The sequence below is a fragment of the Camelus bactrianus genome, chromosome 15, assembly GCF_048773025.1.
Source record: "Camelus bactrianus isolate YW-2024 breed Bactrian camel chromosome 15, ASM4877302v1, whole genome shotgun sequence".
Taxonomy (NCBI): domain Eukaryota; kingdom Metazoa; phylum Chordata; class Mammalia; order Artiodactyla; family Camelidae; genus Camelus; species Camelus bactrianus.
In genome coordinates, this window is record NC_133553.1 from 59,926,394 (window position 1) to 60,070,572 (window position 144,179).

Consider the following 144,179-nt stretch of genomic DNA (forward strand, 5'->3'; position numbering starts at 1 on the left):
TACTGAGATGACCCAGTGCAGAGCGAGGTATCCCCCCAGAGCACAGGGCTCCTCGGTCAGTGCAGAGGCCAGGGCCTGTCACCCCGGCTCAGGAGGGCTCCCCAGCAACAGTGCAGGTGCCCTCTGACAAAACCAGGGACAGAGTGGCTTTGCGGTTCCCAGAAGATTCCATCCGGGCATTGGAGGAGCTGTGCCCACTCCCTGACCCAGAGGAGACCATCGCCCTTGGAGGCAGCTAGCCTTCTATTCTCTTCTAGCCGGGCCACCTATTGTCCACCCGCCTCCAGAGCAAGGCTGCCCGAGATCAGGTCCAGGGAAACAGTGTTGGGAAGAGCGAGACTTTGTAGCAGCAGGCTGATCACCTGTGAAATTCCCTTCCCCGAAGACCAGGAAAGAGTTGGGAGAACATTTGGGGCTTTTAGTACAGAGGACTTGGTAAGCCAGCCTGACCTCACCTCTCCTGAATGAGTGAGGTAATGAATGAATAAATGAATGATTCGAGTTTACTGTTTTATTTCTAGAATTAATTAAGGTAGAATAAAACAACTGTGGAGGTGCTAACAGCCATTAGAAAATAGCTCATTAAGCCCAGAAGCTTAGTTGTAGCACACGATTGTAGCATTTTGCATTTCCTGCCCAGCAGTTAAAGCAGAACTTGGCCTGCAGAGCAACCATTCCGTCACCTAGTGAGTGAATGAAACGTCAGACATCTCAGATAAGGCAGAGAACTGGGGAGGAAGCTCTGGGTATGTCTCCACGCCACACAGCGTTAAAGCCATGTGTACTTCACTGTGTGACCTGACAGCTCGGTGAGCCTTTGGAGTCAAACAGCCACAGACAGGAAGCTCATTTTTAAAAAGTGAAATTAACAAAGCAGGAGGGGCAGGGGCAGATCAGGGGGTTTCAGTTCACACCCCAGGCTGCTCTCCTATTAATCTAGTAACAGAGCTGAGCTTCTCCTAAATTAACTAGTCAAATAACACCTGCCAGAGGCTGCAGGTCTTCCTCTTCAGAATCGACAGACAGACAGACAGACAGACACACACACACACACACACACACACACAAACCCCATGACCCTGTCTTGGGCTATTCTGAGTGTCTGATGCCTCTGCCAGAGTTAGGGTTTGTGGGGGCTGAATTCCCTGGACCTGGTGCCCATGGACTCCTCAGGAGAGCCAGACCCAGACCCCTAGGCAGCCCACTGCCTCAGGCCCTCTGCCCTTATTGCCGTGCTGTTGACTCAGCTGGGGACTCCTGGTGACTTTGGTGCTCCTCCTGATCTGGACTCAGCCCCTGGGGCTCCAGCCTTCCGCCTGATCCCTCTGTCCAGTCTCTCCCCATCCCGGACTTCTCTGGGTAATGGGCTGCCCTAGTCTGAAAGAGGCAGTGCCAGGGCAGTGCCCGGGTCCTGTCAGGCTGGGGCCGAGGCCCAGGCAGCATCTGGTGTGGATGGCAAGCCCGAGAAGCTGCTGTTTTTCTCCTGGGGAGTGGCCCCTTTTTGTGACTCAGACCCTGGGAATTTGGGAGCCCTGCTAGGCTCTGGCTGACGCTGGGCTCCCAGGAGCCTTGACCAGGCTCGGCGTGAATGCACTTGGGTTTCTTAGCTGCCCTGGCCCCTCCCATTCTCCTCAGTGGGTTCCTTTTGTTGTCACTAAATCCCCTCCAATCTCCCCTTCCAAAAGCCGGCAGATCCAAGTGGAATTCAACACCCAAACACTCACACAAAAGCTAGGATTAATAGCTGGCTTTGTCTGGGCACAGATGTGCAGCAGCTTGGAAGAGGGGGGGACATTTTTCCTGCCACTTGAGTCAACTTGGCTGGCTCCACACTGGGGGAGGAAGGGGTGTGGGGGCAGGGACTGCTGCATGGACCCCCCTCCAGGGCACTGCGCCCCACCTCTCTGAGCTGGTATGCTCTTAGGGGTCCCACCAAGAGGGAGACAAAGGTCCTCTCCCGCTGGGAGGCCCCTCGGTCTTCCCTCCTTCCCCTTCCAACAAGTCACACTCAGCAGCCAGCTGGCACTCACAGTCCCTGGACTCAGTCCCTTTTCTTCTGGAGCCTGAGCTCTGAAATGGGCCCCAGCGATCCTCAACACCCCGTGAGCTGAGCAAGCTAACAGGGGTGCTGACAGGAGGCCCCCAGAAGCCTGTGTGCAGGGGCAGTCAGGGAGGGTTCCCAGAGGGGGTGTGGCTGAGTCCAGAGGATGGGCAGGGCCCGGTAGGTGGGGAGGGGTGGAGGACATCCTAGAAGGGGACTTTTGGAAGAGTCAGTGGGACAGTAGAAAGCAGGGCCTCGAAAGCCTAAAAAGGGGTTTGCATATTTCCTCATAGCAATAGGCAGCCACTAAATGCTGTGGATCAGAGCAGGAGCTAAGGGAACACAGTTGGTATAAGATATTCTGTGTTGAGGGGGGACAAGCTGGAGGAAGTGGTAGCTGGGGCACAGCTGGTTCCCACCCAGTCCTCTCTGCCTCCAATAGGATCCCTTTTCTGAACAACCCATGCTGCTGTTCTGCCATATCATCAGGGAGGCTTTGAATTTGGTCCTCAACACATAGGGGAAAATATCATGTTTCCCCATTGTTCTCTCAGGTAAATCAGGCTCTGTTCCCAACCAGAGGGCTGGCTGGAAATATGACATCAGTCAAGTTTCAGGGGCAATGGGGTAGCTTCCCCGTCCCTGGGGTCGGGGGAGGGGGCAGGTATCTGGGGCCCCCAGACCATCTGGTCTCTGAGGAGCTTATTGACCAAGACAAGGTCCCTACCATCAGGAGGTTTATATGCTCCAGGAGAGAAAACACAATCTTAATCAAAATTCCAGCAAGTTAGTTTGTGGATATTGACAAACTGACTTTAGAGTTTACACAGAGTGGCAAAAGACCCAGGACAGCCAACAAAATATTAAAGGAGAAAAACAAAGTTGGAGGACTGACTACCCAACTTCCAAACTTACTATAAAGCTACAGCAATCAAGATAGCAAGCAGGGTGGGGAGGACATAGCTCAGTGGTAGAGCGCTTGCTTGGCGCTCCTGGGTTCAATCCCCAGTACCTCCATTAATAAATAAATAAATAAATAAATAAATAAATAAATAAATAAATAAATAAATAAATAAATAAATAAAAAAAAAACCTAATTGCCTCACCCTCAAAAGAAATAAAAATAATTTAAATGGAAGACAACAGAGCCCAGAAATAGACCCACACAAATACAGTCAATTCATCTTTGACAAAAGGGCAAAGGCAATTCAGTGGAGACAGGATAGTATCTTCAGTAAACGGTACTGGAACAAATGGCCATACACACACACACACACACACATACACACACAGAAAGAATCTGGACACAGAACTTATACTCTTCACAAAAATTAACTCAAAACAGATCATAGACTTACATGTAAAATGCAGAACTATTTAAAACTTCTATGAGATAACATAGGCAAAAATCTAGATGACCTTAGTTTGGTGATAACTTTCTAGGTAAAATATCAAAAGTATGATCCATGAAAATAATAAATCGGAACTTATTAAAATTTAACATTTTTGCTCTGTGAAAGACACTACTAGGAGAATGAAAAAAAAAAGCCACAGACTGGGAGAAAATCTTGGCAAAATACATATCTGATAAAGGACTGATATACAAAATATAGAAAGAACTTTTCAACATTAAGTAAACAACCTGATTTGAAAATGGGCAAAAGACCTGAACAGATATCTCACCAAAGAAGATATACAGATGACAAATAAGCATATGAAGAGACCGTAAACATCATATATCATTAGGGAATTGCAAATTAAAGCAATAATGAGATATCACCACACACATCAAAACACTGACAGCACCAAATGCTGGTGAGGATGTGAAGCAACAGGAACTCTCATTCTTTCCTGGTGAGAATGCCAAATGGCACAGTCATTTTGGATGCCAGTTTGGCAGTTTCTTGCAAAGCTAAGAATACGCTTAACCATAGGATCCAGCAGTCATGCTCGTAGATTATTTATCCAAAGGAGTTGAAATACTATGTCCACACAAAAAGCTGCACACAAATGTTTATGGCAGCATTACTCATAACTGCCAAAAACTGGAAGAAACCAAGATGTCCTTCAATAGGTGAATGGGTGGATAGACAAACTGTGGTGTGTCTGGAACACTGGAATATTATTCAGTAATGAAAAGAAATGCACTAAAAAGCTATGAAAAGACATGGAGGGGAAAAAAAAAAGAAAAGAAAAGGAAAGACATGGAGGAACCTTACCTGTGTATTGCTAAGTGAAAGAAGCCAACATAAAAAGGTTCCATGCTGTATGATCCCAATTATATGACATTCTGGAAAGGGCAAAACTAGGGAGACATTAGAAACAGTGGTTGCCAGGGGCTCAGAAGGAGAGGGGAGGGATGACCAGGAGAAACAGAGGGGATGTTAAGGCAGTGTAACGGTGGACATGTGACAGTATGCATTTGTCAAAACCCACCCAAAGGTACAGCACAAAGAGTGAACTTTAATGTCAACTGTAGACTTTAGGTAATAATAATGTATCAATATTGGCTCATCAGTTGTAACAAACGTAAAACATTAATGCAAAATAATAATGGGAAACTTGATGACGCAGGAAGAGGAACTTATATGGGAACTCTGTCCTTTCTTCCATAATTTTTCAATAAACCTAAAAATACTCTTAAAAATAAAGTCTATTAACAAAAACATCTTTAAAAATAAATTTAAAAAGATTTCTGCTGCCTACTCCCCTCTCCTTCAGAGTGAGGCCAGGCAGCCCCCTCTCCCTCGGCACCAGCGGCCAGCAGATGTTCTCTGCTCCCCAGCAAAGCCCTTCAGGTGGTGGGGGAGGGGGCAGTCCTGACTAAGCACAAAACCCCCTCGACTGGGGATGGGAAGTATCTCTTACCTGGCAGCAAGACCAGCACGCACACCGTTTCCTCAAATCACCTCCATCAATAATCTGGCCTGGGATGATGCTCCCAGGCCTCCCCCCTCCCTCTAGGAAGGAGCCAGCCTGACCTGCCCTCCTTCTCACCCCTCTCAACCCTCACCAGTGTAGGGGGGCAGTGGGTGGTTCAAATGCCTGGGGCCAGCCTGGGAGCACAGAAGAGGAGGGGATGGAGGGCTGGCCTCTTCTCCAACCCCCCATGCAGGCCCCCCAGCTTTGGCCCTGGGTGAGGACAGGGTGAGACACTCAAGCCACTGGCCCAGGGGAGAGAAAGTGGAGCCCTAAAGAACAACGGAAAGTAGGTGATCATTTATGACAGTGACTGCCTTGCTGAGCTGTAGTGAGGATTAAATGAAATACTTCATGGGAAACAACTCAGGGCAGACACAGGAAGAGATCAGGAAATTTTCACCATGCCTGTTCGATTACTTGGCCCATCCCCGCCTCCTCCTGGGGAACAAGGCTGTGGATTACAGAGGGCAGGCACCAGTCTGCTCCATTCAGTCCTGGAGCCCAGCACCCAGCAGGATTTAGTCCACCCATTCCTTCAGCAGGTGGTTACTAAGGGTTGGCCTCTATACCAGGCACTGGGAGACAGCCTCAAAAAACAGATTTCACTACGGTTGGGTGAGGGAGATACTAGCATCAAATAAACACAGGGAGGTGCGTGATGAGGAAGCAACGCGCGAGGGGAGAACAGATGGCTGGTGGGGCTGGAGCAAAAGGGATGGGGAGGCGGAGATGTAGGGCTGGAGAAGTAGCAGGGGTCCCAAAAGCCATGACAAGATCTTTGGATTTCATTCCAAGAAAGCCTGTCAAACGCTTAGAGCTCAGGAGTGAGTAACATAATTTAACACTTGGCTACTTAATGCGTGGTCCATGGACTGGCATCTCCTAGAAGTTTGTTAGAAATGCAGGCCCCACAACATTGTAAACCTTCTATAACAATTTTTAAAAAGTGGGGCAGAGGGTATAGCTCAATGGTAGAGTGCGTGCCTGGCATGCACAAGGCCCTGGGTTCAATCCCCAGTGCCTCTGTTAAGGGAAAAGAAAAAAAAAGCTCAACAACAACAAAAATGCAGGCACCATCAGGGATGAGACAGTAAAAGCTCACTGAATGAAAGAACGAGTGGACCACAGGGCTCACTTACCTGAAGCTGCCACCGCCACAGTCTTCCTGATGCCGCTGCTGCCATCAGACAAGCTCACAGGCTGTCTCTAGCTGGAAAAGGCTCTATCCTCTGTGTGTTATGACCTGCAAGGATCAATCGTAGTGGATGGGAGCCCTTCTGGCCTCCAAAGGTCCTCTCTTGCCCATCCTATTCTTCCCTTTAGCCAAGCTGAGGGCCTGGCAGGCTGGGGAGGCAGACTGCTAGCATTTGGGGACCAGAACCTATTCCTGGCCTCTCATTCCCCTCTGAGCCAGCCCTGAGACAGCTAGAGATCATGTCCAAGCTTTCTGCAGGGCAGTGTCTGCACAATGACCCACAGTGTGGCTTAGGCCCCCGGGACGCAGTGTGATGGGTCAATGTCATGCCAAACAGAAGCCCATAGGCACATGCAGACCCCCAATTACCAGCTGTGCTGCCTCGGACAACTTGCCTAACTTTTCTGGGCCTCAGTTTCCCTGTCTGGATGAGTGAGCAGGTGGAGACAAGGCCCACCCCAGTGTCCAGCAGAGAGAAGGTGCTTTACAGAAGATAGTGACCCCCTCCTCCATCTCCCTGAGGGAACTGGCTCTCAGCCCCAACCTGTCAGCCCTCAATCAGGGTCCCAAGCAGCCCCTGCCCACACCACACAGTCTGTTTGCTGGCCACTTGGAACAGAATGACCCAAGCCTCTTCTGCTGCCCACTTCCTGCCAGCGCCACAGCTCCTGTCCCTCTCCCGGGGGGACACCTCTCCTCACAGCCCACCTCCCCAAGTTCCCGGCACCCCACCAGCTCAGCCAGCCCGGGAAGCCCCTCCCCGGTGCCTAGAATCTCCCTCCACGCTCGTAGCCCCGTTGTACTCAATCCAGTCAGAGCTGCTCAGGCCAACCTGGAAAAATAGCTGGAAAACTCTTATCTCAAATGACCCACAGCTGGGAGGCTGGATGGCCCCGGGTGGGGAGGTCACATACTCAGAGCCCTGGACCAGCAGGTGAGCCCCTCTCAAGGGACTCCAGGGGCCCTTGCCTGGTGACTTAGAAGCCCTGGACCTCTGAGGAGCGAGAAGACCGCAGGGCGGAGAGGCCTGTGTCATCTGCCGACTGTGGTAGCAAAACTGGCTTCAAGTAGTAAAGTAGGAGACGGACGGAGGCCGAGAGAGACCAAAAGGGAGGAGAAGGGAGATAGAGCGGCTGAGAGTCAGAGATTGAGGAGGGTGCGAGGGAAGGTAGGGCAGGGAGGTACAGACCAGCACACGGGCAGGGGGACAGCAGGTCTACACTGGCAAGACTTAGGAGCAGCAATCTGGGGGAAGGAAAAACTTGGGATTTGTCTCAGGGCTGGGCTGACCCTCTGAGAACCTAACTTGCTTTTAGGTTGAGTATTTGGGATGGCTCCATGGGTCACAACTGACCCATGCCTAACAGCCTAGAACCTGGGGAAGGGCATTAGCGGCCCCCTTACCTGAGCCCCTTCTGCTCCCCTCAACCCTGGGAGCATGTGTGTGGAGGGGAGGGAGGTGCTCAGGGACAGAAAGGACAAAATGGAAGCTCTGAATGGCTTCAGCTCCTGCTGAGTCTGTTACAAAGCTCCAAGAGAAGATGTCACTTCTAGCCCCATAGCCAGCTGTTGACCCTTATTTTTCATAACTAAGTTTCTGGCTGGTTTCTTTAAGCTCGGAAGCACCAGAAGGTAATGCAGGCAGGAGTCCAGAGCCTGGGTCTACAGCCCTGCCCGGACTTCTCCGCTCAGCAGCCTCGGGCTCTCCGTGGACGTCAGCTTCCCCAAGGATGCTGCCCTGAGAATCAAACGAATGCTTCCTACACCACTGAGCTATACACACATGTCCAGGATGATTATCACCATGCCTGGAGCCTCTCCAGGCCCAAGGAGGCAGCACTCCCCTCGAGCGCGTGGATTGGATTGACTTCGAAAACCACCATTTCAAAAGCACTCGGCCACCTGGCACTGTTTTCGGCACTCAGCCGGGAGATAAGTGACCATAAATCCTTTTTAGAGGCAGCCTGACTGGGTAACACTAACACACAAAAAACAGTGACACGCACGTCCTCCACTGATGACATCCCAAGAAGACAAGTGTGAAAAGGTCTGTTGGTGTGTTTGGGCTCCGGCTTCCAGGCAGGCAGGCCAAGCCCCTGAGAACCCCGTGCTGGGACACATTTCCCCAGCTCGGTCCACCCCTCCCCCTTCTGTCTCCAGCCTTTCCCGGGCCTGGGCTCCTGCAGCCATTTCTTGTCACTGCTGAACAATAGGCCTTGCTAGCAGCTGGCAGCTTGGCCGCTCTGCCCGAGGAGGGAGGGAAAGAGGGAGGGGGAGGCCGCGGGTGGGCTGTGAGGCGGGGGGGGGGGGCAGTCAGCCTGCCACAAGGGGGTTCCCAGCTCCAGGGACAATGACCGCGTGTGCACCTCCCAGCCATGCGCACGCCCCGGCATCCCAGAAGCCTGGAAGCCTGGCTCCGGAGAAGTTAGAGCAGTGGCTCTCCTCCCACCTGAGAGCTTTTGTAAAATCCCCAAGGTCTGGGGGTCCATGCCCAGAGATGCTGGCAGAGGCCCCCATGATTCTAACTTGTAGCCAAGAAGAACCACGGCCCGAAGCATGTGGCATGAAGTTAGTCCTGCCTCCTTCCTTTGCCACTGAGCCAACTGTGTCCCTGAGAGGGGAAGTGGCCAGCCTGAGGTCACACAGTGACTTCAGCCCTGTAAAAGCAGTCCCAACTCATGGTTCACTGCTGGCCCCACTGGGACATCTTCCTCTCTTGTCCCTCGGGGTAATGCCTCGGTGTGTCAGGAGGCAGCCACATCCCGGTGGAGAAGAGGAGGGGTGGGCAGCACGTCCAAGGTCAGGCAAGGGGAAAAGGTAAAGCTTGGACTGGGATGTGTGAACTTTGGGAGGCTGCTTAGCCTCTCTGAGCCTCAACAACCTCCTGTGCAAAGCGAAGATGGTAAGACAAACCTTGAAGGGCCGGGACAGAGTCCATGAGATCACGCACACAGCCACCGCCATGCGGTGCCTGGCATGCGTGAGCGCTCAGGAAGTGGTAACCCTGGGGACCATTATACCAGACTCGGTTAAGATTCCTTTCCGAGAGGAGCAAACGGACATTAAAAGCAAAGATAGAAGAGATCACAGGGACTCTGGGACCTCAGATTGCCACTCAAGCTCCCAGCAGTGTCCTCAGTAAATGCATAGCCGAGCGCCATGATGACCACGTGGCGTTAGGAAACGGTGATGCCCCCACAGAAGGTGCCTTCCACATTAGATAGGAGGTCACCACTTTGCTTAATGGCCCAAGCTCAAACCCCACACCAAGCGGAGGCCTAGATTTTGGCCTTGCTGCTGTCATGTTAGCTGGAGCTAACATTTGCGAATTTCTTTAATGCCGTAGAACTGTTTAAGTGCTTTACATGTCTGGCCTCCTTTAATCCCCGCTGTTGCATGAGATAAGTTCAGTTATTAATCTCATCTTATAAATGAGAAAGCTGAGGCACAGAGAGCTTCGGGAACTCGCCCATGGTTACAGGCCGTCAATGATGGAGCCAGGATTCAAACTCAGGCGGGCTAGTTGCAGAGCCAAGCTTTGAACCCTCTGTGCTATACTCACTCTTGCCTTAACAAGAATCACTTTCCCTCTCCGTATTTCAGCTTTCACATCTGTAAAACCAGGCCCTTGGGCCAGAAAGTCCACATCTAAGCCTCCTCCCAGGTCTTAAGAGCTCTGAAGACATCCACTCTTGTGTGACTTTTCCGACTCCTCTGCCCTCTCTGGCCCTCGCACCCCCACCTCCAGTGCTCTGTGTCCTTGGGACCCCCACCCCTGCACCTGTATGGTATTCATTTCCAGGGCTGTACGTCCCAGTCTGTGCAAGGCCCCGAGCCCAGAGACTATGGCCTGAACTCAACTATGGTCAGACACTGTCCTAAGCATTGCATGGTTTGCAAAGATCGAGGTTTAATAAGCTTTTTCTGTCACAGGCCAGAGAGCAAATATTTTAAACTTTGAGGGCCAGATGGTCTCTATGCCATTGTAGTAGGACAGTAGCCACAGACAACACACAAATCAAGGAATATGACTGTGTTCCAATAAAACTTACACAAACAGGCAGCGGGCAGGATTTGGCCCAAGAGCTGACCTCTGGCAAAGATGAACATCACAGGGTGGCTGTTCTTCAGACCAGCAGAGGGTGGCACAGGAAGCCAGGGAGCACGGCTAGCCTGAGACATGGCAGGCCTTGCTAAGTGCCTTGGCAGAGGCAGAACCCTCCGAAAGAGGAGGTGCGGAGCTCTCACGGATGGGCACTGAGCTTGGCCCTGGAGTGATGGGGAGAATTTCCACAAGCAAAACTGGGGGCACCAGCCAAGGTATGCAGTGTGCTGGCAATGGGGATGTCCAGAGGGCCGACAGGAGTGGGCCCGGGGCCCAGACAAGACCATGCTCTATGCTTCTGTCCTGCCATAGAGAAGGACGAACTTGCATTTTTATTGCACGGTCGACATTTTCGAAGTGTTTTAGGAGTTATGGCTTTATCTTGCTCTCACAAACACAGAGAGATTGAACAAGTCCCCCAAATTCCCTAATTAACAGCAGATGCTCTTATTCCAGAGACAAACCTCTCTACTGAGCAACAGTCTCTTCGAGCTGCCTAATGAGTATCTCCACCGGGATGTGTGGACAGAGTGCAGCCTCTTCTCCCCCGTGTTTGTCTGCTAGAGCCTCCGTAACACAGTCCCACAAATGCAGTGGCTTCAACAATAGAAATTTATTGTTTTGGAGGCTAGAAGTCAGAGGCTGGGGTGTCAGCAGGGTTGGCTCCTTCTGAGGGCTGTGAGGAGGAAGTCTGGTCCATGCCACTCCCCCAGCTGGTTTGCTGGCGATCTTTGGTGTTCTTGGCACGTAGACACAGTGCCCTGGTCTGTGGCTTCTTCACATGGTGTTCTCTGTGCTCTTCTGTATCGAAACCTCCCCTTATTTGTAAGGACACTAGTCATATTGGATTAGAGCCCTCAGTAATAAGCTTATTTAAATTTGGTTCTTGCTGTAAAGCCCCCATTTCTAAATTAAGGTCACATTCTCAGGTGTTGGGGGTTAGGACTTCAACATCTCCTTTTTGGAGGACATCATTCAATCCATAACACCTCCAACACCCCCCCCTCCACTATATCCCATTTTTGATTGAATGGAACCTTTGTATTCAGCCCTATTCCCTCACCAGCTGGCATAGTGGCCCAAAGCTGCCTGAGCAGGTGAGGTTGGATCCCACAACTCTCAAAGATGGCCCAGCTGCGAGGAGATTGTACAGGGTCCCTTCCACTGATTGGTGGACGATGGTGGGGGATGGCGGGACTGGATAAATGTGGGGCAGGAGCGGGTGGCTGCTGGAGAATGTGCAACAAATTCATAAACCACTGGAGCTGGAATGCCAGCTCTAGCATCAAGGAGGTAGAGAAAGGATCATGGCAGTTAGGAAGCAGGTGCGATATGATGGGAGACCAGGAGAGAAGAGGCCCGCGTTGGGGAAGCCAAGGTAGGTTTAAGAGAGAAGGTGGCGGAATCACACCTGGGGGGAGGGGGATGAGGCCAAAGAGAGGCCCAGAGGTGAAGGATCAGCCCCGTGGGGGAAACGAGGCTGTTTTAGACTCACCGAGTGTGAGAGGACCAAGCTCAGTGGATACTTAAAACCCAGAGCTGGGGGAGAGGTAGGAGCTGGAAACAAGTTTTCAGAGTCCTGAGTGGATTAGTTCCTCTTGGGAGAGCAAGCAGGAGTGGAGGCTCAGCAGAGAGCTGCTCTCGGACCAAACCCTGGAAAAAAATAGTATTTAGAGAGTTGGGGGAGGAGGTTCGAGAAGGGCCTACGAGGCGGGGGAGAGCCAACAGGGGAAAGTGCTCCTCTCGGAGACCAAGACGGTGGGAGGGCGTCAGCAGGACCAAGCTGGGCAGAGGCCCCACCTGCAGACCGTTCCTTCACACGAGCAACCTGTGACATCCGAGCTGGCTGTGCTCCGGGCAAAAGGAAACTGCAAACACACCTCTCTCTTCTTTTAACTGTTTATTGTATAATATAAAACTACAAAAGTAAGACTGCTCATTTCCATGTACATTTAATCTGTCCAATTGTTTTAGATTACAGCCCAAACCTACATGTGAGTACAGCCACCTGGGTTCCGATGTAACGTCTGTAATATTGCATAGAAAAGGCACAGCTCTCAGGTCTGTGGGGGAAAAGGTTACACCTCCTTTTTGACAAAAGCCCTCCTCAAAAACCATGCACCAAACATATCACTATGTACATCTTTTCCAAATCTTGGTGTTTTGCTCGTATGACCGCACTTCTCTTCCAAACTTGTGATCCCCAAAAGACGCCGAAAATTTTTATTGGCTTTGTCTGCAATAGCATTTGATCCTGGCTAATTTTCAAGAACCATTTAGACTCATTCTTAGAAGCCCTGAAAAGAAATGTACGTAAGTGGGACGCACACACCTCGCTGCAACTCGCCATTGGCAGTTACAAGAAGTTAACCATTTACAGCCAGGACAGGTTAAATATACTCTTTTCAGTTATTTTCAGAAAGCATATAAAGGTCCAATTTGGAACAGCAAGATTTTGAAATTAAGACAATTCATACAAAGGATAACAATCGCGGCACAAAGTAGAGTCTCTCTCTTCTTTCTTATGTCTGTCATTTGAGAAGGCTGCCCTGTGGATTCATAATTCATTGTTTACCACAAGGGTGGTTAATAAATGTATGCTTTAAAAATGATCTGTAAGTTGACACTTTGGCTCTTTGGAGATTATTTATCTGAGAATTTTCCTTGATTGACCTCAGGGCAGTTGGGACACTCCAAGGGGCTATGGCAATAAAGAGCACGACTGAGAAAGACACTCAGGTGGAGGTGGCTCTGGCGAGTTCTTACCCTCCGGTGTGAATGAGGGTGTCAGTGTGGTTGCCCCCTCTGTCATAAAGAGAAAGTGCGACTAAAAACATGTTTAAAAATATCAACCCTTTGATGCTTGATTTTCTTAAAAATTTGGAGGTATTAAAACATTCCTCATCCATACCTTTTGCATATTTCAAAGAGACCCATATTAGAGAAGAGAGTACAAATGAGTGTGGACTGTGCACATGATGAAAAGATCCAGGGGTCGGGCTTGGACCCCCTTGTAATACAGATTGACATTCCTACGAGAGAATACATTCCTACCATACATTCTGCACATGTTACGATCCAGATGTTGTGAGAGCTCCACAGTAAAATAAATATATTTACACAGAAAAAAAAGGAATAAATAACTTATGAAAAAAAAATCACTTCAAATTCAAAGCTCTTATTATTCTGCTCTCATCTTGTCACTTCATTGCACATAACTGTCAATAACTGTCCTCTCCGAGCCCCACCCAGCATGTCTTTCTTGTAAAGGCACCTCCAACTGCCTGCTTGACTCTGAATGCCACGGGATGTCCTTTAGAGAGGAGAAGGCACTGCTGCCGGGTGGCATCTGGAAGCCCATCCTGCCCTCAAACTGGGACTTGGAGGTCACACACAGGCTCATGTTCTTCCCTGTTGGGACATCACTTCGTAAAAATAAGACACAAAGATAACTGGAACACTTGATGGTTTTGTTCTTTTTAAAAGGGGCCACTAATTTCCCACATCTTCCTCATTCAACCTTGAAGATCTAGAATTTATGGCGAGGGCGTCCAGAGTTAAAAAGCATTTGCCTGCTGCTGGGGGAAGGGAGGTGGGGTTTGTTTTGATCCTGAAGCCCAGCCTTACAAATGCGGGAGAGCCGGAGAACCACGTGTAGGCAACACTTCGCCGTGCTTATTTGAACTGCTGCCCAACATATGGGATTTGTTAAAACACACGATTTGCTAATCCAACCGAAGTACAGTTGTTCTAAGTTACTATCAGTCAGTTTTTAACAATGGCAAATCAGCCGCCTTACCCTGTTATTGTCCGGAATAATCAACACTATTGTGCACGTCCATGTACATGTCTGTGGGCGGCATGTGGAGAGTTTGCTGGGTCCTCCAGTTCTCCAGAGTGTGGGGTCTGGGCAGACTTGTTCTCTACGGGAAAAGGAAGCCCTTCAAATAGACAGGCACAGTGACATTGGAAGCATCTATGACCACCCTCACCTTATCTATATGGTCCCTGGTCCTATCAAAGGAAATGACACATCTGCAGTAGTGAGAGGCGTCCGGTGGAGGGTGCTTGCAGGAGAAGGTGCAATTTGATCGGTTTCTCACTGCACTACTGAGTTGATAATTAGCCTTGAAAAACACATTCAAGTGGGGGGAAAAAGTGAATCAGAATGAAGAAAGACTTAATCATACCATACACGAATCTTTTGCTTAGATGAGCAGTTCCTTCATCACAAATGTATTTGCTTTTCGCCATGTGCATTATAAAAACTATCTATGGCTTGTTTAAAGTGCCATTTTATAAAGCTGTCTTTTTTAATTGGCCAGAAAGACTCAATTTTATCCATGGCAAGAAGTGAGCAGAATTGGTGACTGAATATTGACAAATGACCAACAACAAAGACAACAACAACAACACAAATCCCATAATTTAAAAATTCTTAAATAAATATAAAAGTTATTCCTAAAGAAGCCATCTGCATTTCAACAATATAGGTTGTAACCAGCTAAAGTACCATTGGAAGAAAGAAAAAACTGAAACGGAAAGGCCATGAACAATTTCAGCAACAAGCATGATACATTGCAAACGTTTTAAAATTAAATATACACCACTAAGAATAAAAAGCTAGTTCTCAAGTGTCCTGGCAGGGGGTTGGGTAGATAGGGGGAGATGGCGAGGGGGAAGGAGGGGAACATGCATAGCAAGTCCTGTCTGTGTATTTGGGTAAAACAGCCTTGTAAAGTGTAGTTAAAGCAGTTGATTTCAGAAAGCAACCAGACTGGAAGCCATGACGTAATGGGACCAACTCCAGGTTCAAGAGCCATGGGTGTTACAAGAGTGCATCCCAGGCTGGGCGGAGGTGAGCCAGGCTCACGGTGGTGATCATGAAGATGCTATGTGCAGCACTTAGCAACCAAGGGAACGAAAGCTCTGGGGAAGGGAAGCTGGAAAAGATATTTGAGCAACATGATGGATGCCTTCAAGCAGGGGTTGGGGTGGGATGAAGAAGTAGCGGGTGGAGGGGTGGAGATTTTCTTCTAGACAAGCCCTAAGCATTGCAATAGGGTTTAGTTCCATGAAGAGGTTGGTTACTTCCCAAAAAATTTTGTTCGACTGTAAAATTTCAGATCATCATAAAAATTATGCCCAAAAGGAAAGATCTGGGGTTCTGTTTAAAAACAATAACAACAATTAAAAGCACAGACTTGGCATAAATACAGTGAGTACGCGGTAGCCTTCCCAGAGAGAGAGAGAGAGAGATAAAGAGAACCATCACATAAACCCCGAGCTACATGGCCACCTCCCGCCAACTGCTTAATGCGAGTTTGATGAGCAGACGTGGCTCTGGCTTTGGAAGTCACAGTGCTGGCGGGTGTTCATGCCAGGGGGTCGGTGCTTGTGAAATTTGGGTGTGACATCGCCTGGCCCTTCTTAAAGCGCTGTGTGTATATGTGTGTTTGCATTTGGGGACATCAACTGCGGATTGATTTGATCCAATTTTCTCTTTGCACCAAACACATATAAAACATTACAACTCTATAAAAGTACAAGTGCAACTTGTACATCTGAAGTTTGCAGGAACTATGTGAGCAAATCCTATCAAAATAGCTATCTCATATGTATAAACAGCATTTGTTTTTAGAAAAACAATATCATAAACTGCGGAATCTGTACAAAAATATAAAATAAATTTTGGGCAGCAGTTTCTAAACAGCCATGTAAATGCAACACTTACGAGGAGTAGTTAATGCCTCTAAAAAGGCTGAATTGCCAAGTCAACCTATACAGGGCGAAAATGCCGGAGAAGGTACTGAGATTATCTAAATAATATATATATATATTTTCTTCTTTTACCTCTTGCAATAAAACTTATAGAAAAAATAGACAAATATGCACATGCAATTTACAGCGTTTCCAACTTATTCCTTGTGCTTCACTTGAACTGTTTATTTTGTCATTCAGCATGGCGAAACTGTCTTCAAATGTATTCTTTCCTATTCCCGGGTAGTAGGTCTCTGAGGAACCACTCAAAAAAGCATATTAAAAGTGGTCATACTGGGATGAAGGCACTCCAACTCTGCTCAAAGCAAAAACTAGTGTGATCCTTGTGTAGAATGTTCTTTTTCTCAGAAAAAGGCAAGCCAGGGTGCATGCACAGTGCGGAGAGCTGTCGGGGTGCGCGGGCGCCGCGGCGGGGCCCTGGGGCTCAGGACCCGACCAGCACCTCCATGATGTGGTCCAGCTCCGTGAGGTCCATCTTGAAAGGCTGGCTCGGGGCGACGGGCTGGCTGCTGTAGGGGGCCAGCGTCTTGAGGAGGTCGTCGGCCGACACCGGGGCCATTTTTGAGGCCGTCCCCGACGCCGACGTGCAGGGGTCAAAATCGTACATGGACGTGTCGATGTCGGCGAACAGGATGTCGTCCAGGGTCAAGTCCGTCAGGAAGCCCGTGGACGTGGTGATCTCGAAGTTGCCGGGCAGGGAGTCCATCAGCTTCGGGTCGTCGGCTCGGCCGTCCTGGGGCCCCTCGGGTCTCTGAGCGCCGGCGCCGGCCCCGCCCGAGGCCCCTTTGGCCTCCGTGGAGGTAGATGTGGGACAGAGCTCCTCGATCTCGTCCAGGGCGGAGGAGAAGCTGTCCTTTTCCGGCGGGAGGGCTGGAGGTGCGAGTCGGGCGGGGGCCGCGGGCGGCGCGGCCGGGGAAGTGCAAAAAGTGTCGTCGTCCTCGAGCAGCGAGGCCGGGGTGAGGCAGGCCTCCAGGGGCGCGGGGCTGGCGAGCTCGCAGGGCGGCGCGGCGGCGGGCTGGCCGAGCGCGGGCGGCGCCTCCCGGTAGGCGGCGCCCAGCGGGTCGGCGGGCGCGGAGGCGGCGGGGAAGCCGGGCCGCAGGCTGCCTTCCTGCTTCAGCTCCTCCTGGATCCGCCTCAACATGTTGTTGATGAGCACGGTCTTTTGCAAGCTGGGCTCGGTGAGGGGCCTGTGGTTGTAGAGTTTCATAAGGGAAATGTTGAAGATAGTCTGGCGCTGTAAGGTGTAAGACACCTTGGACGGACCGTCGGAGGGAGACACGATTTTGCCTTCCAGCCCATCTTCATGCTCATCAAACTTCCGTTTTCCTCCTTTCCCCAACATATATCTGCCAAGGAGAAAGGAAGGAGATGGAATCAATTCCACAATGATTTTCCACCGTAAAAAAGACGCTGATTCAGAGGTCAGGGCCCGGACTTGAGCTCCCTGCCCAGGGCTGGTTACAACAGATGAATTCATTGGGAAATCCACCTTTGTATGCCGGTGGAGCAATTTTTATCACTGGGTAGTCTGTTGACTGAATTTCTTGAGAAATGTGTACGACACAGACAAGTTAAACGTTACCATGGAAACCGGGATTTTGACTTTCTCCGCTGGTCTGTGCTTGCGTTTGCATGCCTATGTTACCACGCGGGTTCAACTTCCCTCCCCCAAACAGATTTATTTTTAAAGCCCAAGAAGACACAGTGCTATGACTCAAACAGATAAAGATGTCATAGATTACAGCTTTAACACACCTGAAAGGATTCAAAGAAGCAAGTTGGAGAAAGGGGATTATGGACAATTTTGGCAGAACTGCCTGAGCTTTCAAAATGCCGTTTCCTTCCTCATTTATGCATAGAGACTTTCTGCCTGTTTGGTGACATGTGGCGAAGCACTTGGGCTGTGTTAAACGACCACCGTGATTGAGCTGCCACCGCTATTCAGTCTAGATTCAAGTGGAGGAATGTGGGTTTCCCAGCCCAAGATTTTCTGTGGCTCAATTTCACTGCATACAATCATGTCTGAGTGCAAAAGGACTAATTTCAAAATAATCTGCTCTAATTAGAAGCACTGCTGTTTGGTTACTGGAGATATTTCATAACAAAATACCTACTGTGATTCCAGAGATACATCTGGATTTCAAAGAGACGACGACCTCCTATCTCAGACCTTGAGCATTCGGGAATGGGTGCAATCTGAACTCCTGCCCACCTCGCTGGACACACACAGCCTAGGCAGCCTCCTGGTGTGCTCTGGCCTTAACGAAGGCACCCGCAGCTGGAGAGTTGGTCCTTCCTCTCAGAACTTCTCCCACCTAAACAGAGCAATCACAAGTCCACCGGCCTTTGCCTCATAGACCTCACTTTCTAACCATTTCATCAAGAAAGCTGTCCTTACGTCGTTCAGACCAGGAGACACGGTTCTAAGGAAGCCAGGCCCCTGCCTGCCCCCTCACTCCTCTACAACGCTCACCCAGACACGGGTGAATGCTCTCCTCAAGGACACTCACTCTTTCGGGTGTCTTCACATATGATAAAAGTGCTTTGTAGTTATCCAGTTTTTCTTCTAAAGGCGATTTGCCTTTTACTGAATTGCCTCTTTCATTCTTTTAACTCATCCCGCATCTACGCTGTCTTGGGACCTTCTGCCAGAAAGCAGGGAGTCTGGTAGGCGAATAAAGTCTGGTCTTCAAGGGGCTGGATATCTTCTCCCACACCCCGTTATCACTTAGAAATTATGAGTCTCATCCTAGAGGAATAAGGCTAACCCTAATAAAACTTCACAGAACCTCCTTCCAAGGCTGTGTGAAAGAAGGCCATGCTGCCCTCCAGGCGGACAGACATGCAGATGGACAGAGCCTGGCACACAAGGCCCGCCTCGGGTGGCTGCCTTCATGGGCCTCAGTCTCTAGGAGAGAGGGACCAAGACAGCTGCCACCAAGGCCAGGCAGCTTGAGAATGTGTTAGCACTCATAAAGAGTGTGGAGTTGCTTGTATGAAATGCTCTCCCTCACTTTGTAAACATTAAGAAAATGGCTGTCAATCACTAGGACTGAAGACCAGTCCCCATAATTAACTGTTCTCTGAGGCAAGGAAGGTAACAACTCACTTATCTCATGCTTCACATGACAGGAACATTTCCTACTGTTTAGTGCTAAAAGTCCCATTTGTATATACATTTTTCATAGAGCATTTCCTATCTAAAGTATCTGTATCCCATTTACAGGTGAGTGTGAATCAGAAAGGAGGTGATTTCATTTCACGTTAACAAAACTTTCTACTTTATGCATTAGATGTATTATCTGAACAACTGTGTTTTGAAACATAACTGTACTCACAATTACAGCATTTGTACTTGCTTACAATTTAAGCATTTAAAAGTAACGTCCAGAAAAACTCCGTTTTTACCAAAGAGCTCACTGGATGCATTTAATTATCATATAAAGGTGTCATATGATCTATATTATGTTATAATGTGACTGTACCCAATACATCCAAATGTGTGCGAGGATACACAAATGTGTACACACACACACACATTCTCTAAAATACTGTTTCTCAAAGTGTGGTCCAGGGATGGAGCCAGTCTGTGAACATTACTGGTTCATGATGAAGTAGAGCTACTGTATTGTTTAGAAAACCTTAAGCAGATTTACGAAGTAAATGTATCTCTGTAAACCTAATTAAAAACGAGGCTTCTATTTTACATTTTTGTACTCTGATTTCATTTTCTAGTAGTTATTTTTATCATGTTTTACTAACATATTACTCTATAAAGGAGGAAAACGCAAACAACGTGGTCCTTCATTCACAGAAAGTTTGAGAAGCACTGTCCCAAAACGTAAACCAAATACACACCTCAAAACAAATTAGTTTTAAAAAAACAGGAATGAAAACAAACAAAAAACCCACAACAAAACTAAATTGGTAAGCTCGTCACTACTCTGAATTTTTACCGGTTTTCTGGAGAAGTCACACTTTGGAAAGATGATGTAGAGTTTTAGTCATCCATACAGAGCTGTCTTTTAGAGACTTGTTGCCAGAAAAAACAGGACTTTCTCAATAACTCATATTTCTCTAGAAATAATCACTAACCCACAGAACTCAAATATTCTACATATTTAAATATTTTAAAAGCACTCAGTACTACAGGCATGTAGCAGAATTCCCACAGCTGAGGGAGATCTGTGGAGATACTTTTCAGAGATTTCAACGTGAGAAGCACCTAATTTCCACTTAGAATGACCCAGCTGGTCACAGCTGTGTGATAAATCCTAATGATCTGGGGAAAGCCTGATAAGACATCTGTAATGCTGTCTGGAAGAGGGAAGGAGGAGGGACCGTGGAAGCAAAACCTGCGAGCAGGAACAGGCAGACGAATCGACTCTTGGATGCTTCTCGAATGTGTCAGTAAGGACCCACGACAGAGTGTGTCTCAAAGCAGGTTTGCCTTCATTTTTCTATTTCATTTTATGAGGCAAGACGGGCTCTACACACCCAGGGCGATTGCGAAATGCACACAATCCTGGTTTGTAATCCTAATTCTGTGTTTTTATGGAAAGGAGTGAAAGACAACATAGTAAAAATCAAATCCATATTTTTACTTAGAACTTTAAAATTAAAATTTTTTTTTTTTTAATTTAAAATTTGTAAAAAGTTTTAAGTTTCCTCCAAGTTTGCTTAATACAGTGTGGAGTCCTGTCTTCCCACTCACAGGCCTCCAGCTCCTGGAAGTGGGAGGAGGTGCCAAGGCCTCTCAAGGTGCGATGTGAACACCACCTGTTCGAACAGACACAACTCAATGCCAAGACAAGCCTCTCAAGCACCTGAGGGCAAGGCTGCCCAAAGCCTTCTCCTTGGGCCCTCTAAGAAAACAGCAGTAGCTCCTGAAGCCTTTGGAGAGGCCCGGGACCTTTTACAAGGACTCACTTGGCTGCACTTCATTAGGGGCTTCGAGGTAACAGGAGGTTAGGGGGTGTCTGCGGTCACTGCCCGAAAGGCCGCTCGGCTGTGGAACCAGACACCAGGACGGTAGCCCCTGGTTCACCGAAAGGAGGGGCTGGTGACAAGTCTGGTTCTCAGGCCACCCTCAGGCTCAGCACCCCTCTCTGCCTCCACCCTGGCTTGTGAAGACCCAGGCCCAAAGCCCACGTCTCCTACCTAATCTCTCAGGCAAAGGCCCCAAAGGGACCCTGAGCTTCAGGGCTGGTAGAGACCCCCACATGGAGGAGTGAGACGGGTGCTCCCTCCCTTTTCTGCCCACCCAAAGGGGTCTAACACCAACGACAGCCACTCATATTGAACATTCATTGGCTCTTACTTACTATAAGGTTTGAGATAAAACACCCTCCCTCTCCAATAAACTTGTTAGGAACAAACTCCTAGCATTTTGATTTTCTAAAACATAAATTTTGGCAAGCATTGACTGTAGCAATCTCAAGTTTTGAAAACAGAGAACAAAACTCACGGGGAGCAATATAAATGAACACTTCCCTGCCGGGAGTCTTCCAGGAAGTTTAATGCTGAATAAAACTCTCTGATACCAAACCTGGCTTTCAACTGTGCAGCTTTCATTAGGAAGGACCCTGCCCTCAAAAGCTACAATCTGCCTGGGCAGATGATCAAAATATGTCACTAGGAGAGTCCTCAGAAGAGAAGGAACCAGAGCAACAGGAGAAGATATTACCTGACTACCTGGGGGTTTGCAATTTCAGATTCTGAATGACTCCCACAGTCAGGAGTCTGAGAGACTGAGAAACTGGTACAGACTGGGGTGATCAGCGGAGACTCCTGGAGACAGGATTTGAGGTTTATATTTAAGGCGGGGCTGTCTGTTCATGTCTGGTCTCCCACCCCAAACAGGAAGCCCTATGAGAGCACAGACTGTTTCGTCCAACTCCGTATCCTCAGGATAATGCAGCCAGTCCCTGATGCACAGAAGAGGCTCCAGAAATCGTTGCTGAATAAACAGTCAATGGAAAGAATGAGAAAAGATTGGAGGGACAGCTGGAGGACTGTAAAACAAAGACAGAGGTGTGTGTCTTTGGCCCTGGGTGTGAACTGGGCCCGAGAAGGAGGGTATGCCCAAGGGGAGGGCTGAATGGACCTCAGAGGGGACAGCTGTACAGGGCAGGCCCTGGGGCACAGAGAGGGGACAGGGATGCTCTGGTCAGAAAGCTCTGTGAATGCCTCTTTCAGTCTTTCATTCTCAGACTTGGGCAAGCCTCAGACTCACTGAGGGGGCTTGCTAACACAGAACGCTGCCCTCCACCAGCCCAGATTCCCATTCAGTAGGTCTGCTATGGGGCCTGAGAACCTGCATTTCCAACGAGTTTCCAGGTCTTACTGGTTTGGGAAGGTCACTTTGAGAACCATGGCTTCCTTTTTCCCTCAGCAGGCTATTTCATGTTTAAACCTGAGAATGTCTTTACTCAATTTAACTTGAGTTCGAAGGACTTCCCTATTTGTGCCTAAGCAAGTAAGAAGAAAAGGAATAAATAGCGTTTTTGTGCTGGCAACTGACATTAAAAAACAAAGATTCTATGCAGAATAAAGTTGTCTTCAGCTCAATTTTAATGATGAAACAGCTTCTCAGACTGATACATCTGGTCCCACTGGCTCACTGGGGCCCAGATTCTTCTTGGTGTGATCTCAGAGTGAATGGCAGTGAGGCCTTATGCCAAAGTCCAAAGAGAAATGGAAATAGTACCTATGTGTTAAAAAGGAACATTCCACAGTTTTTATATTTTTAAAGCATTAAGGGAAAAAATGCAAACATTAAAAAAAGCAATCAAAAAAGTTTTCATATACTCACTGTTTTTTAAGTATTTAAAAGCTATGCCTTAAGATTTTTTAAATCACTCTCCTTTAATGTTATTTGAACTGTCAAAATAAATGTTATTTTAAAATAAGAGTGTTATATCACGGGGGAGTGGGTATAGCTCAGTGCTTAGCATGCACGAGGTCCTGGGGTCAATCCCCAGCACTCCCATTAAAAAAATAATAATACATTTAAGAAAAAAGAATATTAAATCTACTTTGGGCAAATCACCACTTCTGCCATCCCCACTAACAACAACAAAACCCATTGCTTTAACTTGCAGCCCTCTGGGGCCAGTAGTGCTTCCTAGGGGCCCAGAGCCTGATGGCTGACTGACAGGCCCCTGTGGGCAACATCACCACTGGGGCTAGTGACAGACCCGAACCAAGAGCCCTCCGGCCTCAGCCCCCAACACAAGCTGGCTTTCTGGCTCAGTGTGGATCAAAAAGAGGCACGGAAGACTGCACACCATGCTTTAACTCAACTCATCCCAAACAACAGTCATTACTCCAAACAGAAGGAAAACCCTCCATTTCATCCTATACAGTGTCCAAGGGGACTACTGGCACAAAAGGTGTTTAAAAGAAGGTCATTAGTCCCAATTTCTGAAGGGAGAAGATGATGGGGGAAGGTGTGACTGACCGCAGGATCAAAAAGGCAGCTAAGAGGGGAGGTGGGAGGCCTGAACACTGGGGAGGGTGTGGAAATGGCTCCCAGCTCAGCACCGTCCAGGTGGAAGGAGGCTCGTCCACACAGAGGCCGGTGGCTGGGGGACTCCGGAAGTCACTGCTCTGAAACACGCAAAGCCCGATGGTCCGCATACTGTGTCCACATTCAAGAGCCTGTTCCAATTTCCTTTTGGACTACCAGAAATCATGTGTTCCCTCCTCTCAGGAGTGCAGCAGGCTTCACGATGAAGTGACAGGTTGTCTCCACAGTCAGTTAACAAGGCAGAGCTGAGCCCTGGCATCTGCCCCTGGGCAAGCGTAGTTACTAGTGAGGCCCTTGGCTCTTGGGGAGCTGGTCACGGCCTACTTCCTCACCTCAGTGCCGAAGACCTTGGTGCCTGCTTTGGGTTAAGTCACTGGCCTGCACACTGGGGACCTGTGAGCATTTCTGTATGCCTGCTTCACCAGTTAACAGCTCTCCAGTTAAAGACTCCTCATCCAGTGGGGAGCTCTAAGAAGCCATGTCCCTCATCTCCTCAACTGTGCCGTCCTGTGTGACCACTGGTGACCACTGGTTGCTGTAAAGTCCAGAAGTGCTCACACTGACACTAAAAATCATAAAAGCGAGGCACCTACAGTAATGCCAACAGTTCAGAATGACGGTTTTTCCTCATGGATCTACCCAGTTTGGAGGAAAAAAGAAGCTAAGACAAGACGTGTGATGAGTGTCTTCAAACAGGCTAGCAGGGCTGTTTCCTCACGGACAACCTGTGCAGCCAAACCCAAAGTCCTTTAAGTGGAAACATATTCTTTCAGTTTCTTTTGGGGGCAGTGGAAGAAGAAAGAAAAGAGTGTCCCTGGCAAAATTACGGAGTGTGTGACAGCCTTCTGAGATCAGGAGAGGCTGGCCCGAAAAGCTGGTGAGACCCTTCGGAAACACACGCTTCTCACATCTCTCCTCACCCTGTACCCCTGCCTTCTGAGGTGGTCCAAAGGGAGAGCCTCCGTTCTTAACAGGACCCCTCCCACCACCCGTGGGTTCTCCGGTCTGAGGGTCACACAGCAGCTTCCAGGCAGGAAGGAAAGCCAGGCTGGCTTAGACAACTTTCTCCAATGTTAAAATATTACACCTTAAAAGACATATAGGACTTAGAAATCTGGTAACATCTATGCTGTTAACCCCTTTCCTAATGAATGCGCTGGGGCTGGGGCAGGAGTGGTGGCAGTACCCCCAGAACTGGGGTGGTGAGCCTCTGGGAGGGGTCAAGGGGTCAGCACTCCCAAAGGCCGCCTGTGGACCCCAGAGTGACTGCCTGTGGCCTCGGGGAATGGCAGGAAGGCGGGCAAAATTCCAACGGGGAGAAAGCCTCTGCGTGTTTACAGACAGGGTGGGTGAGGGCTCCCCGAAGACATGCGAGAGTTTGTAACTGAACCCCTAAAGCTGGCCGGATCGGGGAAGCTTTTCTTTTTTTAAACCCAAGCTCATCCAGGATGAGGTCCCTGCAGTAACATCCATGTTAATTGGTAAGTAAGACAAAGCCTTCCCTAACAAATCAGCAATGTAATTATGAAGCCAGTCACTAGATCAAGCCAGTTAAGCGCGCTCGGCGCGGCTCCGGGGCTGTAACCCGACACCACTGTTTGCGGCGGAGCCTCCCCTCGGCTCTGCGGGCGGCACGGGGGGCGCGGGGGGCGCGGGGGGCAGCGCACGGCTGTTTATCGGGATCAGGCTCTGCCGGGAACAATCCTCCTTGCTTTCTTGATAGCGCCTGAACGCCTGGAGACCAACCGAAATTCGGCCAGGAAGTCGACCTCCAAGTCAATTAAAAAACAACTTTTACTGTTTGGGGATGTTTCCTTCAAGCCTACATTTTTAAGAAGCTCTAGCTTTCCCTCTCAGGATTTTTACACGCTTCTATTAAATTGAAGACAGTTTCTGAAACTGCTGGTTTGTCAAATATCATCTTTGCTCTTGGAAAAAGAAAGCAACATTTTAAAATGTTGACAACTAACTGTATTTAGCAGGCAAAATAGTCAAATTCTGGAAGAGAATGTTTGAATATTTCTTTGGAATAAATTACGGCCTTGTTAATAAACATCTGGAAAGAAAAACAGCCTTTTTAGAATGTAACTGTTAAGTAGTAGAAAATGTTTCTAGTACCCTGTCTTATTGGTTCCTCAGCCAGCTGGGAATTTTAGGTTTTCAACCTAATTCTGAGGAAGCTAGGGACACCAGTCACCTTCTTCTAAAGTGAGACAGTGAGAATGCTAACAACTCTTTTATTTTACCTAACAATTCTGGCTAAAAGTACTGCACACTTAAAGTAAAAGATTGAGCAAAATTTCAGTTTCTAAGCTGAAGTTTAACAAAAACATACTCAATATGATACAATGCCTGAAATGTACTTTAAAATACTCTAGGGAAGAAAAAAAACCTCTGTGTAGGTGAAACAACTCTGACAAAATGTTGGTAACTGTTGAAGCCGGGTGATGAGTACAAGGGGGTGCACTGTACTTTCTCTTTACTTTTGAGCGTGTTTGGAATTTTCCGTAAGAAAAAGGTAAAAGAACACAACACACCAATATACATTTAAAAAATTCTACAAATTAAAAAATCAAATAAATACAATAAACTATTTATATCCTCTGTGAGAACTATTATATTAACTTGATAGGTTATTCACACCGAAGAAAGCTGTATATGCTCTAAGTAAACAAGTGTGCCCAGTACAAGTGGGAACTCCTCTTGAGCTCTGAAAGAGCATCACAAATAACCACAAGGGGGCGCAGCAGAGCAACAGGCACCCCTTTAAGTCTGATTATTCACAGCAATTTCTACCTACAGATCTCTCAAAGTATACACATTTCCAAGATTGTTCCCCAAATCAGGTCTCAATAGAACACTGCTAAGCAAGCAAAGAGCACTGCCAAGAGCAACTAAATTATATTATGCTATGGTTCAAAATCTGAAAATACTGTATGTACAATAGGTTGTTGTAACACTGATGTTTCAAAAATCGTGGTTAAAATCCCTGGAGGATTCCTGAAGTCAGCACAAAGACACACAACAACAAACATACAACCCGGGTCATAAGATGTGGACTAGGAGAAGCCAGCAGTTCAGACTTTCCAGTGGGGGTCCTAAAGAGAGCTCCCAGCCACACAGTGAGTCTCAAGGTTAGTAGTAGGAATTTTACTAACATAGAAAAGCCTTCAGTAATCCTATTGCTTCTCAATAACAAGAAATTACCTCCACGCTGAACAGAAATGGCTTCAGAAGTTTCAGGGAAAACTTCATAAAGAATATTGGGAAGGAGCCATTTAATAGTAAAGTGTAACTCAGGTAAACTAAAGACAATGAAGCAAGCTGACTGTTTTTAATTTGCTGGAATCCTTTCTATTCAGATTACAAGCTGAGGTTCTATGATACTGCATGTTCAATAATAATGTTCCTAAGAGACAAACTACTATCACCAATCTTTCCATTTGAACTTTGGTAAATATGAACATATTATATTATTTTTATAAATAATATATTGTAGTCATCAAAACTAGGAGGCTACTCCATACTAATTTGGTGTCAGGAACACATCTTTAGCATGCTGAATAGAAAGCCTCATTATCATTAAGGGAGGAAATTCTTAGATTTGAATACTTTCCCCTAAGGTTACGTGCCAGTAAGGGCTAGCCAGCCTTGCTCCACCTCCATTCCCGTGCACAATGAAAACATTTTTTTTCTCCTGTACTTATAATTGCTTGTATGGGATTCTGGTTTCAACCCTCCCAAAGCATCTTTTCCCTGAAGATACGATGTTTTCCCCCTCACACTAGAGACCCTGAATGAACAATGTCAAGGGGAGAAAAGGCTTAGAGTAGAAACCAAATGCTTTCCCCTAAGTATATGACAGAGTTTTGTTTTGTTTTGTTTTTTAAAGAGGGCCCTCGGATCTATAAAACAGTCGCACTAAAACAGATAAAAATATAATTTGTTAGAACAAATGTGTGAAAAATAAAATTGCATCTTAGTTAAAACAAAAGATTACTTGGGGGAGGGTATAGCTCAGTGGTAGAGCCCGCTCCTAGCATGCTGGAAGTCCTGGGTTCAATTCCCAGCACCTCCATTAAAAAATAAATAAGTAAACCTAATTACCTCCCCCCATAAAAAAAAATTTAAAAAACATTTTAAAAAACTGCAAAAAAACATTAAAAAAAGATGCTAAAAAAAAGAAAAAAGCCGCCTCTCTCTCCATCCTCTTCAGAGACAGCCCGCACTCTCTCTATGGAGTGTGTATCTACTTTAACCTGAGCTCCCAACCCCCACACCTCATGGCCTTTCTCTTGCCTTCTGAAACAGCCTACACTCTTATGCAGTATGTACCTCTCTAAATAAATCTGACTTTACTAAAAAAAAAAAAAATTACTTTCTAGGTTTTGTTAGCCAACTACTTGTCACTAACAAATAACAAAAACTAAGTACTTCATTGTGAAGTGTTTTTATGAAAGTGTTTCTTAAAGGTTATTACTAGTTTTAATCTTCTTTGCTTTCAAATTGGGAAGGCTTAATTACTGTGAAAAATAACACTCGAAAGAAGACATGCTATAAAATATTCCTCACAAATACTGAACATATTTCATCTTTTAACTTTCACATTCAATCTAAAGAGAAAACCAGAGAAATGTTCTTTATTATTTACTCACTGAGTAAAACTAAATATACTGTATGGTTCAAATCAGGATTCCTTAAAAGAAACCTATCACACTTCTACAATATGACGTATGAGTATAAAAACTAAAGGTACAAGACGAAAGAAATATACTTAAGAGACATGTAAAAGGGAGGAAATAACTATTCTACAATGTAAATATCTGTTCCATGTAATAAGCAGCATAGATATTCAGAATGTTTAGTCAATTCTAAGAATTAGACAGGCTTCTGATAAGGTTTTACAAAGCCAGTTTAAACTTTATGTCATATACGTGAATAATTCACAAAGTAGAAAAAGGAAATGAGGATACAAACTAAACTTGAGGGCAGTTGAGTGATACTTTGTAAATGTGGCAGCCATTTGTTTTTAAAAGTGATTACTTTGGGGCTATTTTGAGATAAAATTTATTTCTTCCCGAGGACTTCTGGGTATTGATAACTAATGGCCTGTAGAACTTAGCACAAAGTCACTTAGTCAAATAGAGTAAAAGGGATCAGAGTACCACACTGAATGGAAAAGATATTTATTTTCTAAGGAAACTACCTTCCAGTACTTCAACTTCAATGATCTTCAAGGACCTTTAAGGAGACCCTGCCTCCAAGCTACCAGCCCCGAACAGTCCTTTCATCCTGCCAAACTTTAGGGAATTTAGAAGCAAGAAGGCAGGTGCCACTTGAGGAATCCATATTTTGAATGTGTTAACCAACTACTGTTAGCTAACAATCATCACCAAGTAAAACCTATTTTATATTTCTGGACATAATAAAAATCTTTTCAAAAAGCAGTCTGTTTAAGAAACTGTTCGGAAAAGACCATCATCAGGTTGGTGACAAGCAGAGGGGCAGGGCAAGAATTTCTTCATCATCCACGGACCACGGTGCTCAGGTTCCTCCACCAGATGGGTTTTCTGTGACAGCAGGGAAGACACAGAAGTACACACGTACATGGAAGTTCCCTCCTTAAAAAAGGAAAGAACTCTGAAAAGCAAATCTGCATCCAGAATGATTATAAAATGGGATAACCACTAAGGGAGGATCAGATTAAAACAGTTGCCACCTCATTATCTCACTGGTGTGGCTAGAATTTTATGCAAACCTGTTCTGGTGCAGAGATGACCTTGGGACTTTCAGATTCCCTGAGTTTAACTCAACACTTCTACACACCAGGGTGGGGTACTCCCACAGGCCTGCTCCAAGCCCAGGGGTTGCGGCTGGTGTGGAATGATAAGCAGTCAGCCAGGAGAGCAGAGCAAGGGGCTAAAGGTTGATCTGCAGCAAGTAATGCTTCATTACTTAATTTTCTGACCATGGCCTAATCAAGTAATACTTTTTACTTTCATTCAACAGGTTCGCACAGACCAGTGTAACCAAGAGTGTGTGTATGTGTCCTTAAGAGCCAGAATGCCTTCCCCTTCACTATTCTATGTGAGATGCCTCAGAAACACAGAAACGCCTGGTTTAGCGTCTTTTCAGTTAACCGTCTATGATAGGCTTTTTTTGAGAGAGCGAGGGAGAGGGAGAGAGAGAGAGCGAGAGAGCGAGAGCGAGAGCGAGAGCGAGAGCGAGAGAGAGAGAGAGAGAGAGAGAGAAGCTTAGAATTAAACAGCAACTCTGCAAATCTACAGGTTTTTGCAGAGGCCCAAAAGATAGTAATGCAGACATGAATTCGTTTTAAGAACTGAGTTTTGCTGCTACCTGGAGTTACTAGAGAAACAAAGCTGCCTTTGGGCACCTCAAACTAGTCAGACCTGCTGTAGCAGTTGCACAGTCGGCTCGGATCTGTCCTCCACTCTCCTCCCTCCAGCCCCCACCCCACGCATCCGCATTGCTCATTCCACTCGGGGCGGGGCCGAGCGGGCACACTCAGCCCCCGCTCTGCCGTCCTCGCGTCCCCGCGAAGGGGCAGGGCCAGCTCTGGACACACAGCTTGCGAGGGGAAGAGGAGGCCAGACGAGAGAGCGAGCAGATGCCGCCTCCATTCTGAATTGAAAGCTGCAGTGGGTGCAGAATACAGCTTCTGTGCTCCCGGGTTGCTAAGATAGATACATCAAATTGCCGGGTTTGCTTCAGTGAATCCTGGCAGGGATTCCCAATTAAGTTCAGAGGAGAGACGGGAGATCCTGAGAGGGGACGAACCAGGCTTTCCAGCTCCAGGAGCCCTCAGACCACAAAGAGAGCAGAATTTCCAAAAGGGAGTTTTCATTGTCTGGATGTACTGCTTGTTTAAATGATCAGCATCTGTTTTGTCCTATTAGGAGTCATGTGTTTTCAGAGATACTGTAATAGTTTTTATTTTGAAATTTTTATTTGTATTTCAAAGAAAATTTTTAGACAGCCAAGCATGTTTTGTCTGTCTCATGATCTTCAAGGGAAAAAAAACACACACACACACAACAAGGCGTCTATTTACTACCCAGAATAGGAATGTCGTCTTATTGGCCTGACATATGCCATTCACAGATTCATACAAAGAATGAACTGCCACACAGCGCTCGTGGAGAAAGACACTGCTCTGCACAATGAGTGATGGGCGCTCCAGGGGACAGTGCTGTTCACAGGGTTTCCCAGCATCTGCACAGAGGGCAGAAGTTTGCCTTTAATATCAACTGCACTGGCCATTGGAGACAATCATGTTGTTTAAAAGACAAGCCAAGTTTGGCTAGTTGCTGTTTCCTTCGAGAATATGAAAACTGAATTAAACACCCACACAATTCTTATGCAGGAGTCTGAGCTGGTGGGCTTCTGTCAATTGTGTAAGGACTAATTATTAACTGTCAGTAGGAAATACAGAATTTGTGTATATGTAGTGGCCATAGCATTTTTAGGTGTTCCTGTTCTGCTGGTCAGTGTTGATTAATGGAAAGACCTATGAAGGTGGGTGTTTCCTTTATTTCGAGGCCATTTTCACTTAAAACTGCAGCTTGCGGGGTCGGGGAGTGGGGGGCTATATAGCTCAGTGGTAGAGTGCATGCTCAGCTCTTACGACGTGCTGGGTTCAATTCCCAGTACCTCTATCAGAATAAATAATGAACAAATCTAGTTCCCCCCACCCCCCAAAAAAACAAAATTGGAGCTTGCCCTCCGGTGCCTTGAGCGTACACCTGATCTTTGCACTCAGTCATCAGAGACACCTCGCTCTCTGTCTCTCTCCCCTCTCCCCGCCTTCTCCTTTGACAAAAAACTGGTGCAACTACAGCTATTTCCTATAGGATATGCCGTAACAGTAAATACGAAATTTATGTAGCAACAAAGTTTTTAAAAATTCCACAAGTGAATCAAAGTTCACACTCCTAAATACCATGTTTATCTATACATATTTTAATCTATGTTGTAATACTGACAAAGCCGTCCTGATTTTTTTATATAAATGAAATATAAAATAAAGCTTCATGCTTTTGCTAGTGTTCTTTAACAAGAAGCCACAGTAAAAGAAACCTCTAAATGTTCCTGTTGTAGTTTTTATCTTTCTTAGTAACTAAAGTGTAAAATATGTTGACCAAAGGCAAACTTTTACTATAATTTGCTACTGATAATTTGTAGTATGCTTTTATTTTTTTCTGTCTATTGACCGAAAAAAATCTTTATGTATTTTTATATACATACATACATATGTATGCTCAACCTTCCCTTATATTTTTTAATCTGTTTTGTGTGTGTGTGCCTTTCTCAGTAGCAATGTAACTTTTATTCTGCCATTGGAGTGCTGTTTAAAATAGTGTATGCCAAAAGCTATCAGCTGCTACACAAATTTGAGTGAATTTTAAAATATCAAAATATATACTATTTGTACTTATTAATAACTCAGTGCATGGCAACTGGGTAAAAATTTATATTTCAGTTCCTCAGTTAAATAAAAAAGCTTTCAAGGGAACAATTCAGCAAACAGAAGTCTAAAGATTTTCTTAAACTGAGTTAATATCCTTCTCTTAGTTTTTTAAGGGGAACATGGCCAAGCAGCTGTTACCTAAGAAGCTGTGACACTCGCCTGACAATAAAACTGTTCCCTAGGACACTCTTGTCGTACACTTGGTTGGTATTGCAAAATGTGAGTCTTCTCTCCTACCTGCCGTAATAAAGCAAGGAACAGAGCTGAATGTTTAAAAAAAAAAAAGCTGTCAAATCCATTTCATACGATTTCTCACCTGAGAGCAACATGATTATGCCCATTTTAATTAGGGGAGGGAAGAAGAAAAAATTATTTTAAAGGATCCCAAACTTGATGAACAACATAAACAACCTACATGAAACATATAATACCTCTAGATAAATCAATAACGCTAAAGGAAAACTTTTTAACATTTGTCCTCCCCCTCCCCCATGAAAAAACTGGTAAAATGAATGGGGAAGCAGAGATCCAGGAGCAAGCTATTCTTGCTTGTGCCAGAAGCTGGGATCTCAGGATGGGTATTTTCATCCCCAGAGGACACCCTACCACACTCAAATCAGAATAGACTGCTATAAAAAGGGGGAGGAATGGGAGGAGCTCTTGGGGGAGATATGCCTTCTGGGTAGCTGAACAACTATCCCCCTCATCAGCAAAACAACCCAGAGGCTCTCAGGTGGACTGTCCTCCAGGGGTTGAGTGGAGCCAAGAGCCCACTTCACTCTTGTCAGAGACCAGTCCCTAATTATAAAAGGCTACTTTGAACACTTAAGGCCTCAGGAATCCTATTGGCTACGACAACTCCTAGGCTCTTTACACACATTGTGAACATTTCCTAACATACATTGGGAAACCAAAACAGCCTATTTCCGAACAAAGCTTGAAAACATTTACTATCTTCCTTAAGACCAGATGAGGCTGCCCAATTTGATTCAAATTAAAACTGCTGTCTGAGGCTGGATGTCTCACCCTCCTGATTGCCCTTCCCCATTCAGAGCCTGTAAAAGCTTACTTTCCACCTCCCTGAAACATCCTGAAACCACCCAGCTTGAAAGCAAAAAGTTATTCTAAGACAAACTATATCTAATCTTTTTGTGAAACTTAAGACTAAATGCAGAACTTTATTCCCATCTCTATTACTATTACTTCTGCTAAAAGATAACTCCCGGCCAAGAAAATTAAAAAAAAAGAAAAAAGAAAAATTCATGATTTCCTCTCGATGCAATGGCCCTCTGACGGCACCCTGTCTTAATGGTACAAAGTCCAGGGCTTGGGACAGCTGGCTCCCCTCAGCCCCCTCCCTTTCAGTCATAGGCGGTCACCACCAAGATGACTTGTAGATTTCTAACTTAAAAACCAATGAGACATCAAGTTTAATATACATATATATTTAAAATCGATTCACTTGGGCACGGGCGAAAAGAGGGTGGAGAGGGATGTTTTTAGGCTAAAAACACAGGGAAACTCACAGAAACACTAAAGCAAGTTGGATGCAAACCCGGCCACAGAACTCAAAAGTAAAGCAGCCTCCGCGCCAGCAATCCGAGGCTTAAAAAAAAGTCTCGCACGTTCACAACAACACAACCGCCACAACATGCACACATATCCCAGCTGTAAAAGCGACAGCTCCGAGCTCCCTCCGCCCCATCGCTGGGCTCTGGTTAGCTCCGACCCCCTCCTGACCCCGGTCCGTGACTGCCCGTCCCCTGCCCTTCCCCCAGCAGATCTGCCGGCTAACGCTGGGGGTCCCCGGCGCTCGCCCCGAGGGTCCAAGGGCGCAGGGCCGGGAAGCAGCGGAAGGGAGCACTCCTCTCGGTACCTGCTCCAGCCCAGGTCCAGGTCCCTCCCGTGGACGCGCCCGCGACCCTCGCGGCCGCCCGGGCCCCTCCTCCGCCCTCCCGGCTCTCCCGGCCTCAGCCGGCTACCAGTGCCGCCCCCCACCCATCGGGAGCCCCGAGCATCCGAGGATCCCCTCCAACCCGGCGCCGGGAGAACTTACCACATGCAGCTCCACCTGGGAACTAACACATCAGGAGGGGTTTCTGCCCACTCCTCAAGCTACTGCTGATCCATGCGGAGTCCCCCGCTCCGGGGGCCCGAGGGTGGCGCCGGGGAGCGGGCAGAAGGCGAGACCGAAGCTAAGACTCCGCCGTCCTTTGCCTGCGCGCTCGGAGCATTATACAATGGTGGAGGAGGAGGCGGCGGCGGCAGGCAGCGGAGGAGGAAGCGGGAGGCGGGCGGAGGGGGCGCCCTGACCGAGCGAGCGGCAGCTCGTGCTCCAGCACTCGCCGTGCAGGAGTGACGTGCGGCCAGCGAGCCTCCCGCGAGCTCCGGGCCCCCGGCTCAGCAGGCCCCGCCCCTCGACGACCCCGCCCCTCGACCGCCGGCCCCGCCCCCTCCCCCGGCGGTCCCGGGAGGCGCGATAAATGCCGAGCCGAGCCCTGGCCGCCCCAGGAGCAGGAAGGGGCAGGCGGAGCACGCGAGACGCCGGGTGGCAGCGCCGCCCACGACTCCCTTTCCAGCCGGCGCGCCCTTGATTTTCTCTTAAGGAAAAGCTTAAGGAGAACGGGAGAGAAAAAGAGACTCTCTGGCCGGGGGACCACAACTAACCACCAGTAATCCCCTCACACCACTCATGCAAATGACGGAGCCGCGAGTGACAAAGGCGGCGGCGAGTGCCGCGCGCGCACAGCCTACTGAGTCGCGCGACCGCAAATATGACAAGCATCTGAGCTATTCTGCAACTTGGGGCCGGTTAGCCGGGCAGGCAGGGTCCCGGGGGGTTGGGGGGAGGCGAAAATCCGACCTGGAGGCGCGGAGTCCATGCTGCCCGCGGGACTTTCGAGCCAGGCATCCCGGGAGGGCGGGGGCGGCACCGTTCGCAGCTAAGACACTCCCGACGACACCCCCATCGTCTCAGGACGCGCGAGTGGCCCGCAGGATGGGGGCTCTAGCTGGAGCTGGGGCCAGAAAATGCCTCTTGCTTGTGGTGACCTCGGCTCAACACTTGAAATGGGTCACCAAGTCAACAGTACTTTCGGAACAGGAGGGAACCGAGTTGCATCTTTCGTGGCAGGCTACAGCCACGGTGCAGACCCGGTAGGGAAGCCAGGCTTGGAGACGCAGGAGGGTCAGAAGCATTTTCACATTCACAGCCTTTTCCGTCTCAAGAAAGCTTCTGCTTTGAACTACTTACATTGAGCAGGGAAATTTACACTACTTGGGAGAGGTTGTGTGCCTGGTGTGAATTTTAAAGCCCTAAGAGGCAGTTCCCCTGGAAAATTAATTATTAATTTTTAAGAGTCCCTGCGCGTTCAGCGTAAAGATGTTACAAAAAGTAATTTCAGGCACCTTAAAATTTTGACTGCCACCCCAATCAATATCATCCCAGATCTCTCTGGAGTTTTAACAGTCCACTATACTAGTTATATTTAAGACTAATAAAGCTTTAAGACCTAACATAAAGGTGATTATCCGTCATTAACATCAAGACAAGTTTACACCTATTGAAACTGTTCAGTAATGATTTGTTATCAATCAAATTGATGATCTTATTGAAATTAAACCTGGGCTAAAATATTGGTAGAGGAGAATGTTTCTTGCTTTATAAAGGGAATGGAAAAGGTTTTTACTGGGCCCTCAGTATAATTAAAATCTTACACAGATTTTTCATTAAGTATAACCAATGCCAAAAGCTAATTATCTGTGGATATCTTTGGAAAGTTTCATTACAATGGCATTCCAAATTACACATCATGGAAGAAGTGCTCAGGGCCTTCAGCAAGTCCAGTTCAGTTTATGCCTGAGTGGCATAATATTCAAACATTTTGCCATGAAGCCAAGGTATGTTTCATTTCCAGAGTTCTGCGTTTCAGAGAGGGCACTAACTACTAAGAGTTTCCTAGAACTACCCACTCACTTATACTTTCAGCACTCACTTTAAGGAGAAGCCATTGAAATAGAAGCTGCAATAATCTCTTCCTGTGATATCTTTGTAGCGGAGGCCAGAGGCTCTGTTGAATTTAAAATAAATTTAAACTGTTATTCATGAATTGAAGTTAGCAGCAAGTTAGACTTGCAGAATTTCTGTGACACTTGGATATTTTCTAGCAAAGGGACTTCCAAATGCAGTCGTTCTGTACAAAAGCACTAAGATCAAAGTAACAATTTTTGTGTCTCCAGAGTGGACACATGATTCTACTGAAGCACCTATTCTGTGTGTGCATGGTAAAAGTTTGAGTTCTCAGGCTAGCAACCTGAGTTCTGGGGTAAATGTTTCTCACCTTTCCACACTTCTGCAGGATAAAATGTCTTATTGATGCACATGTTAGACACAAGTCCCGCTTCCCCCACTTTTAGATTCCGGCATCTTTCACCAAGAAGTCATAGCATGAAGTGGCAGCTTTAACTGCTGCTGCTGTGGTCCCACACCAGGTGGTTAACTGCTCCCCTCCCCCAGGCTGACTCCCTCACAGGCCAGCAGAGCAATTCCTGCCTGGCCCTGGGAATCCAACTACATGAGGCTAAGGAAAGGCTTTTGAAGTCAACTCCCTTCAGCATGCATGATTTTTTTTTTTTAAATATTGTTTATTCCTAGCAAATGAACCAGAAATGTTTCATGAACACAAAGTGTGGTTTTCACACTTTCACTTTTGGGGACATTTTAAAGCCCGTTTAAAATAATCCTATCCTCAGGATTTAGTTAAGAGTTTTTCCCTCTCACTTGAACATATAAGAAATTAGGCCAGTCATCCACATTTAACTATCAGGAACATATCTGTTTAGGGAGAAAAGAAACATTGCTTTTGTTAAGTATAGATCTGTGATGGTAATTTTTAAAAATACTCATGAGTTTAATTTCAGAGAGGTACTTCTCAACATTGCTGTGTAGTTGTGGATACTACTTTGCACTTCACTGCTTCTCTTCAAAGTTTCTGTGCCTTCACATCTTGCAAACGACTAGACTACTGCACTAACTGAAGGCCACTTTTAGCACTTACTTAGCATGCACCAAAGAACTGACACAGGGCTAGCTGGCTGCATAAACTGAGAAAGACTTGAAGACAGTTCTCAAGCTTATTCCTTTTCCTTTATGGTATTTTATCTTTCAGGTTCCACGTGAAACACTGGTAATAATCACCCATCTGTACACCTTGGAAATATTGGTCTTATGCCCCCTGCCCCCAAAAACATTTCAGTTATTAAACACATTATATACAACCAGCTGGGCTAATCTTTTCACAGAAAATACAGAGATCCTGATTGAATGTGGACTTCTCATTCACTGATAACTGAAATCTATTACTAAATCTTCAAAATAAAGTCTGGAGGTCACATCACCTAACCTATTATTAAGGAGCTGATTGATACAGGATACAATGAGTTGGAAAACTAAACACTCTCACAAAGATGGCACAGACAGATTCGGTGCTAGCAAGTTAAAACTTCACAGGACCATCTACTTCTGCAGACTCTTCTGCATCTCTTTGTCCACCTACTCTTGCCAGGTTTTGTCCCGCCTTTCCCTTCCTGCTTCAGGAGGACAGCTTCAGCCCTAGGGAAGGGCTGCTCCTGCAAAGGCTCCCGTATTGTTACGGGGCGCTTTGCAATGACTGCCCCTTACGTGTTACGAGAGAGGGTCATTTTTCTGTTAGAGATACACACCTTCTTCTCTTTTAATAATCTGACAATATTTAAATCCTAATTTGGAACAAAATCTTCATGAAAATATTGGAAGAAAATGCTTTTAAAACTATTGTCTTTTTCTCCCCAGCATTTCCGTTAAGTCCCTTCTAACCATTTCTAGAGAAGATGGCGTCTGTCTCTTTCATTTGCCACTATTTTTTGTTAAAATCTTCAAATAAATTGTGAGGCCCACTTTGGAGCAGCCCTCCTGAGAGACCCCAGCTTTTGCTTTCACCTTCTTGGCTGGAGAGCAAAGGCTGTTCCTGGTGATGACTCCAGTGTTCCCTTCCCGCCAGATGCTGCTCCATTGAGACTGGTGGTCGCTTCTCAGAAACATCTCTCCTTGTCCCCAGTTCCCCACACAGCACCACCCTCCTGGTGGCCTCTGCATGTTGACTCTGTACTTCCTTTCTATCAGCCATCCTCCCTTCTTTGAGGGGTTCACACTCTTCTCAAGATACTCAGCATTCCTGGCTTCCATCAAAAACTTCCATGAATGTTAGAAATCGGGCAGCCCCCAGAACTTCCTTGTCCCTGGGGGCCAGCCTGGCTGAGATGAAGAGTCCTGGAGCAGGAGTTTGAAGATCTTGTACAAATAAATCACTTAACTATGACTAATCACTGACCTTTCAGTTTCTTAATCTGCTATGTCACAGATTTAGGATTAACGCCGGTTCTGGTGAAAAGAGCACAGGTTGTTGGTCAGGAGATCTCGGGTCTAGTTCCTCAGGCACTGTCGGCAGTGAAGCTGAATCAGGCCCTTGGCATCACGGGACTGCGTCCACACCCCGTAAAATGTGGCACGAGGGCTCAAGGGTTTCTCTAAGTCCCTTCCCAGAGTTAGGAGTCTGCGAAAAGGTGACTACAATGGGACTACTTTCATAGGAGTTTGGCAGAATATAAAACCAACTTCACATTCTATTTTCTGCTATATATCTTCTCATATCTAGTATAGAAACCATCTAGGGTTGTGTACCTTTAAATCACCTATGAGTAAAGAGGTCATTTAAGAAAATATGGTGATCTGGGGAATGTAAATAATGTATTTAAACCATTTTTTTGAAGTCCCACCTATAAAAATTCTACCTTGGGAAGTTAAAAAAGTCAAAGCTTTAATGTGTATAAATGTCCAGGAAATGCCTCTAAGTTCAGGCTATGAGGTATCATTAGAAAATAAACATATGGACAGAGAACAGTTTAATGTAAACATAGCATGCAACAAAAAATGAATCAGCTCTTTGCCACTTTGAATTTTTATTGGTTTTCTGGAGGAGAGGTAACACTTAGGTAAGACCGATACCGTGTGCAGACTTTATCATTTCTTTTAGTCACCAACGCAGAACTGTTGTTTAAAAACTTTTTGCCAGAGTAAACAAGACTTCTTCAAAATTACGCAACTGTCCAATACTTGCTTTAAATTGGAAAAAAAAAAACCCTGTATTTTTAAATTTAATTTTTTTTATATTTGAAATTTCAGAAACGCACAGGGTGAATTCAAGCAGGGAGAAATAAAGCAAGCATCTCAGATAAACACCAGCGCCATGTTAGATACACTTGTGCAACTAGTCAATTGTTTTTCTAAACATGCTGTAAATATTGAATGAAAGGTTTTATCTTCCTAAGGAATATTTGTCTCAAGATGGTTTTCTTGGAGAAGTCTTGTTTGAGGCATATGAAACTCCTTAAATGGGCAATCATCAGAGAAACTGGCTTTTAAGGAGAAAATAATAGTGTGAATGAGCTATATGTAACTTCCCTTTTCAAAAACAGAAGTTGAATCTGTAACACCAAATTTAGAAAGGAGAGTGGATGGCAGCAAATACCACGAGAATATCATCTATAGTATAGACGCCCACTGCCGTTCTGTTCTGTTACAAATCAATGTGCGCTCTACAAACTGGAGTTTCCTCAAACAATGCATGCATTTAATCATCTTTGAAGATGATTCTTTTAAAAGAAAATGTACATGTGAAGAGTCACGTCAAGAAAAAAACAAAGCCAAAAAAACCCTCATTTAAAAAGTGCCAGATTCCCTGACTTTGACTACAGTGATTCATCTGGCCTCACTACAAAAGGGCAGCACAGCCCATACTGGGGTGGCTGATACACCGTTTTCGTGGGAATAGCACTGGTTCTTTCACCACCACCTGGATTTCCTTTTAACTTCCTTTAAGAAATTAAAGCCCAAATTATAAAAAGGTTGAAAAGAATTTTAATGAATCAGACATTCATGGTCAATCAATTCTGATCTGTTACTTTAGAACTGTTAGACACCGTGTTCTTAATTTTAGTGATAAAAAAATAACAGCTATAAAGACTTCCAGAGTTACTATTTCCACATTACAGCCAAAAATGAAAAGTGAGAAAATAGAAACCTTTCCAAAAGTTCATCAGATAAAAAGAATAGGATTAATGGGGAGCCACACCGTTCATGGACAGGAATACCCAATACTATACAATTATCAGTTCTCCCCAAAACTCATCAGTAAATTAAACACGATTCCCACTTAAACCCCAACGCCCTCCTACCTTCTGCCCAAGGAACTATATAAGCAAATCCAGAAATCCTCTGGAATAGCAAAGGGCAAAAGATAGCTGTAATAAATTTGAAGAAAAAGATGGGAGATGTGTCCTATCAGATGTCAAGGCTTATTATAAAGCTCGAGTAATTAAAACAGAGTGGGGCTGGCAAGGGATAAACAGAGCAATAGAACAGAACTGAGAGAACAGAGAGAGACCCATACACAGATGAAAGTGTAAAATATGACAGAGGTGGGATTACAGATCAGTGGGAGAGGACAGGCTATTCAATAAATGGCTAAAGGTCACCTGGTTACTTGCATGGACAACAAAATAAAATTAGGTACCTTATATTTTTCAAAAAAATACATTTCAGGGAGACTAACATCTAAATATGTAAAACAAAACTTCACAACTTTTAGGAGAGAATATAGGAAAATGTGTTTATGGGCTCAGGACAAGCACTGTGTGATTACTGCTTGTCTCCTAAGATTCATTCTCTGCTTGCCTCTGCTGTGCTCTGTGCCCTGAAATGTTGACCCCTTGGGACTAAGCTCCTTTGCCAACTAGCCTCCAGCTAGATTCGGCAAAAGGAAGGCACCTGAAAGAGACCAGTGGGCCAGAGGGGAGAGAGGCTGGGGAATATTCCCTGCTCCTTCCTGTTTTGGGCCCCTGTTACCATTCCTCCAGTACCCCTCCCTCCACAACCACAGCTTCTGCAGCTGGCCCCTTCTCCAAGGCGCCAACTCTCACGGATTCCCACAAGACCATTTCCTCCTGTTTCCCCTTTGGATCTAAGGACAGTAACAGCTCCCCACTCTTCCTTGGTCTTCCATGCCTCAACTTTTGTCACCCCTCTGTAAAAAGCCCCTTCATTAAAGTCTCTTTAGTTGAATCATTTGAGTGGAATTCTGTTTCCTGCCGAGACTTTGACTAGTAAGAAACGACAGCCAATGCACAAACTATAAAGGAAAAGGCCAATAACTTTGATGACATTAAAAATTAAACATCTATTAAACAAAATATACTATAAACAAGCTAAAGGCAAGCTGCAGATGATATATGTGATTCATATAATCAACAAAGGATTAGTGTTCAGAAATAAAGAACTCCTCTGAATCAATTTTTTAAAAGCCATATAAACCCAATAGAAAAATGGGTAAAAGAGGAAACACAATGTGTGAAACGATACTCGCCTCAGCAGTAACAAGAAAAATGCAATATTAAAGGTTAGTTCACAGCTATCAGACTGACCACTCTGACGATAACTGGGCATTCTGCAGCAAAGTTGGAGATGCTCACCCTGCCCATATACATGCAGTCCGCTCAACTAGGGTCCCATGAGAAAATAAGCTCTACAGAAAACGATTCAAGTGACTGTTTCCTCAGTCCTCCCAAGGGTGGTATAAAGGTAAAATCCAGCGGTGTGCTGGTAAATGTTTAACAACTGACTGGGGGTGGGGGAGGGGGGTGGGGGAAAGAAGTCCTCCCACCGTGGCTGATTTCAAGCTTCCCAGCTGAACTCAAGAATGAGAAAGCTATTGGCACACTCACTCTTAGGAGCAGGTATTAGTCTTCACCTCCAGCCCAACACTTGAACCCTTCTAGATGTAGAGGACAGAAGATAATCCATAACATGCAATGGATGCTTTAGGGTACTAAGGCTTAATTCTCTGCAGGAATTCTGGATGAGAAGGGCTAAATCTATAATCCAGAGAAACTCTTGTTTTTAACCCTCCTGGAGACATAGAGGAATGTTTGTGGCAGCTTTGCTTGTAATAGCTAAAAATCAGAAGCAACTTTAATGTTCATTGAGATAAGAATAAACTGATACACCTGAAAACTACAGTGGTTAAAAAGCACTAAAGTTACCATGTATCGACATGGTTAAATCTCAAAAACATAATGCTGAGTAAAATAAAGCAAGCTGTAAAATATGTACAGTATATCCTTTATATAAAATATTTAAAAATATGTAAAACATTGCTACATATTGTTTATACATACATATTCAATTTTAGAATAAAAACATTGGAGACAAAAAACATTCAGGATCAATTAGAAAAAAACATTCAGGAAAGTGGTTAACTTTGGACATGGAGGAGGGTGAAGGAATTAGGGAGAGACAAACAGGTGGCTTCTATTTTATCTATAATGTTTAAATTTCTTTTTTAAAAACATGAAAAGCAAATAAATATGTTACAGTGAACAGTATGAAGTTACCATTTTAGATCTCATCACAGTAAAAAAATAATTTTTTCCCTTTCTTCTTGATGGTTCGTAAGGTTTTTTTTCCCCTACAATTTCTAGTATCTGTTAATAAAGCATTGGACAATATTCGTATTCCACACTTTTATTTGTTCCCCATCATTTCAGTAATAACTTATTCCTTTCACTCATTTTGAGATAGTGTCCTTCTTCTCTCTCTCTCTTAATAAGAGACTGTAAAATTCAGTGATGATGCCAGCGTAACCTAAAGTTCTTAACAGGAAACCCAGCTGACAAGGCACGTATAAGGGAATAATTGGTTTAAAGCTGGTGTTTGAGGTATATGTCTCATCTGCCAGGCTAACTTCTACCATGAGAGAAAGGATAAAAGCTTCATCAGAAAATACGTAAGGCTTCCTGTTACTTCCTTAATATGCCAAATAACACATCTAGCACTAAAAAGTGAAATCTTGCTTTGTTTTAAAAAACAACAGAAACACACTTTACCGTGAAGTGTCTTTCACTTGGTGTTCGGTGACCACTTACTGCTACACCAAATGCCTTTTGCTTCTCTCTTATTTGTGTCCCTTGATACAGGGTCACAGGAATAAAGCCCACACGCTCTCCTGACCTTTGGGGACGTGATGCTGTCTCAGTGCCTGAGTAGTGTGACTTTTTTTTTCAGAGATTGTCTTGAAATAAACCTATGTTGTAAATACACACTTTTCTGCTTGCTAGCAGGCATTCTGAAGCTAGGTGGTTCTAAATAAAGAACTCTAGTCAACAACAGGAAATAACTCCCACAGAAAAAAGGGGCAGAATACAAACTCTCACCAACTCTTGTACACAGTTCACAACGGCCTTTTGTTCCATGCACATTAAGCCTGAAATCTTTACTTTTCAGAGCATGTTTGGGCCTCTGCAGAGCAATTAAACCTTCCTTTTCCTTTCGCTGGTGTCCTTGCCGCCTTTTCTCCGAGGAAGTAACCCTACAACTAACTTCTTACTATGAGGTAGCAGATCAGAAAACGGAACAGTTTCTATTCGGAAACTTAACCTTTTTTTTCTTAATGAAGCGTCTCAAGGGAAAAAAAAATCGATTCTCAGTTTAAAACCCACTGTTCCTTCTAATACATACAATACTAAGTAAACACACACACACATACGTCCCAAAGGTATACGTTCATCTGCAGTGTATGTTTCTCAATCTATCAACAAGGACTGTACATCTGGACTTGATGGAATATCAACACTCTATCAGTGACAGTCCAGCAGATCAATGCATCTAGAAGATAAAGTTATATTCTATTATTTAAAGGCTCCCATCTTGAGTCTTGAGTGAAAAAGAGGGGGAAAAAATCTAGATCCTAAGGCAACCAAATAGAAAGACACCTGAAGGATGGTTTTCAAATTCTCAGTGTCTCCCACTGGAACGGATCGGTGACAATCAACTATGGTAAAGCACAGGTACTCCAGACCAGAAAATGGGGCTGAGAGAAACAGCTTAACTATCACTGCAGACTGGTTATTTCTTCCTCTCCTATACACTCAGCCTTGCTCTCTCTACTGTCAATAAATTACAGTCTCAATGCTCTCTGTCTTCACTTTTAAAACAAGAAGCAATCCTTCCCGTCCTTCAGTGCTTCACGAATGCTGGTGGTTGCTCCTGTCTTTACCCTTCACAGCTTTAGTCCCTTCTACTTCCTCTGGCTTCTGCCCCCAGAAAAGGGCACCAGTGCTCCGTAAATGCCAAGCCAATGGACATTTCTCAGTTCCTCATATTACTAAGCCTCTTAATAGCATCTGACATTATTGATCACTTGTAACCATTTCTTTCAGTAAATTTGGTTGAACTATAGTCAGTCTCCTGGTTCTTATTTCTCTGGCCACTTGTTTCCTTTGCTGGCTCCTCTTCCTTTGACTACCCTATAAACCTACAGTTCTCCGCCTTAAAAAACAAAACAAAACACCGTCCCTCAATTGCAATTTGGAGGAAGAGTACCAAGGTGAGTGCAGGATGGGGATGGTTGGTTAGGATATCAGAATCTTCAGGAAAATCTGGGGGCATGAGTGTTTTGAAAAAATTTTACCAGTTGATAATTGCTATCTAAATGTTGGTATTCCCTATGGTTTTGTTTTTGCTCCCTCTACTCTTCTTCTCATCCTACAAATTCTCCCTAGGCAACCTCACCCACTCTCAGGGCATCTATATGCTAATGATTCACAAATCATTAATCACATTCCAGACCTTTCTCTTTGAGGTTCATATCTGACCTTTAGAGAGAGAGAGATCATATATCTCAGTTTGTCAGGGTCATTCCTAGTTTTGCTTGTGCTGGCATAATTATTAACAGCACCCTGTTTCAATCTCAAAAGGGTCCTGGTCTGAACAATAAAAGTACATAATTAGTCTATTTCTATCCCATTGCTTATTAGACACCTCGACTGGGTATCAGAAAGATATCTCCAACTCACAGCACATCTAAAATTGTCCTAATTGTATTATCTTCCCTAAATCTGATCCTCCTCCTGAATGCTGAAACATGGTTAAGGTACCAACAAGGTACACCTGGTGTCTAAGTTAGAAATCTAAAATTCAGCATATCTTCTCTCTCCCCTTCTGTCACATTTAACCAGACATAAAGTCCTATCAATTTTCTCTCTCAAATATTTTTCAAATACATCCCCTCCTCTCCATTTTTCCCATCTCCACCCTGTCAAGGCTCTAATATCGTTCGCTTCGATTACTGCATCAATCCATCTTCCTACTCCCAGTCTTGGCTAGTCTCCTCTAATCCATCTACACCACCTACTGCAGGCAGGAAGCATGCTAGGTACTAGAAACACAAAATGAACAAGAGATGCTCCCACCGAGTTCACAGGGAAGGCTAACTCATCACTGGGATGCAACGGGTTATGTGGCGATATGGACACACACAGGGTGACGATGGACACACACAAGTGGCCACAGAGCCAGGCCAGTGTGAAAACAGTCAGGGAGGTAATGATGGATTTTAGGGTAAACTGGAGTTAGTCAAGGTCATTAAAGGGAGATGGAGCAGCAGAGACAGGGAGGTGAGAAACAGCAGAGAGTATGGGTGCAGATCTCAAGTGTAAATCGCAAGCAGGGAATAGCAATAAACCAGACTAGAGAGCTTGGCTGAGCATGTCTAGGAAGACCTTTAGATTCTGAAGGTGGTGAGGGGTCATTAAAAGATTTTCCACAGGGGAGAGGCACAATCTTGTTTTTATTTTAAGGTGTCAATTCCACATCTATTCCTGAACGTGACAGAATGATCCTAAAATTTGCTTAGAATGACTACCAAATGAAAAAAATAAAATAAAATTTAAAGAACGTATTAAAAAGCTGTAATAATTAACAGAGTTGGGTTCTGGCAAAAGAAAAATATAAATGAATTTACATGGAAAAACTTGAAACAGATCTTAATATAAAGATTTAGTACATTCTAAAGGTGGCATTGCTAGTGCGAAAGGAAGGCATGTGTGACACTTTACTATTGAAGGGGAAAAATGGATGTTAGAGTCTCACCTCACACAATATGACACAACACTAGAGATTAACTAAAGAATAAAACATATTTTTAAAAATGTAAGAGAACTAAAGAAAATTACCGATGAACAATTTATCTTAGAGGTAGACAAGGCCTTTCCAAACATAAAGCAAAAGAACCATAAAACTAAAATGGATTACACTAAAAAACTACACATCAAGAAATGCTTTAAGCAAAATTAAAAGAAAAAGCGACAAACTTGAAAAAATATTTGCAAACCAGATAACAAAGACTTCGTAACTTTATAACCTAAAGAGGGCTTAAGAATCAATTAGAAAAACACCAATAGAAAACACTGAAACTAGAAAAATGGACAAAGGGCACAAGCTGATGATGACCAAAGGAAGAAATGCGTGAAAAAAAAATACAAATGCACCTAATCAAAGTAATACAAATTATAGAGAAATATCATCGCCACATACCAACCTGGCTACAAGTGTGCTAAAACAGGTAACATGAGGGCACAGTGGATGGTCTGTGTCATAGCCACTGATGGGAGTGTCGGTGGAGTCAACCCTGAGAAGGCGGAGTTTGGACATGTGTATCAAGAACCTCTTAAAATGTCCATATTCTGTACTGTGGTCATTTCGTTTCTAGGAATTTACCTCATGGAACTAATCAGAGCTGTGCAAAAAGAATATAGTCTTTCAACAAATATTTATTGAATGACCACTTTGCCCTAGGTTCTAGGAGTTGGGAATTTGGCAGCAAAGAAAACACACCAAAATCCCTGTTTTCACAGCTCTTCTGTTGTAGTGAGGAGAATGAGAGAAAAGAGAATAAATTAGTAAATTATATGATATATTAGAAACTAAGTGCTCCCGGGAAAAATAAGCAGGGAAGGAGGATGGGGAATGTGTGCTTGGGTGTGTATGTGTGGGGTAGGGTGAGGAGCAATTCTGAAGAAGTAGTTAAGAAAAGCCTCACTGAGAAGATGACATTTGAGTAAAGATCTGAAGGAGGTGAGGACTCAAGCCAAGCAAGTTTTCATGGCAGAGGGAACAGAAAATGCAAGCAGGGCAGGTGTGGGTGGGGTTTGTGCCTGAGGGCTCAAGGATGTCACTACAGAGGGGAAGAGTGGGGGGGGGGGAGTGGGAGGAGAAGAAGTACAAGGAGGAGGGGGCAGGGTGTAGAGGGCTTATAAGCCAATGCAGTGACTTTGGTTTTGACCTTGAGTCAGACGGGAAGCAACTACTGCAATACTCTTGGCCCCTAATCATGTATTCTCAACAGAATGATCCTTTAAAAACAAAAGTCAGGTCATGTCACTCCTCTCTTAAAACTTTTCAGTGATGGTGATTGGGTTGTAACGATTGATTTGTTTAGTGTTGCTTTGAGTTTTTAATCTCAGATATGCCTTCAGACTAAGATTTGAAAATGTGCAACTCAACGATGGAGAATCACTGTCTGGGTTGGTTGTAATGGTTAAGAGCCTGAGCCTTCCATGAGACAGATCTGCCACCTCTGAGCTTTCCACTTATGAACCTTGGGCAAGTTTCTCAACCTCTGATTCTTAACTATAAAAAAGAAAAAAATATTACCCACCCCACAGTATTATAAAGATTAAATAAGAAAATGCATTTTGGGGGGGGTAGAGGATATATAGCTCAGTGGTAGAGCACGTGTTCAGCACGCATGAGGTCCTGGGTTCAATCCCCAGTACCTCCATTAAAAAATAAATAAACCTAATTATCTCACATGCACCCCCCCTACACAAAATATTGTTTTTTTTTAAAAAAAAAAAAAAAGAAAGAAAATGCATTTTTTGTGCCATTAGTGGCACAGGAGGTGATTTTAAAAGGTACAAAGACCCGGCACTAAAGGATCATCTTTGGAGGAGGAAGGCACCAGAGAGACGAGAGTTAAGCGTTGTTTGCGGGATGCAGAGGTTTTGTGGGAAGAGAACAGGAAAGTGTTTTGAGACATTACTCAAGATTTCCTGCTGGTGATGCCAGGTGATGCAGTTGTGGCTAATCGGGTAGAAGGGGAAAGTCTACTGGGAGTCCTGGGAAAGAATTTTTCCTCTCTGATTAAAAACAAGGGACCTGCAGGAAGAGCTCTTTCTCTCCTTCCTGGCCATGCGGGGATGTGGTCCCTGGAGCTAGGGTAGCCATCCTGCGTATATCATGTGAGAAGGCGAAGGACTGAGGGTGGTGGCGTAGAGGTTGAGGTGGAGCCTGGGTCCTCGAAGATGCCACTGAGCGGATGAGCTGAGGACAGCTGACGCTAGGACTACCTCTAGCTCCAGGCTTCCGAGGGAAACAACTGACGGCCTGTTGAGTATGTCTGTAACGCAAGCGAGGTCCAAGGACCACAGGCCACCGAACCACTGGAGGACTAGTTTAACCCCACTTCCCTGGACCCCACCAGCTCTGCTAAAACAGTAGCTCTGTGGGAGGACTTAACAATCTGTATTTTATACTTTCCAGTTGTATTGGGTTTCTATTGCTGCTTAACAAATTACCATAAACTTAGTGGCTTAAAAGGACTCAAATTTACTCTCTTACATAGTTCAGAGTCTAAAATCGCAGTTCTGACAGGCCTGAATTCCTTCTGGAGACTTCAAGGGAGACTCTGTTTCCTTGTCTTTTCCAGCTTTTAGAGGCCGCCTGCACCCCTTGCTTTGTAGCCCCATCCTCCATCTTCAAAACACACCATTCTCTCTGCTCCTGTTGTCCCATCTCTTTCTTCTGCCTTTGACCTTCCTGCCTCCCTCTTATAAAGACCTTTATGATCACATGGAGCACAGCCAAACAATCCAGGATAACCTGGATAGTAAGAATCTCAAGATCCTTAATTTATAAACATTCACAGTATCTTATACCAAATAAAGTAACATGGATGGGTAGGGAGGGCACTGTTCTGACCACCACATCAGTTTGTTACAGGACCATTAAAAAATCATAAATTTAAGCCACTGATTGTGGACCCACAAGTGAAAGCATCTAAACAAATAAATCACTTCCTGGTCATAAAAACTTGACCCAGCGGTTCCGAATGGGAGCAGAGGGGTTGGAGGGGTGTGTGGATGATTGGGGAACAAGCTGCAGAAAGCTATGCACATTAGAATTATTTGGTATCTTTTTCTAAAATACAACCTGGGTCCTGCCCCAGACCTATGGAAATGGGATATCCAGGTAGGTGCACCAAGAATGTCTGGTTAAATGAACCTCCCTGGGACATTCAGCTACAATCCTTGGGTAAAGTCCACTGAATAACCTCCTACTATGCCTTAGTTTTCTCATCTGTAAAATGTATATATATATATTCACACACGCACACACGTCCTGTCTATCTCTCACGATCATGTGAGGATCAAGAGATGTAGAACAATTTTATAACTGGTAACAAGCTAGATAAGTATCACTGGTGATTATTAGAGGAAACTGATGCTGACTGTAAATGGTGGCACTGGGCAAAACAACTCATTCAGAGAGACTCCTGCTACTCGGATCCAACAAAGCAAGCAAAGATAAATCCTTGAGAAATAGGAAGAAATCACAAAGCCCAAGCATCAACCTCATGCGTTACTGATGTGTTACATCATGTATTCCTTAAGTGTCTTTTTACTCTTGAAGATGATTTTGTCTTTCTCCTCCAAACCATAGATTGTAAATGGAAATTAGAGAGGAGATTGAATTAAAAATGAAGCACGTTGATACTAGCCAAAAAAAAAAAAAAGGAAAAGGCAGCTAATAACTAGAAATCAGAGTAGAGGGGATTAAAAAGTGTTGACACAAGTAGGGTAGAGGGGATAGCTCAGTGGTTGAGCACAAGCTTAGCATGCACGAGGTCCTGGGTTCAATCCCCAGAACTTCCATTAAAATAAATAAATGAACCTAATTACCTGTCCCCCAAAATTAAAAAAAAAAATTTTTTTTAATGTTGATACAAGAGTTTAAAAATTTTAGTGATGTGGGATCATTTAAAATAGGGGTGGGCTCTGTATTTCAACAGAATACCTCAGCAATCTAAATGATGCTGAATTATGAAGAAAAGGTAGCATTATGCTCAATGCTCTCTGTGAGGAAAAATGTAACAACAACAACAACAACAACAACAACAAATGATATAGGGAAAGATTTTTATCAAGCAAGCTTACAATAAACAAATTTGGGGGCTTAAAGAGAAACTTCAAACATCTATAAAATGCACGTGTGCAGAATGCCTGTATGCTACATAAATAATATGTTGCCGTATAAACCATAGCTGTTGTAAATCTAAACATAAGTTCTGCTGATGTGAAGGAAGTCCTCACACAGCATAAAACTCAATAAATCTGTGTTGTCTGAGAGGCTGAAATTGACACTGTCACCTTCATGGATGAAGGATGGTGTTAGACTGGTCCATCGGCTGGCTGTGGAGTATGTGATAACAATGCCACACCTTCAAATCTGTGTAATTATTTACTTATACACATTATAAAGCACATTGACATCATCATCTTATTTGCTCCCCATACCCTAAAGCCCCAAGAGCCAGCTACAACTATTCTGTTTACACTGGAGGAACTGAGGTTCAAAGAAAACTTTCTCGAGATTCCATAATGACCAAGCTTTGCAAAGCCTAGATTCCAGATCCAGTTTTTATTTTCAAATTTACATTATTGCAAATATCACTTCACTTAACCATCTAATGAAGACTCTTTGCCAAAGCACATTTCTGAAAACAAATTCAGGTGGGAACTTTAAGTATGGTAATCTATCTCTTGAGACATTAATCTATCTATCTATTTACCTGCCTATTTATAAAGCAGCAAATTTTTAACATATTTTTAAAATATATCTGATCCTTTTCTCTTTATTATGCGCACACATTGGTTAAGTTTCTATAAACAGCTTTAGTTCAGAGTGAGATTTTATGACTGAATCTTAAACAAATAAATAGAAAATGCTTAGATGGTCTAAGCTAAAAAACAAAATCATTAGCTCAAAAACCAAAAAGCTCAAAATGTACAGATTCCACAAATATTTGGTCGCTATATGAAATGCTATAGTTATTCTTAATCCAATGGTGCATTTTACTTTTATTTATATTTCTTCTGGACTACTACGTTTCCGTGCAATTTCAACCCACATGCATTGATGACACATACAGAGCTCAGACAGCCATGATTCACCAGGCTGCCCCAGCCCCGCAGCTCAGCGATGGACCCATCGGCTGTGAAGCTGCACTCTGTGTAAGACACATTCACGCTCTCCTGCCTCCACCACGAGCTGCTGTAACTCCAGCAAAGCATATTCATCCACCTCCGACCCATCCTCCCACTTGAAGAAGAGTGCGTGCTGTGAAACTGAAGTAAATAAAAAAAAGATTACATAAAGCACCCTTAGTCAGAAATCACCTTTTCCACATTAACAGTAAAAAAAGTCTTCATTCACTATGAGTAGGGCCACTTTTATACCATAACCTTTTGGTCCTCTGCAGAAAAACCAAAGTACAAAACACAGAGTATTTTGAGATTATTTAACATGTAATTAAGCAAACTACAGTCAAGATTTTCCAACATGCCTAAGAACACCAACTTTGGAGTCAAGTAGTCCTGAGACAGACAGGGTTTCAAGCTCCAGCTTGATCGTGTGCTGGTGATCTGCCCTTAGGCAACTTGTTCAAGCCTCAATTTTCTCAACTGTAAAAAGGGGACAGAATCAGGACCTGAGGCATGGTGTTATCGTGTGGGTTAAGTGAAATTACATATGTAAAGATGTTAGCATAGTCTCTGAAAATGATACACAAAGGTAGCTATTTCTGTTATTAATAATTACTCAATTATTTAATGCTCATTAAATTCAATACTGCACCGGTGGTCACTGGTATTGGAAGGAGAGCTCCCTTGCTCTGCCCCAGCCGGGGTTGAGACATTGCTGCCAACTGTGATGAATCTTATGCAAGGGTTTGAGATACACACTGGAGAGGAGATGGAGCTCCACTCACTTAAGGCATTAGGTCAGACTGGAGGACAGGAAAAAGACATTTTTATTAAATAAATCTCATCTGACTAGCATTCAAAATGTACATCTGTCCCTGCAATTCAATATAAAATCAACTCCACCTTTTTTTCCCCTTTGTCTAACAAATATTTACTGACTGTCCACTGTGTCAGGCCCTAGGCTAAGTTTAAGAAAAGAACTGAGAGAATGTAAGACCCCTGAATTGTTAATTATTTGTAATTTCCTCCTCGTTTCTTTGCTTTAATTATATTCTGAGGGGAAAATGCATACATAACAAAACATAGCAAAGACTAGGAAAGATCAGCTACTTTCTTCAAGGGCTTTAAAATATAACAGCAGCATCTAGCATGTCTCTTCCTACTTCCATTGCTGTAACTGGGCTACAATACTCTCTTTTTCTACCTGAAAAAAAAAAATGCCAGTAATGTTTGGCAAGTGAACCCAAAGAAATGGAGAATGTACACAAAACAAGTAGGAAGCTTTAAGCCCCATTAGGAGTAGACGTACCCATATTTCTTTAATACCCATTATACCTCTAAGCAACTGAACCTCAGACATCATATCTCAATCTGTTGAGTTGCTCTGAAAAATACTGGTGCTCATCACAGGTACTAATATCTCCACTGGAGGGATACAGCTCAAGGGCAGAGCATCTGCCTGCAAATATCACCAGTGGTCCATGCTTCTACCCTCAGTTTGATGGATGGGCTTGAATGGTATATTACGATTTACATTTGACTGTGAGTAAAGAAATACTAATCGTGGCTGGAATGACTAAGAATTTTTTTTTTTCTCATAAAATTAGAAGTCTGAGGTTAGGCAGCTCAGGAATGAAAAAATGGCTCAAAAGTACCTGTTTCACCATCCTCATAGTGCTCAGAGTCATAAGAAGGCCGCTATCCACCAGTTATTTCATCTACGTTCTATCTAAGAATAAAGTCAAAAGTAGTCTTCATGAGGCTTTGTCTTTTTATTCAAGAAGGGGTATTTTCCTAGGGACCTCTACGCACATTTCACAGGATAAAACAGAGCCAGAACATAGTTACCTCATCTATCTAAGGGTATCAGAACATCAAGTATTTTAGCTTAGCACAGAGCTACCCCAAATAAAATCCAGGTTCCCTTAAAACAGAATGAGGGGAAAAGGATTTGGGGAAGATGATGAGGTAGGTAGCACTAGGAATCTGTCTCTCTACCTAGACAAAAATTGCACTGACAGAATCTAAATGACATAAGCATTTTGGAACTCTGGAGTCTGTTGAAGGCTTCCAACTTCCAGGAGAAGACTTATATGGTAAATTGCAGTAAATTTTGGTTAATTTCAGTCAATTACAGCTCTTAGCACAGTAGCAGCTAGCCGCCCCCTTACTCCCAGCTGTGCATGTACCCCTTGCAAGAGCCAGGGAAGCAAAAAGGACCCTGTCCTGTAAATATTAGGGGTCTATGCTCTGATTGTTGCTTCTGATCACAGAAGTGCAGACAAAGAGGTGGCAGTCACTGCTGCTGCAGCTCCACCCCGCTACCGTGTTGCAAGCCCCTCCTCTTCCACCTGAAGTGACTGCCAGGGGATTTAAACGGCCAGCACCTACCCACTCATTTTTATTTTTCACTTTTTACCCTAGACATTAAAGACTAGGACATTTAAAAACAACTGCAGTATGTAGGAAAAATAAGAACATAATCATGTATGCACACAGAAAGGCTCAGAAAAGACTTGAGAAGATCTTAAACTTACACCCAGGCTGATCTTTGGCACAGAGACAGCCTATCACATTAAAAAAAAAAAAAAAAAAGATAAACAAAAACAATACAAAAAAACAGCAAATCTTGATAAAGGGGAGAAATATGATTTCCAGAGTCACCACATTATTAGATTCAAATGTCCATTGTTCAACCAAAAATTCACAAGAAAATATGACCCATTCAAAAAACAAACAAACAAAAAATAACCAGAAACTGTCCTTGAAAAAGACCTAATGGACATATACTAGACAAAGACTAATTTTAAAAAAGTCTTTTTAAAGTGCTCAAAGAACTAAAGGAAGATGTAGAGAAAGTCAAGAAAATGACGTGTGAACAAAATGGAAATTTCAATAAAGACAACCTAAAAAGGAAATTAAAAAGAAGTTCCAGAGTTGAAAAGTATTGTAACTTATATGAAAAATCCACTAGAAAGATTCAAAGGCAGATTTGCACAGAAGAAAGAATCAGCAAACTTGAAGATAGGACAATGGAAATGATCAAATCTGAGAACAAAAAAGAAAGATTGAAGAAAAGTGAGAAGTGCCTAAGGGGCCTGTGGAACATCAAGTGGACCAATGTACGCATCATGGGAGGCCCAGAAGAGGGAGAGAAAAGGCCAGAGAGACTATCTGATGAAATGAAGGCTGAAAACATCCCAATTTGATGCAAGACATGGATATAAGCATACAGAAAGCTCAAGAAATGCCAAGTAAGATGAACTCAGAGACCTACACCAAGACACATTACAATAAAAATTTCTAAAGACAGAACCCTGAAGGCAGTGAGAAATAAGCAAATCATCACATATAGGGATCCTCAATATTATCAGCATGTTTCTCATCAAAAACTTTGGAGGCCAGAAGACAGTGGGCTGATATATTCAGTGCTAAAAGGAAAAGAAAAAGAAAAAGAAAAAGAAATAGAAAAATTTGTCAACCAGAAATCCTATATTTGGCAAAACTGTCCTTCAAACATGAGGAGAAATTAAGACATTCCCAGATAAACAAAAGCTGAGGGAGTTCATGATGACTAGGACTGCCCTACAAGAAATGTTCAAGGGGGTCCTACAAGGTGAAATGAAAGGACACTAAACAGTAACTTGAAGTCATATGGAGAAATAAAGATCTCAATACAAGTAAACACATGGCAATTATAAAAGCTAGTATTATTGTGAAAGTGTTTTTAATTGCACCTTTGGTTTCTACATGATTTAAGAAACTAAAAGATTTAAAGAAAAAAACAATTACTAGTGTAAAAGCTAATATTACTGTAACTTTGGTTTGTAACTCCAAATCTTGTTTTCTATACAATTCAAGAGACTAGTGCATTTAAAAGAGTTATTAGTTTATATTTGGGGGCATACAATGTATAAGCAGGTTAATTTCATGACATCAGTAACTGAAAGGGGTTGGAAAGGAGCTATAAAGAAACAGAGTTTTTGTATGTTATTGAAGCTAGGTTGCTATAAATTCAAATTAGAATGTTATAACTTTAGGATGTTAAATGTAATCCCCATGGTAATCACAAAGAAAACAGCTATAGAATATACACAAAAAAAATGAGGAGGGAATTTAAACATTTCACTACAAAAAAATCAACTCAACACAAAAGAAGACAGTAATACAGAACATGAGGGACAAAAGCTGTAAGTCATATAGAAAACAAATACCACAGTGACAGAAGTCCCTCCTTTATCAGCAATTACTTTAAACTGATTGTATTTCTATAAACAAACAATGAACAATCTCAAAAAGAAATTACAAAAACAATTCCATTTATAATAGTATCAAAAAGAATATTTAGGAATTAACTTAATCAAAAAGGTGCAAAAGACTTGTGAAATGGAAACTACAAAACATTGCTGAAAGAAATTAAAGAAGACATAAATAAATGAAAATACATCCATGTTCATGGACTGAAGACAATATTGTTAAAATGTCAATACTACCCAAAGTAATCTACAGATTCAATGCAATCTCTATCAAAACCCCAATGATATTTTTTTGCAAGAATAGAAAAATCATTCTAAAAATTCATATGGAATCTCAAAGGACACTAAACAGCCAAAGCAATCTCAAAAAAGAAGCACAAAACTGGAGAACTTATAGTTCCTAATTTCAAATTTTACTACAAAGCTACAATAATCAAAACAGTATGGCACTGGCATAAAGACAGACATATAGACTAATGAATAGAATGGAGAGCTCAGAAATAAACCATCACATACATCATCAAATGATTTTTGACAAGGGTGCCAAGACCATTCAATCTTTCAACAAATGTGCTGGGAAAACTGGATAACCACATGCAAAAGAATGAAGTTGGACCCTTATCTAACACTATATACAAAAATTAACTCAAGATGAATCAAGAATCTAAATGTAAGAAGTAAAAACAATAAAAATCTTAGAAGAAAACATAGGACAAAAGCTTTACAACATTAGATTTGGCATTGATTTCTTGGATGTAACACCAAAGGCACAAGTAGCAAAAAAAAAATAGACAAACTGGACTTTACAAAAATTTTTAAATCTTGCGCATCAAAAGACACTATCAACAGAGTAAAAAGACAACCCACAGAATGAGAAAATATTTGCAAATCATATATCTGATGAGGGATTAATATCTAAAACATACAGAGAACTCCTAAACTCAACAACAAAAACAAACAACCCAATTTAAAAACAGGTAAAGGACTTGAATAGACATTACTCCAAATAAGATATACGAATGGCCAACAAGCACACAAAAAATGCTCAACTTCACTAATCATTAGGGCAATCCAAATCAAAACTACAGTGAGATACCATCTTACACCCATTAGGATGGCTACTATCAACAAACAAACAAATAAAAAAAATCCCAGAAAACAACAAGTACAAGTAAGGATGTGTATTGAAGTTGGAACCCTTGTGCCCTATTGGTAGGAACATAAAATAATACAGCCACTGTGAAAAACAGAATGGTGTTTACACAAAATTTTTAAATAGAATAACTTTGTAAGCCAACAATTCCACTTCTGGGAATATACCCCCAAAGAATTGAAAGCTAACGTCTCAAAGAGATATTTGTACACCTATGTTCACAGCAGCATTTTTCACAGTAGCTGAAATATGGAAACAACCAAGTGTCCACTGACAGATGAATGGATAAGCAAACTGTGGTATATACATACAATGGAGTATTACTCAACTTTAAAAAGGGAGGAAATTCTGCAATACGCTACAACATGGACAAACCTCATGCATGGATGAAGACATTATGCTTAGTGAAATAAGCCAATCACAAAAAGACACATACTATATGATTCCATTTATATGAAGTACTTAGTTTTACAAGATGAAAAGAGTTATGGCAATGGAGGGTGGTGATGGTTGCACAGTAATAGAAATGTATTTAATACCACTGAACTGTGCACTTAAAAATGGTTGAGATGTTAAATGTAAGGTTATATATATTTTACCAGCAAAACACACAAAACCAGAATGAGGAAACAGGGGGAACAGATACAGCACAGATAATTAATAGCATTTGCAGTAAGTGGTAAGAGACTGTGGTTTAAATTTATTACTTCATTGGCGGGAAAGTGAATTAAAATGTCAAATGATTATTAACAATTAAAATGGCTTTGTATTGGTTGGTAATTAATAGTAATAACCACAATAACATCTTGGACTTATTCATACAGCACTTTTCTCAGAGGATCTGCATATGTTTTCTGCACGTATTAACTTTTTCTCGTAAGGTTAAATGAGAATTTTTCCAGAGAATATTTGCATAAGGTAAAGAAAAGAAACAGAATACAGAACTATAGAATGAGTCTTTGTGCCAAATATTGTGCTGAATGTGTTACACATGCTGCCTCATTTTTTCCTCCCAGAGGAGATTCAGAAAGCTTAGGTAGGCTTTTAAAGGCTGCTCGTGAGAAATGCAATCCGAGTCCAGTTAGGTTCACCAAAAACTGGGTGTGCTGAACCAAAGAGACGCTTCATCAACTCAGTACTTACCCCTTATCAAAGAGGTCTGCAAATCCACTTTTTTAAGTAGTATATACAGTGAAACTAAAAAAAAGGTCTCAATGTTTAGATCACTGTAGTTAATTTGTCAGTACTAGCCCAAAAGAGGAAGGGAGGGGAAAAAAAGGGAAGGAGGTGAGAGGCGGAGCTTTGATTACTTCGAAACAACTCCCTAGGATTTAGATGACCTAAAACCATGTCACCTAAGATATTATTCCCTTTAATTCAAATATAAGTCCACAGATACATAGCATTTGTCCCAAGGAAATTAAACTTTCAGAGAATATGTATGCAACAAATTCAAGCCCAGAATATATTAAAATTTGGTAGGGTATCATATAACCATTAATTAACATTATAATTGCTCCTGAACATACAGCTTCTGACTCAATCAAAGTGTATTTCTAAATTTTTAACCATGCTGTAGGCTAAAAAAAGTGTAGTATTACAACGTTATTACTAAGCAAAATACTAAAAATACTAAAACACAATGGAAGCTATTCTCTGCTGAGCACATATACAACTCTCATTGTTATTAAGAGAGCTGGGCACACACTCATTTGGAGGGCAAAAAAAAAGTACACTGTAATGCCTCAGAGCTACTGTAAGTGATGCATTAGTTTCCTAAGGCTAAATAAGAAAAGCAGAGACTGGTTAGATTTACAGTTTTCAAATACGTACATGTCCAATCAATTACTCATTTTGTGTTAATTTTAATTTTAAAAATTACCCCACATAAAATGGTTGCATCACTGATGTATTAGATCATAACACTCTTAACAGGAAAGCAAAGATAAGTTTAGTAAGTTTAATATACTAAATAAAGGTTCCTTTTCTCAGCAGAGAAAACATGTGAGTTGTAATCAAGCATGGGGAGTTCTGGAGTCAGTTTCATAATTACTTATGACCCCACAAGTAGAGCAAAATTTCTTTATAGAAAAAAATGGTTTTAATTCACAATTAATTATGTGGTTGGGTACATATTCACCACTAGCTATGCAGATCATAAGGTCTCAAAAGCAAATAAATATACACTCTCTGTTTTGAGACCTTGGTCGTTCTTTGAAGGATGGGTGTGGTAGTGGTGGAGGAGGGGGCCTTAAAGCTGGAACAGGCCTGGGAGGCTCTTCCAAGACTTTCATTTTAAGAAAGACAGACAAACAAACCAACATTGGGTCCATTTATATGGAGGAATATTTGCCTGGTTGCAATAATGAATACATTTCTTTTACTGTGGGGGGGGTGTGTGTGTGCGTGTGTGGAGAAGGTTGACCGAAATGGCTTTATGACACTTTCTGTTTGTTTTAAAACTAATAAAAAAAATTTTTTTTAAGTAAAACTTTTTATCCCAGTGGACAAAGACCTGGGCCCTCTAATGGCTTTATACGAGTTGGTTTTTAAAACCTGGAAACTGATTGGGTGACATTTAATCTCCGAGATTAAAATCACTTAGTGAATATTGTATTGTTCCACTGTTCTCACTGTCATTTTGGCATTTGGGGCCTTGCTCTGCTGCTTCTGCTGGCGCACTTACCAGCTAATGAAACCTAGCCCAGGAGCAGCTGCCTGAATCTATGTCAAACTGCATCTGGCACCCATCTATCTTCCAGCCATCTAAATTCACCTCTGAAATCATACAAAGGCAGCGCAGAGCTCCTTGCAACCACACCAACACACCAGTCTTTGTTTCATCAAGGCTGTAAAGCAATTTCAGACTTTTTTTTTTTAAATTTGCCACATATTTTAGAGTGGCAGCTTCTGAAAGGAATAGAGGAAAGCCTTTTTTTTTCTTTTCAATCATGAGACTATCAAGTTTTTAAAACATCCTGTTAAAATTTGGTAGACCATCATTAGCACAGTTTTGGCTGAAACAGTACATTTAAGGACTTGCCAGCAGAGACACTCTGGTGCCGACAGATCCCAGACAAGGAGGCGAGTCTGCTCAAAATTCTTGAGTTGTCACGGTTATTAAATATGCTGTGCCACAAAACCTTCCAGGACTCAAGGTTTTCTCCGTATCAGCTCTGCTAAATGATCAAAAATGCTGCTTTTAGCAGGGAAATTATTTACGTGTGCATACAAGGAACATTCTTTTTAAGAACTACTATATGAGAGAGAAAGGTTTTCCTGAATGAGCAGAGATACATGTATACACATACAAACACATACACACAGACATACATATGTTTCTTTTAAAATGAACTCTTAAGAGATTTGCAGATACTAATAAAAAAAAAGATGAACTCTTTTTCCAAAAATTATAATTACTTGATCACTCTGTAGCAACTGACTCTTTCCCTGCCCTTCTGATGATAATGACCTTTGTAAGGGGACACTCTTTTCTTTAACCGCAATGGCTAAGGCTTGAGCCACTGAGAGTGTAACAAACATGTACTACAGGATCTCCCAGGAAAGCCAGGTCATAGATGATGCTTAGAAAGAACATAGCTCTTAGATCAGAAGTGAAAAAAATAGCCTTTTTTTGCTCATTCATCGATTTTTATTCACATACATGTATTTATAATCAGTTTCCCTTTAGACAGTGTTTTATCTGCATCCTATACTTTCTTTTTATTGTGGTATTTACATTTACCATTCCAAACTTTTTAAAGTGTAGAATTCAATGGCATTAAGTAAATCCATATTGTTGTACAATCATCACCATCCACTTCCAGAATTCTTTCATCATCCCAGACAGCAACTCATACCCATTCAACAACAACTCTCCACTCCTTCCTGCCCCCAGCTTCTGATAACCTGTATTCTACATTCTATCTTTATGAACTTGACTATTTTAGGTACCTTATATAAGTGGAGTCATACAATATTTGTTCTTTTGTGTCTTGCTTATTTCACTTAGTATGTTTTCCATGTTCACCTATGTTGTAGTATGCATTGGAATTTCATTTCTTTTTAAGGATGAATAACATCCTATTGTATGTGTATACCACATTTTGCTTATCCATTCACCTGTTGGTGGACATTTGGGTTGCTTCTACCTTTAGGTTACCCTGAATAATGCTCTGAATGAACACTGGCATACAAGTATCTGTTTGAGTTCCTGCTCTCAGCTCTTTTGAGCATATACCTAGAAGTAGAATTGCTGGGTCATATGGTAATTCTATAACTTTTTGAGGAACTGAAAAGTAGCTTTTTAAAACAAATCTTCTAAAACTTAATTTTGTCCTTGAAATGAGCCATAGATTAATGACTAAAATTCTTCTCTGATGTATGGAAGTCACCATTTTCCTGCACGTTGCTAAATTCAATGGTCTATTCTCAATCCTTATCTTACTTGACCTACAGAGTTGACCACTCCCTCCTCCTCCAGGAAACATTTTGTTCACTTGGGCCTTGGTTTTCTTCCTCTCTCACTGGCCACACCTTCTCATCCTTTCTCAGCTGGTTCCTCTCTCCCTGACTTCTAAAGGCTCAGTCTTTGGACTTCACTATACCCCTGCCTTAGAGATCTCATCCAGTTTCGTGGCTTTAAATGTCACAGATGCTGACAACTTGCAAGTTTATATCTCCAGTCTGTTTACCTCTCCTCTAAACTCCAGACTGGAATATCCAACTGCCTATTCAACATCACTTAGATATCTCAACTTCCCCCACCAAACCTGGCCCCACCCCTGCTGAGTCCTCAGCTCCAAAGCCTTTGGAGTCATCACTGACTCTTCTTTCCTTCATACTCCACGTCTAATCTGGCAGCCAATCCTGCTGGCTCTGCCTTCAAAACCTAAACACAAATGGATCACTTCTCAGGCCTCCACTGCTACCACCCCAGCCAAATCGCCGTCACTTCCTGCCAGGAGTACCTAAGTAGCTTCTCAAGTTCTCTTCCTTGCTTTTCCCCTGCTCCTCTACCATCCATCCTCAACATAGCCACAGTGACCTCTTCTAAACTGTTAAGTCAGGTCATGTGACTCCTCCGCTCAAAATCCTCTAATGTTTCCCCTTTTCGTTCAAAGTGGGAACAAAAGACTTTGCAACACCCTACAAGGCTCTGCACGTCCTGCACTTGTCTCTCTAACTTCATCACCCAACTACCCTCCTTCACTCATTCTCATTCCTCCAACACTGGCGTCACTTCCTTACTAGCCCTGAACACGCTACATAGCTTTCCACCTCAGAGCCTTTGACACTGACTGTTTTTTTTTTTTTGCCTGGAACTCTCTTCCTTAATTTATCTGCATGGTTTTCTCCTTAATTCTTTCAAGACGATGCTCAGATGACACTGTCTCTTGGCCATTAAACCCTGGTTAAAATTACAAATTGCAACCTACTCACTCCTGCCATCCTTTCCATATCCTCAGCCCCTAATCACTGCTTAAGATTTTTTTTCTTACACTTACTGACTTCTAAATTTCTGTTTATTGTCTTCTGCCCCAGTTAAACTGTAACCTCCAGGAAAGCAGGGATTCCCCATTCCCCCACCCCTTATTTTGTTCCCAGTTGTATTTGTAGCACCTATAAGAATGAGTCAGCAGAGAGATACCCTTTATTTGAGGAGGTACTGTCAGATGTGGGTGCTTAATATGATTACATTCAAACGTTCAGCCTCTCTCCCTTAAAGCAGCCCATAAAACATTTTTAAAGTATCTCCCATGAGGCAGGCACTGTACTAGCTGCTGGTGAAATACAGATATCCCTCCCCTCACGGGCTCACAGTCAAATGGAGTTAACCAAAGGTAACATCTTATAAAACTACAGCACGGGATATTGACATTGATGTAGTCAAGATACAGAACTTTTCCATCACCACACAGATCCCTTGTGTTGCCTTTTTATAGCCACACCCACTTTCCTCGCTCTCCTCCCCACCTTCCTTAACCCCCCAAAACCACTGATCTGTTCTCCATTTCTGTCATTTTTTCACATACATGGAATCATATGGTATGCAACCATTTGGGATTGGCTTTTCTCACTCAGTATAATCCATTCAGGTTGCAGCATGTATCATTACTTGGTTCCTTTTTGTTGCTCAGTAGTGCTGAACATAACATAGTTAGGTTAACCATTTACTTATCAATGGATCTGAGTTGTTTACAGTTTGGTGCTATTATGAATAAAGCTGCTACAAACATTTGTGTCCAGGTTTTTGTATGAATTTAAGTTTTCATTTTTCTGGGATAAATGCTCAGGTGTGCCAGTGCTGAGTCATGTGATACTGGCATGTTTACTTTAAAAATAATAATCTGCCAAGCTGTTTTCCAAAGGAGCGGCCCCTCTACTCACAATACTCATCACTTTATCTAATTACCACATTATTTGCATGCCTACCAGCAATGTATCTGTGACCTAGTCTCTTGGAATTCTCATCAGCATTTGGTATTGTCACTATTTTTTTATTTTAGCCATTCTGACAGGTGTGTACGTATCTTACTGATTTAATTGGTATTTCACTTACCTAACGATGTTGAACATCTTTTTGCCATCTGAAAAAAAAGTCTCTTCATGTCTTCTGCATATTTTTTTAATTGGACTGTTTGTTATTTTCACTGCTAAGTTTTTAGAATTCTTTACATAGTCCAGATACTAGGCCTTTGTCAGATACATGGTTTGCAAATATTTTCTCCCAAGTCGGTACCTTGTCTTTTCATCCTTTTAACATAGTCTTTCATAGAGCAAACTTTTTAATTGTGAAGGTCTAATTTGTTAACTATTCCTTTTATAGATCACACATTTCATAATACATTTTACTTTGTAACAGACCTGGGTCTTAAATGAGTAAGAGTTGGCCAGATTGAGAAATGGGAAAAAACATTCAGGGCTAACATATCAGAATGGCAATACTAGCTATGATGCAGTTGGCTTTAAAACCCAGGAGAACTGGAGAACTCTCTGACAACCCTACACTTACAGTAATACTCTGTGTAACCAGAAAGCTGGGCACTCTTTACAGGATGGCGGGGATGGGGAGTAATTGCTTTATGTTTACAATTTTAAATATATGGGGGTTGGCTAATACAGATACTTTCTTTAAAAAACAAAGAAATTACTAATGCCATCCACTCTGAGACAATATATAAGTCTAGATACCAGAAATAAAACTTGGAAAGAACTTCCTTATGCAGATAATGTTGTAGTAATTAGACAGAGTGAGGAGGATTGTGAGTAGAGGGGTTGCTTCTTTATTTGCCACAATCATATTTATAGAATTTTCTACACGAGTGAATTTTCCAGATAACTGGTGAGGCTTCCCTCTTTCTGAGTGCCAAAATGTTTTTCTTCTTAGAACCACAATGGAAAACTCTGGATCGTCACTACTACGTGTTTTACTCTGTGGCGATGTTGTTAAATGAGCAATGCCTCGGGGCCACTAATGTTCACAGGACTGGCTGCCCCGCTATCAAATTCCTCTGAACAGCCAGTTTAGTCTTTGCCTAGGCCCTCTGTTTGTCCTTATTTGTTACCGGACATTCTGCTCTCAATTTTTGCAGCTGTCAAGATACCTGCTTTTCACTGTATTGCCTCCTAATCTGCAGCGGTTTGGGAAGTCCTCTAACTAAGCTAATAAGAATGCTGTTTAAATTAAGAGTAATAGGCTCTGAAAGAGGACATTTACTCCCCTCGGAGTAAAATGCCTTAGTGCATGACCGTGTGATATCCATGCTGAAAGCTCTGGGCAGAGACTTCTCCCAAATAGTCTCCCTTTCTTTGGGGATTTCTATTCTTCAGAATTTTTATTCTTATAAAAACCATAATGATACAATTTTTAGTTGAGCCCATGACTGCCCAACCAAAGACTAAATTTCTTAGCCTCTTTTGTAGCTGAGTGTGGCCATGTGACTACGTTCTGGCAAACGGGATATGAGCTGGAACGACTGACAGCTGTAACTTCTGGTCTGTGTCCGTCACCCCCCTCTCCCCAGTCCCCTTCCCAGTGGCTGTTCCAGTAGGTGTTGAGCCATCCTGGACAGAGGTGATGCTTCAGGCGCAGTGGAGCAACAAGAAGAAAGTGGTACGGGAACAGTTCCAGTGCATGTTCCCGGGTCCTTTACCTATTACACCTTTGAGTATCACTAATATTCCCAAGAGCTCCATAATACTCTTAGTGAAAAATGAATTCTAAGTTAACCTTAATACATATTATGTAGAATCATCTGAGAGGAATGTCATTAGGCAGCCTCTAACATGGTCCCCCACTGACTCCTGCCTCCTGGTATTCATATTCTGTGAGATTCCCTTCCCTTGAGGTTAGGCCAAGCTAGAGACTCACTGCTGAGGAAGAGATGCAGCAAATGTGATGGGATGTCACTTTCAAGGGTAGGTTCACAAGAAGAAGACGACTGCGGCCTCCATCTTGCTCACCCTCTCTTCTCGATTGTTCTGATGGAAGCCAGATGCCATGCTGGGAGCTACTCTACAAATCGAGGGACTCCTTCCAACATCCCATGAGGAACTGAGGCATCCATTCCAACAGCCTGTGAGGAGCTGACTCATGCCCACAACAACTTGAATAAGCTTAGAAGTGGATCCGCCCTCCAACTAGCCATCAGAGGAGCCTGCAGCCCTGTCAGACACTGAGAGATCCTCAGGCAGAGGCAACCGGATCTTTACTCACAGAAACTAAGATGATAAATGCGTGTTGTTTTAAGCTGTTAAGTTTTGGGGTAATCTGTTATGCAGCAATAGATAACTAATACAGCTGTTCCAAAATATAAGCATCAATGATAAGAGATCATAATTTTAAAAAGTTACACATACATTTCATGTCATGGTTTTGCTGCTTTTATACATACTAGAAATTTGTAGGTAGTGTTTATGTGAAAATGAAAGAAATACATTATCCAGAGTACGAAAATAACTTTGTTCATAGCTATACAATTTGGACACTAGCAAATCAGTCTTTGAAAGTGACCAAATGATTAATTTTATTAAATCTTGTAGGAATAATGATTTAATATCAAAGCAATGATCTATATTACATAGCTATAAAAATTTCTTGCTCTTTTCTACCAAAATAAAATAGTACCTTGATTACAACGCAATTTAGAATTGAATTCTAAGTGCAACACTTAGAAAATATTACAAAATTCATGAGAGATACCAATAATAACAAGTGTTTACATCCCACTGCTTTATAAATACAGCCCCAAACAAACAAAAACAAACCCTCCTACTAGGGTAGAGAGTAACAAAGAGAGAAAATACAAAGTTACAGCTATAGCACATTCTACTTATTTTGAACTATAAAAACACCTTTGATGCACAGCTGTCAAATACAGCAAACTCGAAAAATGTAGGAGGACATGCATATAGGAAACAAGAGTGTAAACAATTCTCAACAACAACTGGTGTAACTATCGTTCTGTCACACTTAAACCCTGGGATTCACAGCATTTAAATAATTCCTGGTAGCTGAAAGTATACAATAGGCAGGAAGAATGTTACTCCTGTCCTTAACATTGGCTCTTCTCAAAGCCAGCCAAAAGTCTCCTTCTAATTCCAAGCATTGTACTCTATCTAATCTAACCATCAAAATTCCCCCAGAAAAGGAATCCTTATAAATTTTTCCTTGAGTCTGTTAACTACAAATCTTTGCCTGGGGTGAAAATTCATACTTCAAAAGAAATATTATCCAAAAAACAGAAAGAAAAGATTCTTGAGAAGCAGGTGGACAAGCATATTACAGGCTAAGATGACTAACGAAGCCAAAAATTAGGAAGTGAAATTGAATTTCACCTATAATCCTAAAATCCTAATCTTGGTTGTTTTATCAATGTCTAGCCTTCCTCCACCCCCATCCTTACATGAAGAAACCCTTTAAAAACACTACTAGAATGTAGCAGAACTGACTGGTTTGGTTTTAAGTATTTCTTCCTGTTTTGGGCTCATAACCAGTGAGGTGTTTCAAAAAAATGAAGAGCAAAAGGAAACTGAATGAGGGGACTGGATTATGTCACTTGATTCTACAATTTTATAAGCAAAAGAGAAAACCTGTATAATCTGTGAATAAAATTATCAGATCATGAATAATCAAGAAATAATATAAATTTACCAAATATCCTAGTGATTAAGAGAATACTACTTGATTTTATTTTTTCCTTGGTCTTGTATTCATATTTGGTGAACAGCACAATTAAATAGTTTATTATCTTAGAATCTGGATAAAATTGAATATTTAAGATCAGTTACATTAAAGACAAAATTAATCCTTACACATTTTTACCTTGCTTCATCTTGTTTCAAAATTCTGTCACTGAGTAACGCTGCAAATACAGGCACAGATTATTTATCAATGGGTCTGATAACTGAAAAGGTGAACTATCAAACACTGTACATCATTACGTGGTATGCTGGTGGTTTAGTCTCTGTTCAGTTTTATTTCTTTTGGCAGGTATTTGTTCATAACCTATAGTACTGAACAACTCCTCACAGTAAATGTGTACGATGAACGTATGTTTCTTCCAAAAGAAATCTAAAAATGCCCAAAGTGTGTTTTTCAGCATTTTAACTGAATTTTCCTGGAATTTATATTACTGCTCAAACTTTTCATCATCTGCTTTATATACTTTTTTTGTTCAAAACTGAAGACAAAATACAGAACTTAACATAGAAATTCTGGAGGTTCTTTTTTCCCCCAAATACTATTTTGGCATAAGTATAGTGAATTATCTTTCAAAGGACTCTTTCTGAAATAAATATAATTGATCATAACTACACTTATAACTGACACTTATTAAAATAAGTTGTATTGCAGCTCAAAACCTAGATTTCAAAACAAGGCCATTTTATCTCAAATAAAAAACAATTGAGGAGTCAGCTTTTTAGTTTTTAAAAATTCATTTTAACAGTGTACTATATTGCATTTTAAGGAATCAGACTCAATATATTTAATCAATTTATTGTTCATTGCAAATAACCAATTTTTGTTTCACAGAATTTTTAATATTCTTTGCTCTTCTATTTTGTTGACTGATTTCTCTTTGTTATATCTTTCCTTCTACTTACTTTGGGTTTAATTTGCTTTTCTTTTTCTCATTTATCCAAGTGGAAACCTTAGTCATTGATTTTGGGCCTTTTTTCTTTTCCAGTATAAGCACTTAAAACTACAAATTTCCCTCAAGTGCTGCTTTAACTGCATCTCACAAATTTTGATATGCTGTGATTTCATTTTCATTCAGTTAAAAATATTTTTTATTTTCCCTTGTGATTTCTTTTTAAATCATGTGTTAATTTTAAAGTATGAAGTTTAATTTCCGAATATTCGGGAAATTTCCCAGATATATTTCTGTTACTGACTTCTAGTTTGATTCCACTGTGGTCAGAGAACATATTCTCCATGATTTCAGTCTTTTAAAATTTACTGAGACTTTTTCAAATAGCTAAGAATATAATCTATCTTGGTGAATGTTGTAATGTGCACTTGAAAAAAAATGTGCATTCTGCTCCTCCTAGGTGCAGTATATAAAGATTAAGTTAGGTTAGCTGATGGTACTTTTCAAGTCTTCCAACTCCTTTCTGATCGTTTGTGCATGTGTGTGTATGTGTGTGTGTATTTATTCTATCAATTAAAGAGTATGGAGTGTTAAAATCTCCAGTTGAAGGAAATTATTATGGATTTACCTATTTCTGCTTTTAGTTCTGCCAAGTTTTACCTTATATATTTTGAAGCTCTGTTATTAAGTGCATACAGATTTAAGATCTGAATGTTTCCTTGACAAATCAACCCTTTTATCATTCTATTGGCTCTGTTACTATGTAGTAAGTTACTCTAAAACAGCAGCTTAAAACAACAAACACTTATTTTGTTTCTAGTGTATGTTCAGAGGGTAGGAAATCCAGGGGCAGCTTAGCTGGGTGGTTCTACCTTCAGGTATCTCATGAAGTGACAGCTAAGATGTCAGCTGGGGCTACAGTCATCTAAAGGCTTGACTGGGGCCATAGGATCTGCTTCCAAGGTGGTTACTCATGTTGCTCTTGGTTGGAGGCCAATCAACCATAAAGACCTCTCTTCATGGTGCTGCAGTCAACTTTCCCCACAACAAATGACCAAATAGAGAGCAACCAAGTTGAAAGCCATACTATTTTTTATCTCTTCCACCATATTCTATTTATGAGTCATAGAGTCCAACCTCTATTCAAAGGGAGAAAAATTAGGCTCCACTTCTTAAAGAAAAGAATGTCAAACAATTTGAGGACACATTTTAAAACTACCACAATCACCATGAAATGATTTTATCCCTAGTAATATTTCTTACTCTGAAGTCTACCTTGATAATGATATAACCATTACAGCTTTCTTTTGATTAGTGTTTGTAAAGTTAATTTTTCTCTTTTCTTTTACTTTTACCCTCTGTCTTTATATTTCAAGTCTATAGATAATATGTAATTATAGATGATATACAGTTGGGCCCTGCTTGTAGATAGCAATATTCAGTTTTCTAATTCAATCTGACTTCTTTTAACTGGTTCATTTAAACCATTTACACTTAATGTAATTATTGAAATAAGCTGGATTTAAGTCTGGTATCTCATTATTTGTTTTCTATTTATCTCATTTGTTTTTTGTTACATTTTTCCTCTCTTTTGTCAGGCTGGGTATTCTTTACTATTTCATTTTATCTCTTCCATTTGTGTATTAGCTACTCCTCTTAACTTAATTTCTTTATTCACATTTGCAATATGCATTTTAAACTTAACACATTATACCTTTAAATAATATTATACAACTTCATATACATTGTAAACAAGAACCACTCTTGGTACTATTGATGTCATTCATTTTATTTCTACATAAGTTGTATTACCACTTCCAGTGCTCTTTATTCTTTTATGTACATCTGTTTCCAACTGGGATCTTTTTCCTTCAGCTTGAAAAATTTCCCATTACATTTCTTGGTGTACTTCTGCTGGCCATGAATTCAATTACCTTTTGTTGGTTTGAAAGGTCTTTATTTTGTCTTCATTTTTTGAAGGATATTTTCACCTGGTATATAATTTTATATTGTGTGCTTTTCCCTTCAGCATCTTAGAGATGTTATTGCACTGTTTTCTGCTTGTATAGTTACTAACGAGGAGTTTGTGATATTTAAAAAAAAAAAAAAAATTCCCTAAAGGTATATGTCTTTTTCAATGGCTCCTTTTAAGATTTTTATTATTATCATAGGTTTTCAGCAATTTGGTTATGATGTATCTTGGTGTGGTTGTCTTTGTGTTTGTTCTGCTTTAGGTTCATTTAGCTTCTTGAGTCTGTAGGTTTTGTTTGGGTATTTTTGTGCTTTATTTTGTCTAATTTTTTTCTCCCTCTACCCTTAGAATTTCGATTACATGTATATTAGACCACTTATACTGTCCCATGGGTCACTGAGGCTCTGTCGATTTTTCTGCAGTTATTTTTTTCCATGCTTCATATTGGATAGTTTCTATTGCTATGTCTTCCAGTTCACTGAATGCAATTTCTAACCTACCATGGATCTCATCCAGTGAATTTTTCATTTCAAACACTGTATTTTTCAGCTTTAGAAGTTACAGTTTTTAAATATCTTCCACTTTTGTCCTTACTTATGTTTATGTTTTACTTTAAATCATGGTCATATTGATAATAACTGTCTGCTAATTCATCATCTTAGTCATTTCCAGCCCTCCTTTTATTGACTAATTTTTTTCTCCTGGTGACAAATCATATTCTTTATTTCTTCACATGTCTAGTAATTTTTTAAATTGGATGCTGGACATTATAAATGCTGCATTGTTAAGTGTCTGAATTTTACTTTCTTTTAAAAGTGCTGGTTTTGTTTTGACTAGTATTTAAGTTGCTTGCAGATCAACTTGATCCTTTATAGGCTTATTTTTAAGTTGTTAGATGGGTCCAGAACAGAGTTTCTCAACCTTAGCACTACTGACATTTTGGGTCGTAGAATTCTTGGTTGTAGGGTGACTGCTCTGTGGATTGCCTAGTGGCATTCCTGGCCTCTACCCTTTAGATACCAGTAACATTTCCCAGTTGTGACAACACAAAATGTCTAAAGATATTACCAAATGTCATCTGGGGGGACAAAACCATTCCTGGTTGAGAACCACTGGCCTAGGGTAGCATTTATTTTAGGGCTAATTTAGCCCAATTTTTAAGGTGTGACTTTTTTGATACCTCTACTGAATGACGTGGCTACTCAGAACTCAAATATTATAATGCCCTATGTGGGGTCTGGGAATCATTAGCTTACAGATTCTCTCATTTCTCTGCCTAGTATACAGAAAAGAGATAACATAGCAGGCCAGATTGCTATCTTTTGAAAGGCCTATTTAGAAGTTAGTCCGTGGCTGACATCTGGGAAATTGAATTTCAGGAGTGCTCCCAGCACCCTAACTCATAAGTGGCACACTGTGCCTAAACTGTTTGTCCAAACATTATGGTTTATTCTGAACACCTGCTTTCTTTGTGAAAGTATGGAATTGTGGTATTGTCAGGTAGAATGTGCCTAACTTGACTAGGCCGTATTTAATAAAAATCCTGGTACCAAGCTTCTAATGGGCTTCCCTGGTAGGCAACATTCCAGATGTGCTGCCACAGCTCAACACACAGGAAAATATGTCCTGTGTGACTCCGTGGGGATAGGACTCTTGGAAGCTCACATGTGGTCTCTTCCAGACTTCACCCCATGCACCATTTCCCCTTGTTGACTTTTGCTTGGTATCTTTTCACTATAATAGATCTTAGCCAGAAGTATGAATATATGCCAAGTACAGTGAGTCTTCCTAGAGAATCATCAAACTGATTGTGGTCTGGGGACCACCAATACACCCAGCCTTGTGGAGTTTAACCTAGGCATGCATAGTTTAGTATTCAGAAACAGACTCAAGGGTCACTTAGGCAGATGTCTGCATAGCACCCCATATCTGGTACTTGATCTGACAAATTCCAGCCTCTTCAGCCTCAGTGAACTCTAATGAATCTCTCTTCTCTCTCCCTTCCTCCCTCCCTCCCCTCAGCTCAGCTACAATGTGGACACATAGTACCTACAGGCAGAAACTTATGATGATCTCAAAGCTTAGCCCACTTTCCTCTTTCAGAGATCACAGTCCTGCACTGCCTGCTGAACAGTTACGTACCTGCAAAGGACCAGCCACCATGGTCCCTAACAATGATTATTCCCCAGCGTTACCATTATTTATCAGTGCTTTCTTTTATTCATTTAGTCTATCTCTTGACGATTTTTTGGCTTTTTACTCACATCTCATTGAATAAGACTGTCTCCTAGCACTCTCTCCCACACGCCTGTTTATCTGCGTCTCATTCATTTACTGGTTCCAACAGATATTTATTAACACCTACTATGAAGGACCCTAGTATAATGGTTACATGCATGAAATCTGTAACCAAGCTAGGTACTTGGACAAGATACTTAAATTCTCTGTGCCTCAGCTTCCTCATCAAGCAGATACAACAGTATCTCCCTCAGGGTTGTTAGCAGGGCATTTGACACTCTCAACAACTCTATGAAAGACATACTATCAAAAGTTCTTAGAACACTGCCTGGCACAAAGCAAGATCTACAGAGCACTTACTACCACCACCACCACCACCACCACCAATAATAATAATAACAAAAACAATAACAACAATAGTGCCAAGCATTATCATAGATGTTGGACAAAAGTGAGTGAGACAGAGCCCCTTTCCTCCAAAGAATTTACAACCCAGCAAAGGGCACACAACAAGAAGCAATGTAAAACTATTTCAAGTTCAAATAATCATTATAACATTAACTGAGCACTAAATAGCATTATCTGTCACTTAATCCTCACAGCTACTCCATGAGTTACAGAACATTATTACATTCCTTTACAAAGAAGAAAACTGAGTACTTGGAGGTTTATGTAATCACCCAGGTCATACAAGCTGCCATACAGCTGGAATCTGAACTCAGGTAGTCCAACTCCAAAGCAATAGAGATGTATTGGCTCCTCATGGCATAATGGTTAAAAGCATAAGCTCTGGAGTCACAGAAACTTTTTTTTTAAACTTTTAATTTATTATTTATTTACTTATCAAATTTGCCTAGCAGGGTCAAGAAAGAGATAACACTTGGGTTGTACTTAAAGGATGAACAAAACTTCACCTGGCAGAAAAGGGAAAAGCAACCACAAAATGAGCTAATTTAGACATGGCAAAGTATATTAGGGTACTGAGAGTTGTTTGATGAGATGAGAACATAAAATGCACTTGTGGGCGATGAGAGAAGCTAAAGCCAGAAGTCAGCTGGGGTCATGTTGGGCACAGTCTTTATAGGAGTACGTATTTTATCCTGTAGAGCAATACTTCCCAAACTTTTTCAAATCATGCACACAAAGAAAATATTTGTACAGCAAATGTACATGAATGGATGCCCTTGAGGTTGCTGGATGAGTTCACCACGGAAGCTTCCCAGGGCCACCCCCACCCCCACCAGGGGCTGAGGGGATTGGATATGTGAGGAGTGTGAGGAAGAGAGCTGGGGTTCCAGTTGAGATGATAAATCTCAACTTGGATGACAGGATAAATCTCTTGGGTGGAGAGAGATGCTGTAACAGGGGATAGAGAATTTAGGAGGGTAAGCTAGAGGCTGGGGAGAGAGAACGAGTTTAACCCAGGAGATGTTGAGTCAGGGGCCAGCAAGCCCTCTGGAGGAGCACTTGGTAACACAAGGCGATCAGAGCAAGGTCCTGCCCATTATCTCCTTTTCTCACCTTAATTAATCATTACCCTTCATGCTGTTTTCAGACCACACGTCCAATGTCTTCTGAATGTGTGAAAAAGAACTCTCTCCAGTACGTTTGGAGAAAAGTGTCTGTGAGTTTGAGGAGAAAGTTGAAGGGTTAGAAGGAGTTGGAGTGAAAATAATCAAATTTTTAGAAGAGGTGACAAGTACAGCTTCTGGTGTACTCTTGCAGTAAGAGCATGGCCTACGAACAGTTTTTAAAGTTAAAGAAATAGGTGGCAGCCAAACAACTGGATTTACTAGGTATTAGGGAAGGTAGAATGCAATTGTGCAACACTGGAATTTGACCAGGTCATTAGGGTCAAGCAGTTAAATGGAAAATGTGCTCCTGATAGCCCAGGACATCAGAATGTCTGTTTTCCTCTTCATTAAAGCAAAACTTCTCATTACCCTGATTTTCAGTTCTCTTTTGCCTTAATTCTAAAAGTAACTAATCACACTTAGATAAGTGGCACAACTAACTGAAGGAGAGAAAAGATAATACCCAAAAAAGTATATCTGAGAAAAGTCTTTTAAACCATGATTTTGAAATAGTTTAACATGTATACTAACAACTGTAGTTCTGTAAAAAGAAACCATGTGGAGACTATACCAACATTTAGTTTACGTTTTCACAAATACATGCTGACTATCTCACAATTAAGTACACAGAGCTCAAAACAGCCAACACTACAGACAGCTTACACTGACTGTTAACCATTATAGAAGTGGTTGAGAGATATTTGCTAATGACTACCATAAAAGGAATGGATGACTAAGAACAGAGAGGATGTGTGACTAAAAAGTCCCACTACAGTTCTTTGAAAATTCCCTGAATAACTAGGCATGCCAAATGTGGTCTGTCATAAAATTATTCGGTGCTCAATTCTGTAGTTAGACAACAAATAAAGGATGAAGCTTTTGTATAAGTCATTCAATTGCAAAGTGCCAAAATAACAAGACCATCAATAAGTGAAAGTGTTAATCAAATTAAAGTGTGGCCCAGAGTTCGAATGCTGCTGGGCCAGATGGGGCTAACTCCACGGAGAATTCATTCAAAGCCTCCGGCACTGGACCATGCTGCAGTAACCAGGCACTTCGGGCTGTGGCTGCTCTTCCCTAGACCTGAAAATGTACAGAGAGCTTCTCACAGATCCTTGAACACAAGAATAATCTAAGTCAGCACATCACAGCCTATCTTTGGTAAATCAACCTTTTCACCCACAGCAGTACCTAAACTGCAGGCATGGGGAGAGGGGAGGGTATAGCTCAGTGGGAGAGCGCGTGACTAGCAAGCACAAGGTCCTGGGTTCAATCCCCAGTACCCCCATTAAAAATAAATAAATAAAAGCCCAATTATCCCCTCCCTCTGCAAAAAAATAATAATAAACAAACTGCAGGCATCAAAAGAACAGTACAGATTACACATTTTGAAATGCATCATATTTCTTAAATATACACAACTGTCTCTGAATATGCTAAATGACCCAGTGGATTTTCCAAAGGAATGTTACCTTTTCCCCAAATAATAATTCTAAATTGCAATACTAAATTGCAATTACTGTTGTTATGTAAATAATGTCATTTAACCTTTAAACTGATGAGATAGGTATTATATCATTTTTCAGATGAGGATGCATTCTTAAAGTCACATCATTTAAGATCAGACTGAAACTCAAGTTTGGCTGGGTCCAAAACCCCTCTTTGCTTCACCACCCTTCATTGTTTCTTGATATTTTTCTGTTACTGGCACTCGTGGGAGAAAAATACATTGAGCAAGTACTGACTCAAATAGGGAAACAGTTCTGAATGACTACAGGAATGTCTTGTAACACACAGCAGTGACTTTTCTTGCCATGTGATTGAGGGTATATGTATTTTTCTTTTCAGTTTTGTATTTTTGTCTTTCCTCGTATATGCTACTATCTGGACCTCTAAACAGATTTATAACACTGTATCAGATTTCAGTAACATATGGATTTGCAGTAAAATGTACATCTCTACTATGTATGAATCTTGCATCTTTAAGAACCCATGTTATATATATATATATATACAATTTTTAAAAAGCAGTTCTTTCCTCCTCTATATAACTGTCTTTCATTCAATATAATTGACTCAAAAATGAAGAATGAAACTTACTTTCCTTATTAGGATTTTAATATTTCCTCTTCCTAGTAACTAATGTACAATGAGAAATAACTAATTCAATAAAAAGACATTTTAATTTTCTGCAATAATAAATTGCAAAGTGGAATTCTGCTCTACTGAAAGAATGCAGAATCCAGTATTATTTAAAATGTCAAATACCACGATTACAGAGGACATCTGTTGCTTTGTTGCATCTATTCCTCTTCTTCCATAATAGTACCTCACTTTTCCTTAAGAACCACCCCTCCCTTTTTCCCTCAGTCCAGCTGATTCTACTACCAGTACCAGGGGCAGGCACATGACCTATGCCTGGCCAATCAAAGCATTCTACCCCCTGCATCATGGTGACTGGTTCACAGATACATACACGTCCCAGGACAGGCCAATGAGATTCACTGCCAAGACTTTCGCACAAACTATTGGTAAAGAAGTGCCCTCCTTCTGCTAAGGTTGCCAAAAAAGTAAGACTATCACTTCTGGCTGTCTTTACTACCACATGGGGAGAATACACCTGAAATGAAAACATGGGATGGGGGTGGGGTGGAGGAAGAGGATGAAGGGGAGGAATGAAGAAAAGTAAGAAAAGATTACACATTCCTGCACTCCTACTGCTATTATTTTAGCAGTAGCAGGTTCAGGACAAGAAGGCTGGTCTTACCAATCTATCCTTGTCATGTGGATGTCATATGGATATCCTTACACTGCTACAGGCCACCCACCTCCTCTTGACTCCTTGTTTCCAGCTTTCCTGGCAATTCTGTGAGCATCTAATGTCATTTTTGGCTTAAGTAAAACAGAGTGAGTTTCTGTTTTTGCAATCAAGAACCCTAGCTAGTCCACTGAGCAAACAATTTTACGATCTTAAAGTGGAGAAGGCCTGCCTAGAAAGATAGATCTCACTAAATAATAATCTAAAAATAGTAATAAAATAAGAAAAAAATTACAGAAAAACAAGCATGTGAATATGCCATTCACAAAAGAATATTAGTCAATATTTATTTTAAAATATTCAAGTTAATGGGAAGAAATAAAGATTAAAATCCTCGGAAGGCAAAAACCACTTCTGTACTGTTTATTATTGAAATCCTAGCACACTGCAGCACATAGTAGGCACTAAGATTTTATTAAATAAATAAATGAATCAATTCAGGAAAGAAGCAAATGTTTATAATAAAACAGACGTGGTAGGAGTGCACACTGGTACAACACTGGTACAACACGGGAGAGCAAACCAGCAATATTATAGAGTGCTCTAATGGACATTCTGCTAGAATCAGCAAGCCCATAACTACAAATTTATCTCACTGAGAAAAATGGGAAAGTGTGCAAAGATGTTCAGTATAAGTGATGTTCCCAGCAGTACACTGCTTCCAAGAGGACAAAAGAAAAACAATGTAAATGTCTGGCAATAATGGTTTACTGAATAAATTATTATACATCCATTCACATTGGAATACCATGCTACTTTTTAAAAAGATAATCTAAAACAAATAAACAAATAAATAAAAATAAAAAGATAATCTAAATTGACAGGAGAAGAGCTCCATGACTTAAAATAACAGAAAGCAAAACTATCTAATGCAGGACTCTATTCAATAAAGTTATTTATTTCTATGTATCCCGTCTGGGAGGGATTCATTAAAATGATGCCAGTGGTTTCTGAGCGGAGGGCTTAGAGGGTATACATTCATGGTTTGGATCTCTTGAAAAAAACATATGTTATCTTTATAAACATGCAAAGTAATAAAAACAATATACACATGCACATATACAGAATTAGTGCAATTTCCAAAGGAATTCAATTTACTATGTAGTCAGATAAGACATGAGAGAATCTTAATCTTTTCATTATGGCAATGTAAACCTAAAATTTTACCAAGTTGGCCTAAGAGGGAATAAAATCCCCTTTCATTCTAGAGGTATAAAACCCAAGGGAAAGGTAGAAGCTAGCATAGTTATTCAGGTAAAGCATTCCAAGAAAAGAACTTGTTTTATCTTGTAAATGATGCTCTTCTGAATTAACACAAAGAACAAGGAAACTGAGGAACTATGGGGAATGAACCAAGGCCACCAGTTGTCCAGGTGGTCACTACATCAATTCTGACCAGTCAGAAACCTACACTTGAAAACATATCCAAATGCAATGGGATTCCTTTGTTCAGCAGCACCAGAGTGTCTCTTACTTTGCTGCAAACTCAAACATATTCACCCACTACTTATCCCCAAATCCTCCGACATAAAATCCATTTTAAAAGTAGTACGTCAAATGCTTGGCATGTAATATAGCAGGCAAGATTGATATCAGGAAGAGGTAATGTAATACAAGTTGTCAGTCTAGTACACTAAATAGTACAACCAGCATATCTGAAAGTCTTGTTTCAATTAATATTCTTGTTTCTATAATGTTTTGAAGTACTTAAATTCTCAAGAATTCCACCTTTGAAACAGAAAGCTCTCTACAGGGTACCATAACTTGTATCATAAATCCAAGTTAATATTGTGAAGTCTCTCCACTTCTTTAAAAATCAAGATATATGGGGAATTCAAGCATGTTAAACTCCATCTCAGAATCTACCTATTCAAATACAGGCAGCCTTGCATAGTGATTAAGACCCCGGAGGTGGATAGTATGAGTACGAGTCTCAGCTCTACCACCTACTAGCTATGAAATCTTGGGCAAAGTATGACCTATAGGATTAACTGAGTTAATACACATAAAGCACTTAGAACAGTTCCTGACTCAGAGAATACTCAATTAATATTAGCTATTATAAGACAATGAGGCATAAAGGATTCTAGCACTCTGAGTGTTGGACAGCCACAGAACTAACCAAGCTAAATTTAAGTTCTAAGGTATTTATAACTCAACTTTTTATGGGTCTGACTTTTTAAAAAAATGGTGAATAATTAACTTTAATTCTTTGAGGTGCTTTAACACTCTGCATTAACTAAATGTTATTCATAAGGTTTAATAGTACAATTGTTTCAAAGAGCTCAGAGGCTTAATCTAGTTATTTATTTTCTGAGCCAAAATATGGTATTATTTTTTTCAAACAGATAATTTCTGAGAGTGGGTATGTTTATCAGTTGCAGGATTTAGTCTGGAAAAAAAAAAATCTCTGCAAACATGACATATACTTCAAAGAAGTGGCAATGAGGAGTCTATGCCAGTAATTACAAAATTGAAAGGGACCACTGCAAAATCCAACTATCTGAAAAACCTAGTACTAAAAATGCTCTAATCTTAGATGTAAAATTTCCCCCTCAATTCTATCACAATGAAACTTTTCTTTTTACTTTTTCATCATTCCACTTTTAGCCACTCTTTAATTTCATTAACATATTAGACTTCATGTCACTGTCCCTTTTCAGTAGGGATGCTCCTATAAATGTCCCTCCAATTTTGCAAAAAAAAATCATAAAGCCTAAAATCTGGCCAACTCATCACATTATTTCACGTAGAAGAGTCTGTCTTTCATAGCACTGTTGGTTTTCATAGAGATAACCTATAAAATTTACATTTCTAGCAATCAACTACATTTCAACATACAAGGACTGTGATTTTGTGGATTGATCAGTATACAGATAGTCTCCGACTTCCAATCCTTCAACTTAATGATTTTTCTATTTTATGATGGCACGAAAATACTACACATTCAGTAGAAACCAGACTTCAAATTTGAAGGTGGACCTTTTCCTGGGCTAACAAGATGCTGCACAATGCTCTCTCACGATGCGGGGGCAGTGGCAGCCGCAGCTCCCAGTCAGCCACGCAATCGTGAGGGGAAACAATCAATACAATTAGAACCACCCCGGACCCACACGACCATTCTGCTTCTCAAGTTCAGTACAGGATTCAATAAGTCATATGAGAGAGTTAACACTTTATTATAATATGGGCTTTACGTGAGATGATTTTGCCCAAGTGTAGGCTGGTGGAAGTGCTCTGAGCACATTTAGGGTAGGCTGGGCTAACCTACAGTGTTCCCTAGGTTACATGTGTTAAATGCATATCTGACTTAACGATATTTTCAACTTACAATGGGTTTATCAGGACATTACCCCACTGTAAGCCAAGGAAGATCTGTATTTGTTTAATTCTGAGATTTGTGGGAGACCCTTTTGTGGCAGGTTTGGTTGTTTAACAGTCATAAATATAGCCCCGTTTTTTGGTAGTAAATGTCTGAACTCTGTCAGCAGCTGTTTCATCTGGTCCTCGACTTGAAAGGCAAAGATCATCTCCTGGGCCACAGTCTAAGGTCTAGTAAAAGTCTGACCTGATGTAAGTTGTGGTCTAACATCAAGTCACCCTTATGAATCAGCACACACTGTTGTTATTACAACTAACAATAATAATTTCTAACAGTATTGAGCGCTTTCCATAGATCGACTTACTTTTTAGTCCTCGCTATGAGGTAGATATTATTTTCATGCTGACTATATAGATGAGAAATCTGAGGAAAAGAGAGATTAAGTAACACAACCAAAGTCACACATGTTGCGGGTGTCAGCAACATGACTGGAACCCAGGTGGTGTGAGCCAGGGCCCACATTCTTAACTGCTGTATTATACTCTCTGATGATAGTTTTGAGCAAACAAGAAATAAAAATAGAGTGCTGTGATTACATCATCATACTTAATTTATACAAATTCAACTATATGTGCTCAATTAAAAAAAGAAAACTGGAGAATAGCAACTAAGGCAGTAGAGGCGATTCCCTCTGTTTTACCCATTGTAGGCACGGGACAGAGATGGGAAACTAATTCTTTTGTACCCTTAGTCCATTTCAGTACGTAAGCACTCCTCCTTAATGACCCAAGTACTTCTCCTTGCTGAGAGTATTTAATTAAGCTGAGTGTGGTTTTAGTGTAAAGAGACATTTTTCATATAACATTAGTTACGTACAAGTCAGCTAAGGTGCTCAATGGAAGAAGCAGGGATTATTCCACTGGCTCGCTGGGGAGACAGAATGTCAGTGCCCACTGGGCATCTTCCTGAGGGATTTACAGAGCAATTTTGACCAAATGCAACTTTTGCCTTATATGCTAACTTCAAAACATAACTCCTGCCTCAGATGCAGCTCCACTATACGCATCAGCACTGCATGTGTTACTTCAATAACCGTGAGTAACAGAGGCCAGATAATTACAGAAGGCAATCCATGCTCATCTAGGCCGTCACTGCAGCTCTACAGTCCCATATTCCTCAGAGCATCTGTTCAGTTTTTTCCCCACTCTGCACAAAACCTCAAATAGCTCCACACCGAGCTCACAGTTAGAAGCTGACAACAACACTTACTTTGTAAGAAGACGGGGCTATGCAGCATCAGTTCTCCCCATTTACTTGACTTTCACCACAAACTCTGTATTCTTATCCAGGCCCTCCTGCTACAGATTGGAATCCAGGCTCACCACTTTACTGAAACTGCTCTCTCAAAAGCCACTGATGACTTGGCTGCCAAGTCCAATCACGTCTCAGTCTTCATCATACTCTCTCCACAGCAGTGATTCTCAACCCTGGGTACAAACCAGAAGTGCAAAGAAAATACTGATGCCAGGGCCCCACCCGCAGATTCCAATTTAACTGGTCTTGGGTTGGCAGGGGGCTGGGGACTTGCTTAAAGCTCCCTAGGTGATTCTACAGGGTTGAGAACCACAGTTTACCACATGGACTCCATTCATTAATTCACTCCTTCTAATGAAACTCTTGATGGCTGGGATATCACACTGCAGGGTATTTCTATTTCTCCTATTGTTCTTCTTCAAGATCTTTTGTCTGGAGTCTTTTTCTCTGACCCCATTTGCTTTGCCAATTGTTCATTTTCCTCTCCACCCTTAATTAAAGGTATCTAACAACCCCAAATCTCCGTATCTAATCTCCGACTCCTTGAACTCAAGCCTCAGCTCTGATCTGTTACCTCACAAAGAGGCCGTCCCTGAATTCAGATTCCACGTGTCCAAAATCATCATACTGCGCCAGTCATCTCTCCATTCCACACAGGAGCTATTTCAAACTTTCTGTATTTTTCTCAAACCCCTCATTCCAGCACATCTCTCCCAATTCACAGCAAAAAACCTTGCTCCTACTTCACAGAGAAAATAGAAGCCTTCACGCTCTCTTAACTTGACCCCAACATGACAAAGTCACCTACATGTGCACTCTTTCTCTGCATCCAACCCCTCCGGGGTTCTTGGTCTTAGTCACCCTGGAAACCAGACCCTACCAATTATTTCCTTTCCCTCTTCCGGATCCTTCCCGTTCGCATCTAAGTATATTGAAGCTTTTCCCATTTTCAAAAAAGGAACTCAGAAAACTGTTCAGCTCCACAGTCTCTTAGGTACCACAGTTTTTCTCCTCTTGGCAGTCAAAATTCCTACCAACTTTTCTGCATTCACCTTTTCCCTTCCCATTTGCTGCTCAACTCACTACAAGTTTCCACGTCACCACTCCATCCAGCCAGTACTTGTCACAGTCGGCAACAGCCTCCTTGTTACTAAGTCCATGGAAACCTTTCAGAACTTAGCTTTCTTGATCTCTCTGCAGGACTACACCCTACTAACCATTCTCTCCTTTTTAAATGTTCTCTTCCCCTGGCTTCCAAAACACTTCATTGTCAATTTCCCCCTACTTCTCTGGCCCCTCGACCTCAGTTTCTTTGGAGGCTCCTCTCCCTCAAGGTATTCCTGAGGATGCTGATCCCACTTGCTCACTGATATCCTCTCCCTATACACTCTCATCTACTCCTAAACCTCAATTGTGGGCTATCTGCTGATGTCTCCCTCATAAGTATTTCTCCACCCAGATCTTTAGTGAGACTCAGATTTATAAATTCAAATGCCTAACTCTACTCTACTTCCCCTCTGAGAAGTCTTATGGGTATTCTAAATAGAGTGTGTCCAAAACTGAACTCATCCTCTCCTCATGCCTCTCCTCAAACCTGTTGCTCTTCCTCTCTTGGTGAAAGGTATCATCATTAACCATCCAGTTGCCCAAGCCAGAAATCTGGGCATCTTCCTCACTTCCTCCTCTCTGTAAACCCACCACACTCCAGTAAGTACCAAGGTCTGCTGTTTCACTTCAGTTCTGGCTGAGACTATCTTTCACCAGAACAGAATCCCAACTGGCCAGTGTGAGCTCTCTACAAATCTGACAATGTCTTTCTGCTGCTTAGGACTATTCAAGGTGGTGCATTTTATATAGGTATGGGAATAGATAAACAGATTTATGGGATGAAACGGAGTCTAGAAACAAACCCAGAAAAATAATTTTATATATATGATGACATTTAAAGCAGCACTTAAAACCAGTGGAAGAAGATTCGATTAATGGAACTGGGATAATTGTCTACTTAGTTAGGAAAAATGAAAGCTGTATCCTTATCTCATATAATGAATGGGTAAAAATTCCAGATAAAGCTCTAAATGTAATAAAATAAACCATGAAAGAACAGAGAAAATATATGAGAAAATTTTTGTTAATCTGGGGATAAATAAGGCACTTAAATAAAAAGCCTAAACTCTTTAGAAGGGCATATGAGGACCCTAGCTTGCCTCCTTAACATTATTTCTCTCTATTGTCCCTACTCCTCCTCTCCAGTAAAGGGAATCCCTTGCTCCAAGAGAGGCACCATTCATGGCCTCTCACCTGAGGGCCTCTGCTACGTTCCTTGTTCTCTGTCTTTGATTTTATCTATTTATTATTTTTTAAATTTGATCTTTCCCTTTGATTTTAAATGCTGCATTTACCATATATTAAATTTGATCCTATGTCTTTTCTTTTCTGGACTCTATTCTGTTTTATTGATCTGTTGGTCTCTTCCTGTGCCAATGCCTTAATGATTTAATTACTCTAGATTTAAGCTAGATCTTTGTACCTGGTAGGATTATTCCTTTCATTCTTCTTTATTCAAATTTTCAGAAATGCTGGAACCGGCTTACCAAATTCTATTAAAAATCCTATTAGGACTTTGGTTATAACTGCACTGAATCTACAGATCACTATGGGGAGAACTGGCACTGTCTCCCCTAGGAATATGTTTCTTTAAATATTTAGTTCTTCAGCAAAAAATTTTAAAAAGTATAAGCCTTACAGAATTATTAAAAATTGTTCCTGGGTATTCTATAGTTTTAACCGCTATGGTGATTGGGGCTTTATTTCATTACATTTTCAAAGTGATCGCTGATGATGTATAGGAAAGCTACTGAATTCTGTGTACTTCACTTTGCATCTGGCCATCTTATTGTTTTCTCTTACTAATTCTCTTAGTATTCTGGGAGAGTGAAAGGGTATTAGGTTCCACAGGGAAGAAAAAAGGTAGTTGAAGCAGGTTTATATGCAAGATAATGAGGTCCATATAAGACAGGTGGAGCTTAAAGTGACAATGTTATACCTACCTGGAGATGTCCCAATAAAAGTGTACAGAAATACAGAACTGGAGCAGACGGGAGATGTGAGGACCGAACAAGATGCAGGAGTCACGTGCACATGGGTAAGAACTGAAAATGCTCCTTAAGAGCAATGTCAATGCCAGGATTGATGAAGAAAAAATGTTTGTCTATTCCAAAATTTGCTAGTAAAAATAGAACAAAAAAAGATGTTTTTTAAATTGTGTGGTAATTTGATATTACAATTATTGAGTATGGACCTGGAAAATGTACTTTTCCAAAAGGAATTTCAGGAGACCAAGTGTGGGGTCTCCTGACTGTGGGCCTGACTACTACATTACTACCATGGGATTCATGTGAAAAAAAATCCTAATGATCAAAAGTAAAGGCAGGAAACGGGTGGAGGGAAAGGGAAATGCTGAACTACAAGGTCATGGTCAGGAAACCAATTTGGCAAGGCATGTGGAAAACCAAGGCATATAGAATCAAGTACCACATACAGCAGTGCACCAGAGTCCAAAGCCAGCTTTGTTTTCAGCAACAGGACTCAAATGGCAGGGTGAAGGCCAGTCCCTGCGATCCACAGAGAGAACCACCTCAAAATTCCCCAGCAAGCTCATTTTCTGTTAATCACTCTTAGTACTGAGACAGACTTCCAAGTGGAGCTCGGACAAAAGGCTGCCTAGGTCCCAAGAAATGCGTTAGTGAAAAATGCCTATGTTGACTGTCAGCAGCGTACACAGTCTCCTTTTCATTCACTTCCATTATTTTTGTAAATGAGTCAAAGAATGATACTTGAAAATCACATAGTAAAAGAAAATAAGATATACTATATACAGCCAAATGCTAATTTTATGAAAAAAAGGAATTTTGCTGTATATATTATCTGTGTATGTTTGTATTACGTATGTGGATTTCCTGGAAAAAAACAGTGGAAGGGCATGTGTCAAATTGTTAAAAGTAAATATCACTCAATATCAGAATGCAGCATAGTTTGTATGTTTTAACTTACTCCTTTCTGCATTTTTACATAGTTTTCTATAATGAATATTTATTGATTTTGTAATAAGAAAAAATATAACAGTATGTGTTATGAGAAACAGAAATCAAAGATCCTGATAAAATATCAAAGAAAACCAACTGTAATACAGAATTTCAGATCACTCAGGAAGACAGCAATTCTGATTAAATCTCAACTTTTTCGGAATAAAAGTAATAAAATAAAGGAAGATATACACCTAAGTTTCTCCTTTGGGGAAAGCTAAAATAAAAAGGTCTTTTAAGGAGTGTGTGAAGTCCACGGAAGTAAGGGAAGCAAGCGACATGAAGAGAGAACGTAATTGATACTCTCATCTTGCCGTTGAACGGGACAGAGGTCAGGGAAGACAATCACCGCAGAAATGGCCCCTCTGAAACAGCAAGTCAAAACAGGATCAGACTTTGGGGAAATAAATGCAACATCTCTCGGAAACCGAGGAGGTGCACAGGGTTAACTGCAGAAGGGAGCGTCTTCCTGGCGCAGTCACGGGGGAGGGGCGACATGGGTGGCGGCTGAACCTGCCTTCCCCTGAGACAGCTGTTTCGGAGCCTGGCCTCTCACCTCCCAGCAACCCCACCTCCCACCCCCTCCAGGCTGCCTTCCAGGTGCCTGGTCCTTCTGGAGAGTCCCTACCAAATCCCACCACCCCTGACCCACCCTCCCCTCCTCAGAACGCAGACCTTTCCAGGTCAGGGGAAGACGCTGGGAAAGCAGTTAGAGTCCTCTGATTTGCGGCTGGAAGGCGGTCTGCCAGATGGCAGCTGCCTAAAACCAAGAGTAGTTTACTTGTGACCAGATGCGAGAAATGGGTATGTTTATTATGTTCAATGGAACACATGTTTAGGTGTCTTCTACAGATGAGATACTTGCCAGGTACTGTCGGGGGAAATAAAGAAAAATCACCTTCCTAAGGGAGCTAGTGTAGACAGACGTGGTGGAGGTAGGGGGAATAAAGTAAGTCAATAATAATGCAATACAGTAAGGAGAAGGAACACTGCCTGGTGGCTGAGAGTGGGCTCTGGAGTCACAGAACTGAGTCCAGATCCTAGCTTCCTAGCTGTGAGACCTTAAGCAAGTCACTTAACCTCTCTCTGTCTTACTTTCTTTCATCTGTAAAATGAAGATAATAGTGGTTATCACCTCATAAGGTTCACGGGAAGAGCAGTTAAAACATAAAGAGCTTAGACCTGTACCCAGCATATAATAAAACATTTGCTATCATTTTGTGCCTACCATGTAGCAATGTGCTAATATTTTATATCTCATTTATTATTCGCCCTGTTTGTAGATGAGGACACTGAGGGTCAGAGAATTAGGTAATCTGGATAAGATCCAGAGAGAGGAGGAACAGAGTTGTGAGTTGAGCTCACATCTGTCTGAACACAAAGCTGATGACTTTTACTACTACTACTACTACTACTACTACTACTACTACTACTACTACTACTACTACTACTACTACTACTACTACTACTACTACTACTGTCACTATGAAACAGTAGCAGCCAGGATTTGTTTAGTACCTACCCCTGTAACAATCGTGGTATGCACAATTGCGATCATTCTTATGAAATACTATTTGACCACATTTTACAGAAAAAAAAGAAGAAAGCCTGAGAGTAGAGGGCTGCACCCATGCTGGAAACCCCTGAGCTGCTAAGTGGTAAAGCCAGGTTGTAAGCCTGTGTCTGCCCTTTGCCAGGGCCAGAGCTTGTCCCTCACTGCCCAGCGGAGCAGCACCTGGGGAGGCTTTGAAAAGAGAGAGATTTTGGAAGGTCCCACCCTTAGAAGTTTCTGACTAGGTAAATCTGGGGTCGGGGGATGCGGTAGCACACTAATCTCCTGGCTAGTGGTTCTCATGAGCCTGCAAAGGCATGTTTTGTCATAGGACTTAAATGCCAAGGTGAAAAGTTTATACTCAATTCAACTAGAAATGGGGAGTCAATTAAGGTTTTCCAGTGAGGTTTTTCAGTAAGCAGTGTTTTAGGAAAATTAATCTGGGAATAATGAATAGGATGGACTGGAGAGGAAAGAAAAGTGTGGCAGGGACCGACTGGCAAGGAGACTATTCTAAGCCACAAAGCTTATTTTAGTCTTAACATAGCTATATATCAGACACACAGAAAATAAGTCCTTGAAAAAAGACCCACCTTGGAAAAAAGCTGCAAGATGACTTGCAGCTTGCAGAAAAACATATTGTAATATTCCAGATTGATATGTAATAGCTCAAATAAAAACTGGTGTTTAAAAAAAACAGAAGAAACATACATCTGTATGCACAAACAGGTTTTTTAAAGTGAGCTCTAGGTATATAAACATGATTGAACTGACCTAGCATACTATGAAAAAAAAGAAAAATTAGGATTTTATAGGGATTTATAATTTAAAAAAACTAGTGATATAAACTTTCTGGAAACAATGATGAAAAGAGAAGATAATGTGTGGGATTTATTTTTATATAATAAAGGATATAACTTATTTAGATAATTATAAATCCATGAACTGAATTTAGTTTTAATTTATGTTACAGATATAAATTAATTTGTGAGATGCTAAATTTAAAAGAGTAATAGTTTTTCTCAATTTGAGATTAAAAAACTAAAATGAAAATTGTGGTAATAAAGAAAGTTTTACAGTTTCTAGGTTTACTATCATTAGAGTGTTAAGTAGATACAGAAAGTATTCATTTCCAGAAAGGAACTGAGACAACCACGATAAAGATATTATACCCTTTGACTAAATAAATCCACTCCTAGGAATCTATTCTAGGGAGATAATTGAAAAAAAAGCAAAAAAGCACGTGTAGAAGATACACAACACAGTGTTTCTCTAGTACCTAAAAACAAGAAACAATCTAATAATCTAGCAGTAGAGAACTGCTTGATAAATTATGAATTATAATACTAAATAAACTTCAATCATATAAATGCTATAGAAATACAAAATATGATTATATTTTAACTACATATTCCTGATCACATCATTATATGAATATTATTTATACCTATATAAAAACATACATACATGGAATAAAGCAAATGTCAAAAACAGTATTTTAATGGCTATGATTAGGTGTCTTTCTTAAAATAAAAACTTCTCATATCACTCTAATGTCCTTCTATTGCTTTATAACTGTATCAATTTTTCAGTTTCTTTATAGTGGAGGAAACTTCCTAAAAGAAAACTGTCTCACTGATTATAACTTCTCCCACGTATGGGCTTTGCCTAATTAGTCTGATTTCTAAGTCAGAACTAACTTTGTCATTCTTGTCATTTGCCTTTCTTGTCATTCTTAGTATTTATATTAACTGGAAATAATATAAATCACTGTCCCTTCTCAAGACACTAAGTCCAGGACTAATCCAGGCAAACCCAGGAGAGGTGCTCCCACATTCACATGCCTTCCTTAATTTTCTAGGAGCTCTCTGCAGCCACATGGACTGGCTTACAAAAAAACCCTTCCTATTTCTAAATAAAGTATTTCTCAGTGCTCACAAGTGGAAATGCACTCAGATTCTCCCAAAGAGTTCATTTTATCTGGGCCATTAGATAAAGAATGCCTGACAAAGGGAGAATGGGATTCAGGGAAGTGAGAGCTGCAGATGGTTTTTCAGAGAAGTCTTTCTACCGCCAGGTTTTTAGAAATAATTTGGGAGGAATCAGCAGTTATGAGCAGGTTGCAACAGAAACACCTTATTTTAAACAATTTCTCCAATATTCTATAATTTCAGGGAAAAGATCTCAGCAAAAAACGGTTGTTTAAAAAAAAAAAAAAAAAGTTCCAGATTTTTTCTGTGCCTTTGCATCTCTAGGAAGAAATCAAAAAGTGGTTTGAGGTGGGTGGACAATGGATCTTGCAGAATAATAATAATGTAGATGATGGGCAACAGCGGGCCAACCAAAAGAATGAGTTTCCTCTGCTCCAAGCCAGCTGCCTCCTCTCGCATTTCCCATTCTCTCCATGTCACCCCTCCAAGACCATTCACTGTTCAACTCTACGTCTATGTTCAACTCTACAGGTTTGTGGAAACGCATCCTCTTCCAGTCCTCTCTCCCCAGAATACCATCAGTTCCAGCTTCCTAGAGACAGCTCCACTCACATCACCCTCCTCTTCAAACCCTGCATTAACTTGCCAAATTCCTTAGCACGAACTTCAACAACTTCAACTCTCTCCCCAGCTGGTCCACCTATTGTTCCTCTATATGCCCTGGGCTTTTCCATCTCCAAGTCTTGGCTCATAACATTCCCTCTCTCTGAAATACCTTTCCCTTCTTTTTCCTCAAGGCCCCAGACTATCCCTGCTAACACTAATAAAGATACTTTGTCCTTCCTCTGAACTGTCATCCTAAAAAATGCCTCTCTATATAGCATTCAAGAAATCTGGGAATTTTTATAGTTATTTGTGAATAAAGCTTATTTCTCCACTTAAAAGTATTGACAATAGCATCTCTTCTACACCCCTCTTGATTGTTGAATCAATGAAGGACTAAGTTTTATTTAAGACTGCATATGCACATTCATGTGTGTGTGTGTGTGTGTGTGTGTGTTTGTAAAGTTCCCACTTGTCTAGAATTGGAATGGGCAGGTCTCCAGGCTAGCCTTCACAAGTATACTTAACCTACGTAGCTCAAGTGCTTCCCCACCCTGGCTGCACACTGGTTACCTAAAGTGCTGCTGGGTCTCATCCCCTAAGAGATTCAGATTGAGGGACTGGGGCAGGGCCCAAGCCTAGGTCCTTTTTTATAAGCCCCGCAGGTGATTGGATGTGCAGCCAGAGGGCAGATACAGTACTAACACTCTCAGCCTGAGTCTGGGGTCCTAGCAGCAATGTGTATGTGGTTCAGTGGGGAGGGAGAAGAGGAATTCACCCCTCTTCTGGGGGAAGAATGTACCTAGTCTCATTTTTTAGTGTTCCTCCCCCCATTTTCCAGGACCTTATGATGCTGTATGTTTCTTGACTTCTCACCTTGGCCTGCCCTTCTTCCTAGCATCTCCACACTAAAAGTCCCCTACTGTCCTCTTTCAAAGTGTCAGCCCCTCCAGGGAGTCGAATTCAAACAGGTATCTGGAATCAAGCCTTGTCATAAAAATAATTTATGGTGTAGGGATCATGAATGAACTTTTTAGTTGTTTGCATATATGATAAGAGCTGTCATCTACTGGGCACTTACTGCATCCTAGGTGTGGGGTCATGTACACCATATGCATACAGTGTATAATCCCAGAGTAACGCTGGGAAGTGGGTACAATTATCTCTATTCACAGAAGACAAAACAGACTTGCTAGGTGGGGTAAAGCAACCTGCTCAAAGGTCACAGCTGGGAGGCAGCAACGCCCAATTTCAAGTCTGAAGTGTCAGGCTCTGGACTCATGCTCTTTTTCTCCCAGCCGTATGTTAAAGACTCTTGTTCCCCCACACCTGTTACTCTTTCCAATGGCACTTGATGAGGATAAATAAGAAAAAGAACTCTGGTCATGGACAAGAGGACAGGAAACTGCCACAGTATGAGTGCACGGGCTTTGTTCCTGGGGTCTGCTCCCCAGTCCCTGTTTCCATAGCTTTGCCTCCTTCCTCCACTCCCAGCTTCAGCTTCTCTGAGCAGTGATGACACTTTCTGTGGCAGCTGCATCGGGCCTGGTTAGAAGGGGAAAATTGGGGCAAGAGCAGCCACCATTTGTGTGTGTGTGTAGGGGGCTGCTTAAAATTAGACAGCCTTATATGAAATGTATCAGGAAGAATGCAATTTGTAGATTCATTTCTAAGATTTCTGTTCTATTTCACTTGTGAAAGACTCAGATTAAGACCTAAATCTCAAAAATAATATCCTGGCAGAAGTTAATGAGAAAAATACTTACTGAATATGGATCCTGGTTGTGAAACACAGGACCTATAATATCCAAAAATGTTTGTATTTATCCTGGAATTCTAACATTAAACATAAGTAAACATTGCTTTCAAAAAAGAATGAAGTTTTAGCCTGGGCAAACTATAAAAAGAGCCTTTTTCCCCCCTTATTCCCTCACTCTGTTGCTAGAGATTGTTAGACACCTTCGTGAAGACTTCACATGTCCATTTAAGTCATAGCTAGCTCAGTGGGCCATATCCCATACCCTCCAGAATCCAGGCAGTCTTCACCTGACCTGTGGCAACCAAGCAGGGATCATTCTGTTTTCTTAGTGCATACACTCTTGCACACACAAATCCTGAGTGTGTGAACCTCAGCCAAGGAGCAGGAAGACAGTCCTGCTGGAAAATCAGGTACATCTGAAAGCTTATCAGTTTTACCTGCAGTCCAGCTCCATCACCTTCCAGTCACCCTGGCAGCTAATAAATGGAGCGTGCACACTCCTCTCACTTACAGCACGTGGGTTCAGGTTGAAGGCTATGATTAGTAGCCTAGAATGCATACCACGGTGGACTCAGTTTCTAACAGACGAAACTGAAATTCAGTCTTTGTGCTTTTCTGAATATTCTCATTCCAAGTTTAGAACATAAGGAAGCATGGGAGATGGTGCTGATGTACATACAGGGCACTGACTGATGCTCCTGACCCAAAGCGCGAGAGCTCAGCTTGCAGCAAGAGGACCAATGAGGCAAGGATTTTGTTGACTATCTTGAACCCCATAAAATTAAACTAGCTTCGTGGGAAGAGCAAATTTTAGGAGCCGTGAAATCTAGACTAGTCCTGGCTTTGCTACTGAATTAATTTACTGATCTTTTCTGAACCTCAGTGTTCTTATCTATGAAATGGAAGTATGAGAACTTTTTGTGCTAATTTGGTGTTACCAAGATAACATTAGACAATCAAAGTGAAAGTGTTCAAAGAGCATGACCATAAGTAAGATAATCCAGTAATGCCAAAATCTTATTACTACTTCTTATTTCACAGATGGTCACCATAGTTCTATGATTTAATAACAGCAAAAGAAATGGTTTTATTCTCCACGTGTGTCCTTATTCAAGTCACTTTTCATTTTGTTCCCCTTCCAGAAAATAAGGATATGGAAATAACTTCTATGGTAAGGTCCCTAAATTTCAAGTAACTAAGCACTATATAAAGTTTTTAATTAAAAAAAAAAAAAGAAGCTCCCTCCTCATAATTTTCACTGCCTTAGCCATGTCAGAAACTACGAAAGGGAAAACACACTAGAAGCACTTGACTTCCTACCTCAACTGTAATATAAACAAAGGAACCATAGCCCAAAATGCGGTAACGGTCGGACAAAGACATCCCAGATACAATACAAACAAGGGGGCACTGGAGGGTAGTTCTTCCATTCTCAATACCCTTTGTATCACTAAACCAGAGACTAACTAGTCAAAGTCAGAGAATCAGACTGGTAAGTAAAAGATGTATAGGAAAGTGCACAAATAAAAATGGACAGATTCCCATATCGTAGAACAAATACTTCCACCCAGGCCAAGGAACAGAATGTTATCAGTATCCCAGAAGCACCCTCCCCACCGTATACCCCTTCTTAAGCATATGTCCCCCCTCCCCATGTGACCCTGATGCATCCTAGTGTATCCTGGTGCAAGAGAGTGGTGCTTTCTCTAGGGCACTGTTCTCAAGTGTGGACCAACTCCTGGAGAGAGAGGCGTCCTAGGATCGTGGGGGATCCCCAGCCCCCTTCAGAGGGCCCACAAAGTCAAAACTATTTTCATACAAATTCTAAGACATTATTTGCCTTCTTCACAACAGTGAAAAACCCTGGAGGGATTTCGGATGACATGAACAAAGGCAGTGGCAGCAAACTGCACTAGCAGTCGCTGTTTTCCTCACTACCACACTCTAAAGCAGAAAAAAATATTATTTTGATTAAATCTCAACCCTCAAGTACATGTCTTTCTAATGTTCCGTGTGACTAAATGGGAGAGGACACAGAAAGCGCCTCTGCCTCAGACCAAGGTGCCCTGGGGGCCCGGAGAAGGTGCTTGGGCAACTGTTTGCCTTTGAGCTGACGGCAGCTGCCTTTTTCATGGGACACCATTCTTCCTGAAGGAATGACAGCCATACAAACTGCGGTTATTCAGATTTGAGTATCTGGCAGACAAGTGAGCCTATCCTTTAGAGAAAAACAACTGAGTTTTGGTGCCAGTGATAACATTTAGGCTTTCAAGTAAAAATGAGAATTTTGGAAAACTTGAATCTGCCACTATGTCCTTGACATATTTAAACACTTTTCTGATGAGATCAGTAGTAAAGTTAAAGAATGCAACATTTTAATATTGTATATGGAAGTGTGTCAACAAAAAGATCTGCATAAGTCGGTGAAACAATTATTTCCCAAATAATCAGTGTATGGCGTTACAAAAACAGTTGAGTGAAGAATCTACTCAATGTGCAAGCTAAACTAAAAGATTTTAATGTAATAAATAATTGAAAGTTCATTGATACAGTTTCAGATTTCACAAAGAATATCTACAATTGTTTGAAAAGGTTATTAAAATATCCCTCCTTTTTCCAACCACATATCTGTGTGAGGCTACATTTCCTTCATAAACTTCAACCAAAACAACATACCATAACAGATGTATACAAAAAGCAGATCTAAGAATCCAGCTCTCTTCTATTAAGCTAGACATCAAATAGATCTGCAAAACTGGAAAACAATGCCAGTCTTCCCACTAAATTTTTTTGCTTGTTTTGGAAAAATTGTTATTTTTCATAAAAAGTAAGTTATTTATGTTAACACATAATGGGGTTTTTAATGGATAAACAAGTATTTTATAAATTTCTCTATTTTCTAATATGGTAGACATCAGCAGATATAATCCACATAAACAAAAGTTCTCTGAGGCCCTCAATAATTTTTAAGAGTATACAGTGAGATCAAAAGGTTTGAGGATCTATTGTTCCAAGTTATAAACCTAGTAGGACTGAAACTGCTGGCTCACAGGGTATCTTATCTTCAGCTTTACTGGATACTGCCAAACTTCTTCCTAACATGGTTGTACCAATTTACACTCCCACCAACAGTTCTTTATATATTCTGACTATGAGTCCTTTGTCTATTATACGTGTTCTAAATACGTTTCCAAACCTACTTTTTCCAATCTTCTCAGTGAACAGAAATCCCATCGACAGTAGTCAAATTTTTTATCAGTCTCTTTCTTCATGGTCGGTACTTTTTTGTACCTTGTTTATGAGATCTCTCTGTATTCCTAATTCTATATTCCCCAATATATTCTTCTAGACGATTTTTTTGCTTTGCATTTCACAGTGAGACTTATGGCGCTTTATGCTAATCAGTTAGCTATTTAGGATCTCCATGGGCTTCTGCAGGAAGGAACTCTACCAGTCTTCTCTGCATTTTCATATGTCATTCAGGAGTCATTCTGCTCTACTGCTGTTAAAAGTTTCCATCTGAATCTCTCAGTTCAACTTAAAAGAGAGAAGGCTGGGGATTCAAATGTTTCAGTAGAAAATAAAAAATAAGAGGCCTTAGTTTTTCAACCGACTCTTGAATAAGTAAAGACTTCACCCATCCTTTTACAGTATTACGATGATCAGGACAGCTGCCCTTCACGCTGCCAAAATAAAGTTTTCAAGAAAGCTGTGTTGATGTTTTGTTTTAAGAGAGAAGTGAAAGCACTTTGGGAAATTTTCTAGGTCCACAGGATTTCATTATTTCTCACCCAAAGGTAAGTTCAAAACAGAGTGGAGTGCAGCTGATGGCATATAGCACTTGTTCTGCTCACTTTACAAAGGGACTGGCTCCAGAATGTTCCTCGGTAGGAAAAACACCACGAAAACTGGAAAAGGTATTCATGTTACATATTTGTCACCTCCAAGACCCCAGCATCCTTCTAGAACATAAGTCATTTCTTCAACAGGACTGAACAAATACCCATGCCCAAGTATCTGTATGCATGTGAACTTACCTGTCTGCTACTTTTAATTAGCACAGAATTTCTCAAACTACAGATCTTAACCATTAATGGGTCATGAAATCAATTAGGTAGATTATAACCAACATTACTTAAAAATGAACTCTAATAGAATGTAAGAGAAAGTACCAGAATGTCTTGTAACATAGTGAGGGTGAATACTGTTTCATAATTTTTTTTTCAATTAAAAGTGTATGTATATGTGTGCTTCTGTGTAAAACATTTTTTACTATGATTCTTCTGTGAAAACATTTGAAAGGCACTGGTCTGACATGTTGCAGTGGGCATACATACTGGGGAATTTTCTTTCCAACAATCATCTCTTATCCTGGGAAATACCCACCTACCCATTTGTAGTCATATGGCTAAACACATGTGTCACCATGTTTCCAGGACCCCCACCTCCCTGACCCCTGTTGAGTGACCCAGGGATGGACACATGACCCTCATTGATCTGAGCTCCTCGCCTATGGTTTTTTTTTAACTTGGCATCCAGAGAATTTTTCAATGACAGAAGCTGTAAGATAAACCATTGGTGGCCATGTTCCCAGACACGAGAAGGAATGAAACAAACATACAGAAAGAGGCAGAGATGAAAGACAATGAGAGTCTTGGCAATGTTCACCATGTTCAAACAACTGCAATACTGCTCTTCCCACAGCTTGGTAGCCCTAAGCGTTTCTTAGATTCTGTACGTCAGTAAGTCTCCGTTTTCTAAGTTGGTCGGATAGGTTTCCAACACCTCCCGTCAAACAGACAGGCAATATCTGTTTTTCTCCTAAAGTCTTGGGGGCTGAAGTTATGAACTGAACATTTAAATAATGAATAATGGATTGAATGAGTAATGAGTTGGGTTCTTGCCCTAAAATCTATGGAATTCCCCTTCCCCACAACCACCATTTATCACCTAAGAGGGAAAACTGGTGCGACTCATAAAAAGCCACAAATACAAAGAGATTGCTATTGAAATTCAACTTCGGTCTTTGCTACCAAAATGAAATGAGGGACACTTCTGGGTAAACATGGTAAGGGAAGGTAGGACCCTCAAAGCCTCTTTGGCAAAATTTACCCACGTACCATTTATATTTTACCTCTGCCTGATTTGAAGCCAATGAGACACATTAATGGTAGAAAGGTACTACATAGACTGTAGTCAGTGGGGTATCTGTTTATTTTTCTAAAGCTAACCCCAAATCACTCCATCCAGTTCTTAGGCCCTAGAGAACGGAATGAGGGCGGAATCACCTGCTCATAAGCACGTACCGCCGAGTGTGATTCAAGGACTTAGAGGCAGAAAGGTGAGAGAATGAAGCTCAGCTGCCTGGAGTTGACAGAGGTGAGCACGATCCAAGCCAAGAGCCTGAGAAATTAAAGAGAAGTTTCTCTTTCTCTAAGAACATAATATAGCTTCCTTCTATATCTGCTTTCCTGGAGGTTAGTTTGTCCTTGAAATTTATAGTCGAGCTGCCTTTGCATATACCTGAACACTTCATGCAGAATACTGCACAAACTGACCCATTTACACAATGCAGTCTGTTCAGCTTTGGAAGTACCAACTGAGAAAGACAAGTTTAATTCTGGTGCAAGTTAGATCCTATAAAGGCATTCTGTGAGCGTTTTTGTTGGCAAAGGGATCTCTCTTATATAATGGAACTTATAACCATGCTGATCAATTTTGCATTCCCTATCAATTCAGCTTGACTTGGAGACTGCCCAAATTACCAGAGGCTTCAAAAAGGCTCTCTGGGCTCTCAGTTGAACTCCCTCACCATCAGTTCCTTGAAAATGTACATCAAGGAGTTAAAAGTTATACCAAGGCACAAGGAATATACAATTTTCTCAGTCAAAACTTCTAGGGACAATGCCTAAAGAGAAATCTGATGCTAACAACTACAATTTGATTTGTTTTTTTAATCTTCACACTTCAGCTTCTCAAGGATGGGCAGCGATATTCTGAAACACTCCAAAGGGGTCACAGTTGTCATTTTTCTAGCAAATAGAAGGTCATACAAAAAAGGGCTTCTTCATAAATGTTTCCAAAAGACTGAGACCAAATCTGAATTATCCATGAATCTACCTGTGATATTCTTAGTCTCTTAAATGGCTGAACACTTAGTACTGGTGTATGTCACTCTAGAGTAAGTCTCCCCTCCTTAGATCCTAAACGCCCACAAGGCTGGTTCCAGCACAGGGTAGATGCCCGGGAATGTCTGCTGGAAACTCAAGTCAAATTAGCTCCTAGGATGAGAACTGTAGCCTCTATTTAAGGAGGTTTTTTAAAAGAAAGAGCACACTGGTCTGAGTCTGGGGAAATGAGCTCCAGTCCTCTGCAATTAACAAGAGTTTCACTTTCCTTATGAAGGGCTTTACTCTGGGTAAAACAATGTGTATTAAAACCAAATGGTCCCTAAGGTTCATTCTGTATTACTATTCTGATTCTGAGTAAGAAATAACAAGGCTCCTCTTTTTTTATTGGATTATTAACTTCAAAGTCAATCAAGAAGCCACCCTTTGATAGTATGTATGTTCTTACTCAAAGCAACAGGAACTGGTCACTAAGCTGGATTTGCTGACTGTGGTTTTCTGTGCAGACAGGAGAGTGAGAGAAGGGAAGACCACGAAGCTGGGTGTTAACCAAGGCGCTTGTTCCCAGCTCGGTGAAGGGAACACTGGAGTCAAAAGACAGGGATTCCAGTCAAAGCTTGAGCTCTGTCTACTAGCTGGGAGCCCTTCAACAAGTCACAAACTCTCGGAATTCTGTTTTCTCATTTATAAAGGGGAAGGGCAGTACCTCACAAGGTAGTTAAGGCTTTGGGTGTTAAATAAAACAATGCTCCTGAGAGTGCTTGTATACAGCAATGCGCCATACAAATCAGGTGGTATCCTCGCTTGTGACAAACCTGCCAAAATGGTATTTTCCAACAAACTCTGAAATGCTAAAATAAAAAGCTAATGCTTTTTATGAAGGGTTAAAATTCAAATGCTTCCTTGCTTTCTGCTCATATTATATCCACTGTGGAACAGACAAGCTAATTACCTAAGAGTTAAAATCTAAGGTCAGCTTGGCTCTCCCAAAGCTCCCCTACTGCTCTCACTTACCTAACATCTGTCCTCTGCCCTTACTACTATGTGTTTACAATTGCAAACAGCCTCTTGCAGGGATGAGAAACTCCATGCTGTTAAGTCATAGACTGGGACACTTGGCATCCTTTTTTTTTTTTTAACTTAAAACTGGGTTGGGCAGACCCCTGCAGCCATTCCTGTAAGAAGTGGGCACGGGCTTCCTGCAAGGGCAGCCCTGGGGAAGCCCGGCACTGGGCACCGGCGCGCACACCGCCAGGGCTGCTCACTGCACCGGCTGCTCCACTCCCCCCACCACACACCCAGACTTTGAGACTTCACTGCCCAGCAGAAAATGAGGGGCTTTGACTGGCAGCTGTTACTTGCTCCTATTCTCTGTCACAGACAGAAAGACGCAAAAGATGGTGAGAAGGCAGTGACTTATTTTCTTTGTTAAAGCAGATTTGATGTACTACCCCTCCCTCTATTCCTTCAACCTGCTCTAGTTTTTAAAACCAGCACTACTGACTTTTAAAGGCAAACGATTTTTTTCCAGTTAGTGAAATAAAAAGCATAGTAAACAGCTCTTTTGGTTCATTTTACATTATCCAACAACATATGTTTCTTTCACCCCAAATGCACTTTTTTCCTGGGGTATGCTTCAGTCAACTACTATGTAGATGCTAGTTTACTGAGGTTGCTAACATAGTTAGCTTCTGATGATCAGTTTCATTTAAAATTCATTTTTGAGTGCCTACTGTGTGCCAAAGTGCAATTTTAGAAAGCAGCCTTTTAAAAAATTATATTTGTCTTTTTAATACATAGGATTTAGGCAGATTTTCTGTCAGGAGTAAGTTAAAATCAATATTAATTGCATTTCCTAAACAGATACCTCAAAATCGGTGGAGCTGGCTCAAGCTGGGGCGTTCATCAGAGAATTTAAGGTCTGAGGACTTGACTGCGGACAGTCCATACATATCTAAACACTCTTCCTGCTTCTTCTTTAACATCACATTGAAAAATCCACTTAAGAGTCAAAAACAGAAAACCAAGAGTTATCTGCAACCTGAAGGATTCCCAAACCACATATGCAACCATAAATCATGAAAGGGCATTATACTTTTTCACTTTTCATAACTGCCCGAAAATAAACTAGAAGTGGGCACGTGAGAAAGACAACTATTTATACAACAAGTAAGTTACATTTTAACCAGTAGCTCAGCTCTTCCCTCCTTCCTAATAAACTCCTGATAGCTAACTAATAGAACAGCCCCTTCAAGTTGGTTTTGTCTCTTCCTGTTAATAATACAAAAGAATTACGATCATTCAACCTCTCAATTTTATGCAGCTTTCAGAGGCCAAATGAAGAACAGGATCATCTTGTTAATAAATCTTTCCAATTAGGATGGTGAGTGTAGACTTGACGGTGGATTTTTCAAAAGGCTCTCTCTGAGGCAAGGGAGTGGGTTAATGTATTTTCTGGGAGTTCCCAAATGCAACAAGACTATATCTGATTTTAATGCACAGATGTCTTGACTGGGGAAAAACTCATAAATCATCATCCCACACATTTTAGACGGGAGAGGAAGTAACAGAATAGAACAATTAACAATTACTAGAGAAGTTATTTAATACAGTAAAAAGAAAGACAAAACAGGCCTGAATTTCAGTCATTCCACCACTTGCTAAGTCTTTAATTCTCTGGACTGGAGTTAGCTCGTTTCTAAAATAGGAATGACTATAATTCTCCTGCTCGTCACTCAGGTTTCTTGTTAGGATTATATGTGAAAATTCAAGGTCAAGTGCTTCACAAACCGTTTTAGAGGGCTCCGCCAGCATTCCTGCTGTTAAGGAACCTCTCCGCACTGCATTTATTCAAGTGTGAGTGAAGATGATCAAAGCCAGTGACAGGCCTTCAGCAGATCTGCCAATTGAGAATCTCTAAAGTGGGTCTGCTATCACTGCTGCATGGGGTGACGTCAGGCTGTTGTTTACAGGAGGAGAAAGGCTGCCAATTTCCACTGAGCAGAAGACCGCAGTGGCCGGCCTCCCTCGGCTGCGTGTGAGCAAGAATGGACTCTTTATGTGTGGCATGTGTGGACATGCAGCAGTTCACGTGCAGGGCACTGAAACAAGAAGACTGCTTTGTGTGTGTGCCCCAGCACACGCTTTGTGCCTGAAGTTGTCACTAAGAAGGCTGAGCAAAATTGATCAAAATGCAACTTTCACTTTTGTTACTCTGAAGGAAAAGAAAAAAAACTGCCACCCTCAGAAACTCCTCAGTTAGATTTTTTTAAAGCAGAACGGTTAATTCTTCTAGTTTTTACAGACTCCGCCTCAAGTTTTACAGACACTCACTAACAAAAAGAATTAGAGAAGATATATTTCAAAGCACAAACTATATTCAGACTGTAGTAGCTGAGTTTTACGGGAACGACTGCATTTTCCGAGTGGGTTGGAGTTGCTTCCTCCTGTAAGTTTAGAAAGTACTCACTCAAGTATTAACACACTCTAACTGACCCCCTTTGGGGAGATATTTTGTTAAGTTTATTCCTATAAAAGAGAAGAAAGTCTGGCTTATTAACATATGTCCATTCATGATATTCCCTGGCAGAAAGCAACTTCATATTAAATTAAATGTAAAAGGGCAAAAAGAAAATAGGGGATGCATTCATTATACTCTTTCTTCAACTATCCATCACCTTCTGGGATAGCAGTCAAATCAGGAATAATATGGGAACAGATCGTGTTTATAACCAGCACTGAAATTTTACTTCAGACAATAAATCTAGTATAAATCCTAACATTTATATCTCTTCTCTGAAGAAGAGATATGGGAAATATTTTGGAACCTGAAAATGTATTTTCTTTGGTCCTGTTGTAAGTATATATGAAAAGGAGGAAAACTATTGTTCAGTAATAAAATGAAGCTGAGGAAGAATCCTGAGTTCTGTTTCTGCCTCTGTGGCTGATTACAGCATAATCCTAGGTCACAGACTTAGCCATGATGTGACTTATTCTCAGCATCTGAGAAATGGGGATGACAATAACAAACATTATTTTCCAAATTTTAGGAGAACATAAGAATATAAGATAATGAGTAGAAGTCTTATGCAACATTATGTTACAGGAATTAGAAAATAATAGAAATATAGGCTGGGAGTCCTGCCTGATATTGGCCAATGCCTCGGAGAGCTGGGGAGGAAAATGTGCTAAACAAGTAGGAAGTGTTATTAGCACTTCCTTCGTTTTACAGCTAGACATAATAGTAGCATGAAAAATATGGCACCAGTTCAACTTTTCCAGGGCTGCTTCCAGCAAGTAACATTGGCTACATATTCTTAAACACATCTAGAAACCTGAAGGGCCATCCTGGGCGCCTCCTTTAACATGAATGCTAAAAAAGGATGCCACAAAACCTGGTGGAAAAATATGGAGTAGTTTTAGATTATACTTGAAAATGGCTGTTGCCAGCTTCATTCCCTCATGTGGTGAAGGACACCTGATCACACGAGTCAATGATGATACAAAACAATGATAACAAAATGGCAGCATGCAGTAACATTAATAGTCTGACAGTCAGGAATGTTTTAAAAGTATAGGAATTTTACTGACTGAACAGACCAGTGATTAAAGCAGAACATCACACATTCTGAGCCAGTACAAAGTTCATGAACTTCATTTTTAATTTAAAAGAATTAAAACTTTACCTAAAGCAAAGCAGTCAACTTATCAAAGTGATCAGCAGGAGGAACAGTAAGAGAAATCAAATTGATGGTTACCCTCATACTTAATATGTTCCCCTATACAACTTACTTAAAATTCTAAAGTCAACTATATGGACTTTATTTTTGTTACCCTTTCTGGCTGTCAAATTGACAGGACTGTTTTAAAGCAATTACAAATGCATATTGAGAAAATGAAGGCATATGAAGGTAGATACTGACTGAGTGGATTGACAAAGCGTCTGAGTTTCCACCTAACACCTCATGGTGTAAATGCTGTGCCCCAGTGTACCAAAACATCACCTATTCTTTAGAACTCTTTAGAAAAGTCATAGTACACTTACTCGCTATGAATCTGCTGCACAAACTGCCTCCTTGGGAGCACAGAGGGCCCTCAGACCTCACTAACCAGTGCTCACAAATGACTGCTAAATCATTTCAACTTCAAAGATGTACCTAATCAAAGAAAACTCAGTTCAATTTCAGGAATTGATTGAACAGGACAGAACTTCTCTTTGCCAAGAATTTTCTCCTAGTCATAAACATGTCTTGTTTTCTCTCATCACATAATGACATACCGAGTTTGCACTAGTTCCTGCATCTGGGATTCAAAAATTAAAGGATAAATATTCTAAAGTGCATCTTATTTTGTATTCCTAAGATAAGAAGTATGCAGATACTGTCAGGTGGAATGCCAACAATCTGGATCAAAAAAAAAAAAAAAAAAAACTTGAAAGCTTTCAAAAGAGTTAATTCTCACACCAATAATTCTGTAAGTGTACAACTGGCTAATATAAGATGAAGCAGAAGAACAAAAGGAAAAAGGCTTCCACTTTATTTTAGGAAATAAGAAATCCACTTTTAAAAACCCATTTTCTTATTCACAGAATTACCCAAAAATAAAAGTCACAATTTCTCCAAAAGAAGTGAAACTTGTCACTAGAACAGTTGTCAGAGACCATATGAAGAAGTTAGGAGATTACAAAGATGAACAGATGTGGTAGCAGCAAGCCCCTCTCCTCCATCACATCCCTCCCAACACACCCTGCCCCTGCAACATAGATTCTTTGCCCTTCTCCCTGTCTAGTATTTAGGTGAGAACAAAACCGGAAAAAAAAAAAAAGCAGTCAAATGCCTTTATGTCTCTATTGATGACCTAAATTAGTGCAAACAGAAAATGCTTCAGTTTTCATCACGTTGTTCTTATGATACGTAAGTACTGAAAAAAACAAAACCAAAAATGCATGACCCCTACCAATCTAGTGTACTTACCACTCAGAAGTCACTATGTTAGCCTTAGTAACACCTGAAATGAGTTGAAATGAGTTGCAGCAGAACACGACAACAATGCTGAGAAGACAGGATGTCCCCGTACTACGAGATTTTCACACTAAGTTCAGAAAGATGGACTGTTTCTCTAGCAGAGTCCACAACTTGGTCCACTATAAAACTAAATTCATGGCTAATTACAGACAAATTTTGTAACAATCAAATTTTTCAACCATAATATCATTCCAATAATACTCTCAAACTATCCTTTGTTTCTGTCCAGCTGCAAATAGGAAAAAAAAATTACTTCCCAAAACTCAAAGTGGACCAGTAAGTATCCCCAAATGCTTCATGCTCAGATAGCATATTGTTAAAGATGCACAAACTGAATGGCACAATGGTTAATACAGCAAAATGGATTTATGGCTATAAAATTTCCCCATGGTATTTGGGTCTTTCAGAAATAATAATAAAAATCATTCTCAAAGTATAATCTCTTTTCCAAAGAATTTTTTTAAAGCTACTATAAATATACTTTTCTCAGCTAGTCAACAATTTTCTGTTGGTCATGCTGCCATTTTCAGCCAAAATAAGAACTCCTTATAGAAAATGAAAGCAACAAATGACCTGGGACAAAAGCAGTTTGCCCTTGGAATTCATTCCATACAACTTTAGGCCCCACCCATGAGAAGCTCCAAGGCAACAAAGAAATGACAGAATCAAGAAAGAAAGAAGGACAAAGCTCTAGCAATTACTCTATCATTGAGTATATAAGTCTTGGGTAATGTGAGGCGGATAATGCACTGCCCTCCAAACTACTGTCACTTGGACTTTTGTTCCATTCTCTCAGGGAGACAAAAAAAAGTAGGGGCAAGAAGCACAGCTGAAACATTCCTCTGTAAGGAGGTAAAACAGAAGTTGAGTCAGTCCCAACTGCTTAGCCTTGATTGGTTTTTAACCTGACTGAGCATCAGAAGATAGGGATACATCTGGATCCAGCTAATGCTACTAATCCCAGCCACCAGTACGGCCAACTGTTTAGCTATTAACAAACGTTTCCTATGGATGACTTTTCACATCATGGCAAAAACCAGTCTTATTCTAGTTAGGAAATTAAATTTTAGTTTGAGCTTTTGGATCTTGATCTTTGTTTTCTTTTCTTTTTTTAACACTGGGTAGTGGAAATAAAAATAAAATCTGTATTAGATGGAAAACAACAGCCATTTCACTTTTTCTTTCAGCCTCTGAGCCACAGGTAGCAAACAGTAAAGGCGTTTGTCACGCAGCAAAGGGAATCTTGTCCACTAAACTGCTCTGCAAGGTACTAAAATTAAAAATTTGCCCAAACAAAACCAAGCTTCACAAGTTATAATCTTACGTCATCCTTTTTAAGAGTAACCAATAGCACTACAAGGAAATGCAATACAAATTTCTAACTTTTTTTCCCAAACCTCTAGCACTTCTAACTAAAATTATAGCCACAACGTCCTCTCTCTGGCTTTTTATATAAAATTACTATTTCAGAGTTCTGCTTTCATTGTGCTGCTTCATAACTTAACATTTACAGGACATTCATTTGAGATTATAAGAAACATCAACACACACTGAAATAGTTCTTTTAAAAGTATACCTCTATCTGAAACAATTCATGACTGCAGAAGCTTTGAATTATGGGTGGAATCATTCAAAAATCCAAGTATTTTCAATATTCACAGAGCTTACTAGAACATAGAGACCTCATCAACGCTCAATCTAAAAATTAAAGACAAGGTCAAAAAAACTGTAACTGAAAATCTAGGGACAAATCAAGACTTAGCATCTTCCAAGTCAAGAGAGATACTGGACTTTCACCCTTCTTTTCTTGCCATGGAGGCTGGTAGGAATTAAACATTCCACTTGAGAGGTCAAAAAGAATCGGCAGCTCTCCTTCAAAAGTGATCCCGGGGCAGGGATAAATTGGGAGTTAGACATTTGCAGATACTAACTGATATATAGAGAACAGATAAACAGCAAGTTCATGCTGAATAGTACAGGGAACTATATTTGATACCTTGTAGTAACTTATGGTGAAAAAGAATATGAAAACGAATATATGTATGTTCATGTATGACTGTGCTGTACACCAGAAATTGACACAACATTGTAAACTGAAGATACTTCAATAAAAATATATATACCAAAAAAAAAAAAAACAGAAGGAAATAAAATACTAACATTGTTTATTTTTTTAAAAAGTAATCACATCATTTAGGAAGAAAATTTAAAAAAAAAAAAAAGGTGAAGATCTTCCCATGTGATTAGGTTGTGACAGGCTTCACAGGTGTTTCAGGAATGCTTCAGAAATTCCATAGGGGAAAAATATGACAATCCTTCTCTACATGTTTTGAGAAGGGCATGCCTGAGCAGAGACCCTCCAGTGTACACACATGTCAGAAAATACATCTTGAGAAGATGACTTTCTCATGGTGGGTAAGAGAGGCTTCAAGACCAAAGAATCCAAAAAAGACTGACTTGTTAATTAGACACAATTCTATTTAGGAAATAAGTTCTAGAGAAACCAGAGCAGCTAAACTACCATGATAAGCCTGGCTATTCCCAAAGCATCAAAGACTTGGTGTATCCTGGACAAATAAGATACTATATTTCAAACATAGCATTTTATTTTGCTGACTTTTCCATAGGTCATGGTGCATTTCTTTTAATAAAAGGAAAAAAATCTATTTCAAGTCTGTTGTTTTTACAAATAGTGAAATTAAAGGGATTTTTGTTCCCATCTGATTTGTATCTTGATGAATACATATATACTGTTGACAGTTTCCTTTCCCTGGCTTTGAAATAATATAAAGTGAAGTTGAAATATATAAGAAAAAATAAGATGGCCAAGGTAGGTTAGTGGAGGGTATCTGACCAATTTGTAAAGTTCCCATAAAATGCCAGGCCCTAGATACTGAGATGAGAGAACAGGTAAGAGACTAGTTAAGAGAGAGTCACATATGCTTCCTAGTATGGACTACGGCAGTATCAAAGGAAGACAGAATTTTCTATAAGATGGAAAGAGAAGTAAACATAAGAATTAGCATTTATTAAAATTAGCTGTGTTTGTTGCTTTATCTATTGTGTATCAGTTAATAATCACTGAGGTAACTATCACTGTTCCTACTTTATAGCAAGGAAAACGGAGACTTAGGAGTTAATGAACTGTTAGTGGTATACCCAACATCCACTCCTCTCTTCTTCTCCTTAGGAGAACGCCATCCCCGCTTACTGGTCCAGATGTGGGCAGAGATGCCCAATCAGACAGAAAGACTTGACAGTCCACACCTGTGGAGAGGTTTCTGACTTCCTCTGAATATCCTCACGTATGGATGTGAACTAGCTTGGGGAAGGGGCCAAAACAGAAGTAAGTGCCAGCAAGGAGTCCAGCTGAGAGCTGAAAGATGCTCTGAACCTGAGCTACAGAACTGACCAACCACGGAGCCTGCCCTACCCTCTGGATTTGTTGTGAGATAATAAATCTCTTGATGATTCCAGCAAGTTTCAGGGTGGTTTCTGAAAGCATCCTGATACATGAGTTTAACCTCTCCAAGGTCACTTACAGTAAGTGGCAGAGCAAGAAACTGAACCAACATCGTTCTGGCTCAAAATGGGGCTTTTTCCACGAAACCACATTGTGGCATGAACTTTGATGAATGTTTTTTCTCATGATATGATCATGCGATGTTAGAACTAGAAAGGATCTTACCTCACTACACATGAGAAAAGGCATTTACCTTATAAAAATGTTTGAAGTAGTGGCCTTTCTTGCAAACACAGAAAAGAAACATATCTTTAGCAAAAATTCCCAGAACCTCATATTCTGCAAGAACTTCTCACTTCACATGCATTTAATTATCAGTAGAATATGAATTCATACCCCTTTAATAAATGGAATTGAGCTATTGCAAAGCGTTCCAAGTTATTATTAATTTTCTTAGGTGTGACAATGGTACTGTGGTTATGTAGGAAAATGTCCATATTCTCAGGAGATGCATATTGAAATATTTAATAGTAAAGAGTCATGATGTCTAAAACCTACTTTCACATGGTACAAAAAAGTGTACACATAGGGAAAGGGAGAGTCATAAAACAAATACAAACAAAAAGTTAATAATTACTGAATCTATGTGGAGGAATATGGGTTTTTACTGAATTATTCTTTCAGGTTTTCCACATGTTGTAAAGTTTCACAAGAGAAAGTTTGGGTGTGGGGGATATCGTGTGGGAGACAGCACTGTGGAGTACAACGTGGCTGCATACTGCAATAATTTGGGGGCTTCCAAAAAGTACTGAAGCCAGGGCCTCAGCCCAGGTTGTGGCCTGGGCACAGGTAATTCTAATGTGTCCCTCTTGTAAGGTAAAAAGACCATGAGTTTGAAAGTGACAGCTTATTAACACCCTGACAGTACCCATCCCAGAAAGACGACTCTGAAAATTTTTCTAGACTGTCTTTATTCATAAAAAATCACCAATGTTTTAAAAGTTAACATAAGCATTAACTCCAATAATAAAGAAATTTCCCTGAAACATACATTGGGTGACATAAGGAATACTTAATTGAAATGAGACCATGACTTTAACAGATACATATGAAGCCTTCCATGCTGTGCTCAAGACCATGAAGGCAAGAGGAGTGGAGCAGACTTGGTTCTTCCCTAAACAAATTCATTCATGGAGTCTATGGGCCAACATGCCAAAATTTTAATTTCTAAAAATGCAATTAAAAAAAAAAAAGGAACAATATTTAAGAAGAACCATTAAGTGATTTAAACTTTAAAAAAAAAAAAAAGTCTTACTAAATTCATGCTCTTTACTTCACACCAAAGATGAGTCATAATCTCTTAAACTATACGAAAAGGAAGATTCCTTGAAAAATACACTAGTCCAATTCTCTAAATTCAAATTTGTGCAAAGTACTTAAAGATACTCCAGTGAGTGTTACATATGGAGAAAAGCTCTCTAAGGTCCCATATCTAAATTTCAGCTGGCACATGGGTCTCTGTGGTTCCATTTGTCTTTCTTAAAATATATGTGTCTGGGTTATGGGATAGAAGGTAAATAAATGGTAGGTAAAATTTAAAAAATAAATGACAAGCTTTAAAAATATAAACTTACAATAGGGATTTTTATCTTGAAAATATACCTTTCAATCTAGGTGGCTTTTTTAAAAAGGTTTCATTGATAGACAATAAATGCATATACTTAAAATGTATAATTTGATAAGCTTTGACATATGTATACACCCTTATAACTATCACATCAATCAAGACAATGAACCTAACTATCCCAGGTGGCCTTTTGAATCAAACAGATGTGTGATGGTTCGAGCACAGACACAGTTTTTAAGAAAAGAAACTCTTGATAGGAATTGTTATTTTTTAAAAAAACAAAAGAAGTCTCCACACAAGTATCCAAATACTTTCACCAACAGATAAAATAAACACTAAGGCTTTGGACTTTTTCCCCCTAATTTAAATCTAAGGGACAAGCATATATTGTGTTATTCTATCTTAGATTTAGGTCCAAATAAACAAACAAATATACTCTAAAAACAAATTCTTAATATTTTCAAGTGTGCAGGAAAATGAAAACAAAAGCCATAGTCACACAGCATTATGTTTGAGAATTTAAATACACACATATCAGGAATCTGAGCTAATTCGAAAGCAAAACAATTTTAAAAGGTTATACCTACATATTATAGCAATGTATAGACTTCCTAAATTTGGCATATTAGGCTCAGGGCTCATCCATTTCATAGGCAAGACTGCTCTGGGCAAAACTGAGGAAGAAACAATGCGTCTTCAGTAACTGTCAAGTTTCCACCTCCAATTCTTCTCTCTCCTTTCAGTGTTTTCTCCACTTTTTAGGGAACTCCTCTTGTGCACAGGGCCCTTACTGATGTACCAGGCTTTCCAACGCTATGGAAAAGTTTTTGTCCTCAAGACCCTAAACCGTATCCATTGTATGTCCATACACAGATCTTCCTCGACTTATACCAGGGTTACATCCCAACAAACCCATGTAAGTGGAAAATACCGTTAAGTCGAAAATGCATTTAATTTAATACACCTAACCTACTCAACATCAGAGCTTAGCATAGCCTACCTTAAACATGCTCAGAACACTTCCATTAACCTACAGTCAGGCAAACTCATCAAACACAAGGCCTATTTTATAATAAAGTACTGACTATCCCATGTAGCTTACTGAATACTGTACTGAAAGTGAAAATCAGAATGGTTGCATGAATACAGGATGGTTGTAACTGTATTGGTTATTACCTCGTGACTGTCATCAGCATAGGACCCTATAGCATATTGTCAGCCCAGGGAAAGATCCAAACTCAAAATTCCAAGTCTTGTTTCTACTGATGCGTAGAGCTTTCACACCACGGTAAAAGTCGAACCGTCGGAAGTTGAACCATGGTAAGTCGGGGCATCTGCATTCTGTTTTCAGGTGCAGAGTTTCTGCTTCCCATAGAGATAGCTAGCAAATGTACTAAATGGCTAGGATGTGTGCTCCACTTTCTTTCCATCCTTGATGAGCAGCTGCAGCAGCTAGAAAGGGGATAGTTCTACCCTTAGATGCCTAAGGCACAAAGAAGGCCTACTAACCATCTCTGCTGAACTTAAAAGGAAGGATGGATTCCCGCAAAGGCCATCCGGGACCTCCAGAAGGCAAGTCCACTTGACCAAGGTCTACGCTGTAGAGGCCTACACTAGACTTTCCAAGAGTTAAATCTCACATTGCCTAATACAGAGACTTAATTTTCATGTGGGGATCTTTTGTCTCCCCAGCTGGACTATGAACACCATTATGGACACGTGCTATGTCTTATTAGTTTCTGATCCCCCCAAGTACTTGGCACAGGTGTTAAATATTCAAGAACAAAAATAATTAATGAAAATCATTGTATTATATCATATCATATACTGATGCTACTTGTACTGCAAAAACACATGTATCTAACTGCTTGAATATTTGAGATGGAAATGTACACTGAGGGCTTTATTTGTTTGTTTAGGAAATCACATAGTTTTCACAATCATAGAAACAAAAGATTAGTTCTTTATGTACACTAGACAAAGGCAACTTAAGATTTTCTTGTTAATTGTGCAATATAGCTGACTACATTTCCATTGTGCAATTTTCAGTGTTACACATTTTTTTCAGGCTCTGTCACAAAGAAAACAAAGTAGAGGGAGAAAACAACTTCAAAAGTGTAAAAAAAAAAAAAATGGTAGGAGAAATCTCAGACCATGTCCACTGTAAGGTTTCCAGATTTATAAATGAAGATGATTTCATGATTTCTGGTGGAAACAACCGGCAACATTATAGGCTTTTAATATTTCAACTCGAACTCACATAAATATTGCCCATTCAAATGTAGTTATTCAAATGCAGTTTTGTTTCAGGGTTTAGGATTCCTTTTCTACCAAGTCAGAGGGCGTAAAATCCATATGACGAAATCACCCCTTTTTTTCAGATCATCAGTACACAATGTTTAGTTATGACTACTCCAAATAGCAGACAACAAGCACTATACAAATCAAAATAGTTTAGAATGTAATTTCTACAAAGGCAGTAATATTTGTTCCTTTTCTTCACTACTGTAACATATATGCCTCATAAGAATAACTGGCACATAATAAGTTCTCAATAAATCTGTTGAATGAACTGAGTAAATGAATGAAGAGAAGCCAGGAATGGGATATCGGTGTGCAAAAAAAGAAAAAGAAAAAACAAACAAACAAACAAAAAAACCCCAAGCTTCTTCCAAGAGGCATAGACTTTATAAAGAATAATTTCTGGAAAAATCTCTTTTTTAATCAACTCCAAAATGCAGTTTATCTAATCTTATATTTGAACTTTTTAAATAAAAAATAATAGTGGACTGTTTGTTATATAAAGCAAAAGGGAGATTCATTTTGTTTAATCAAATTGAAAGGTTTTCTACTACTAATGTCTGAATGATGTCAAGTATTTTAAGAAACTATTAAACATCCTCTCCAAATCAATGGATTTGGGTCCTTGGGAAATCTTTTTACTCAAGGGATTTTTACGTAAACCTTTTTTGTTTAAAAATACATATTCATCTTCATAACCTTTGATTTTCTCGATGAGAACTCTTAAAATCAAAACAAAAGTTAACTCAAAGGGCTACATTTCATTTGAGTTGAGGCCATTGGAAGACAATAAAGCTGATGGTTACTGCACCAGGAACCATTAATCACTCAATGGCGAACCCTGGAAAACTTCACAGTGGACTTAGTCTGAGGTTCTGTCTGGTTTCAAGGAGTTAAAAACAAAACAAAGGAGCTGCTCTTCACCTCTAATGTGCTGTTTTCAGGCCTGCTGCCCCCCACGTGGTCAGGTGACCACAGTCATTGCTCAGACACCCGCCAGGGCTCACCCAGCGCTGGGCACTGTGCAAAACAAAGCTTGGATGTTTGAGATGTTTCAAAGTCACGTGGACAGAAAAAATTTTGTGGGTATTCCCCAACAAGAGATTAATAGAAAAGCAGTAAATAATAAACACGTCACCACCTCACGTAAGTTAAAACTTAGTTTTAGGTTTATAAAATAGCCCCTTGAGGGGAGGGTATAGCTCAAGCAGTAGAGCACATGCTTAGGATGCATGAAGTCCTGGGTTCAATCCCCAGGACTGCCTCTAACATCAAATAAATAAATAAATGAACCTAATTACCTCCCCCCACAAAAAAAAATTAAAAAAAAAAAGCCCCTTAAGTTTCATGTAGATAAGAGGGTCAGAGCTCATCTTTTGAGATAAAGCAAAGCACATTTTCTATATGAAAGGCCTTTGCCTCAGCCTCACAAAAGCAGACTGAAATAGATGAAAACCCTTACTCCATACCTTATACAGAGGCAAAGGCAAAAGAGAGCCAAAGAAAAAAACCTGCCATGATCAAGGAAAAAGACCAATGTGGAAAGAAAATAAGAGCAAAATGAGAAAGATTCTACATTAAAAGACAGACAAACTCATATAGAAAAAACAATGGTAGAACATAGGGAAGAGGGTTGTGAAAATCAGATAAAACTTAAATAAAGGTGGACTGTTTTGGTCATTTTATTTAGTATGTTAAAAGTAAATATCCAATACTAAAAAGTTGTACATAACACCACACAAAACTTTATAAACATCAGTGTAAACTTTACATTCAAAAGTAGAAAAGAAATATGATCACTCCAAGTTTTTTTCATCAGTTGGATGCTGAACAGTAAGGACAAAAAGACAGTATGTTTTTAAAAGTTGCTTTCTGCTTAGCAACCTTGTATTTGAGGATCACTGTTCACTGTACTTAATATTAGTTGGAACAAAAAGTATTTATTTGTATGTCCCACTTGTTTTAATAGATCTTACTCTGCATCCACTAGAATTTCATTTCCACTTAAAAAAAGTAACATCATGAGGTTGTGACAACTCTTCTGCTAATAACCAGAGAGACAGAAAGCTGAATTCAAAGAAACTTACATAATGTGCTAACTCTGGGCTCTTAAAGTCTCCACCTCACTCTTAGGGACAAGAGAAAAAAAAAAAAACAACTAGTTTTTTAAAATATAGCCTTTCCACGCCTGTTTTCACTCACCTTCCTAAATAAAAGATTAGCTGGAATAAATGAAATCTTCCAAACCACTATATTCTGAAATGTGCACATTTCACTGCAGTCAAGGTACAAAATAACTGTGTGTAAGGAGGGATCCTATAACCAAGCAATTCTCCTGAAATTCAAAAGTAAATAATATAATTTTTCTCTTTGAATATGCTAATGGAACTGATATACCTGAACATTTTTTCCTGCAACACACGTGCAAGTTTTACAAGCTTTAAGTTAATAAAATGTATTATCTCCTAGATACATACATACAGTTTGTTCTTACAACATCAACATCTGCTATAACCCAGGATGTACCAAAACTCTGTGTTAACATTCAAAATCCCATTCAATTAAACCAAAGTTCCTTGCCTCTTTAGGTACCTTATACATTCTTGTGAACACATCAATAAGAGGTTTCTACAAATATAAAGTTAAAGGGAAAAATGCCCCTCAGACAAAAGATCTAGAAGTCACAATTTTTAAATTATGATAAACAAACATCTGTTTCTAAATGCTAACGTGTATTCTGCCTGCATTTTGTCCTTCTCCAATGCTTTTAAAAAGCACTTACAACTTATCCCTACAACATTCTCTGTGAGTGAGGGCAAGGTAACTGCTTTCCTCTTCCCACTGAAAGGATGAGAACAGGGAGCATCCGGGAAGTTAAGTGTAGTGCTCAAGGTCACGTGCCAATCAGTAGCACTGTTCATTCTAGATCTCCACAGACCTCAATTCTAAGTTTACATCAATAGATAATGCATATATAATTTTCCTCTCCTTTTGATCACTGACAGAGTATACTGCTATCCATTTTCCTAATGTGAAAAGACAAAGATAGAAATCACAGGCTCTAAAGGTTATTTCTATGCCTTTCCTCTTCTTCCCAGACAATTCTTCATCAGAGAGTTTCCTTTTTTAAAAGCTGAAGACATCCTATACGTCTGTAAAATACTAATATTCAAATGTCTTCATAAAAAAATGTTAAAGAAAGAGATGTGAGCTATAGAAATAATGTCATGCTGAAATGTGTCAAGCGAAAAATCAGACCTTCCATCTTGCAGACCAGACACCTAAGTGTAGTTTCTAAGTGCCTACAAATTAATATTTTTATTTTATTTTAGATTGGCTGCTTTAAAAGTGTATGAACAAAAAAGGGTGAGTTTTTTTAATTAACTGTTTTAGCCAGTGAAAATGTAACATAGTCAACTAAATTGGGTAAATGATGATTTGGTTAAACAAAGGATTATGTATTCAAAATTATCCACATTGTACTAGATAGCTCACATATTTGAAAAGTTTTAATGATGTTATTGGGACACTGTAACACTTCCGAGTAGGTTAGTATTCAGATTTTGTTACTGAAGATATCTCTTTCATGAAAGATATTTCTTGCATTTTATAATTTCAGAGGGTACAGTAATTAAACTGGTTTTATTGACAAGTAAAGCTGAATGATTCCATAAATGAAGCAGGTGACAGAGGCCCCATCAATTTTGCTTATTTAAAAAATATATTACCCAATTGTGTAATGCCTATTAAGTACGTGGTGAAGTTTAAAGTTTAAGTGTTTTATTTACTAATTACCTACACCTTCTTTATGATTCCTATTACACTACAGCTATTTGGAAAGCTAATTATTTATTAAGACTGCTCAAGAGAGTTTCACTCTTAAATGGAAAAAGAAATAAAGCTTAGGTCCTTAAGGAAATGATGCCGTTTCATTTTCACAGTGTTGGTTTGACAAATTCTCCTTTTTATTATTAATTCTGAAGCCGATAATAACATCACATCATTATTTGGGACATTCAAAACCTAATTTGTATAATTCGTATTAATTACAATAAAATCCAACTTAGTGACAAGAGGTTTGGGAGTCAGAAAATCTTTCAATAAAAAGTGGCCAGGTCAGGTATTAAAGGAAGATATTTGATATGTATTTTTCAGACTATTTTAAGTTTAATATTCAAAATGAAAAATGTTTTCCTTATAAAACATGTTATACTATAATTCCCTTTCTATTTACCAAAAAAAAGAACATAAAAATTCAACTCAACAGTACAAAAATAGTATTCTCCATAATATCACTTACAGTGTCATTCAACTACTCATAAACAAATTGAGAATAACATTGTTTAATTCATTCCACAGCATTCATTAAGCTTCTTTATGTACCAGGCACTCTGATAGGCACCGGAGATTAAATTATAAGTGAAACACTATTCTTACCTTCAAAGAGTTCTCTGTTTAGTAGAGGAGAAAATCACATATAACAGCAAATACATGATTGGTATCATCATAATAAAAGTATGTATATTCTGTTATGCAAGTTCAAATGAAAGAGTGATCAATTCAACTCATCCAACCACTAAATTTCATAAAAAATCATATACTCTATTTAAAAGTATAAATCCCATAAAACATCATACATATGGATAAGAATTCTATTTCACTGACAGCAACAATTCTTTATTTTTTCAAAAAATATACATGTAAAAAATATAATCACCCATGTTTCGACATACCAGGAACATAACAGAGAATTAAACTTGAAAAGATGTACCCAACATTAGCTGAGATCTTTGCATATACTAACTCATTCAGACCTCACAGTAACCCTATGAAGTAAATGCTTTTATTATCTCCATTTTACAGATGATGTATTGGAGGTTAACTTGACCAAGATCACAAAGATAGCAAGAGAAAATGCTGGGACTTGAACCTACACAGTCTGATTGTGGAGGCCCCCTTCTTAAGCACTACACCAAATATTCTGCTCAGTGGATGATTTTTTTTGTAGGGGTAGGGGGGACAGCTAACACCAAGTGCTCTGTGACTTGCATTCTCTCACTTATCCTTACCGCAACCCTTAGAGGAAAGTCATCCCTCTCACTATAGGAGAAAACCAGAACAGGCCAGGTTTGAAGTTTTCCCAAGGTCAGTCAGCCATCCAGGGATGGTGGCTAGATTCAAACTCAGGCAGCATGGCTCCCCAGTGCTAGGAGGCCTCTCAATGATTCACTAATGAAAAAGGCCACATGATGAAATTTATTAAACAATTCAAAAAGGTTTTGTATAAGTCTTCCTGAAACACTGCAAGGTTTGGGGGCTTATGACAAGCATTTCCTTATGACAGCATTTACTTTTGACTCAACTTTACTACTTTGAGCTGATCATAAACACATTTCTCCTCCTTAAAAAGAAATCTTTCTGTAGAAACTTGGCAGATTTCAGTACAGGAACAGTCTATTCTTTACAATTAAATTTAGCAACAACTTATTCTGGTTAGTCTGAAAGAGAAGGAGAGAATGAACTACGAAGAGGCCTTTCCTGTACTTCAATACTTCAAAACATGTTTGGTTTGGCCTAATTTGAATCTTGTGGACAACTAGACCAGAACTTGATTCAAAAGGAGTAATACCATTTTAAATAGGCTAAATTCTCAAAAGTGACCTTAGAAGCTGATTCAGAGTAACTATTTCTCATAATTTTTATTTTTATCTCAGATTAAATATTACAGATGCATAGAGCAAGATTCTCATGAACAATTTATGGGCAAGTATGTGTACTTTTGAACAACCAACAACCAAGAAACCAAATTAAAATTTTGTTCAAGAGCATTCAAGTATACAAAAGAGGGATATCAAAAGAAAAAAAAAAAAAACCCTATTTGTCCTTAACATACCCCACTGTGCCTGGTGGCTGAGAAATAAAAAATTCTGTGTTTTAATTTGTTGCTAGAATAGAGGTGCGCTAAAGATGAAATGTCAAGCTGGATTTCCATCTTGCCTTGCTTTCTTCCAACAGGTTCAAAGACTTCATAACCTTTACGTTAATCCTGAATTAATATCTTTTCCAAAAGGGAACCTATAAAACTATCTTAAAATAAAAAGAGTAAGCCATGCCACTAGGCGATCTTGTCTTCTCTTGCTCTATCTCCACACATTCAAATTAGAAATACCTTTTGCTTTGCCTTTATTGAATAAAAGTTTAACTTTGATTGGGGGGAAAATGTACCCATTAGCCGCTTTACACTTTTTGCAGGTCATAGAGTCTATCAGATCATACCGCTGACTATGATCGCTCACTGAGAAAGAATGCCATTACCGCTCATTTTATAAGCGTTATAATGCTCCGATGGTGGAAGTCTGGCAATACCTAGAAATACAGCAAGGCTGGTGAATAAGGAGTCGAGGGGCGGGGGAAGTGGGAGCGAGGGAGGGAGGCAGTCGCCACCTCAAATCCACGCCGGACCAGGAACCTCTAGCCCACAACGTGATCCCTGCCCTCCCTAAAGTGGCCCGGCTACATTTTTCCAGATACCCCGCTCCCCCCACGCCCAACACGGTACTCACCCTTCTGTGAAGTCGGCACCCGGTCCAGCTCCGAGACGGGTCGGGGTGGCAGCGAGGGAGGGGACGTCTGGGCTGTGGGCGGGGGGTGTCGGTGCGTCACTCGAGTGCAGGACTGTGAGTTCGCGGGGTGGGAGCGGAGAGGAGCAGGGAAATCAAGTCACGGCCGAAGAGGGAGGAGGGAAAACGGGGGTGGGGTGGGGGTGGACTGCCCCTTCCCTAAGATAAACCCACCGGCCCCTGCGACCCCCTGCGCCAGGGAGGGAAAATAAAATCAGGGGGAATAAAAGACTGACAAATAAATCTCTAAAAAGACGAGACGCGAGGAACAGACTTTAATTTAAAGGGGGGAGGCTGAACGAGGGCTGGAAGGGAGACAGAAGTGGCTCTAGGTCTATCCCATGCCTTTGCAGTCCCCAAGCAGAGGAGGCTAGCTGAGGGGAAGTTGCAGCGGCTCCTGAGGAGGAGGCGGAGGCGGAGGAGGAGGTTACACCGTAACAAGTACAGACAGACAGCCATGGATCAGAGGGGCGCTGCGAGCAGGGGCGGCCGCGGCGGGGCGAGCGGCGGCGGCAGCAGCACCGCCTGCTCGGCTCGCTCAAGACATTTAATTGGATTGATGGGTTGTGCAGTGACTCACAGACTTTACAGAGTCGTACAGCAGTCCCCGCCCAGCTGGACAGGGGAGATGCGACGCGGACGGGAGGGGAAAGGGGGCTGTGGAAAAGCCGGGAGGGGAGGAGGCGACTGAGAGGGCGAGGCGTTGGGGGGGCGGGGAGCGGAACGGAGCCACCCAATGGTGAAGCCCGCCGCTCCGACGGGCGTGAGCGTCGACCAACGACAGCGCAGCTCGACAGGCGGCTGGCTTCACCCCTGGCCCAATGAGTCTTCTAAGGACACTGCCGCGAACAGGGCGGGGGAAGTGGAGTGGGGGGTGGGGAGAGGTGGGTGGACGTTGAAGTAGGGGGTGGAGGGAAAGATGAGGCGCCGGAGACCCGCGGAGTCACTCTGCCCTCCTCTCTCCAGAAGCACGCCTTCTGCCAATCCGAGGGCTGCGTGGGGGTGATGGACGCAAGCGTGTGACCAATGAGGAGGAGAAGGTGCCGCAGCGAGCCACAGGGGAAGGAGTGGGCGGGCTAACGCCCTCCCCTCTCTCTGGCGCTCGGGTCCTCCCTCCCGCCCGGTTTGGGTCAGTCACGCAAATAACAGTGTGAGGGTTGGGGCCGCGCGAGGGTGGCGGGGAGGGAGGGCGGCGGAGGGGCCGCGCTGCTGGCGGCGTGACAGCCAAAGGGACTGGCTGTGCTGCCGACTCCGCGCCGGCAGCAGGAGGCGGCGGCGGAGGCTGGCTCCTTACTCAGCTTGCAGGCGGCGGATGCTGCTGCTGCTACTCAGCCTCTGCCTGGCGCTGCCTGGGAGCCCCTGCGGCCAAACCCCACTCCCGAGAGGCAGCCAGAATTGGAGTGAATCATATCAAAACTTTGCCCCGCGTCTGTGCAGTGCCCATTCTTGCAGACAGCTCCGTGTGACGTTCTGTGGGGCTGTTCTCTGCGAGCTGAGGGCGCTGGACGCCAGAGACCGGAGGCTTGGCAGTGGCCTTTGCCTCCGTGCTTGCCTGTTTCTGGGGAAGTCAGGGTAGGGTGTGGACAGGTTGAAACAGCTCCTGAATACATACCATTTCTTTACTGAGTTTCTGGAAAAGGCACTTCGTAACCTGGCAGGAGTGAAGCTTTCCGGGCTTTTCTTTTCTTTCTTTCTTTCTTTCTTTTTTTTTTTTTAAATACATGTACGTGTATATCTTAGCTTTCCCCAGCCCTTGCTCCCGCACCATTCTTTCGCCCACTTTTCTGCCCACCCTCCCGACCCAGTACCCTGACAATGCTAGGGAGCGCTGACTGCTAGTACGTCTTGCTGCTTGTTTCCAGGAGCTATGGCTTTTTTTTCTCAATTTCTTGCCTACGGTCTAGTAATCATTTTACAGACCTTAACACTTCCCACGCACTTGTACTTGAAAGTAACAGCAATCACTAATAAACCTGAACAGAGATGCCCACAAAAGCAAATATACTGGCAAAAATCCATCTTTTCCACAAGGTGCATGTCTGCACACTATTTGAAATTTATGACAATTGCTTCCTATCAAGAAACCAAGGAAAGGCAAATCACGTATCACATGCCTACAAAAACAGATTATCAAATCCACTTAGAACACCAAATATCCATTTTCCACAGATAAGTCAACCACAGAGGCCTAGGGTTGATATATGGTCTTAAAGTGAGCAAGATCATTTTTTCCCACAATTATAAGATTAAAACCTACAGTGGTCTGGAATTCAGAGGAGAGGAATAAGTGAACATAAAGGCCTGGTCTAGTCATATTGAGGCTTTCCATGATTATTGTCACTTTAGGGTATAGATCCTTCCCCTGAGCCGTAATTGTGGCACTTGGCCTGACACCTCTTACCTCTTCTCTTTCTTTTTTTTTTTTTTTTTTTTTTTTTTTTTTGGCCCTACTCCATGATTTCAGCCTGTAGTCCTGAGTCTACCTAAGAAAATGAGTGGTGCTGCAGACTTCTCATAGCACCCAGCTTGTATATGTATGGCCCCTCTGTGTGTTGAATTTCTATGGAGTTTGGCAGTGCGAGGAGGCCAGCATCCTCACCCCTGGACATAGTGATCTGCAGGAGGTGAAACGCATTCACTTAGCCAGGTCACCCCATGATGGTCTAAACAAATTAGATCCCTCATGTGGGAAAAATCAGCTCCATTTTTAACATGGGCTATTATACTACATTTAAGAATGTGCTAAAGTACATTTTAGAAAGCCCATTTCTCTCTTTTTTTTATGCTCAGGTGAGTATAATTGTGGCAGTGTTATGTTACATACTGTGGATGGTACTAAAAACAGAAGATTATGAGTCTAGACATACACTAGTATCTTTCAGAGGATCTTCAAATACCCAGGGTTAGCATCCTGTGGCAGAAGTTGCCCCCTTGTCTGTTGTTACTGGCATGCCTCCAGTCCCCACCATGTGTCATTTTCTAATTCTGTGCTCACCATAGTCCAGTATTTCTTAAATGGTTGTCCAAGGCCCACCTAGATTCCTGAGTCTGCTCTCAAGATCTACTGAATCACCATCTCTGTAGGCTGGTCCTGGACATTTGCTTTTTTAGCAGATACCCCAAGTGACTTGAATAAATATTAAAATATCAAATATTTTATTTGAGAGCCTCTGTTTATTCCTTCCTTTTTAAAAAAATTTTATTTATTTATTTTTATTAATTTTGGGGGGTGGTAATTAAGTTTATTTATTTATGTTTGGAGGGAGTACCAGGGATTGAACCCAGGACCTTGTGCATGCTAAGCATGCGCTCCACCGCTTGAACTATATCCTCCCCCTACTCCTTCCTTTTGAAAATTTAAAAACCCTTATTTATTTTTTCCTTTCTTCTTTTCCTTTCTCATACATATATTCCTTTCTCCCATATATCTTCTCTCTGTCATTTTTGTGATCACCTCCCATTCTACATTTCTTGTGTACAGGCCTGTGTTATATATTGGCAGGGTGATCCCTGAAAAAAAGGATGAAAATGGTAAATTGTCTTTCATAAATACCATAGGCATAGCTTATAACTACCATACTTAAAATATGGGGATGTCAAATAAATTTATAAGCTTAAAAATATCACCTGTAATTGATGTTATGTATAAATCTGCATTATGTGTGACACTTACTAGTTTATGATTTCAAAGTACACAAAGACATAATTTTTATACATGGGAGTCACATTTCAAAATGCAAATTTCAATACATAAATAATACATTTACATTCTTACTGTCATTTTTCCCCCAAACAATAGAGTGAGACTAATGACATACTAAGAACTACTATGGTTACCAAAAAAAAGTACTATATGAGATTTTTGTTATCTCAAAGAGTTTATATACAATCCACATGGACCAGGAAGCAAAAGCACATCATTTATTGAGCATCAACCCAGGTCTCATTAGAATTCCCACAGATAGGTCACAGACAAACATTAGCTTACAATCCAAATTACAAAAGAAAAGAAAAGAAAAGAAAAAAGCCCCCATGAGCAAGAGGAAGCAGAGACAGGAAAAAAAGAAAAACAGCACATTTAGATTCTAAATCTGAAAAAGAACAGTTTGAGAAAAGAATACGCCTATTTCACTTATGAACATAAACACACAAAATTCCAAATAAAATACTGCTAACTGAATCTAATATGCTTACTCCAGTGAACTAGGAGAAACCTTAAGTCTCATTTCCCTCTCTTTGGTTTAGAATACACCTATCTAGCTACTGACCTAGACATTTATCATAAAAACATAATAAATCAAATAAATTTTATTCCAGAAACTCAAGTTTGATTTAATACCAGAAAACCTATCCATATAAATCACCTCAAAAAAGACTAAGAGAGGGATGGGTATAGCTCAGTGGTAGAGCACATGCTTAGCATGCACAACATCCTGGGTTCAATTCCCAGTACCTCCGCCATTTAAAAAAAAAAAAGAGAGAGAGAAAAAGCATCGAGAAAGTGCATCACTTATTACCAATGAAAACTTTCAGGAAAATTAGGAATAGGAAGAAACTTAGTTAACTTTATAAAGGACCAAAAATGTACAGCAAAATATTATTTAATGGATTAACTTTAAACTCATTCCATTTTAGTGTGGAATCAAGACAAGGTTGCTACTACTGTTTAACATGATATTGAAAGTCCTGGCTGACAAAATAAGATTTGTAATAAAGGGAAGAAGAAATTAAATAGAAGAATCAGAAGGCAAAAGATAAAACTGGAATTGTTTGCAGTAATATGGTCAACTACATAAAACACCTAATAGAAACAATAAGCTGTTAGAAATAATAGGAGAAATCAGTAAGGCGACAGAGATGCTTTTCTCCCCTTCTTCCACGGTACTACTTTTTTTTTTAAAATGGGGCACATGGCCAACCAGAATAAAGATAACATTTGCTATCCTCCCTTGTAGCTAAGTATTGCCATGTTCCAGATGACAGGTTAAAAACAGAATTGGTGCACACATCCTTAAAGGGAGAGAGTGTGCCTCAGCCTCTTTCCTACCATCTGAAATGAAGATAGAATAGCCAGAGCTTCAGCTGTCATCTTAGACCATGAGCTGAGCTTGGCTATGGAAGCCACATACAGTAGAAAAGCAAGACAGAAGGCACCTGCTACACTGCCACCAGACCTAAAGTAGCCACCTCCAACCTTCCTGAACTTCTTGAATAAACCTCTGTATCATTCACGCCACTCTATTTTAGTTTGTCTATGTGTGTGTGTATTGTTACTTATAGCCAAACCTAATCCTGATACATAAAGATTCCCAAATACAAAATCAATTCATGAAAATCATGAGTATTCCTACACACTAGTACTAATAAACTAGAAAATAGGATACTATTTGCAATAGCAACAAAACTATAAAATCTTCAGGAATTAACCTAAGAAAAAATGCACAAAACTTTTATGGAAAAAAATGTTAATAGTATTAAAAGATCAAAGAAGACCTAAATAGGGGGTATATATAATTTTTCTGGATAGGATGAAGTAACATCATTAAGATAGCAATGATCTCTCAATGTATTCATAAACTCAGTGCAAACCATTCAGACTTGTAACAGGATTTAAGGAACTTAAACATTCTCAAATGCGTGTGGAAAATTAAATTCCATTATAATCTGGTCATTTTTGGAAAAGAAAACCATAGAGGGGAAATTAACCTTCCCATGATAATAAGACAGATTATAAGTCACAGTAACAGACATGTAGAACAGTGGAACAAAACAGAGAACTGAGAAACAACCCATTTACCTATGAGAACTTGGTATATGATAATAGTAACATCACAAATCTAAGAGGAAATCATGTTGAGATGGTCAATTATTGCTTCAATAATGATACTATATAACAAACAACCTGAAATATCAATGACTTATAGCAGCCATTGTTTCTTCTCTCTCACGGGTCTGTGTGTGAATTCAGACTCTGCTGATCTCACCTGGTCTAGTCAAGATTTGGTTGGACTCAGCTGAATTCAGCTCGGCTTTGCTCCAGAACACAGGTTAAGTTTAGGTGTTTATCACATGTTCAGTCTGGCAATAACAGAAGCTCAAGAGGTGAAGTCAAATCACTCAAACACATTTAACACTTCTGTGCCCATCACATCTCCTAACATTCCATTGGCCAAATAAGTCACATGGTCAAATCCAACGTATTAGTGGAAGATGCTGCAAACCCACATAGCAAAGGGCATGGAGGTATAATTCTATGTCAGGGAGGACATGAAGGATCAGGAACAATAGGCCAACTTAACACAGAGGTTTTGTTTCATAGATAATTGGAAAATTGGTTCACCATGGAGAAAAAGAAACTTACATCCACGTCTCATACCATATGCAAAGGTGAGATTTCAATGAATAAAAAAAAAAAAGTTAAAGGGAAAGGGAAAACCCTCAAGGTAATTGAAATTAAAAACAGAAGAATAACTTTGGAATCTTAGGATAGAAAAAGACTTCATAAATAAGACTCTGAAAGCATAATGATGATGAATGATGAACTTGACTATATCAAAATTAAAGTTTTCTGTTCAACAAAGACATCACAGACAAGAGAAAGCTGATAGATTGAGATGTGTTTCCAAACCATCACAAGATTAGTATCTAGAATATACTAGGCATTCCTGCAAATCATTGAGAAAAAAACAAAACAGGAAACACAATAGAAAAATAGCCAGGTGGGGAGGGTATATCTCAGTGGCAGAGTGCATGCTTCGCATGCAAGAAGTTCTGAGTTCAATCCCTGGTACTTCAATTAAAAAAAAAAAAATTAGACAAACCTAATTACCTCCCCCCCAAAAAAAAAGCTTAAAAAATAAATTAAAAAAATTTTAAATATATCAAACTTCAAAAAAAAAAAAGAAAAAAAAATAGCCAAAGGATATGAACAGGCAAATTTACAGAAGGGAAGCTTGAGAAACTAACAAGTAGATGAAGAGATATATTGTACAACACAGAGAATATAGCAAATATTTCATAATAACTATAAATGGAATATAACCTTTAAAAATTGTGAATCACTGTGTTGTACACTTGTAACATACGATATTGTACATCAACTATACTTCAATTTTTTAAAAAAAAAGTAGATGAAGAGACATTACCCCACTTATAATCACATAAATGCATGTTAAAACAAGTTACTTCTTTATACCCATTAAATGGGCGAAAATGTTAAAACATACAAATTAGGAAAAAAACAGGCAAAAAGGTGAAAGTTGGATAACACCAAGTGTTGGCTAGGATGAGAGGAAGCATGAACTCTCATGCATTACTGTTGGGAGTCAAGTCCCTGGTACAGTCCTTTTTGGAGTTATCTGGAAATAAGTAATGAAATGTAACATGTGTTTTCCTGATAGCCCAGCAGTTCCACTCCTGGGAATACACACCCATACTTGAAATAGCAGTGTATTGTAGGCAAACTTAGTATATATCACCTGTACAACACAACGGGTAAATAAAATGCAGCAGATGCTGTGGAATAACATGCAGCTGTGGGAAATAACGCACTAAATGTGTGTCTAGCAGCATGCATAAATCTTTAAAATGTTTTATAAGTGAAAAAGGGTAAGAAACAACAAGATGGCATAAGCCCCAAGCCTTGGGATATCTTTCATTAGAGGCTGCATCAATGTTTTTCATTTCTGCTCTTAGCTGGGGCACTTTGAGGGAAGGATAAGGAAGGTGCTGTTATGGTGCACTTTTGTTTCCTTTAATTAAAAAAAAATTATTTTTTTTTTTTTTTGGCTGTTGTTGTTGTTGTTCCTTTTTTGGGGGTGGGGGGGATTAGGTTCATTTATTTATTTATCAGCTTCTACCACCGTGGCGTCCCATATCACTCCCTGCTCCCCCATACATGTTTAATATACATTTATCTGGTTCTACGTTTCCTTCCCAGGCTGAGTGGGAGATGAGGGATGGCCCTTGAGGAGTGGGCGCAGTCAGAGATCTGAGACCCACATCTGCCTACTTCCCCATTTCCCAGTTAGAAGCATCCAAATATTCCTGCATTTTAAAAAGCTTTCTTTCAAGACTGACCTAAAAATTTGTTTGCTTATGTATTTTTATATACTTCCTAGTGTGCCGTCAATGCTAATAATAACCGTAAGGATGAAACAATAACAGTAGCAGCATTATTAGCTTGTGTCAATAAGCGGTGGACACAAAAGGCCTTTTAAAGTTGACTGAGACTGAGGAGATGGGAAAAGATAATTAGCTGTAGAGATTTAGGTTAGATATCAGAAATAGCTCCCTGAAATCAGGGTTGACAAACAAGTGAAGGAGTTAACCTGAAGGTTTGGGAATAGATAGGTAATTTTCTGGAAAGATTTAGGGGTTTTCTAACCTAAAGACAGGGGAATAGATGGGATGGCTCTTGAAGTTTCTCCTCCCCTGTCAGATTACAAATCTCCCCAACACAGGCATGTTGGAAATGCAACTGATTCCCACAAAGGTACACTGAGAATAGCCCCTGCTTGGGTTATACTGCCTTAAAAGCCTATCTCTGCCCAAAGCTTTCCTTAATGGCTTATTACTAGCATACGAAATTCTGATGCTTAGTAATGGCAAAGATTTCATGGCCCTCAAGCTCCAGAAGCTTGCCTGGGCCCAGGTAGGGAGCTCCGCGGGGTGGCTTGGGAGGCCAGCGGTCCACACCCGGCCCAGCGGATTGAGCAAGAGCTGCAGGCTTCTCTCCTGCTTTGGGGCTCTGATTTCTGCAGAAGCCAAGAAGTGATCCTGCAGAGATGACTGTTCTCAGGACTGTATATCTTGTGACTCCCATTTAGGGTCTGTAACACCCATCACTGGCTCCCAATATTGGGACATTGTTAGTTTGCATCTATTACGTAAACCTAACCCTAAAAGGGCTAATGATTTATCCATCTGTACATCTGTAGTTTCTCTAAGTCCTAGAAGCTGTGTAATCCAATCATTCCATATTTGTTCAGCCATTACTTATGATATTCTAGGGAGTCTTGGGAGGTGAATTTGGAAAAGTAGATTGAACTCAAATTATAGAATTTTAAATGCCTGGTTAAATGTTTCAATCTATAGGATAAGGCAGTAGGGAGCCTTTGAAAGTGTTTGAGAACTGGAATGGCATGCTGAAAAGAGTGTTTTAAATTTAACTGAGCAAACACCTGTTGAAGAAAAAGACAGCTATTAAGTCCTTACCATAGAAAAGCACTATGTTAAGCACAAGGGGAAAAAAGAAAGTCATTGCCCTCAAGGGATTTCTAGTCACTCCATATTGTTCTGTTTTTGTTTTTAACATGTGGGGAGGTATTTTGAGATGTGAACCAGTGTGGGTTTTCTGCATTTTCTCTACCCCACCCTGTTCTCTCAGGGTATGGATATTGTACAGCTGAGACTGAGAAAGAAGAGTCATCTCTTGACTTCCAGGTCTTGAAATGGGCTTTAAGAACTCACAGCAGAGACAAGAGTTTTAGAGAAAAGGCCGGGTTTTCATGAGCTACAAAGGGGCATAAACAATACATTTGGAAGGATGATTTGTGGGGCCCAGAAAAAAGTGCTGTTAAAGCTTTTTCCTTTCTTCCACAAGTCTCTCTCTCTCTCAACTTACCACGGTTTTAAAATTTTTGCTATTTAATATTATTCGAAGCAAACAAAACTTGAAAATTGAAATTATTAGCCTGAACTTTATTGTTCATTTTTATGTTGTAAAATATCAGTTTTAAATGCAACTATAAGGCCCTTTCATTTATAAGCAGAATCACTAAAATTATCCAATCCATATTCTGTAGCTTGTCAGTCACACGTATTTCATTCTTACCAGAACAGTGGAAACTCGCACAAAACTAATTCAGCTGTTTGTATTGCACTTCTTGACATGTGCTCACTCCACCAACACTCTACCTTCAACTCGCTGATGAGTAACGAGGCACTATGGGGCTCCCTATATTTCCCTTTCCTTTTTCGTCTTCATTTCATGCATATGTGGTTGACCAAAACAGGGAATATCACAAGTAAGAAAGGATATTAGATTCTTTGGCTGTTCATGTCTTTAGAATACCTTTACCCTCTTTCTGCCTTCAAAACAAGTTCCGGTTTGAATGGAAACTGTGACCTCTCTGGACTGTCAGCGTCCGCACTTACTCAATCAAAGATGAAACATGCTTACATTTTGCCGAGCTCCCAAGCAAGTGGGAAAGCCAGAATTCTGTGCTCAAGGGGCAGCAAGAACAGCAGACAAATATCGCATGCATATGCCCTCTGCTCATGCTCCACTGTCCCACTGGACTTCATATACAAAACATAGGTTCAAAAATAAAATCAAGACTTTGGAGACAGCACAGGGGCAGAAAGCCCTTCTAAGTGCAGGGCCCTGTGCGACGACTGCAAAGGTGGCACATCCATGATGTTGGTCCTGTTTGCAAAAATGGATGAAGGGCCCGGCTGCCCTCCTCATATAAGAGAATGATGCTCTAGACTGAGGGTGGGAAAGAAAGCGTGTGGCTCTGAATATGAACGTGTCGTTGAGAAAGTGGCCTTTGTGTTCTGCTCCTGTGCCCCAAGCTCCCACCTGTCCACCCGGTCAGACCTCAGAAACCACTGAGGGTGGGAAAATAAAAGCAGGGAACACCTGAACTTCACGTCCAAGGCTTCATGTGATCCACTGAAAGAAAAAAAAAAATTAAATAATCTATAATCTTACTGTCCAGAGAGAGCCACTGTTAAAATTTTGTGTGACTGTTAATATATCTTTATACAAAACTTGTAAAGGTAAGAAACATTTCTCATGCCACTGAATACACTGCTAGAAAACAGTTTTAAATGTAACTTCACATTTTAAAGTGACTATTTGGTGATGGTTTGCACAGTGAATTCTGGAGGGAAGAATCTGTCAACAGAGCCTAGTGAGGAGATAAATTCAGGAATCCAAGAGGGGATCTTGGCTGAGGGTCTGCAAAGAGGAAAGAAAGGGAGGGACTGGACAAGGCTCAGAAACAGAATGTGAAGCAAAAAAAGCAAGACGTCAAAGATTCCATCTCTCTCTAGTTCAAAAGGCAGATAAAATGAAACACTATGTTATTCAGGAACACACACATAACCATTACAGCTATAAAGCAAAACAAAATTCAAAAAGGTAGTTCCCGAGAGAAGCCAGAAAGGCAAATGTGTTAGGAAATGGGGCTGGTAATATTCTATTTCTTAAGCTGGGTGGTAGACACATCAGTGGCTAATTTACTGTTTTTTTTTTTTAAACAGTATACTTTGATTTTATACAGGCACACTTCAGAGACACTGCCCGTCAAACATCGCAATAAAGCAAATATCACAATAAAGCGAGTCACATGAATTTTGTGGTTTCCCAGTGCATGCAAAAGTTAACATTTACACTCTACTGTAATCTATTAAGTGTGCAATAGCACTATGTCCAAAAAAATGTATGGATCTTAATTTTAAAATATTTTATTGCTGAAAAATGCTAACCATCATCTGAGCCTTTAAAGAACTATAGTCTCTCTGCTGGTGCAAGGTCTTGCCTCAATGTTGATGGTTGCTGACTGATCAGGGTGCTAGTTGTTGAAGGCTGGGGTGGCTGTGGCAATTTCTTAAGATGAAGTTTGCTACATCGATTAAGTCTGCCTTTCACAAATGATTTCTCTGTCACATGCAATGCTGTTTGATAGCATTTTACCCACAGAACTTCTTTCAAAATTGGACTCAGTCCTCTCAAACCCTGCTGCTGCTTTATCAATTAAGTTATTCTAACTCCTCTGTCATTTTGACAATCTTCACAGCATCTTCACGAGGAGTAGATTCCATCTCAAGAAACCACTTTCTTTGCTCATCCATAAGAAACTCTTCATCTGTTAAAGTTTTCTCATGAGATTGTAGCAATTCAGTCACATTTTCAGGCTCCACTTCTAATTCTGGTTCTCCTGGTATTTCTACCACATCTGCAGTTACTTCCTCTTCTGAAGTCCTGAACCCCTCAAAGTCATTCATGAGGGTTGGAATTAACTTCTTCCAAACTCCTGGTCATGTTGATATTTTGACCTCTTCCCATGAATCACAAATGTCCTTAATGGCATCTAGAAGGTTCCTTTCCAGAAGGTTTTCAACTGACTTTGCCCAGATCCATCAGAGGAATCACTATCTATGGAAGCTATAGTCTTATGAAATGTATTTCTTCAATAATAAGACACGAAAGTAGACATTACTCCTTGATCCATGGGCTGCAGAATGGATGTTGTGTCAATAGGCATGCAAATAACATTAATCTCACTGTACTTCTCCATCATCTTGGGTGACCAGGTGCATTGTCAGTGAGCAGTAATATTTTGAAAGGAAGCTTTTTTCTGAGCAGTCGGTTTCAACAGTAGGCTTAAAATATTCAGCAAACCATGTTGTAAACAGATGTGCCATCAGCCCGGCTTTGTTGTTCCATTTAAAGAGCGCAGGCAGAGTAGACTTACACTAATTCTTAAGCACCCTAGGATTCTCAGAATGGTGAGCATTGGCTTCAACTTCAATTCACCTTTCAGCTGCATTAGCTCCTACCATGAGAGTCAGTCTGTCCTTTGAAGCTTTGAAGCCAGGCATTGACTTCTTCTCTCTAGCTATGAAAGTCCTGGATGGCATCTTCTTCCAATAGAAGCTGTTTCATCTACATTGAAAATCTGTTGTTTACTATAGCCAACTTCATTAATGACGTTAGCGAGATCTTCTGGATAGCTTACTTGCTGCAGTCTCTACATCAGCACTTGCTGCTTCACCCTGCATTTTATGTTCTGGAGATGGACAGCTTCTTTCCTTGAACCTCATGAACAACCTCTGCTAGCTTCACACTTCTGCAGCTTCCTCACCTCTCTCAGCACCCCCTAGAATTAAAGAGAGTTAGGGTCTTGCTCTGGATTAGGCTGTGGCTTCAGAGAGTGTTGTGGCTGGTTTGCTCTTCTGTCCAGACCACTAAAACTTTTTCCATGTCAGCAGTAAGACTGTTTCATTTTCTTATCATGTGTGTTCACTAGAGCAGCACTTTTAATTTCCTTCAAGGACTTTTCCTTTGCACTCACAATTTGGCTTAGCTTTCAGCCTATCTCGGCTTTTGACGTGCCTTCCTCACTAAGCTTAATCATTTCTAGCTTTTGACTTAAAGTGAGACACAGGTGACTCTTCCTTTCACTTGAACACCTGGCAGCTATTGTAAGGTTATTAATTGGTCTAATTTCAATGTTGTTGTGTCTCAGGGAATAGGAAGGCCCAAGGAGAGGGAGAGAGATGGGAGAAGGGCGGAGCAGTCAGAACACATACAATATTTATCAATTAATGTCTTACATGGGCGTGGTTTGTGGTGCTCCAAAACAAAAGTAACATCAAAGATCACTGATTACAGATCATCATAATGAATATAATAACATAAAGTGAGCAAATGCTGTTGGAAAAATGGCACCGAAGGACTTGCCTGATGCAGCATTGCTACAAACCTTCAATTTGTAAAAAAAAATAATATCAGATAAACAACAAGGTCCTACTGTATATAGCATAGGGAACTATATTCAGTACCTTGTAATGGCCTATAATGAAAAAGAATATGGAAAGGAATATATATGTGAATGTGTGTGTGTGTGTGTGTGTGTGTATATATATATATATATATGTATAACTGAATCACTATGCTGTAACCAGAAACTATCATAACACTGTACATCAACTATACTTCAATAAAAAATAAAAAATAAACTGAAGTGCAATAAAAATGAAGTATGCCTTATATTCTTTTTTATTTTTATATGCATGATATAATACAGGCTAATATCTTAGGCCAATTCCGAAAGGTAAGGTTTTCCACAACCTCACTCATCTGTATCCTGAGGCTTTCCCCAACAGGTTATACAAACTGGGGCTCTTTCCCCAAAACACTCCCACCCTTTTTGACTTCTCTACTGCCCACATAATGTAATCTTGTTCTTAAATAGTTGACTGGAGGATATTCATTGGAAAGTGTCAGTTCTGAGCTGAGACCAGCAGCAATATAAGCATCCACCAGAATACGGATACATAGACACATGAATACATGCAGGTCTAATCATGCGTGGCCAGGAGCTGGAAGAGCTTTCTGCCCTAAAATTTGCTGCCTTGCAGCATGAGTAGCAGGTGATTATTGTGCTCTTCCAGCTTCCAGGGCAGCCACCCCAATCAAATCTAGGATGTGGAGGGGAGTAGTAGCTGACAAGTGTCTCACAGGGTCCTCTTCCGATTATGGCAAGGTGAACAATTACATGGTGATTGGAACGACATGAGATACTTTCAGCAGGTTCACAAACATTTTTTATTCTAATATTATATACATAACATATTTCATCCTAATATTATATGTATATTACATATGTCACTGACACCTAAAAGCCATGATTATTGCTTAGAGCAAAGCTAAGCTAGAGAGTAAAGTTAGCTTGAACTTATGTTTTTAAAAATTCTCTACAAATAATAGTGTAGTGCCTAGAGACAGTACAAATCATGAAACTGGTTCACTTTGGTGGTATTTGAAGATGGGACACATTGTACAGGGACTTGGCAGTTCTTAAGAAAGTGGAATATGGGCGGCCCTAGCCTATGACCCCAAACACAACTTGTGATCCAAGAAGATTATTGTAAACCTCTCCTTATTCCAATAATTCTATTTCGAGTCCTTTTGAATCTGCCACACTCGGGCTAAGTGCTCTACATGCATTAGCTGGTATACATGTAAATGAGCAGTATTTCTGTTTGTTCAAAGAGACCCCACCTCCTCCTCCTCGTCTTCATCACAAGTCATTGGTGTTGGGTCCTCTGAAGGAAACCACCCTGGCAAAGTCAATCCTGTACCCATTCCTGTCGTTATACCGAAGAGTAGTAGCAGAAACTTACATGAAAATATGTAAAAAATGTACCATTATATTGCAGTATGTAAGTGTATCAAATCAACACTTTGCACACCTTAACCTTATATAATATTATATGTCAATTATATCTCAATAAAGCTGGAAAGGGGAGAAAAAGAAATACCTACAATAGAATTGAAAACATAAATAATTCAGCTCACTTCTGGTATAACCTTGTAGTACACACCCCTTGTCTGCCCCAATGCCTCTGTTTTTTTCACTTTTATAACAGAGGCAGACGTACTCTGTGCACATTACCTTACTGGAATAGTTTGAAATGCAGCCATTTGACACCTAATACAGAAAATCATCATAGGAAATATGAATTCTGATAACCTCTATTTTAGGTATTGGTCTAGTGTAAAATAAAATGGATGAGTTATAAATCTCTTTAAGTACTTACTTTATAATACATACTCAATTGATCTTTAACTCTGCCATTACTCCCATTCATAACATGCCACAAGAATAAGAAAAAAAATTTATCAACAACAGAGTGCCTTCTTTAAAAATGCTGGTAATAGAATTCTAGCAACCTCTGGGCAAACCATTCCTATGACGATTCACAGATAAGGTAGAACTAGGTTTAAAGAGTGCTGAGGATAAAAGTTTAGTTTAGTTTTGTTCCATCACAGTAAACTTCTCCAAAATGATAATCATCCCAAATATAGAACTTCTACAGATTAAAGAGAGATCTATCATATGTGGGTAAATTTAGAAAGGAATGTAAAGGTATTTTTAATTTAAAGATGTTTTAGTAGATGATGCATGCTCATGGAATAGAATCCAAAGATACAAAAGGATAGATAATAGAAAATAAGTTTCTCTCCCATCCAGCCTCCCAGTTACCTCCCAGGAAACAAACACTGCCACCAGTTTCATAAATATTTCCATATAAATATACATTTGATATATATAAAAGTTAATATATGCATTTACATTTTTGTAATGTAACTCATAGTATTTTATATTATTTCTGCAGCTTTCTTTTTTCACAGTGTATCTTAGAGATACTTCACTATCAGTACAAAAAGAGGTTGCTTTAATCTTCTTCAAGGCTATGTAATGGTTCATTATATGGATGTACCATAATTGTAGGACATTCATATTGCTTCCAATATTCTGTTAGTACAAACACTGCAGCAACCAGTGATTTCACATGTGGGTACCGCATCTGTAGCAAATACTCTCCAGAGTGGAATTCCTGGGTCCAAAGCATGTACATTTAAATATGTGATGGCTGTTGTCAAACTATCTTTCACAGGGGAACCTACTATCAAAGACGTATTTATAATGCAATCTAACAATTGCTATTGTGGTTGTTCTTTAACTTTATTAAAAACTTCTACAGTAATAGGACACAGTACTCTCCACAGCAAAATCAGGTTATAATACAGTTTACCCTTGAACCACACAGGTTTGAACTGCATGGGTGCACTTTTGGAGGATCTCTTTCAATAATAAATACTACAGTCCTACAGGATCGTGGTTAGTTGAATGCATGGGTGTGGAAGCACAGATACAGAAGAAACCATAGGAATATGAAGGGACCACTATAAATTATACTTGGATTTTTGACTGCGTTGAGGTGAGAGAGTCAGTGCTCCAACCCCTTCTCTTTGTTCAACAGCCAACCATATTGTTTTTATAGACACCCCTCACTTTATACACTAGGTGTTAGCAAGAATGGTACATTTGATATTCTGCGTGTATCTTGTGGTCTTAGAATCGCCTGCATGGTAACCAATCTGTGGTTTAGCTAGGCTTTTAAAAACAGAGCTTAGAAGATTTTTAGAGTAGAGAAAACACTTTGTACGATATTATAAAGATGAATATATGTCGTTATACAGTTGTCCAAACCTATAGAACGTACAATGCCAAGACTGAACCTTAACGTAAACTACGGACTTTCTGGATGCCTATGCTGTGTCAATGTAAGCTTATCCTTAGTTTAAAAAAAAAAAGTACTATTCTGGCGAGTGATGTTGATAACAGGGGAGGCTATGCTTGAGAGGGGGCAGAAGGTATATGAAAATTTTCTGTACATCCCCTTTAATTTTGTAAACCTAAAATTGCTCTTTAAAAAATCATTTAAAAAGGCACATATGAAAAAAACGCTTATATCTACATATGTATAACCGTTTTCTTAAAAATCTAAAAAGCAGTATTTCTTAGGTCGACTCTAGAGTTTAGAAAGTGAAACTGAATAGAAACCAAAATGAAAGATAAGGATCAGCCTTCCTCTTTAGTGTTGACTGCTGCACAACCAACCAAATTATGAGAAATAAATTACAGTTTAAAAATTCCCTGTTTTAATTACTGCAGATGTTACTATGACTAGGTAAGAATTATTTTTAATCACCTATAATTACATGGATAGTGTACATCTAAAAGCATAAAGTCAGTATCCAAAAGCCCCAATTAAAAAAAAAAAAAAGACAAACTTTGCTTTTGTTTGAAATGTGCAACGTTTTCCCTCCATATGCTTCCTCTCCTAAATAAATTTTATGGTTAGAATTGCTGGGGTTTAGCAAATACAGAAAGCCAGCTAGAAAAAGCCTTTCCCTGAATCCAATAGGTTTGCGTCTTACCCAGTTTGAGCAAATTCTTGGCGAATATTTCACGAACTCACAAGAAACGAATTTATTTGATATGTTTAGAAGACATGTAAAATAAAGTGTAGCTTTTAAAGCTTCATAAAAGTGGGGGATTCCCTGTGCCAGAGAGCGCTCCCTAGACCTGCAATTAATAGTCGGAATTATAAAGGAATGTGCAAAACAGATTTCTTCCTTATCATTGCGTATTAGGATCTTCCATTCTAGGTAGAATTTTTCGTCCCTTCCTTCACGACGAGGGAAGCAGCGCCAGAGCGAGCTAGGTCTGCGGTCGGAGGAGTGTCTATAAATAGAAGGTGAAGTGTTCTAATACCGGGAGGGTGCGTCATAGCGTCCCTCCCCCGGGCTGCGAGCGCTCGGGCGGCCGCAGCGCGGCACCGAGACGCCGGCCCGGCTTCCGGCTCCTGGCCCGGCTGGCCCGCGCCTGGCTCCCGCCTAAGAGCTGGGGACCTCGGGAACGGCAGGGGAGGGGTCCCGGGGAGGCGCCCGGCGGCCCCCGCATCCCCCCAGCCTCAGGTGGCATCGGACCCACCCCTGGGCACACGGTTCCAGTACTACCGCCGCCCTCCTCCCGGCCGCTTCCCCTACCCCATCCCACCCTCCTCCCCGCCGGCCAAGGGAGAACAATAACCCAGAGCGCGCCTGGGAAGCGGAGACTCCCGGGCGCACAGACAATGAGAGGGGAGTTCCGAAGGGGCGGCCCCCGCGCGCCGCGCGCTCCCGCGGGTTTCTCGGCCCGGCGGGACCGCGGCCGCTGGCCGGCCCACAGGCACAGTCGGAGGCCACGTGGAAGATACTTAGGTCTGTTGAAGTTTAAAATCTCGAAGTGTCCGAGGCCGGGGAGAATTTCCTCTAGTCTAGATAGAACCTCAGCAGTTGGTTAAAATACATACAGACAGCGTGTGATTTGGGTCCTTTTCTATTTCGGATCTGAATCTCAAAAGTCACTTGTGGAATTTCCATAGGCCTATCTTTTTGTAAACAGATCGTTCTGGGATTCCCCACCCACTCTCTTGTCTTACTCTGCCTGTTCTTCCAGCTTGACCCGGTCTAGATCTCGAAATTTCACTCTCCCCCCCCCCCCTTATCTCCCCGCTCCTTTTCTTCCACACACAAACAATTTTATTCCCTTTGCATCTTTTAAGTGTGTGTGATGTGTGTGTGTGTGTGTGTGTGTGTGTGTGTGTGTGTGTGTGTGTCCTGCAGTTCTTTCTCGCTTCTGATTGCCGTGTCCAGTGGGTTTCCCCCGCGTTTTCCTGCGTGTTGATTTTATTTCAATCTTTCTCATAATCTGCTCCCTTCAATTCCTTCTTTTCTTGGTTTTTCTTTCACAGGTAACTACATTTGCAAGATATTTTTCTTCCCATTGCCTTAAGTTCTGTCCTCTTAAGGACTCAAGGGTTCCTGGAAAAAACCAAGAGGATTTCATGGTATTTTATCTCAGGGAAGTGTGTTATAGTTCCACTTTCAGAGTTTGAGCTAGACAGGGTTTTTATACTTATATATAGGTCAAGCCATCTTAGCTGAAAAAAGCACAAACCTCTGTAAGATCTTGGATGCTGGGCTGTTTGCTTACAATAAAAAGAAATGCAGGGAAAGGAAAAAAAGTATTTTCAAATTAGTTCTCTTGACTGGATTCTACATAGACACACTTATTTTAAAGCAAAATTTTGATCATACGGTATTTGAAAGTCAAGACTGGCATCTTTCATTCACCATTAAGTGCCACCTCCTTGGCCATCTTTTTGTGCCTGTTCCCATCTGTGGCATGGCTGACCACTTGCCTCTTTCTCTGAGTCTGATCTGAAGTACAAAGTACAAGCCTTTATCAACCACATAGATCAGAAACAGCTCCTAGACTTGGGACCTGAAAAAAAGCCAGGCAAAAGGCTGGTTAAAGTTTTAACAAAAAACACACCTTCTGTGGCTGAAATATTTGGAGGTGAGAATGGATGTGAGTGGCTGCAGGTGAGGTAGGACTTTGCAATCACTGCACAAATCCAGGAGGCATTTGGCTTTGTCAGGGCTGACCCTCAGGTTGGGAGGTGCTTGAACCTAGCACAAATCAGATGACATCAGAAATAAACTTGGTGTAGCCATGACAGTGGGGAAGAAAACCCAACGTCATCCAAAGGAGAGGAAGAGTCCCCTAACTGAGAAGGGAGTGGAGGGTAACTGGCAGAATTGTCTTTTTCAGCACCAGCTGTTGGGGAGTTGGGGCAGGATTCTTCTCCCTCCTGCCACCACTTCCTTGTGCCTTTCTAAGTTACCAAACCAACTTTCCTCCAGCCAGGACCTAGGTTGAAAGTAGATCAATAGCAAACTACAGGTTATTAATTATCCTATTTGCATAAATCAAAGGTCAGTTCAGGTCCAGCCACCAGTATTAAGACTCAATACTAATAATGAATTTATTGAAACTTATTTTATGCTAGGCACTCTGCTATCGGCTCTAACATTGTATCTTATTTAATCTTCACAAGACTTCTAGGCAGGTATTACTACCCTCATTTTATATGTAAGAAAACCAAGGCACAGAATAGTAGCTAAGAGTTTATTTGGCCAAAGTCACAAGGCTAGTGAATCGTAGACCAGGACTCAAACCCTAGTCTGGCTCCAAAGCCTAAACAGGTTGGCAACAGCTCTAGGTCAGCAGACATCCAAAGGAGTCCCAGACACTCACAGGGCTTCATGTGGACAGCCACAGGCTGGAGATGTTTGCCTAGCAATGGGTCTGGAGTTAGACTCCCTCGGTTTAAATTCTACCTACAACTTTTCCCAACTCTATGACTTTAGACAAGTCAATTAACCTCTCTTTGCCTCAGTTTTCTTATCTGTAAAATGGGTTGACAATGGTAGTACTGCTTCTTTCATAGGCCTGTTCTGAGGCTTAAAGCAGAGAATGTATCCAAAGCACAGTCCCTGGCACATTGTAAGTCTTCTCTGGTGTAAGCTTTTATTATAATTGTTTGACTTGACACAGGATGAGCCCCTAAGACTGACAAGGGCGGAAGGCAACTGGGGGATTTCCCCAGTAAGAAACTAAAACAAGACCAGACCAGACAACAGAAAGGCTATTGGAGTTAGAACTCTAGCAAAAGACTGGAAAGACAATTAAGCATCACATGAGACCCTTAATACCACCCCACTCCACCCCCAGCCCCCTGCCTTTCCTGCCAAAAGTGCTTGAAATGCAGCTTCCACAGAATGAGCAGCAGTGTGGGGGAGTGAGGCAAGCATTTGACCCAGTGCCAGATGAGTTGAGTTTAAGTACAAGTTGTAACCTTGAGTAAGTCATTTAATTTCTCTGAGCCTAAATTTCCACATCTGTAAAATGAGTCAGAGTGGTTTCTTTGTTTTTTGTTTTTTTTTTTCAGTTGGTGGGGGTTGTCTGCCCATTATCCCCCTCCTTTCTTCCGGGAACTGTTTTTTTCCCCCACATCCAAAGTATAGGGACCTCTATTTTCTTATATGACTCCACCTCCCTGACCATAGTTGATCAGCTTAGGGATGGGCACCTGACCCAAGCTGGGCCAATCAGAGAGCTTGCTTGATATTTTTGTTTTCATTGTTGAACTGGAACTGGGAAGAGTCAGCATCTCTGGGTGAAGTGTGTAGAGTAGGGCTCAGGACCACTTGGCAGTCCATTTTCCACCATGTGAAGTCTAAGAGCTAGCATGCAGTGAAAAGTAGAGATAAGAGACAGATCGTTCTGGTGGCATTTGGATCAGGTGTCTCTGAGACCCAGGTGTACCCTGCCTGGCCTACAGTTAAATAAGACACTCAGGTTGATTCCAACTGATTCTCCTTTCTGCCTAAGCTGGTTCAAGTTTGTTTTCTGTCAATCGCAACCCCAAATCCCTGACTGATACAGACTAGTTTATTTCTAAGATTCCATTAACGCCAAATGTCTATGCTTTTATACAAAAAATAAATGAATGGTTCTCAGCCATAGGTCTATGTCTCGTAACTTTGGATAGCTATGTGGAATAATCAAAGGTTACAAAATATAAGAATCCTCATTTAACTTACAAGTGAAGACTACATTCAAAACTCTATAGCTTTGTATTATATCTAAATGAAAGAAATAAATAGGTCAAGAGCTGGTGTTTTGGTGAAGTGTAAGGAAATCAGCCATTAAATTATAAAAATTTATTTCAAAACTGTTGATGTGTTGACCTGGTTTTGAAAGTGAATCCATTTTTTCCTATGCCTTGTATAATACAAGAGGGAGATTAGTAACTTTGGCTTGATGAAGACCAAGAATTTAGAAAGACTCAGTCACAGTGTTACAACTTCAGACTCAATTCCCTAGTTTCTCTACACTACCTAGTTAGCAATGAGTGAGTAAAATCTTTTCTTTCTTTTAGTTTAAACAGATAATGTAAGTAACTATCTAATTCTCCACTTCTGATTTCTACTCTAATCCACCCGTCTGCATTATTAAAAATATCTTACATTTAGCTTTCAACAAATATTTTTTATTTTGGTCTCTTGAGCATTTATGGATTTCAATATATAAAATTTTGCAATTTTTTTCCATGGTAAAATAACTCAGGAATGTTTGGTAACAATAAATCTTTCTATTTATTTCTAATAACCTCTCAATATTAAATTTGAAATTCATGCATATGTGTCTATATTTATATCTGTAACTGTGCTTTATTCTTCTCTTTCTTGATAATGAATGGCATGAGGGACGGTGCTTTCATAGATAGTGTTAATTGAAATCCACAGAAAATTATGAGATCTCATTTTTTGCTATTACTGTCATTTTAATTTCCTCCCCTGGAAAAAAAATAATCTTAAACCAGTGTTTACATGTATAGTAGTTAAGCTATTTTGAGTTTCACAGTCTCTCTTAGCCCACCTTTTTTTAGTTGAAGGCCTTACAAGACTTACAGTCATAGGTAAGTAAGAAGTGAGAAGAGGTAAGGGAGGCTGGAGCTTGTATAAACCACTATGGAGATAGTAACACCCTTGAATAACACAACATTGGTACATAGGATACACATGGTTGATCAGTGGTGCCTAATGACTGGCCCTGACTCCCAAGCTCATCATCTGGAGCCCAGCAGGAACCCAGCCATCAAGATCACCCCTAGCGAATGTTCAGAGCCATATATCTGGAGGGACTTTCACATTATTCCCACGTTCTAACCCTTGTGTAGTCCCTCCAGTCAGGGTATGCCACGCCAGAGTCAACTGACCTCAGCGATGTGCTGTGTAGTCTAACCCATGTGTATGTACTACAGCCCTGTCATCTTCTGTGTCCCGTGCCCTCCCCAACATTAAACTCTTGCTCAGGCACCTCTTGGCTCTGCCCTCATGTCCACCATGTGACCACAGAATATCCTGCCTCAGTTGACTATTTCTTTCCTTCTTTCTTGGTACCACCTCGTTATAATTAGAGGGCCATGGAGGGTCGCTCTCCAAGAGACAGTGGGTGGCTGGAGCCTGCAGGGAGCTCTCCTGGACACCTGGCTGATGTTGGCTTTTAATCTTTCACTCTGATGGTATGTGTGGCCACTGGTGCTGATCCACTGTGCCTGTTCTTTATACAGTTCCTGCTTTGGCTGGGGCCAACTTGGCTTACTCTTAGTTCCCTTTATCTACCCTTTCCTACTTATGCAGTTATACCCAGCTCTACCGGGTAGAAAATGTGCAATCACCGCACACATGTACAGAGAGGTACATAGCCTCACACTATGGATACATACTCAACAGGGGAACTCGTATGTGTCAACAGTGGCTGTCTTACATTTGGGTCAAGCCAAGCATCAGAAGACTGATAGTCAACAGACTGACATCATGATGTGTAAGCGGTGGGCAGCTAACCTTGCAAAGGTGGGCAAGTTCAAAATTATGTGTAAAATGTATTTTTGCTACAATGTAACATACAATCACTACAACGATGTTAGTCAATGAAAATTGCAACTTGGTGTGAAGACAACTTGTATCTGAGTAACTTTCTGGAAATATGTTAAATACTAAAGAAGTTACATCCAATGCTAGAATATGTATAGATGTATGTAGACATATGGTCAGGTAGTTAAAGTGATGATACCACTATGGGAACTGTAGATAATTTTAAAATTACTGTGAGACATCGCTTTATTTTATGTATTTATTTTTGAATGGCACATTGAAATTTGGTTTTTTTTTTTTAATTGAAGTATAGTCAGTTTACAATGTTGTGTCAATTTCTGGTGTAAAATACTTCAGTCATACATGAATGTACGTATGTTCATTTTCATATTCTTCACCGTAAGCTACTACAAGATATTGAATATAGTTCACTGTGCTATACAGTATAAACTTGTTTATCTATTTTATATATACCAGTCAGTATCTGCAAATCTCAAACTCCCAATTTATCCCTTCCCACCCCCTTCCCCTCTGGTAACCATAAGTTTGTTTTCTATGTCTGTGAGTCTGTTTCTGTTTTGTAAATAAGTTCGTTTGTCTTCTTCTTCTTCTTCTTCCTTTTTTTTAGATTCCACTTATAAGTGATATCATATGGTATTTCTCTTTCCCTTTCTGGCGAGACATTGCTTTATAATCACCGTTCACATCTTTAGTCTAGTTTTGGATCTTTTAATTTCTTCAAGTGCACAACCAAATTTCCAGAAAATTGAAAATGTGTGGAGCACAAAAACGACACTGAGTTATTAGAACACCTGTGATGAAGAGGTACAGGGGAACTGGAGGGGGTCAGGCAGACTTTACTGTAGGTCTGTTTTTTGCAATGAGAATGGATGTGCACATGAACTCCCAGACCCAGCGAAGAAGGCTCCTAGCCTGTGATGAGAATGAGGACTCTGAGGAATTACTGAATCATTCATTCATTTTATTTTATTTTTAGTTTTTGTTGGGGGGGGGGGGTTAGGTTATTTATTTATTTATTTGAGGTACCGGGGATTGAGTCCAGGACCTTGTGCATGCTAGGCATGCACTCTAACACTGAGCTATACCCTGCCCCTCCCATTCATTCATTTTAAATTCCATCAATAAATGTTTACTGGGCACCTGTGATATGCCATGTATGATGTCTTGGGAGATGGAGCTATGACAGGAGACACACCGTCGCTACTCAGTAAGTCATTCTAGTTGAGGAGAAGGACAAAATCCAAGTAAAGAGTGAAACACTGACAAGTGATGATGAGTTATGAAGAAAGCCAAAAGGGGGCTGAAATACAGCATGGTGTGTTTGGAAGAAGAGACTCTCTTTAGAGAGAAGGATCTGGGAAGGCCTGAGGACAATAAGAACTTCTAATTTTTATTTCCCTCCTCAGCTCTTAGCAGCCAGCAAATAGCCTCTGAAGATACCCGGAGACTTCAGGGAGAGAAGCTCTGTGTGATGCCCTGGATGAAGTAAGCTCTTCATATTTTTCAAATGAATGAAGGATGGAAGGAATCACCACAGGGGAGTAGAATAACTTAATGAGGAGCAGTCAAAGTCTCTCTGAAATGAAAGAAGGAAAGTCGATTGCTTCAGAGAACCAGGAGTGGGCAGTGTCAAAGAGATAAAGGAGGAGGGTTCAAAGATGATCACAAAGTAGAATATGTAGCGAACAGAGGGGGATAAAAATTCAGCAGATATTTACTGAGCATCTCCTATGCACCAGGCTCTATGGGAGACCAGACACCAATGAGGAAGCCTGAGTTGGCCACCCAGCCTGCAGACAGGGGTCAGACCTGAGTGCCATAGAAGGCAGCTGGACATCCGAAGCCCAGGGCAGGCACTCTGCACAGCCCAGTGCTTGCTGGCCAGACACACCCAGCTCCAACTCGTTTGCTAATATGGAATGGAGATGATGAGCAGGGTTTTTGCATTTAAAAGACTTACTTCGTTTCTCCGCCACTAACCTCATCCCCCATAGCCCAGATTTTGTGATGGAGCAGGCGCTTTTGGCAGAGGAAAAAATTCCACTCAATGCTCAACCTCTTGTCCCTTAGATTTTATTTTTCCTTTAACACCAACAAGCTTCTTGCTCCCCAAGGGCTTACAGTTGAGTAGGGGAGACCAACAGGTATCAAGAAATCACATAAAGGCAAGTTTATTCTTTTTCTTTATCTTTTTAATGGAGGTACTGGGGATCAAACCCGGGACCTCGTACATGCACTCTACCACTGAACTATACCCACCTTCCTAAAGACAAGTTTATTCTGAACCTAACAGAAACAGTGGCTATCTCAGGGAACTGGGGTTTGGGTGGTTTTTGTCTCCCTAGTCCTTTTATGTCATGTTCCAAATTGTTGCACACGTAGTATTTACGTAATCAGCAAAAAAGTTACGTTTAGCATTTTTTTAAAAGAGAAGATACACAAATAAATACTAGATTATAACTGTAGGGAGAGTTAGAAAAGAGAAGCTCATGGTGCTTGGGAAGGAATCACAGGGCAGGGACCTGCTCAGATGGGTCTGAGAAGGTCTCCTGGAGAAGAAGCTCCTCTGCAGACAAGGATTTGGAAACAAGAGAAAATTAAATGATAAAACAACATACAATAGATGCGAGCAAAGATATGCATGACCATCAGTTTAAAGGAAGGTTCTTAATCTGCAGGTTTGAGGGCAAAAGTCAGGGTCTCAATGAACATGAATGGGAAAAAGTTACGTATCTCTTTCCCTTAATGTATAATTGAAATTTAGCATTCCATTGCATTTTGAATGGAAACAACAAACTACAGTAGTATCAGCAGTTCTTGTGGCTTTGTCAGCAGTAGAAATCTCAGATATTTTCAAATCATGTAATGGTTGTTGCATGTCTTGAAATACTTTTAATACTCATTATCTTTTCAAAATTACAGTAGCTATTAAGCTCACCATTACATCACGTTAATTAATGTTTTAATAGAGAAGTGTATACATTATTATATCACCATTTATATGTTGCTATGTGTATTTGGTCTCCTTTGTAATCCCATTCATTTCATTTTATGCATTTAAAAACATTATTCCAAAAAGAGATCCAAAAAAGGAGGTCTGTGGGCTTTACTAGATAGCCAGAGAGGACCATGGCACAAAAATGGTTAAGCACTTTTGCCTAAAGAGAAGGAATGGCCCTGGCTCCGAATATATTTTATATAGAAAGTAGCAATCAGTGGGAGAAATGATGAACCAATAGGAAGCTTAGAAATGAGAAAAGTAAAATCTCTTTTCCAGCTCACAAAGCCATCAAGCTGATTGGAGGGCACAGGCCACCAGGACTGAGAGCAGCCATTAGGAGTTCCCGGGTAATCCCTTTGTTTAGCCTTCCTGTTTCCCAAGCAACCTGCTGGTTTTCATCCAGTTTCCTAAGCAGGTTTGCATACGGGGAGAGAAAGCCAATCAGCAAACGTGAACGTATGGTCAGCTTGTGAGGGATTTAGATTTCTTATTTCAAATTCAAGTTGAACAAGATCAAATGCTGGTGAGGGTGTGGAGCAACAGGAACTCTATTCATTGTGGTGGGAATGCAAAATACTGCAGCTGCTTTGGAAGACAGTTTGGCAGTTTCTCTTACCATATGATCCAGCAATCTTGGTATTTACCCAAATAA

The 144,179-nt window shown here is 40.9% G+C and overlaps 1 protein-coding gene across 2 annotated transcripts; it reads right to left on the minus strand.

Annotated features, from left to right (window-relative positions):
* Window positions 1-12,148: 12,148 nt before the first annotated feature.
* On the minus strand, window positions 12,149-117,732 carry SERTAD2 (SERTA domain containing 2). Of its 2 annotated transcripts, none has more exons than XM_074341228.1 (2): window positions 117,033-117,732; window positions 12,149-17,390 (listed from the first exon to the last, which is right to left on the minus strand). In XM_074341228.1, the coding sequence occupies exon 2, from the start codon at window positions 17,384-17,386 to the stop codon at window positions 16,469-16,471; it is 918 nt and encodes a 305-aa protein (XP_074197329.1). In that variant the 5' UTR covers window positions 17,387-17,390; window positions 117,033-117,732; the 3' UTR covers window positions 12,149-16,468. The 2 variants fall into 2 exon arrangements, with proteins under 2 accessions (XP_074197329.1, XP_074197328.1); XM_074341227.1 differs by lacking the exon at window positions 117,033-117,732 and adding an exon at window positions 34,120-34,473.
* Window positions 117,733-144,179: the final 26,447 nt, after the last annotated feature.

Bases quoted from the DNA above. Each gene is read 5' to 3' on its own strand.
- SERTAD2 (XM_074341228.1), bottom strand. From the start codon at position 17,386: ATGTTGGGGAAAGGAGGAAAACGGAAGTTTGATGAGCATGAAGATGGG.